We start from the raw sequence: 143,346 nt of genomic DNA on the forward strand, positions 1-143,346 counted from the left end.
ATTAGGGACTATGGTAAACATTTCGGCAATTTTTATTTCCTCGGCGAAAAAAAAGACAAAAATTTCAAAATTGAAGGCTAATATCCACGCTTTTTGAGAAAATTTGGAGGATTCGGGGCCCGGTGTCGAAAAGTCTTGAAATTCTAAGGGATATATCTAGGGGTCATTTAATTCCATTTGGAACCATATATGATCATTATTTGTTGTCATAAATGTTCGTGGTGGGCTTGAGTTAATGAAATCTGTACAAGTTATAAACCGGTAAATAGGCCGTTTAAAGGCAAATTGGATGGTTCCACCTACCCAATTGGACTCCCGAAGGGTATTAGGGACCATGTTAAACATTTCGGCAATTATAATTTCCGGGCGAAAAAAAGTCTAAAAATTCCAAAATTAAAGGCTAATATCCACGTTTTTTGAGAAATTTTGGAGGTTTCGGGCCCGGTGTCGAAAAGCTTTGATATTCGAGGGAATACATCTCTGGGTAATATAATGTCGTTTAGAACCATATATGATCACTATTTGTTGTCATAAATATTCGTGGTAGGCTTGAGTTAATGAAATCGGTGCAAGTTGTAAAACGGTAAATTGGGCGTTTAATGGGCCCGGTATCGAAAAACTTTGAGATTCAAGGGAATACATCTCTGGATAATATAATGTCGTTTAGAACCATTTATAATCACTATTTGTTGTCATAAATATTCATGGTAGGTTTGAGTTAATGAAATCGGTACAAGTTGTAAAGCGGTAAATTGGGCCTTTAAAAGCAAATTGGACGGTTCCACACACCCATCTAATTGAACTACCAGAGGGTATTTGGGACCATGGTAAACATTTCGGCAATTTTTATTTTCTGGCGAAAAAAAAGTCAAAAATTTCTAAAATTGAAGGCTAATGTCCACGTTTTTTGCAAAATTCTGGAGGTTTCGGGGCGTGATGTCGCAAAATCTTGAGAATTCAGGGAATACATCTGGGGGTCATATAATGCCGTTTGGAACCATATATGATCATTATATGTTGTCATAGATGTTAGTGGTAGGCTTGAGTTAATGAAATCGTTGCAAGTTCTAAATCGGTAAATTGACTATTTAAAGGCAAATTGGATGGTTCCACCCACCCAAATGGATTATCGGAGGGTATTAGGGACCATGGTTAATATTTCGGGAAATTTTTATTTCCGGGCGAAAATAAGTCAAAAAATTCCAAGATTAAAGGCTAAGATCCATGTTTTTTGAGAAATTTTGGAGGTTTCTAGGCCCGGTGTCGAAAAGCCTTGAAATTTTAGGGGATACATCTCTGGGTCATATAATTCCGTTTGGAACCATTTATGATCATTATATGTTGTCATAAATGTTTGTGGTAGACTTGATTTAGTGAAATTGGTGCAAGTTGTAAACCGGTAAAGTGGCCGTTTAAAGGCAAATTGGATGGATACACCCACCCAAATGGATTCCCAGAGGGTATTAGGGACCATGGTAAAAATTTCGGCAATTTTAATTTCCTGGCAAAAAATAGTCAAAAAATTACAAAATTGAAGGCTTATATCTACGCTTTTTGAGAAATTTTTGAGGTTGGGTGCGGTGTCGAAAAACCTTGAGATTTTAGGGAACACGTCTCGGGGTCATATAATGCCGTTTGGAACCATATATTATCATTATATGTTTTCATAAATGTTCGTGGTAGGCTGGAGTTAATGAAATCAGTGCAAGTTGCATTGTAAATCAGTAAATTGACTGTTTCAATTCGATGGTTCCACCCACCCAATTGGACTCCTGGAGCGTATTAGTGACCATGGTAAACATTTCGGCAATTTTTATTTCCGTGCAAAAAAAGTTAAATAATTCCAAAATTGAAGTCCAATATCCACGCTTTTTGAGAATTTTTTGAGATTTCGGGGCCCGGTGTCGAAAAGTCTTGAAATTTTAGGGAATACATTTCAGGGTCATATAATGTCGTTTGGAACCATATATGATCATTATTTGTTGTCTTAAATGTACGTGGTGGGCTTGAGTTAATGATATCGGTGCAAATTGTAAATCGATAAATTGGATGTTTAAAGGCAAATTGGATGGTTCCACCCAGCCAGGTGTATTCCCGAAGGGTATTAGGGAACATTGTAAACATTACGGCTATATTTTTATTTCCGGGCGAATAAAAGTCATAAAATTCCAAAAGTGAAATTTAATATCCACGCATTTTGCGAAATTTTGGAGGTTTAGAGCCCGGTGTCAAAAAGTATTGAAATTATAGGGAATACATCTCGCGGTCATATAATGACATTTGAAACCATAAATGACCATTTTATGTTGTCATAAATGTTCGTGGTAGGCTTGAGTTAATTAAATAAGTGCAAGTTCTAAACCGGTAAATTGGCCATTTAAATGCAAATTGGATGGTTCCACCCATCTAATTGGACTACCGGAGGGTATTAGGGATTATGGTAAACATTTTGGCAATTTTTATTTTCGGGCGAAAAAAAGTTAAAAAATTCCAAAATTGAAGGCTAATATCCACGCGTTTTGAGAAATTTTTTAGGTTTCAAGGCCAGGTGTCAAAAAGATTTGAGATTTTAGGGGATACATCTCTGGGTCATATAATACTGTTTTAAACCATAAATGATCATTATATGTTGTCAAAAATGTTCTTGGTAGGCTTGAGTTAATGAAATCGGTGCAAGTTGTAAACCGGTAAGTTCGCCATTTTAAGGTAAATTAGATGGTTCCACCCGTCTAATTGGACTCCCGGATTGTATTTGGGACCATGGTAAAAATTTCGGCAAATTTTAGTTATAGGCGAAAAAAAGTAAAAAAATTCCAAAATTTAAGGCTAATATCCACGTTTTTTGAGAAAATTTGGTGGTTTCGAGGCTCGGTATCGAAAATCCTTGAGATTTTAGGGGATGAATCTCGGGGTCATATAATGCCGTTTGGAACCATATATGATCATTATATGTTGTCATAAATGTTCGTGGGGGCTTGAGTTAATGAAATCGGTGCAAGTTGTAAACCGGTAAATTGGCCGTTTAAAGGTAAATTGAATGGTTCCACCCACCCAATGGAACTCCCAGAGGGTATTAGGGACCATGGTAAATATTTCGTCAATTTTTATTTCCAGGCGAAAAAAGTAAAAAATTTCCAAAATTGAAGGCTAATATCCACGCTTTTTGAGAAATTTGGAGGTTTCGTGACAGTTGTCAAAAAGCCTTAATATTTTAGGGGATACATCTCGGGGTCATATAATGTCATTTGGAACCATATATGATCATTATATGTTGTCATAAATGTTTGTGGTAAGCTTGAGTTAATGAAATCGGTGCAAGTTTTGTAAACCGATAAATTGGTCGTTTAAAGGCAAATTGGATGGTTCCACCCAGGCAATTGGACTCCCGGAGGGTATTAGGGACCATGGTTTGACAATTTTTAATTCTGGGTGAAAAAGTCAAAAAATTTCAAAATTGAAGGCTAATATCCACGCTTTTTGAGAAATTTTGGAGGTTTTGGCCTGTATGTGTATATTTAAACAGTCGTACGTAACTCAATTTTAACAAACATTTATTTCGTACTTTGTATTTATCTTTTTGTGGTTAGAAAGAATGGTCTTGCTTTCGCTGCTTCAAACTTTATAAATTAGGGTCGGGGGGGGGGGGGGGGGGGAGGCTGAGAGGGTAGAGAATTACCAGACTAGGGATCGGATCCTGCACCCTCAAAGTACTCCTAGTGGGAATGCATATAACAAATGCTCATGTAACATATTTGCTTATAAATTAAGCTAAGCTTGGCAAACTTTAATTGAAATTAGGAATATGCAATCAACCACTACTACCAATTGATCGAACTAAGCATGCATGCCATTAATATATATCAAGTGGGACAATTAGCGTCAAGTGGTTGAAAGATGGGATATATAGGCCAATAATTTGCTCTATATACATTCTAATTTCTATTCTATGTTTTATAAATTAAATGAAGTCCTTAAAATTGTATGGATATAAATTAAAAATCAAATGATGGTCTTTTATTTTCTTTATTTATTTTCATCACATACCTTTTAAAGGTCTAACTTAATGTCTACTCTAGTCTTAGGTACGAATTGAATTAATATTCGAAGGGGACAAAAACTCTAAAATTTCTTTGGTAAACTCATTCTGTTTTCCTCAAGTTGGTTACGCATCAAAATCAACTGGTAAATCATGGGAAGCATTAAACTTTTAATTATTTCATCGTCATTTACTTGTTATGGGAGGCTATACTTATACATAAGCATTTACAAATCATTTTTTTTTCTTTTATCAATGGTTGGTGATAGGCCGGCGACTGCCTAGAGAAATTACCATGAAAACCTACCGCGGATCTTTTTCTATCCACAAGAGTCGTGACCATACAAAGCTATTTGAAAATATTAAACTTGTGATATTATGAATAATATTGAATCACATATGTTGACTTTTACACTATTTACATGCTCAAATTTATTCGTTTAATGTAATTTACATTTCAAAATAATAAATTAAAATAAACTACCCATGAAAGTATTATAAAAAGAATTCCATTAGGAATAATAGCATATAAAATTTGCGAATCTTAGCTTAATAAAAGTTGTTTATCCAAATTAAAGCTAAATAGTATAATGTTTGAGATCTTTTGTTATAATAATTGTTGCTTTAAAAAGTAGTCAAGTAAAGTTTGCTCATTTGGACTAATGACAACAAGTAATGAAAGGAAGAGAGAATTGTGGTCATAATTTAAGACATTATGGACCTATTGGAATTCGATATCTATTTGACAAATGTTCTCTTTTTATCCAAATGAGTAAACGACGTGAGCCGCCGTCTTTTAAAAAAAAAAATTGTTTAAAAATTAAATTAAAATAACCTTGTTATCACTTTCATATTGAAAGTAAAAGTATAATTGAAAAAATTACTACATAGAGTGCTCATATATGCATTTCAATATTTGTGCTTCGAGAATTAATTAGGAGTGGAGGGACGGCTAATCCCTTCATATCCCCTTCCCCCGAGTAGGAGGGAGGGGGGAGGGGGAATTCAATCATCAATCTCCTTTTTGTGATGGGATCGGAAGAGCCATCATATCATACCGTTTAAAAATTAAATAAATAAAAAATTAACCTCAATTTAACTTTATTTTTTCGCTAACCTTTGTCTCAGCTATCTAGACATGCATAATATTTTGTATCATATATGCTCAATATTTTCCAATAAAGTAGAAAAAAAATGTTTAATACTTTTTTTTTTTTTTTTTTGGAGACTCCATATACTTTTAATGAATTAGTGTGTTCTACTATTCTATTTAACACTACTTGATCCATTTAATTTGATTCCCATAGTAATTTTGGTAGGGACTTACTAAAGTATTTCTTACACGTAAAGTTGCACGTCCTTTTAGCTAACAGACGGCTTTCCTATCCAAAATACATGCAATCATCTAATCATGTAGTTAATCTTTACATGAGCCATTACATAATTGTATATGTTTGATCTAATCTAGTTGGCCATGAAATTGATGGCTGGCTAGGGTTAAAAGTTTTTCATAGATTACTAGCTTTTTCTCCCGTATGATGCACAAATTATTATGTTGCAATATATTAATTTTAAAATTCATATGCGTGATTGCTTCACGTCTTTACTTATGAGAAAAATGGAGCGTTTATTTGGGAGATCGAGATGAAAAAAGTACGTAAACTATGATAGTCATAGAAATACTAAATTAGTGTGTAGCATGAAAGAAACAACATACTTCATGAAAAATAATATTATTTAAGTGTATGGAATAACGTGGCGTCTGGTGTATGTGTTTTAAGAATTACTTGTTAGTATAGATATATAAATTCTCTAATTTTACGACGTTATCATATAATACGAAGATGAAGGAGACAGGGGGTGAGCCTTCAACTACCAGACTAACAGCAACCTGGACCATGTTGTCTGTAATGGAAGCTGATCCAAAAACTAGGATTTTGTATCAATCCAACCATCATGGCATCATCCACATAAATGTTTATTTTTAACACGAAAGAAAGAATAAAAAATAATTAAAAAAAAATGAAAATGGACTTAACTACCAATTGTGGGCCTAACCTTAGCCCATAGTCCAAACACATAAGATTTTAAAGGGGGTTTGGGACCCTCCAAATACAAGATTATGAGAAATTTTTTGGGATTAGATAAGATTAAAAGAAAGAATTTAAAAAAAAAAAAAAAAAAAAAGGAATATAAATAAGGCCCATCTATTCATCTCCACAAAAGCCACATCCATGCATAACGGTCGATCTAAATTCAAGATGCTAATGAGTAATTTCAACCACCTTTGATAATTTTCTTGTCAATTTTATAAGTTGATGCTTCATAAGTTTTGGATGGTGAGTTGTTTGACAAAGCAAGGTTGTTGATCATTATTTGATACCCCATTGGCCCCTTACTAATGTTATGTGTCCTGTGTTACTTTAGGATGTACTTAAATTTAACTGTATGTAATCTTGTAAAACTTAACAAAAAGTTAATTGCATGTATTAGTGTTATTGATAATTGTCACACCTAAGTATAGATATGAATTTTATGATGTCTATTTCATAATTTACGCACCCTTGTTGAAAAAATTATAGATATAAGATGATTCTAGATTTTCCCTTCTCTTCCGTGTTCAGATTCAATTATATCATATGATTGTTTTGCTGTTTCTTTCCCTTTTCATATTGTTACTTTTATTCTTTACGTATACTCGATGTCTAAAATTATACAAGTACTTAAATTTAAAATAAAATCTACTATGTTTTTTTTCATTCGTTGTAATTTACAAGGCCTATTATTGACTATCACACAATATACAACCCGCAATAATCTTCCAGCACGCAATAGTTTTTATTTTATTTTTTATTTGTATATTTTTTGAGTCGACCTCAAATCATTTTGGTACTAAGACTTTGTTTTTGTTGTTGTTTTATGAGGCTAAAGTGTTATATCATATCAAATTGAAACTTCATACAGGTCACCCGACCAGGATTAATGATCAAACCCCTTAAAAACGAGGAGAACATGTAAGAGAATTTCCACCCCTAAAGTATCCTTAGTGTAATTTGATCGCATAACCTCAAGATGATGAGATATAGAGTACATATAACCCTTTCTGCCGGACCAAGTACGGCTATATTCGTGAGGTCTTTGAAGAGATTCGTTACTTTATTTGTGTACATAACTTATTTTTGTATATTCACATCAATGAATAGGATTGTGGATAGAGAAGATAGTTATGCCAACTAAGCTAAAGTATAATATAATAAACCCAAATTCTTATCATCAATTCCATTCCAATTTGCATGGGAACCTTAGACTTGGTATAGTGATGGATATATCGCTCAAACACCGCAACCTCACAATAATACATAGCTACATTTAATATAAGATCATATCCATCGCTTTTATACAGATTGAAGAGTAGTGTCGTCTACACATATATTATATGTTAAAAGATAAAATATAATAAGAGATATAGATAGCTTGAGATCTCATCTATCATTAACCTAACACATGCAATGCCGTCTTGCATCTTCAATTCTTGGGATTATTTTTACAATTTAATTTGTGTCTCGTATTTATAGGTTTAAGTCGAGATGTGGATAATGTCAATTGGTTAAGCTAGCATGTAGGACTGTAGGTATTAAGTCATTTTTCGAAGGTGATCCCTAATACAAGTATTGATCACCTGGTATTGAATTATAATGATCACTATCTATATGATTCCCTATATACACAATTTTATATTTGAAAAAATTTAGATTTGAATTGTTCAATATGTGATTATAGATACAAACACACATTTACTTTAATTTTCGAGGTTATATAAAAACAAATACGCAGTATATTAAATTGAGATATGTGATATAGATGTCAATTAGCTTAACTTTATATGTAGATGTTAAAGTTATCTTTGAAAGATAATATTTGATACGAGTCAATGTATTGTTGACCTTATATTGAGTTATATCCCTATCCTTATGGTTCCCCAAATATAGGATTATATATTAAAAAATATAAAGATTTGAATGAATCAAAACTAGGAAGAGTCTACAGTACATGACGTGCAATGCTATGTACTGTAACTGATATGTACCGCTATGTATTAGGATTTTTTTTTTAAAATTTTTTTTTATCCCTTTTAGATTCCTTTTAAATTTATATCCTTTAGTTGGATATTGTTTTTTTTTTTTTTTATTTTTTTTTTGTGAAGTTTTAAAAAAAAACACTTAACCCCTTCTATTTTTTTTTCTCAGTATTTTTCTTGTTTCTATCCTACCCTGATCTCTCATTCTGCCTATCTCCTTCACTTTTTTTTTTCGTTCATCACAATTAAAGATGGAAGCAAATTATAATTTGGGAATAACATTATTCAACAGATTTGAAGATTCTGATTTATTGGTTTTTTTAATATCAATCTCTCCGTTCATCAATCTAAAATGTTACCCTAATCAGTATTTCTAAGTATAAATTAATTGTTTTTGTTAATTTCAATCTCTCCTTCTCATTAATTTAAAATCCTGATTTATATTCAATGGCTACAATAATTTGGTAGCCATTGTAACAGATTTAATATAAACCCAAATAAAATTTCAATACTGAATAAATATCATTAAAAAAAAAAAAGATAATCAAATTGATTAGTGCTGCTTTTCATACCTTCGATTTATTATGATTATACATTTTTTTTTAGTTTTATTCTTCAATAGATTGCTTTGGCTGGTTAATCTGAGGAGCCAAAGTCTTTTAATTGAAACAACTACTCTCATCAAAAAAATAATTGAAACAACTACCTAATACGAATTATGGAGACCGAAAGGTTTACAAAGAAAAATATCTGCTTTTAATGAATTTCCTTACAATTATCACAATTATATTGGTGAAGTCCTCATCACCCCAAAAAAAGAAAAAAAAATCAAAATTGGTGAAGAATATATACGTGGGGAAGAAAATTGATATAGATTTGACATTTATAATGTCATTGATTTCCTTATACAATATAATTTTTATCTAATCTCTAGGTGTAAATTAAAAAGTAAAAAAAAAATTGTATGGTAAGTATATAGATTTGATCCTTAAACCACAAATCAAAACAATAATACAATTTACCATCTCAGCTAGAGTTGAATCATGTTTTTAAAATAAAATAAATATAAAATATATTTAATTAATAGTGGTACATTACGGTACGTTGCTTTAGTGGTACATAGCGATACACGTCGTTTACTGTAGAATTTTCGTTTGTAGAAAATTTTCACGCCATGTCATATTAAAAAAATTTATTTATTTGAGGGAGGGTTGGGGGGTTATACTTTAAAGCTTCTTTTACAGTATATAGATAATAGATCATTTAACCCCGTAACATGTTAAAAGAAATTAATCCTACTAAAGGACATTTTGGGGTGGGAATTTTGCCATCTATGAACCATATTAATACTTGGTATTAAAAATGAACATGTTTATCGTATAGAGCCTAGACCAGCCAATTCTATGTGGTCGAGTCAACTTCAAGCTAAGTGGAAAATTGGGCTTTGGTTCATCTTTGCAAAGCTTATCGGACCAGGCCTAAAGTGATAAGGTCTAATTAATAAGAGAACATGTTAATCTAGGACTCTTGGTGATCCAGTGATCCTTCTTTTAAGTTGCTTGTCACTTTGATTAGCACCTATTCTATGTTTTTTTTCCTTGATTAAATAATGACTACTTTGAACTTTATGACTCGAGTATACTAATTACTTGTGTTTTTGCATAGAATAGTCTAAATTTGACTTTGATGTCTATCTTCGACTTTCTTTATCTTGGTTTTCTAGTCTTGTGTGGAGCTTCTAAGTTATAATTTACTAATTGTGGAGAATTCTAGGTTACGACGTTGATGGTTCAAATCATCATTTGTAGATTAATAAATTCTATTACTCATAATTGTATGAGCTAATTTGGAGTAAAGGGTCCTTATTATATGAGGAAGGGGTGTCATTATAAACTAAATCTAAATACGTAGTATATGCAATTATTAATACTTTTGAGTAAGCAATCAAGTGCTATAATCCATATTATTCGTCTACGAAAAGAAAATATACTAAGGGTCTGTTCTCATTGACTGAAATGAACTGCACTGGACTTAACTTATTAGAGCTGAACTGAACTGAACTAAATTCTATTGAACTGAAATTATTAGAGCCGAACTGAGCTGAAATGAATATTTTATAGAGAAGGAAATTCTGAGCTGAACTGAACTGAATTTATTAGAGCTGAATTGTACTAAACTGAACTTATTCTAAAGGATCAAGGCAACAACACTAGGTTTTTTTTTTTTTTTTTTTTTTTTTTTTTTTTTTTTTTTTACAAAGGCAACAACACTAGTTGTAGCTCAGTAGTTTGTAGTTCCTTTCTATCATTGTTCATTTAAATCTTTATTTAGTCATGGATCTCCAAGTCTTAAATCCGTAACAAATTAACAGTAATGATAAGTTATTCAAGTCTAATCGTTTAGTCTCCCTGAACCAAGGAAGGAGTTCAGTCGTGATTCCGATCAGTACCTTCTGGGACTCGTGTGAGTCTGGCCAACTTATGTACTTGTAACTACATACAGCACGAGTAATAATACATTCCTCGCTAGAGGTGCCAAATTTTGCACATCCCAACCATCACAACTGTCTACAACACACCACCAATCATTTGACGAGGTAACACCAAAAACACCATACACCGCAAACTAGCCTAAGTACCACCAGATTCACCACAATCACCGCCACAACGATCATTTGACCTAGTGACTCATACACTACTACAGAAGCAACTTCTCAAAACCAATCATACGAAGTACAATGATTACCAATGCAGGTTACAAAACTATGAATGATAAAAGAAATTAAAGCCTATCTTAATTATTTTATTTGAATGGTGCTTCTCGATCAATGCTACTCGGTTCCTGGATTGCCCATCCAGTTACCAAATCCACACACTGAATTTCAATTCTCATATATCATTATCAAAATCACCATTACAAATATGTAGTAAAGATAGTTCAATCAATAACAACACAAAACATAAATTTTTACAATGTTGTACAAAGAACAGGCCTTCTTTTGTGCCTTTTTACCTGGGAAGGGGCGGGGTAGGATCGGACAATGTTGTAAAACACTAAGCACATTTTATTGCTACTTATTTCAATAATTAAATAAAATATAGAAAAGAGAATAAGAACAAACTCAACAAAGGTAAAACATCAGAGGGTACACTTACAGTCGACTCTTCTTCACAGGTCCCATCTCTTTAGCTTTTGTTCTCAATACATGCTTCTGTATCTTTCCCGTTGCAGTCTTTGGCAAAGGACCAAATACAACAGATTTTGGAACCCAGTAAGCGGGCATCTTGGCCCGACAAAACTTCATAATGTCCTCAGCCAGACGCTGCTGATTCGATTGATCAACTTCCGGCTTCAACGTGATAAATGCACAGGGGGACTCCCCCCACCTCTCATCAGGTCTTGCAACCACTGATACCTCCAATATAGCCGGGTGAAAGTACATAACATTTTCTACTTCCACACTACTAATATTTTCACCACCAGATATGATAATGTCCTTTGATCTGTCTTTAATTTCAATATAGTTATCGGGGTGTTTCACAGCTAGGTCCCCGGAATGGAACCACCCATTTGCAAAAGCCTCTGCATTAGCTTTGGGGTTCTTTAAATATCCCTTCATCACTGCGTTCCCTCGGAAAACAATTTCCCCAACAGTCTTCCCATCAGCGGGTACCGGTTTCATGTCTTGAGTGTTGACAACGTCAAGACCTTCTAAACCAACATACCTAACACCTTGCCTTGCATTAAGGCGAGCTTGTTCTTCTGGAGGAAGAGAGTCCCACTCAGGCTTCCATGCACATATAGTAGAGGGCCCATAAGTTTCAGAAAGCCCATACGTATGGGCAACACGGAAGCCAATACGGGACATTTCAAAGAGCACAGAGGGAGGCGGGGCAGCACCAGCCGTCATGACGTGCACAACATGTGGTAGAGGAAGGATTTTATCCTCTTTTTTGGCATTGACAATAGTGTTGAGCACCACAGGAGCCGCACAGAAATGAGTTACTTTGTGTTTGGCGATGGCTTGGTAAACTCCCTTAGCAGTCACCTAGAATAGAAAGGCCACAAAGAAGTGTACAAGTAAGGCACAAATATATATTACTATACAAGTATACAGGAAATGTCCAAATGAAAATAACATAAACATACTAGAATTTTGGAATGTAAAATCATGCTGAGTTACACTTGCAACTAATTTTTGTATTCTTTCTCAAAAAAGCATGCAATTCTAAGTCAATAAACTGTTATTTTAGAAAGGCAATATAAATTTTAAAGCAGCTATCACAGAAGCCCCTAGAACTGATGAGTTTACAAGCCAAACAATACAAACACAACCATCACATTGATGGTAAATTCAACACAGATTTACAGACATGCTGTTACAATGTACCCCAGTTAAATTGCCTTCCATTAGATTTGTCATTTGAAAGGTTACTCTTAATCCCAACAATGAATATTATCAATGAGAAAACATACAACATTATCCCAATACCTCTTAATTTAGTTTTTTGCAATACAAAAGTTTCAAAACCTTTCATTCTAATTATAAAATGAATGTCTCCAACTCTCCACTCTCCACCATGAGCATGAAGGACCTACTGAGTTATCAGTTATGGTATACTAATTGAATCATTAATCGTTATTATTAAAGAGATAATGGCATAATAAAACACAACATTATAACTCAAAAACATAATAAGTTATAACATTAGCTAGTTCTACAGAAAGCAGCAAAAAGTTTAAATGTATTTTCCAAATTCTTACTAGAGAAAGGCCATGCGGTTAGACAAAGCCTTTTTCTGCAGGGAAAATTACTAAATGCAATGTCGTCATACTGCACTATTTAGAATATCTAGGCTGCTAATATTAACTGACCGTCAAGCAAAGATAACCCCTCATTTAGAATCAATATAAAAGAACACAATGAGTATAGCAAAAGTTAAAACATAGCGGACTCCAATTTCAAGAGGGGACAGGTGAAGGCTGTGTATATAAAACTGTTCAGATGAAAGCAAATTGAATTACCTGCCTAAGACATATACTGGTCCCACACATAGCAGCTAGAGTCCAAGTGTAGCACCATCCATTACAATGGAACATTGGAAGAGTCCAAAGGTAAGTAGCTCCCTCAGTCATGTTCCAGACTAGAGCACAACTCAGGGCCATGACATAAGCTCCGCGGTGATGCAAGACCACACCCTTAGGGCTTGCGGTTGTACCAGAAGTATAACCTAGTGTAATACTCTGCCACTCATCTTTTGGTGGTTGCCAAGCATATTCTGGGTCACCTGTCTCCATGAACTTTTCATACTCAATGGCACCTCTGCTCAATGCGTATTGGAGTCCTTTAGGATCACAACTTTCATCAGCTATGACAATCAAAATTGGTAGCTTAAAGTTGCCTTTGCTTGTATCAGCCACTATTTTCAATGCTTCCTCAGCCAAAGTAAAGAATTCTTGGTCCACCATTACAACTTCTGAAGCAGAATGGCCAAGCAAGAAAGCAATAGTCTGTGCATTAAGCCGTATATTTACCGTGTTCAATACTGCTCCTGACATTGGAACTCCAAAATGAGCCTCATATATGGCTGGAACGTTAGGAGCAATAATTGATACCTGTTTGTAAAATCTAGACTTATTTAGCAACATTCCAGCTACAGAAGAATTTGATAGTGAAAAAACAAATGTGATTCAAGGATCACCACACAAAGACAAAATGCATTTTAGAGACCTATCAACCTCTGTTTTTCAAAGTTAAATGCAATGGATGTATTGCTTATGTAGCAACATGAACTTGATGATTTCACCTTCTTATTTTAGATGATTTTCCTTGGTGTAAACTACCTAAATATAACCCATACTCAAGTACTCCGAATATTATTATATACACCCAAGTGCATGATGCACCCAAGGGTATTTTTTGCTCATCTGATGATTGAATGAGCTTAGGAGCACTATGCACCCGAGTGTATATAAAAATCTCTCCAAGAACTCAGCCACAATACATAATTAACTCCGTTGCCTAAGTCTAAAATGCTACACATTGCCAAGAGCTCAAACACGATGAATGATTTCCAACCAATACAATCTAGACCAAAGGGCTGGCTATCACTAATCACAAAACCAATCCATCATCCAACTTTTCCAAGTACAATTTTCCTGAAGTAATGATTTTCGATATCAGTTAATTACAAGCTTTATTTCACCAGAATTATCAGTCAATCCAATTTATTATGCTTCAACCCATTTATTAGCAATAAATTTTTAAAAGTGACTACAGAATTATGTAGGATAAATTTAAATATGTATGTACTTCATAATTAATATAAATTTTAAGTATAAGTTCAGACCAACTAAAAAAAGGAGTAAATATTTTGATCCTTTCATACCATCCAATCCAACATTTTTTTTTTTTTGAGGGAACCCAACACTTCTTTACTACTCCTAATATGAACAATAATAACAAAACTTAATTAAATACGAGTAAGAAAATAATAATAAATGAATCAAACTTGGCTAAAAGCTCAGAATTAATTCGCATAACCACCATAAATAGTACTACAGTGTTCTGTCTTATACAAAGCTCATTTCATATTCTTTGTCATATGCAGACCGTTAATTAATTTTCGTATTTATTAAATGAAATGCAATAACTGTAACTAATAACTCTTTCTCAAAATCATTAATAATTAAATACTAGAATATACTCCCTCAATTTTAATTAAATAACTGTGACAAGAAGATTGTCAACTTAGTCACGAAATTTAGGAAGGAGCACAGTTCATAAAGGCGGCGAAAGTAAAGTTGATACATTGAGTTTTCCAGCAAAACAAAAGCTAACACCTATTTTCATACAACTATTCAATAGCATTTTTAGTCAAATATTAGCTACTTAATTCTATGGTTTATGATACTTATCAAGATCTCGTGACGCATCAATATCATATAAAAAATTTACAATGATCTCTTACTAACTAAGACCTTCGTACACCAATCATTCAATATGGCTCTATTCTTTACGTATTTTCCGTGGTATTAGTTCAAATACGCTCTAATAAGTTTTTACAAGTTTTACTAATGTCCCAATTTTAATTAATCACTACAATGTTTCTCACTTCTAGCTTTTATTGTTAATATTATTAATTATGAAACGTATATAATTTTGTTTTAATACACAATTATAGTAAATTTGTAAATAATTATCGTCTAAAATTAGTATATAAATCGCGTAAAAATCAAAATGTAGCAAAATTAGTATATAGTAATCCAATGATAATAGGGTCAGAGTCAAACTTAAAGGGCTTTTACTGGATAGGATCTTTAACGGGCAGGGCCAAAATATTATTCCAATTTAATTAATAAAGAAAATAGATAATGTGAGAATAACTACATGGATAAATTAGTATTCATATATATACATGAATAAAAAATGACTTTGTCTAATATTTATTTTAATTGATTTTTTGTAGGCCCGCCCATAATCGACCCGCTATTAATCTACGAACCACATTGGCCCGACCTAATATTAACCCTATAAAATGTAACCCTCTTCGACCCGACCCGCCCAATAACCAGGACTAATACAGACCATGGAGTATTTCGTATAAGGACTATAGCAAAGTCAACGATAGCCCAGCCCGGCCCGAAAATAGCTGGGTTTGAGTAGAATATTTGGCCCATAAATCTGGGTTCGACCGGCCCGACCCATTTAAGAATTTGGGCAAACTAAAGTTAAAATTTCGATTCCACCTGGAATTGGCAGAAATAGTGAGTTTAAACAAACCTTTTTCAGCCCTTTGGGCCCGAATCACCTCTTGACCCGGCCCGGTCCATTATGTAAACAAAACACTTGCACTACTGTATTTCTGTATATGGTAAAATGTTGATATTTATGTTAAATTTATGTTAAATTTAATTTCCTAAGGAATACACCATAACAGATTAGGCAATAAAACACGATTAAAAAATAAATTAAAAAAAAAAAAAAAACAAAAACTACTCGTACTTATCCTTTGACTTTTTTTTTTAATTTAAATAAATTCAATTCAATTCAATAATACAACATCTACCAGATAAATCAAAACTAATTACTGTAAATTAATTTTAATTAAACTAAAAAATAGTAAAAAAAAAAATGAAAAATGGAGAAGATGAGGATTACCGTAGAACCAGCAACGATGTTACGGCGAGAAAGGGCGGAGGCAAATTGACGGCAACGATGATAAGTTTGAAGCCACGTGTAACGAAGAGAGCCGTGGATTATGGAAGTTCTGGTGGGATGAACAGTAGCAGCTCTTTCCAAGAACCAAAGAGGAGTGAGGGGTGTGTAATTTGCTGGGTTTTTAGGAAGATCATCAATGTCCTCCATTTTTTCTCTCTCTTGTTGCCAGAAAAATGGGAGATTGTTGAATATTTTAGTGGAGAGGCCGAGAGGAGAGAGAAAGAAGGAATATGACTATATTGATGCCACTTTTGGTGTTGGTGAACAATTGAGCCGATGGACGAGTGTTTATATATTGGTATTACTAGCACTAGTGTGAGGTGTCAATTCGAATAATCAGATCAGGTCTGATGAGGTCGGGTCAGGTCGAGTAAATTTTTAAAGTTGAAAAATGTTTAATTACTATGTTCAAGTGAGTCTAAATCTGAATCAAATATTTTTCAAGTCGGGTCGTTGTGCTTTGATGCCTCGAAATAGTGTCATCTCGTTCTGCGTGGATCGGGTGCACAATAATTTTATTTGTTGATTTTTATTTATTTGAACTTATACTCCTCTCATATATTTTTTAAGTAGCTATACGTATTAGAGCTTGACATAAATATCAATGTAAAACTTTAATCAATTATACCTTTAATTATCAATAAGTATAATTGTATAAATTAAGGAATAATAATAATTTATTCATTGCTACGATTTGGTATCACGAGTAGATCGAGATGTCAAAACCTGTCTGATCCGATCCGAAACCAACTCGAAAAATATCCAATTTAGATTTCAACTCATAAGAACACAATAATTTAGCATGATTCCAAGTTTGAAATCCAATTTGACCCGCCTCACCGAATTCGACCCGAATGGCACCTCTACCCACAAGACTATATTTTTTTTCCCCTTATGTATAATTCACAAACATTGGTTAAAATGGATCGAATCAATAGTGCAAAAGTGTTAAAGGGAGTGTATTATAATTTTAATGTACAATTAATAATGAAAACTCTATTTATTTATTTTCCCAAACCGAATTTTATTTATAAAGTTAGTTTCAAATGTAGGATAAATAAATGGATATTTGGTAAATAAAAAAAATGATGCAAAATAGTCCATAATTGCATGTTCCCTTCACCTTACAATAATAATATTAAGTAACAATAAAAATTATTTCAAGTCAATAAATAAATGTTTGATTAAGTGAGAATAATTTCACTTTGGAAAAAAAAAAGTTTTAATCTATAAATATTAGTTGTTTCAAAGAACAACTAAAAAAAGAGAATCAATATAAATAAATTTTAATCAGTAAAATTAATTTAGGCTTAGTAAAAATAATTTCAATTCATTAAAAATAATCTCAATGTAGTAAAAATAAGGTGAAAAATAGGGCCTACGGGTCTGTACACTTTAGCGTAATTTCAGTTCAGTTCCAATCAATTCAGTTCAGGTCCTAATTTTCTTCTCTAATAAAATATTCATTTCAACTCAAATTCAGTTCAGTTTAGCTCTAATCAGTTCAGTTCAACTTTAATCAGTTCAGTTGAGTAAATGTGAGCAGGCCCTAAATGATGCTTATATAACAAGACTCAAAAGAATTTAAAATCAATAAAAATTGATTAAAAAAAAACAATTAACTGTACTATTTTTGAAAAGTATATGCTCCGTATTTTACAGTAGTCCATTTACTACGTATTAGAACTAGTATTACTGTATTAGGGTTGGACAATGTCTATGATTTGTATCTTACATTTGCAATTATGCTTTTAATTCACATGACTCAAGTTTCTTATAAAATTTGTCTCTTCTATTGATGATGCGTAGTAAATGACAGGATAGATAGAAAAATTAATTATAGATAGAACAATATTTTTTATTTAACTAATTCAAGTTGATAAGCTAGACAATTTGGATGAGTGGAAAAAGACAAGGATATTAAAACTTTAAGCTAATGGTTAAAAGATACTTTCCTTTCCTCTAAGTCAAGATTAACTTGGTACGTAAATACATACTCCGTAACAATTACTCCGTATTATACTAGTATTTATCAGATGCATATTAAATTTTGAGTAGAAATTGTTTTACACACCCGGGTGCACGGTGCACCAAAGAGTATTTTTTGCTCATTTTGATGATAGTATTTATTATTCATTTTATCATCAAATGAACAAACAAATACCATTGGGTATACCGTACGCTCGTATGTATATAATAATTTTTCACCGTAAAGTATTATACGGTTATACTAATACGAGACTAGGAGGGTACACCGTACACTACTATTGCTGCTGTGGATGGGAAATATTGTATGACGAGTGACTCACATGCGTTTTATTATTTTTGACACATAATTTTGAGCAGATATAGCACAAGTTTTTTAAGGACAATGATATGAGTGAATGTAAAGTGATGGAAATTCAAGTCTACAAAAAAATGATAATGAGATTTTAAAAACAAAAAAAAAATGTAGAACGATTCAAGCCCACAAAGTGCAAGTGGGCTATGTTGTTGGGACCTATCTCAGTATTCCAGGGTCTAAAAACAATATACTAGTATTTCATGTTATCAAAGGTCATTTTAAATTTCTATTGATCCATTGATTTATTATTATTCTATTGATACATATACTACTTAGCATTTATTATAATATCTTGCTAGGAAACCTAGGAATCTTGGAGTATTATGGATTATTTGTTTCACAGTGCAAGATCAACTCAATGATCTTAATTTTTATGAAAGAAATTTAAATTTGATTTAATATGTTATGTATTTGTTAAATTTGAATTTTTTTTGTAGATTTTGTATGATCCTTTATAAACCTATTAACTTTACTATTTATTAAAAAGAACGGATTATTTGTTCTAATAATAAAGATTGTACTTGTATTTCACAACCATGAGCATGTTGGCTTCAAGATTGATAAATAATGTCAATCATGTCCTCAAAATCATATATTTGAAAACTACTCACATGCAAATTAAATACGAGTAATATTCCATTTAATTTATTTTGTTTGCTATGAATTAATGTACATAAAAAAAAAAGAAAGTATTATAGGTCAAATTAACAAAAATAAGGTGAACTAAACACTAAACATAGCCTATAATTATAACTAAAGTCACTTAATCCAATTTAGATTAGGATATACTTAGTATGTATATTATATCCGACCTTTTAAAATCAAGTCAAATGGTTGTATTTAACTACTTAATCATGTTCTTGTTCAATAAACTATTCTACATTGCATCCATGTTATAAGATTCTTATGCTTCTTTTTATTTTATTTTTGAATTATACATCTACTACGTCTGATTCACTTTGTTTATCTAATCCTTAAGCCAATTATTTTCTTTGGTACATTAATTATCAACCTACCTAAGTTGGATTATGTTTGTTGATAATTTTTCCATATCATGTTTCATATATTAGTGTTATAATTACTTCTATACTAAACCTTCATTATACATTTTGTATTACTTAATTTAATTTATTATTTATTATATTTCACTAATTATCATTTTCATGAGAGATGATGATTAGCTCACATGATTGAATAGTTAAAAAGTTAAACTCACATCTCCAATTTTCAAATATAAAGTAAAATTATACTCTAGTTTTCAGTATATTTATATTATTATAATTTTTGCTAAATATATAATTCAAATAATATAAGAAAGCAGGCTATACACCATATAAAAAATGGGATAGATGCAGCATGATCTAGACCGTTTATAATCAATCAATTATCAGCCAATATCCAAAAGGCCCAAAAAATTAAAACAAATAAAGAAAAGAATATTATATGTTTGTAATTTTGGCTGTTTCTGTAAATGGGAGACAAATTGTGCAAATTGATTTTAAATAATCAATTCGATCAAGAACATAATTCCTTTTATTTATTAATGGACAGCCATATTTAATAAATTTTATAAAATGGACAACCCTTAAAAAAAATAGGAATATTCTTATGTAAAAATAATAACAATAAAAAAAAAATTGAGAATCTACGTCTAAAAAGACAATCACACATTAAAAATTCAATATATATATGATTCCATATTATTATATGTATGTAATTTTTTTTTCAATGAAACTCATAATATGTAAGTTGTATAGTGAAAGTGAATATTTTTTTTTTAAATGAAAATTGTACAATGTAAGTTGGATAGTGAAAGTTATAATAATGCGGAAAGGTATCATTAAAGTTTCAATAAGTGAATATGTTTTGGAGAATTAGCTTCTATTTGTAGTCATTTTGATCTTTTGTTAAGCTTGGATATCAAAAAAGTAAAAAATTTAGGGTCTGTTCTGATTTACAGAACTGATCGAGCTAAACTGAACTATACTGAACTAAACTAAATTATTTATAAGAGAAGGAAATTAGGAATTGAACTGAACTGAAATTAAGCTGAAGAGAACATAACCGTAATTGCCCATATAATTTTGTGTAGTGTACTCCATACTTTTATAGATCTTGCCCTAGCTATGTACTCATAAACAATATTTTTCTTAATACTTCGTATAAATCACTAGCCAAAGCTCAAATACTCTACCGAGTACAGTCTACATAGTACAACTAAACAAGTATTAAGATTAAGATAACTCATTTGTCTTTATTTAGTTTTGGATTTTGCTGAAATGTCAAAAAATTGAAAAGCCCATGAAAATCAAGTGACGATCTTGATGAATTGACAACAGATTAAAGAACAACCCCCCAAACTTCTTCCCACTTTTTATAAATTATTACATATTTGTAAAATATATACTCTGTATTTATTAATTCAAATCTAATAAGACCTCATTTAATGTAGTTTCTTCTTAAAAAAGTTAGCATACATATATAAGGTTACAGTTTAACCAAAGGAGTTAAACGACAGTTCGATATAATTATAATAGAGTGAACTAAACATAACCTAAATTCAGAAATTGGAATAAGAAACGTACAAGTATTAAAGAAGAACTACCGAGTTTTTTTTTTTCCTCACAATCTGCTCTCTTTAACCACCGATATTAACAAAACACTGGTACTCTGGTAGCATGACCTTTAAGCGACTAAAAGAGCCCCTTTTCTCGATATATTGCTTTATTTTGGTTGGAGAAGAAATATCTTTTTATTATTATTATTATTATTATTATTATTTGTGTGTGTGTGTGTGGGACATACGTTCATTAGTTTACTGAACTTACATGCAGCTAAACAGAATTAAAAAGTCAAATTGATGGCCTATTTGATTCGATGTTCAAAAATCATATGCTTCTTACTCACATGATCACATCATGTTGAAAATGGTTGAGAATCCACAATTTGTTGAGATTATATCTAAATTTCCCATTTGAATTCAATTGTAATGTATATTTATCAATTGAAATGCATCCAACACATATATATCACCTTATAAATAATGAAGACGTAAAACACTTTTGATTGTTTAAAGGTCACGTACATTCACCTTTTATTTAGAGGTAAGAAAAATAATCATTAAGAAGAAGCTAAGTCCAAGTGTCCAACCTCCTAACAAGGAAAATTCTTAATTTATCATAAGAAAAACATGTAAAAATGCTAGAGTTATTACATAAATCAATTTTCGTACTATCAAATGTACTAAATAGCTAGCCTCCATAGGCTCCATTAGTGATTCAGTTTGCAACATGATTTTCCTCTTGGTAGATGTGTTGGATACTTAAATTGTGAAACTGAGTGAGGAGATCGATCGAGAACGAGTGTTTTCGATAATATGCTTGATTGATCAGCCAAATTAAAGGATTGCCCGGTCCTAATGTCTTCTATTGATTTGATGACAGGTTATCACCTCCAATTTAATTTGAATGTTCTGAATGCCACATTTGAAGAGCTTTCTAGTTAAACTCCTCTATTATGAATAGTTTGGTGTTGTCGATGTTAATTATATATAGATGCTTTAATAAGGGCTCCACTACTACCTTTGATGATAACTTGTTGCGTATCAGTCTTCAAAGTTGTTTTAAAAACGTTGTTGGGGGAGTTAAGCCTTCTTCCATGGTATAAGAATAAATAATGTAGAATGATTATGAGTAGAAATGTAGAATGTTCAAGGGATCTTGGAATATGAAATACCTTCAAGGAAAAGATATTTGATAGGCGTCAAATTGCTCTTAGTGGTAAATTCTAAATATCTCAAAATAAGGTTAATTTCATTGCAAAAGGTAATTACTATACACTACGTCTTTTTCTAGATGTCAAAGTTATACCTTGTGTTCCTTTTCTATATATCCTCATATTTACCACCTCCTTTATTATTTTCTTCTACATTTTTATATGATTATAAGGTCATTTCAATTCAACTAAAAAAAAATAGACTTAAAAGACATGGAGGTAGGATATTAAAATATTGGCAAATGGATGACCAACTATATGGTGGTAAATAGAATATATTTTTTATTTTGTGTTGATGAGCAAAATGTTTAATGGTGTTGCACAACAAAGATAGAAGTGTATGAAATTGAATAGCAAATGTATTTAGCACATACTAAATCAAACTAATACCTAATAGAGTAATAGTAGCTAATTAATACAGTAATATACCTAAATGATGACATATTGTTCACACTTAATAATTTGGAAACCTTTAGGAAGGACATTTTGGCGGTGCTTATGGTCCTAATGGGTGACCCACACGGCCACAGTCACACACCTTCATTTATGGGGTTTGCCTTTGGAAAATGGCAATAGTTCAAATCCTACCTCAATTCTTTTTTCAACTCGGTTGCAATTTATGTGATTTTTGATGTATTTATTTGCCTTTTATAATCATTTGGATGTATTTAACTCTTTTGTTAAAAAAATTGATACCATGGAGAAATACACAACGAAATAAGGGTCTGTTCTCATACGTTTATTTTAATTCAGTTCAGCTCAGCTCAGTTCAGTTCAGTTCAGCTCCTAATTTCCTTCTCTTATAAAATATTCAGTTCAGTTCAGTTCAGTTCAGTTCATCCGAGTTCAGTATATGAGAATAGGCCCTAAATCCAGCTAATAAATTTTCGCATAACAATATACCTTTTTTTCCCTATATAACTAACACATTTTATGTAGCTAGCCATGTTTGTCAACAAATATTTCAAATATAAAGATCTTCAATGATCTTATAATAAAAAAGTTATAAACATTTTATATTTAAAAAATAGACGTGGAGACGTATTTAACAAGTTAATGCTAAATCACAAAACAAAGTCAACGTAATTTATATAATTAGGCTTTGTTCACTTCATGTTAAATAATAATATTCAGTAAATATAATTTAAGTTCAGTAGAAACAATTTCAGTTCAGTAAAAATAAGTTCAGTTCGATAAAATAATTTCAGTTCAGTAAAAATCAGTAAGTTGTCAAAGATAATTATCTTTCGCCAATTTTTATAAATTAGACAATTTTTTGTTATTCAAATTATAAATTAATACTCATACCAACTTTGAGATATTTATCTTACATAGGCTTTAACTGTAGGTAACCTATTTAACATGTTAAGTGTGACATATTTTGCTGTTTGATTGGTTGGCCCTTTACTTTATTTTATTTTTACAATTTAATTTATTTAAAAAATGATTTTAATTTTAAATAAATTATTAGCCCTTTTGAAGTGAATTTTAACCCATTCTATCCATGAGGTGCAATGATGAAAATTGTCTCGTTTGCATGCTGTAAAATTAGTCGATTAAGATTTTAGGGGTTGATAAAAAAAAAACTCATAATTAATGCTTCGGGTAGCATACCTAAAACTCGTCTCAATTTGCATACGGAGTACTAAGCTTGTATAGGCAAACACAAATAATCATTTGGGAGGCAAAACATGACTTTACAAAAAGAAAGATGCTTTTAGGGGTGGTGCTTTGGTGGAGAGTGGAGAGTGGAGACGAACAAATGTAGCAGCAACTTTAGTATATAATTGATCTTTGTCCCCCTATAATAATATAGGTTGATCATGGGCTTGGTTCAGCTTCAGCCATAAGGCATATAAATGACTGTTTCCGACCAAGAAAGGTACGTAGTTCGAACTAATTTCCATGCATAAGTTTAATTTCATGGGTTTAAAAATTATGCCCAAAGTTCTAGGCTTCAAAATTATGTTTAAAGAAGAATATAGGAGTATAGGACTAGAGGAGAGATCGATATACGGATAAAACAGTAAAATATATTCCATTATGACATTATCTTAAGAATTGCGATACTCCGGGTTACATAAATAAGATGTGGTACAAGAAGAAGGGATAAAGAAAAGGGTAAAAAGAGAATTAATAAGGGTATTTTAAAAAATTGTCAATTATTAAAATCTTATTTCAGTCCACAATGAATTTGAGCTTTTTTAAAAAAAGTTTTTTTTTATTATTATTTTTATATCCATTATATCATCTTTGTCTCATCCTTTTATTTCTCTTATCTCTATCTCTCATGCTAGAAATCCTACAAAGATCAGCGTCATGCCATCATAGGCTCATAGCTCATTTTAATTATACTTATCTTAACACACATGAATTTTATTACTTTGAACTATTTCTTGATGATTTGTGTTGTAATATTGAATAATTTTATTAACATTAATTCTGAATATTCTTTTATAGTATAATGTATTAACTATTAATCGATCATTCCTATTATCCTATATATATTTGAGTTGAATGTGACATTTATGTTTTTATTTAAAATTTTATGTCTGATTTGTTACATTGTGTATATAAAAGCTCTAGGCATCAATTACTCGAATAAGCCATGACAATGTACGCGTACATATTTATTATTTCCAAAACTCATAACATAAAAACGGAAAGAGGTAAGAAATGACTAAATGAGTCAATGACCCAGTTCATTTAAGAGCACAATCCCTATTTTTGGTCAGCATTGTTGAGACTTGGCGTTATAAACCCTTTAAAATCAACCTGTCTAAAAAAACCCCTGTAAAATCCTTATTATTTCTTATTGCTGTCTTGAATTTTCTAATTGCTGGTAACAAATCAAAATCAAGTACGAATTTCTTTGTCCTAATCTTTTTTAGTAGAGCAATTATATTTTTCATCTTTTTTTAATTGCGTTTGATTGGCCTTCTTATTTAATTCTTCAATTATATAATATATGCTTTTTTATTGTACAAATTATTTGATTATTTCTGCTGAAATTGGCAATTGTTTTCAGTTGGGTGTTAATGATTCTGCAAATTATCATCTGGGTATAAGCTGATAAGGCTCAATTATCATCATGGAGAGCGGTTTTAATGGCGGACTTGCGGGATTTGATATTCATGGGTTTCGCACCATGGAAGGTACTGTAATAGATTAATTTTTTGATCGATTTCTTTGCTGCTTTCAAGATGATGTCATTTTTTTTATTTAATTTTATAATTTTTTGTTTTATTATATTGCTATAAATTTTTGAAAGTTTTGATTTCTGTTATTTTCCCTCTTTCTTTCTTTCTGTTTGTTTTTTTCTTTATTTATTTATTTTAATTATAAGGTTAAATTGATTTGAATATATAATTAATTTTGGTGTGATCATTTACTGTATTTGCGTATATTGCTGAAGATTATATTGGGCTGGTTTCGGAATATTGTAGTTTTTTTTGCTACTGGTGTTTTGCAAGGAGACTGTAGTGTTATTTTTACCTTTGAATTTGCTGTACTTGATCACTTGATGTAGAATGTGAAACTCGGCCCAAGTTCGGATTGGTTTGAGTTATGTAGAGTTGGGAATTCGGCTTAAGTAGATGTGTAGATTGAGGCCAGTATCATAATTGTATAAATTTGAATCCCGGGGGTAGGGAGTGGGGGGGTGGGGTTGCCTGGATGTTGGTTGAATGGTCAATGCAATGATGCTTGTGTCTTTTAAGTGCTGAGTGTCGACTTATGGAAGAATAGTTACAAACAAGCATGGTAGTTATAGCTTTCTTCCTAGAGGTAGGGATGATTAGTAGGTGATCAACTTGCATTTGTAGTGTTAATCAGTTGTTACTACCAATAGAGCGTCTGCTTGTCTTTTCAGCCAGTGCCATTGATTACAACTGATTTAGGGCCTAATTTCAGGAATAGGTAAGATAAAGGTTACCCTGATAGGTTGAGATAAGTTCAAGTAAGAAAACTTAAGTTCTGATAAGTAAAAATCCAGTGAATCGAATGCTTCCTTAAGGATTCATTGGATATGGTTTTCACACTCTTTGTTTTGAAGGTCTGAACCAACTTATCTTTTACTTGGGCTTTTTGTTGGAATCTGGATGTCTGATGAAACGTTTTTACTCACAAATCATCTCCTTACCCAAAACCCATTGAGCTTGAAGGGTGTAGATGTATTCCTAACTTGTATCTAGACATTTTAAATTTAGTTATCTTTGTAAGAATACTGACTGCACTCCTGCTATTGAAATGTATTGAGTTTTATAGGTTACTATATGTGATACTACAATATTTGCAGGAACTTTATCAAAAATTAAACTTGTGGTTGGAGGTCCATGCCACCCACACAATAAACGGCTCTATAAATTTTTGCTATCTTATCTTTGGTCTACTGTGATGGTAGTCTATAGTCTATAGCTATTGTACCATGCATGTTTGAATGTCATGCACAAAGTTGACTCTTTGCACTTATGTCAAGTATGGAAGAACCCAGCAGAAAAGGTTTAATGTGATTGCATAGGTGAAGTAACAGAATTTTAGTCCTGAGGCTCGTTCAAAGGACAAAACATATGATTTACTGTTAGATATGCTTGATGTGATGGACCCATATTCTGATTCATGGGCATGAACAAATGCTTTTGGTTATTTAATTAGTTTGTATAGGTATCTGCTGCTGCTTTTTGATTAGTCGTTCTTCTCTTGTAATTTTTGTGATTTTGTTCAGGCAATGTTTTCTCAAAGCTTATCTCTCCCCTTCAATTGTAGATTTGTAGTGGGCCCATGGCAGTAATTAATAATTATGATCTTTGAAGTACTTTTTCTGGTATAAGGTTTTGAAGTTCGTCTCATCTTTTTTTTTGTTGACAGATTTGGACATCCCAAACATAATGAAGGAAGCCAAGAGCAGGTGGCTCCGTCCCAATGAGATCCATGCTATACTGTTTAACTATGCTTATTTTACCATCCATGTCAAACCAGTGAACTTACCAAGAGGTAACTATCTTCTCTAGTAAGTTTTTTATGTGAACGGAGTCTGATTCTGGACCTGCGAAAAGTGATTGAGATTCAATTAGCAACTATTAAACATTTGTGGCTTGAGCCAATTTTGGTACTTGTTTGGAAATTGGCTTATGTGCCACTTTACACCAGTTTACAGATGCCCGCCTATGATAGGCTGGTAAGCTGGTTACATTAGCTTGAATATATATTGTTAGCAGTTAATATAGTTGCTGTTAATGATATTAATAGCTGCCGCATGTCTGAGAAATTATAATGTTGTGTATTACAGTTTTGTTGACTTTATCGTGATTATATTGTAAATTTGTAATTATATGGTGTTGCAACTGTCTATGTAGATTGTATACAACCCTATGTTTATCTTATTTTTACGGTTTTACCTCATTGAATGTATTCTTAAATTTATCATTTTGAACAATTTTCACAGGGGGCACGATTGTGTTATTTGATCGTAAAAAGCTACGGAATTTCCGGAAAGATGGTCACAATTGGAAGAAGAAAAAAGATGGAAAAACTGTTAAAGAAGCTCATGAGCACCTCAAAGTGAGAAACTGAGAACTTTAACTATTGGAATTATAGTCTTGAATAAAGTCCTGAAATTATCTATTGATATTCCCCTTCCCTTTGTCATGGTTCAAGCTTCATTCTCCTGGAATTTTTTGAACTTCAGTACTCTTCTGTGCATGGATTTTATCTCAGCTTACTTTGATGATACTTTCTTAACAAATTAGTGTTCAAAGTTTGAAAATGTAGTAGTGGTTGTCAAAATCTTTTTGGTGTGTGTTAACATTCATTTGCATATCAGTTGACGGGTTTGCCCTTCTCTTAATGTGACTGTGCCCACTATTTATTATGTTTCCAGCTTCCTCTTGCTTCAGGAATCTGGAGCTTTTGCTCCCCCCCCCCCCCCCCCCAAATTTACAATCTAGCTATCTTCTGATGTTGGAGATAATTTTTTGTCTGATGTTCAACTATAAACGTAAAAAAGAGTTTTGTGGCTGTAATTTAATGCTTAATTGTAAGAAAATTACGTAGCCATGTCAATTTGTGGGTTAATTCTCAGTGCTTTGTTTTTCATTGTTCCATACAGATTTAAATCTGTTTTGTTTTGCTGAATTTTCCATTTGATGTCTTCTTTCCTCACATTTCCCTCCTTTTTCCAGGTCGGTACTGAAGAAAAAATACATGTGTACTATGCTCATGGTGAAGATAACCCAAACTTTGTCCGCAGGTGTTACTGGTTGCTTGATAAGTATGTATGTTTGAAACCATTCAGTTTATTGGTTCACAAATTGAAATTTTGTAGTAATCAAACTAGCATACACCTTTTGTTTTCTTGTGTCTAAATATCTTCAGATAGGATTGATTGCTATTTTCATTGTTGTTCCAGGTCTTTGGAACATATAGTGCTTGTTCATTACCGTGAAACTCAAGAGGTTAGCTTCTTGGCTTATTAATCAATGACTTGAGAATAGATCTGTACTTTTTCTGGAATTTAGCTTTCCGTAAAGGCTCAAGGGTATCCTGACTTGATTTCTAGAAGAGTTGGGAATAGAATTGAGGGTATAAGAGGCTAATCTAATGCTAGAGAGCTAGTTTTGAAAAAATGTGGATGGTGGTTGGAGAAGACGGGTTTCTATATTTAGGATGAATTGTTGGCAATTCCTCTTTCATATTCTAAGAAATGAGTTTAGTCAGTAATTTTTGCTGCCTTTTGTGATTCTTTATAATTGCAAACTGGGTTTTCATTGCAACAACCTCAATTGACCAGTACATTGTGCTATTTCTGTTTCGAAAACATTTTGACCTTTCCCCGTTTCTTTGCATGGAAAGAAACAAAATCCTGCATTTTAGCATCATATTGTAAATGCATACACAAATAGTGATTAACAATTGCATATATAACAGTGACAAACCCTAACATTGTTGTGAATGACACAGAGTAAGAAACTAGCCTAAGGGGAAGGGTAGTTTAGGCAATGCATAATTAATTGTTAGATAAGAGGTAGCTCAAGCTACATAAAGAGGGAGTTAAACTATATACAGAGGGGTTTAGGGAAAGAACGTATGATGAAAATAATGAGAGTGTTAATTTACTTGTTTAATTTTGATTAGTTTAAAATAGAGTAGCTACTCTAAAGCTGGAACTGTAAACACCGTTGTTGGTGTCTTAATTGCACCAACATTTTCATCATCCATCAAACTTACCCAAATTTAATTCTTCTGCCTCAATTCTATTAACACTCCTGGAAGACAAAACTATGAAACATATTGGCAGTTTACTCAATCTCGCCTGGCCAATGTGGCAACTTATACAGGGTGAGTTTATGATTTGAGTATACATTGTACTTTTTATATAGGGTGACATTCCTGTGAGCCTTCAATGTAAGTTTTTAAGATTGAAGTGTCAATTTTCAAGTATTCTATGTCTGTCTCACAAGTGTCATTTATTATTTTATTTTATTTTTTAATTTTTACATCAATTTTTCAAGTATCATTTCTCACAATGCCAGTTTTTGAGATTGAATGTCATTTTCAAGTAATTTCTCTGTTTATGAGTCCTGCTTTTCAAATTGCAAGTGTTCTATGTGAATTACTCCTTCCATTTTTTTCTAAAAAAAGCTAGAGTTGAGATTGCACGGAGTTTTTAGGGGTTTAATAAAATAAGATGTTAATGGGTAGATAAAATTATTATTTTATTGAAAAGTAAAGTGGTGTGAGAAGGAGTGGAGACCATTGGAGAAGTGAGAAATGATAAAGTAAGAAAGAGTGAGGACATTAGTGGGTAAAGATATATTATTAAGTTGTAAGAGATTTCCAAAAGAAGAAGTGCAGCTTTTTTTAAAAAAGGGACGAAAATAGCAAGTGTAGCTTAAAAAAAAAAACGGAGGGAGTATCAATTTTTCATTATCAAAACTCCAAAGCCAGCTTTTTAAATTTGAGTGTCAGCTTTTAAATATATTGTCAGTTTTACAAGGTTTTTGTCAGTTTTACGATTGTCCTCTTCTAAGTATTCTGTCTCAGTTTTATATGCAGTTTTTCATCTTTTTCTTTATTGCATGTTTTAGTGTTGGCTCTTAACCGATTAACACCACAATGATGGTGTATTTTGTGGTGCGGATTCAAGGAGAGGGTCACACAAGAACCTAAGTCTGAGTGGATATGTACATGTATGTCTTGCTAGTTGCTACTAGTTTGCGTAATCTTATAGATATGCCGTCTTTTGGTTTTGGGCATCCACTTGGGCACTACATTTTTTAAGATATTGATTTTTTTTTTCCTCTTGTAGATAATCAATCTTTTTTTAGGTAAGGTCAAATTTTGGGTTTCAATTAGACCACTGCTCAAGTGCCTGATGGGGGGTGTGGATATAAGGGTTCAGGCTTATTTGTATTTTTTTTACTACCTCTGATTTTTCTTAGTTGCAACTTTGGAATATTTTATTTCTCTCAAATAATACCCCAAAGTTGCAACAAAAAAAAATCAGAGGTAGTATTATAAACGGAAGTGCTTTCTGTGATCTCCACTGGGATTTTGTTGTTGTTCTGAATTCAAAAGCCTTACTTTGAAGCTGTGGTGTTTTATATTCTATATTTTATTTTATTTTATTTTTGTATAAATTTTGTAATTTTTTTTATAATCAGTTACAGGTTTCTCCAATCACACCTACAAATTCAAGTTTCCGTTCGGACTTATCTGACTATTCGGCTTCTCCACTTATGTCAAGGGGAAATGACTGCATGGTTGATCAAGTAAATTACCCAGCCATGAAAGCATGCACAGGTAGTTGTTTGAAAATGTAAAATTATATATCAGATGTTGCCTAACCCCCTGGCCCCTTCTTTCTCCTCTTGAAGTATTGTGGGCTTCTAACTTTCTCTGTGGAATGTCAATCAGATCTTGGTGATGGTATCAATGTGAACCATCATGAAATGAGACTGCATGAAATCAACACACTTGATTGGGATGAGCTTTTATTGCTGAGTGATCCCACCGAAGCAACTTTAACCACTAAAGGTAACTATGATGCTCTTCACATAACAGTGCCAATAGACTGCATCAAATTTCTTTCTCATTTCCTTTATTTTGCAACTTTTCAAGCAGAACAGACTCCATACCTTCATCAAGACAACCAACCTGCCGCATTTACATCAGAAAATAATGTAAGTAGGTGATCTGAGGCTAAGTTTATGAGAATAAAAAGTTCCTCTTTCCTGTATTATTTGTTATCTAACAGCTTCTATGCCTCTCAATTCTCAACCATAAAAGTAGTTCGTTCACAATAGATGCTACTAGTTTCATGTTCCATCACCTCATCTCAGTAAAGGCTGTCCTTACTCCTTTCCTTGATATCATACCTTTAAAATAAAAGTAGGAAGCCTGTAGGAGCTCTTAGTTAATACTGCTAGGATTAATACGATTACATTATTACATTAATCAATTAGATCTACTGACGGTAAGATGCAAGTGTGTTCTAATTGTTACTCTAAAGAAATTATAGGTATAAATATAAGATTTATTGAATGCAGTTGATTGTAGTTATTTGATTTAAGCTTTCAGGGATAACTTGATTTCTTTTGCATTTGCAGGGTAGCATTTTGTCCACTGGAAACCCTCATCTTGATATGCTGACTTCTGGAAATTCTATGAACCCTGTTGCAGGGACAAGTCCTGCACAATTCAGTAATGTGGGTGACATGTATCTTTCCTTGATGGGGGTCCAAAAAGATCCAAAGGTGGAAGGAAAAATCTATGATATGGGGACTGTAGGTGCAGGGAATTTATCAAACAAAATGGCAAAAGATGGTTTGCAAAGTCAAGACAGCTTTGGAAGGTGGATGAATGAAATTATAGTCGACTCGCCTGAGTCAGTGGATGATCCTTCATTTGAATCTTCTGGAGCAACTAGTCATGGATCTCTTGTGTCTTCAGGAGCAGTAAATCATGAAGGACCTGTCCCAGCACAGATCTTCTGTATAACTGATATCTCACCAACATGGACATTTTCAACTGAAGGAGCAAAGGTTAGTATTAACTTGCAAGTGTAACTATGTTACTCATGGCATAACGGCCATTTCATTTATCAGGTCATTTTGTGTTAAATGGGCAGTCACTAATTTGGATTTGTAGAAGTAAGAAGAAGAAAATTTGGGGAAAATTGATTGTAATTTGGTGAGATAAAATCATCAAATAGGGTTTACAGTCCCTGTCTTAGGACCAGTTAGACATTCCCAATTACAAACTAAAAAAAAATGTGAACTTCTCAATAATTTTCCGCTTTGTTTCCTCTCAACGATCTCCTCAATGTATAAGCATTTATTAATTTCCTTCCCATCCTCACCTCTAACAATTTCACCGCCTTGCTCCCCAAGCTATTCTTATCCAACAAATATTGTCATACTACATGTGGTTAAAGGCAGAGCTGTCTAGCGTTAATGTTTTAAAAAATTTAGCTGCCTAATTTTTAGTTAGATTCTTAAATTATAAGAGACTATCTTTTTTCCCATGCGTCTGTGTCTGTTTAGTCTAATTCTGAAATGAATATGCTCGGTGAAACTTATTTTTAGGACTTAAAATCTATAAGCTTGAGGATAAGAAATTTTTGACCTAATTTCACTTTTGAACTGCACTTGATCTGATCACTATATGGGGCCCGAATGTTAGATTTAGTTTCATGTGATAAATTACGAAGGAAGACTATGAACTCATAGCTGAGAGCTGTAACATTTAGTGTAGTGTGTTGATGCTGAATTGTTTGTCTTTGCAAACCAGTTATCTGGTTCAGAATAGTGTGAGAATTATGAAATGCTTGAGGTTTACATAGTCAAAATATGCATGCATGCATCCTAGTTCTACAGTTGACCATATAGTCCATATCACAATGCATACATTTATTCCATCTAAATAAAGCAACTCTAGACACAAAATACTGCATGTAAAGGAATTTGATTGTTTGGCTTGGCATGATTTTATATAACACGAACATAATATCTGTGAGCACAACATTACTTTTTTAAAGCTATCATATGGACTGTGGAGTGCATAGGCACCAAATTTGAGGTAAATGCAAACAAATTTCCCAATTAAAATGCGACTCTGGAGGTTTATATATCCTTTGATAAAGATCTAATGTTGATATTGTCTCTTTGCTATTTGTTTGGACGAAGATCTACTGTTGATACTGTCTTTGCTATTTGTTGGAGAACTCTCCATGGATGCACAGCACACACATCTAGCTGCTTTGGTGAATCAATATTGAACAGTGAACTATTACTGTCCTCACTGCTCTTTGTTAACCTTAAGATTTTTTTTCCATTTAGAACTTGTTTATTATTCTCTCAGTCCTTTTAATGATTAACCCATTGAGAGTTCTGTTTTTGCTAAGCATGTGGGTACCTTTTATCTTTTTATTTCTTTAATTAAGGGGTAAAGTTGTGAGAAAGTGTGATATCCCTTTTTCTAAGCATTACGTAGGCCGAAGAGAAAAGGTGAGAAAAATTGAAGTTTCCTACCATTTCAAAACTGAAGACTTCATTTTTTTTTTCACCCTTCTAAATTCCATCAACTAAATCTTGTTCATTGTAATTTGGAACGGTACTAGGATATGTGGCAATTGAAGCATAATTTCAAGAAGTTATTGCATAGAGAATAGAACTGCAAAGTACAAAATTGAGAAGCATATGCTTGAACGCAAGAGAAATTAGATAAAATTTGAATTTTGATTGAGAACCTGGGGCTGTAATATCTAGGTCTGAGTTTCTAAATCGCTGACAAAGAGCTAGGATTTCTGTTTAGATGCATTTTGTCCCATAATCTCAAAATAGAAGGTTCCAATTTTAGAGAAAGTTAAGAGTGATCTACCAAAAAAAAATACAGCACGTTTTTGGTCAAATGGGACTCATGGGAGTAGCGAAGGAAATGGCAATTATTAAGGGATGGGAGTAGTTGTTAGCAATTTAGATGGCCTCTCTTATAAAGGCTGTTATAAAGGTTACTTGGGTTCTGCTGATAAACAGATTGGGACTATCTAAGTGGCACGAGAAATAGGATGAATTATCAGGACTTGCAATTGTGTAGTTCAACATGAAATCATCAATTCTTTAATTTAACATGTTACTGTTTCCTAATTTGGTCATTTGTGAACCTTCATTTATTTATTCATCTATTTATTTATTGTTGCAGATATTAGTTGTTGGATTCTTTCACCAAGAATACCGACACTTAGCAAAGTCAATTGTATATTGTGTGTGTGGTGACACATGTGTTCCTGCTGAAATTATTCAAGTTGGAGTGTTTCGCTGTATGGTTTCGCCCCAGAGTCCTGGATCCGTGAACTTTTACTTGAGCATTGACTGTAGCACACCCATAAGTCAAGTGCTTACTTTTGAGTTCCGTCCTCCAGCAATTACTAATCAAGCTGTTAGAGAGGATAATTCTCAGTGGGATATGTTCCAGATACAGATGAGACTTGCATTTTTGCTTTTTACCACATCAAGGAGCCTTGACATTCTATCTAGCAAAGTGTCACAGAGTGCTTTAAAAGAAGGGAAAAATTTTGCTCTCAAATACTCAAATGTTGCTGATAGCTGGGCTTATTTTGCAAAACTAATACAAAGTGGTAAGATCACATTGGAACGAGCTAAAGACAATTTGTTTGAACTCTCTATTAAGAGCAGGCTTAAGGAGTGGTTGTTGGAAAGAGTAGTTGATGGCAGTAAAATCTCTGAACGTGATGATGAAGGTCAAGGAGTTCTGCATTTGTGTGCTATCCTTGGTTATACATGGGCAATTTATTTATTTTCCTACAGCGGCCTATCATTGGACTTCAGGGATAAGTTTGGATGGACTGCTCTTCATTGGGCTGCATATTACGGGAGGTATGTCAAAGTCAAACCATCTTTATTGCATTGCTGACTATGTATTGATTGTTCATCAGCTTATTGCATCCAATCATACATTATTATGGCTTGTTAGTACTAGGTAATAACTTAAGGTGAATATGAAGTTTGTTTGTATTTTTATCATTTATCTCTGGAGAGTGTCTAAGTATTGGCTCTCCATCAGCAAACATTTGGGCTTGTGGTAATGAAATTGAATGAAGCACAGAAAAGTCTCACAAATCAAGATTTACTACCCTTAAATTTCCTTGGACATTTCATTTAAGTTACTACCATGTGAATAGAACAGTTATTTAAATAAGAGTAACTGATTTTCCTGGTCTTTAGGATAGCACATTTTAAAATCTTTGTTCAGGCTTTTTTTTCTCTATTTTGCATAAATATTTGTTAACCTCAAGTTTATTATAGATCAAAGACTATGGATCCCTTCTGAAGGTTAATGTAAGTATGCAACCTAAATCAAACTGTAGTATGTATAAATAAATTTGCCTGGTCTTAGGATAACTATGCAGTGTTATGATGTACTTGCATTGTAGTATAATACTTATTGAGCAATATTTGTGAAATTTTCTGAAAAGGGAAGTGGTGCAATAATTAAAAAATGGAGGAAGTATAAATTAACAAGACAACTCATTCAATGATTTTGAAGTATGGCTGTTCATTTTTGATGATTGGCTCCAAGATTTGCTTTACAGGGAGAATATGGTTGCTGTCCTTCTCTCTGCTGGAGCAAAGCCAAACTTGGTTACTGATCCAACTTCTGATAACCCTGGTGGGTGCACAGCTGCTGATGTTGCATTTAAGCAGGGTTTTGAGGGCTTAGCTGCTTATCTTTCTGAAAAGGCTTTGATTCAGCAATTTGAAGATATGAAGGTTGCAGGAAATGTTGGTGGCTCTCTTGAAACCCACACTTATGAGACTGCGAATCCCAGCAACATAACTGAAGAGGATCTCTATCTGAAGGATACCTTGGCAGCTTATCGTACAGCAGCTGATGCTGCTGCACGCATACAAGTTGCTTTTAGGGAGAATGCACTCAAGCAAAAGACGAAAACTGTTGAATTCTTAAACCCAGAGACTGAAGCACAATATATTGTTGCAGCAATGAAGATACAGCATGCTTTCAGAAACTATGAGTTACGGAAGCAGATGGCTGCTGCTGCTCGCATACAACATAGATTCCGGACATGGAAATTTCGTAGAGAATTTCTCAATATGCGACGAAAAGCTATCAAAATTCAGGTAAATGCTAGATTTTGATGCTCATGCTGTCATACTGATTAAAGTATTAGCTGCTCCTCCGTGGTTGTGTCATCACTTGTATTTTTTTTGTACATAAAATTTAGGAATACCTTTGACCTTATATATGTTGAGTAGGATCCAAGACCATCCTTCTTGAAGGTTTTCATATGCTTCAATTATTTGATGTGATGCAGTACATGTGATAGTGAGATCCTTATATCTTGTTGATTTCCCTCAATATTCTGAGATACTTTATAGCAGGGAACTTTCTGATCATCAGTCAATGTGTCTGATCCTCACTGCCAGTGTCTGAGTCTGTAGCACACCTTATATGCATAATTGCTCTGATTTATTATCATATTATTGTTCAAATGAGATAGCTCTGATCTTGTCCTTAATTCAGGCTGCATATAGGGGCTTCCAAGTGCGCCGCCAATACCGAAAATTTATATGGTCTGTTGGGATTCTTGAGAAAGCAATACTGAGATGGCGACTGAGGAGGAAAGGTCTCCGTGGTGTTAAGGTTGAAATTGAGGAGCCTGTTGATGATCAGAGGCGAGATAGTGACACAGAGGAAGACTTCTATCGAGCTAGCAGGAAACAAGCTGAGGAGCGTGTTGAAAAAGCTGTAGTCCGTGTACAATCTATGTTCCGTTCAAAGCAGGCACAGCAAGAATATCGAAGGATGAAATTAGCTCATACACAAGCACAGGTGCATAGAATTTTAACATCCTTTCTAAATCCTAATGGTATTTACTAATAAAAGGCTAAGCAAATTTCATTCTCTGCAGCTTCACTTCGAAGATTCAGGCAATCCTAATGGCTATATGACCGATATATAGTCAGCTGCACGTTAGAATTTTTTCGTGGGAGCGTATTATGGTTATATGGGGAAAGTGATGCTGTTTCAGCTCTGTACATGTCTTGTAAAGGTGTAGATATGTAGAATTGGTCAGTTTGCCCCGCACATAGTACTACCCTTCGAGTCAGGGGTTCATGCAAGCCTCTGAGAATTGCCCTTTCTTTTCTTTTTTTGGAGGGAGGTGTACTTTTATCATATAAGATTACTGTTGGAGGACAAAATACTGATTCACCTTCAGCTGTAAAAACTTTAGGTTATCTGTGTTGCATAAATCTAATTAGGACATAATTTTGGTTCTCTATCAATATACTGCTCACTCATCCAATCTTTATACGTAGTACTTGTTTTCGCAGTCGTAATATATCACAAGAGTTAACCTAATGATAAGAAGTCCATGGGAAATTTTTCTCAAGAATTTATTTCAAGTAAAAAAGAAACAAAATTGAATCTTCTTCTAGTATTTAGGATTCGGACCCAATATGCTTCTAAACGTTGGGGCGTTATTGTTACTTGTACTAATTTTAGTAATTAGATTTTAAATAACAAAAATACGTTTAACACTTTAGGCACATATTATTTGTACTTTTAACGTTTTTAGCACCAATCTGTCAAATAATTTAACGGCAATTAATAAGACACGTTAGAGGATGCATAAAATAAATTAAGAGTAATGAGATTGTTATATTAGGTAGAGTTCAATATTGTACTTCCTCCGTTTATATAGATTAATATGTATGAAATAAAAAAAAAAGTATGAGTACTTTATAAGTACATGTTACAAATTAGAAAACCTTTCTCAACAAGAATCAACCTAACTAGTCTTTCTCGACGATAAAAAGAAAATGAATTAGAGGTATTGAGTGAGCCACTTAAAACCCTCTCCATACCCCATCTTACGAACAACACTACACATGAAAACCTCCAACGGACGTACATTGCTATCATCCTCAATGTAAACTCTACCCTTACCCGTCGTGCAGTTCATCAGATCCAACTCGTAAATCAAGTCACTCTCCGAGGCGGCCTTTAAGAGGTCGATCTTGTTGCCTAGGATGAGGAACGGGACCTTATATAGTGTTTCTTCGGTAAGAAGTGCATTGAGCTCCATCTTAGACTCCGTGAACCTCTCTCTGTCACTAGCATCAACTAGGTAGATAACAGCGTCCACCTACATTGCACACAACACATACTTAAATTCGAGGATTCGAGGTATATGTAACACATGTAGAATGCAACTTTAAGACTTATATAAGCAGGTACATTAACATTATATGTTGTAAATAATTGTGATAATATATCATAGAATCATTAGGAAACTAAGGCAAGACACCATAAAATTAGTAGGGCAACATCTTTATAGTGTTAGTTGCTTCTTTATATCTCACTCGACAAAATTACCATCAAGCTAGAACTACAAAGCGTGAGTGCTTTTACTACGTATTCTTGTAATGTTGTAACACACTTAAAAGTACAACCACAAGATTTACTCCCTCCATCCGAAAATAATATTTAACACAAAAACTTTTGGTTGTTAGTTTGTGATATCACAAGAATTTATAAGCCCTCCTAATGTATTATTATTGAACTTTCAAAGATGATCCTGTCAATAAAAAGTGTGAAAGAATAGTATTTATAAATCAAGATTGTTTTCTAGGAAAATCATGTCATATCCTTAATTATGCACAAAGTGTATATAATAAAGGGTTCAAACGTGAGTTAAACATAGATACGTAGTGATATCAATACCTGAGTATAATAATCCTTCCAAATTCGACGAGCAATTTTATGGCCACCTAAATCAAAAGCCTTAAAATTAACTCTTCCAATACTCAATTCTTCCGATGTAGGTTGTTGTGTTGGTTGATGTTGCACCAATCTCTGCACCCACAAACCAAATTAAGATTAATTATCACAAACCCATGTAAATTAATCAATTAATTATCACAAAAAACACAAGAATAATTAAATTTAAGAACCTCGTCTTTCAACATTTGAAGCAAAGTAGTCTTGCCAGCATTATCAAGGCCCAAAAACAAGATTTTAGCTTCTTTTTGCCATATTCCTAGTGTTGCTAATATATCATAGAACCAATCTACTAGAAACATTTTTCTTCAACTAATTCGATTGAAAAATCAATCAAAAACTAAGAAATTTAATATGATTAATAAAATTGTAGACGAAAATATAAGAGAAAGAGTTTATGTTTAATAGAAAAAAAAGGATTAACGGAGGAAAATATATAGAGGAGGACTAGAGTAGAATCCTAGTCCTAGTATAATTTGGAAAAGGAAACTTTTATTGTGCTTATGTGGCGTTTTTTCATTGGATTATATCCGTCAATTAGTTGTCAATGGGCCATTAATCAATTTAGAAAGACAAGAATATTTGAATTAGTCATGTAAATAAAGTTAAGTACTTTCCATAATAAATTAAGATAGGGTTAATGAATTCCTAAAAAAAAAATCAAATAAAGTTCATCTAATTTATAAATAAAATAAGTTTGACTTGGTAATAAAGTCAAATTATACTCCAATTAACCCTTTTTGTTTTTAAGAGTAGAGTTGTAGAATCATATTTTGAACTATAAATTACTCCATAAATTTTGCTTAGTTTTATGTTTGTTAATTATAATTAATATCGATAAATATTACTCTGTAATTACTAATATATAAAATGTTGAGATATTAAAAATATATGTTGAGATGAATTAAAAAGATTCTACATAATTATTTCTTAAATATATAAAACACTAAAATTAATCCAAATAAAGTGTGTGTTGAGTGCAAAAGTTACAATAAAATTTAATAGCCATAAAGAAATAAAGATGTACAACTTGTCTTATCTACTCCGTAATATCTTCAAAATAAATTATTAGGGGGTGAACCCTCATAACCTGTTAATTGCTCATACCACTCATTATATCACAATCTAGAATAGTGTTCTTGGATCCATGCCTTTTGCAAGCGTTGTACACCAAAGTTGGCAACTTGTCACAGCTGAGCTGCAGCTTCTCCCCACTTCACACACCTGACGCACTCCTGCAAGGCTGCAACACACAGCAGCCACTCCAGACTCTAATTACTGCTCCTCCAAACCAGCACCGTCCAGCGCATAAGCATCAGTATCACCCTTACCAACCCACAGTTAGTTCTGCTTATAAAACACAGGAAAAGTTCTCTTTGATCTTTTTTTTGCTTATATATTAAATGTGTGTGAAAAGGTTGCTCCTGCAATAAGACAGTGATCCTACAAATTACCAGTTTTTGTTGAAATAAATATGTTTCACTTCATGAGCTTCATTAGTGAGACTACTACAATTCCAATTACTCTTATTTAATACTGTAAGTTTCTTTAAAAGGAGAGGATGTGCACTAACACTAGTAATCCAAAATATTATGGCGCAACTTCAGAACAAAGAAACACAATAGATTATATCTTCCTTAGGGAGTTCCATATTAGCACAATCAGCATGACAAGATCTGACAGCTTCACGGTAAGAATTAAAGAATCAGTCTTACGAATTCTATCTGTAGTCACAAGAAACATTGAATAGGAGTAGCAACAGAAATCGAAAGTACAATTCTCTCAATTCTAGTCTCAGTTGATGTATTGGGAAACCCACTTAAATCCATCACCATATCCCATCTTGCGGACAATGCTGCACATGAATACTTCAAGGGGGCGGACATTGGAGCCCGAAAGATTCACTTTCCCCTTGCCTGTAGTGCAGTTGGAAAGACCCAGATGGAAGCGTAGCTCTTCTTCGGAAGCTGCATAAGGGATGTCAATCTTGTTCCCTAGGATAAGAAATGGAACATTGGCCAAGGCCTCATCTGAAAGTAAGGCATCGAGCTCCTTCTTTGATTCAGCAAATCTCTCCTTGTCAAAAGCATCCACAAGGTAAACAACAGCATCAACCTGAAACAGAAAAGAGCAAAATGATAAGTGTCGAGGCAAAATAGCAAGAAAATACTACACAACATGCCTGAGATAAGAAGCTATATGTAAAGCTCCAAGGTATATAAAAGCATCATTTGCAAAGTTTACATTAGAAGTGTGTATGAGAGAACAGTAGGTAAGCATGATACAAGGCCCTCCTCACTTTTTACACTTCCCAATTATATTTATACAAATACTTAAATAAAATAGCAAGGCAGATGGACAAAAGTGAACAAATTTCATATCTGCTAAGAAGCCTAAGATTTTGAAGAGTGATTCATTCTCTTATGTTGAGACAAGAGAGTAGTCCCTGAGAGATTTTGAAGAGTGAGTCAGCACGTGTCTCTGATTAATCGACAACAATGTCATAAACTACAAACCCTTTTCATGCAACAAAAAAGAATGGTAAAGAAACATTTTAACATCATTAATCAGCATTCCAGCACCCAATAAAGAACTCCTGCCTTTTGTCTGTAATTTAGTTCATCCTTGGAAAATGATGAGCCGGAGAAAGAATTCAAGACCAACTACTGTGACCCACAGCTCTACTTCGTAGGAGGCTGCACAACCAGCTACCTTCATACGGGAAAGGAACGAGCTTTGGAAAACAGACAAATTGCAGAGGTCTTTCCCGTCACAGAGACAGAACTGCTAGCTACAGCACGGGTGCTACTGGTGATTAGAAAATGCTTTACCACTCATCCTATAATTTAGCAATTACATTTTCATGGGACAATGTCAAACATTTAGGTAAAAAAACTCATGGAATCGTACAGGGCATTCCCTTTCTCTTTACAACACTGGACAGATAAAAGAGGGTACATTGACAAGAAAAATAAACATCAATCCCCAACCAAAAGGAACCAAGCCAGGGAACATACATGTAGGATGTTCAAATGCTATTCTCTATGTAGCACTACCTCCTCTGTCATGGTCCGATATCCCTACCCTAAGTTTCAGTTAGGCAGCCAACATCACACTGCTGTTCTAACTGCCAAGCAAGCGTATCAAAAAAAAAAAAAAAAAAAAAAAAAATCTTCAGAGGGAAGCGAAAAGCCTGCGGAAAATGGATGCTGCAGGTCCATCACAGATGTTTTGGAGAAGTTCATTCCATTTAATGAGTTGTAAAGAATGTAAAGTAGTAATTAGTAGCACAATAGGTTTTCATGATTAGACTTTTTGCAGATCACTTCAGCTGGACGGCCTCCGGACACTATTTCAGAAATATAATCATCAACATCTTGTTGAGCCTTTACATGTCACACATCCTAAGAGATTGAACATGCTGCTACAATAGAAATTTCCACAAGCATGAAATTAATTCACTTTTCCATAGAAAATCAAGATATTAATGGAAGGTCCTTTGTGAACATGCCCAAAAGATGGAATCCCTGCACATTTTAAATTAATGTAATCCCTCTGTTTTCTTTAGAAATACCCATTTTACTGTTGACTCTTGTTTCTAGAAGAGTTGATTGGGTGTGAGAAAAAAGGTGATTACTTTCTTACCCCCTGCCCTTTCTTCATATAATATTCCAGCACTAATTCTCTTCAAAGTGCTTGCTCAATAGCAGTTACATTTTCTTATACCCAATAATCAAATAAAACCAAAAATTGCAATATCACACTCAACAAGAAAGATCAATTTAAGAATTACACCTGGAAAACGAAGAGAATACAGGATTGTGTTCATGTAAATACATCCTTTTACGCCTTGTTCTCTTTACTTTAAAAAACAACTTTAGTCAAACAAAAGGGATCACAGTTGGTTTCACAGCTAAATTAATCTCAGACAAGCTTAAGTTTATTTAAATAAGTTCTGGGTTTCAGGTGGAAGAAGAAAGCCTTAAACAAACAACACAATTTTTCTAGCATCGCATTTTAAGATTTAATAGACTCTTTAGTTCTAATATATTGCATTTTTCTAGCAACCAGCGGTTTTGGGAATGGATCAAACATCAGATAACACATCAGCACATGAAAATTGTAGTAAAAGAATGGGTATACATTGTCTAAAAATAGTCTATAAAAACTGCATCTTCATACAAACCTTAAATTCTTCAATGTGCATTCAGCCATACACTATGACTCTCCATGTAGATAAAGTTCACCAAATTGTAAACAGAAAAATCCCTGCACACCTTTCTAATCTAAGCACAAAAGACTCATGATACTTTGCAAGTCAAGCCTCTAGAATATATAAAAAAAACACATGACAATCACAAATGTGCAAACACAACACCAAATCAGCCTCCCTCAAAAATAACAAACCATATTAGCCCCCAAACATCAAACCATATTTACAATCAATGATAAAATCCAGCACAAGCAGATTCCGGTAGTTCGAATTCTAGGGGGTTAGTAAATCACATATAGCACTTCAAGAACCCCAGTCATCATCATCGTCATGCACATCCTCCAGAGATAATTGTAAGCAATACATTATTAAAGTTTCACAAACGAGCACTTTTATCAAACCTAGACCTCCATCTTATACCCCAAAAAAGTTGGACTAGCTTCAAATTCAATTAAAATTCTCATGATCAAAAAAATGTTCATCAAATCTGCCACTCCAATCTTGAAACCCCACAAAAATTAGACTACTTTCAAATCCAATTGATCACCCAAAAAAGAGACTTTTCAGCTCAATTGACTTTTATAATTGCTAATAAAGCCCCAAACAAAAATTGGATCAAAACCAAAATTTGTCATAATTTTCGTAACTTAGCTATATGAACATAAAATACCAACATACATTCATCATAATTGATGATAAATAATAATATAAAGCAAATTTCAACAAAAAAAAAGGTCAAACCTTGGCATAATAATCCTTCCAAACTCTACGAGCAATCTGATGACCACCCAAATCAAAAGCCTTGAACTTGATTTTACCAATGCTCAGCTCCTCCGATGTAGGATGCTGAGTTGGCTGATGCTGAACTAATCGCTGAAAACCCAGAAAAAACCAAATCAATCAATCAAAAAAAGTCAAAATCCCCAAATCAAATAATCAAAAGCCCTTAAAAAAATTTACCTCATCTTTCAACATATGAAGGAGAGTAGTTTTTCCGGCATTATCAAGACCTAAGAAGAGAATTTTGGCTTCTTTCTGCCATAACCCCAATGATGCAAGAATTCCATAAAACCAATCAAAAAGAAACATTTTTTACAAAATTGGGGGTTTTGATTGGAATTTGAGGAACTGGGTTTTGTAGTGAGATTTGATTTGATTTGATTTTAAAGAAGAATAAGAAAATGTGAAATTATAGGTGGGGTATTATTGACGGAGATCTACAAGAAAGGAAATAAAAAAAAAAAAAAAAAAGTGAAAGTGGTTAGGTTTGAGATTTTATTTTTTATTTTTATTTTTATTTTTATTTTTCGAATTCCTTATTATTATGGTCTTTATTTTTTTTATTTGGTGCTGTGATTTTTGTATGTACTACATACGTAGTAATACATATGACATTATGACCTCGTTGTTCACGTTCTCTAGCTACCTAGTAGTGTTAATTGTTAGCTCACATAGTCACATTTCCTCAACTAGCTTGGGAAATTTGGAGCTTAGATATAGATAGGATCCAACCACTATGCCACAAATTTCTTTCTATGGTTATTAACTACTTGTATTAATGCCAACAAATCTATTTTATGAAATGACTTATGAGGGGTCGACTGATGTTAGTCCTAACTAAGGTTAGTCATGTGTATGGTAATAATTTAATGACAACGGATAAGTGATAACTGGTAACTAAAGAGAAGATAGATATGATAGGAAAATGTACACTATTTTTACTGTATGGAGTGTATAATATTGCAAGTTAAAAAAAATGGTCTATTATAGAAAGTGTTGCATTTAAGAAATGGAGATGGAAAAAAATTATGGTTGTTTATAAGATTGTGGGTGTGTCGATTTCATAGCCTTAAACTTTGCATCAACCTATGTATTAAACGGTGTTGCCCCATGTGGCATCAAGTAGCTTAATTAGGTAGCAATTTGGTTTTGTTTGTTAGCTTTCATCCAAGGCTGCAATAATGAGAAAATCCATTCTTCTAATTTAGATCTTTTGGAATGAACACAATGATGTTAGCTATCTTATAATGAAACCAATTAAACATTTACAAAAACAAACACAAGGTGCAACTTGCGTTTAATATACAACAAATACAAAACTCACGTTGATTCCTTTTAACAAGTCCCCATCTACAAGATCCAACCACTTATCTCATCCTCAATTCAATTTCACCACTCTTTGCATGAGAGGCCCCCTTATCACCATCTTCAAACTCTACTCCAAGGTTCTGTTCGTGGCAACTTGGCAATAGGATGTGTCATCCTCTAAGACAACAACAACATTATGTACATACTTTTTTTTTTAAAAAAATATATGCAACGCAATATCATTTATTGTTGAAGTAGTACCTTTTCACAATGCAAAATTCATAGGCAGCTTGTGGTAAAATGATCGCATAATCTCACATATTTTCTTCCTTATTCAACACTTCGATAGTTGTGATGTTCAACACATTACATCTATATCTTATCGACTAGCTCGAGACAATTAACATCAATCACTTAACTTATTATTATCATGTAAAATAACTCTATTTTACCTCAAAAGTTGTTTCTTGATTCATTATGTATTTCTCTCGTGATGAGTGTATCTGATGTTTATTTCTTTTTTAGTTTTCCTAATCTTTAAAAACAAAAAACACAATTTTAGTCAAATTAGATTAAATCTAAGCTGTTCAAGTTCAATTCAAATAAAGTTCAGATCTCTCTCAGTAACTTTAGGTTGGTTTCAAGTCAAGTTGTTGATTATCAGCTCTCAAAAATGTAACGTAACATTGTAACATACTAACATGAAACCATGTTCGATATCTCATTGTAGAAAGGGGGTTAGGATTTAGGAACTTTGGATTATGTATAGGCCTTACAATGTGATTAGACGGCCCAAGAGAAAGGAAAAAAATGAAAAGAGCCCAAAATCAAAATAATCCATTCTCAATTAGAAAAAGCAGCCATCAAAATTAGGGTTTCAAATAAAAAGAACCCTTTCACTTCCACATTTCCAATCTCTCCGCAAACCCTAGCTGCTGCGACACAAACCTCTCTGTTTGCAGGTTTCTCTCTCCTCTTTCTTCCCTCTTTCATCTTCTTCTTCCTCGATTTTCCATCAATTTCCTGCTTGTAATTCGATTTTAATGGCGTAATTTTGCTTTGTGAATCAGGTGTTCGCAGAACTCAAAAATGGCCAAGTCGAAGAATCACACTGCTCACAACCAGTCTTACAAGGCTCACAAGAATGGAATCAAGAAGCCTCGCCGTCATCGTCACCAATCCACCAAAGGGGTACGCTATTTCTCTGTTAATTCATCCTAATTATTCAATTATTTGAATTTTATGCAATTTTTTCGATTAATTTTGCTGATTTTTTTCAATTTTATTTTCTGGGTAATGTTGAAGATGGACCCAAAGTTCTTGAGGAACCAGAGGTACGCAAGGAAGCACAACAAGAAGAGCGATGAGGTTGCTACTGAGGAAGAATAGATGTTTCGTTCATTATATTAGGGAAGTTCTTTTTTTTTTGCTGTTAATGGATATTGCTTAGGGTTTTTTGTACCCAGATTTAAATCTATCTAAAGTTTTGTTCTTGCGATGAAAGAAGAATTGCCTACTTTGGTTTTGTTAATTTTAATGGAGGATTCAGACTATAATGTATTTGCAATTTAGTACGATTAGTTATTATGAATTACTCTTATTGAGTATTTTTCCACTCTATTTTATAATTGTTGATTTTGTTGAATATAGCATGATGGTACTGTTATATCGTAGTTGATTAATTTGTTTGTAGATTATAATGTAAGGCAGTTGGGGAGTAATGTATGTATATCGGGTTTGATCGAGTTTGTATTAGTCGTAGGAATTTGGTAATGTGGGGGCGGAGTGCCAGAGTAGCATTATATCGTAGTTGATTAATTTGTTTGTAGATTATAATGTAAGGCAGTTGGGGAGTAATGTATGTATATCGGGTTTGATCGAGTTTGGATCAGTCGTAGGAATTTGGTAATGTGGGGGTAGAGTGCCAGAGTAGCATCAGCTGAAGTATTGGTTGATTATAGGAAATTTGGTTGTGTTCAGTCTAGTTTGATTAGTCATGTGAAGTATTGTTGATTATAGGAAATTTGTGGTTTTGGGGCATTTGGGGAAAATGTATGTATTGTGGTTGAGTCTGAATTAGTGATAGGGAACTATGTATTGCTGTTGAGTCTGAATCAGTGATGAAACATAGAGCTTTGTGTTGGCATAAATGTGTTCTCTTCGGGAATGTGAATTTTAGAATGCGCCATTCCGGTGATTTGGGATGCCTAGTCCTTGTTGATTGCTAGTTCTGTTCCAAGACTAGGGGCGAATAGAGAAGTGGTGACTTTAAGTGATTCCCGGAGTATTCTAGTATGTTTTTTCTAACTTTAATGCTGTTGCCAAGCATTGTGGCAGTAGAACTTGATTGAGATTTTAGAGCTATTTTAGAATAGAGATTAACAGTCGTAATCACTGGAATTGCTGTGCAAAATTTCGGATTGAGGGGGTCTGCAATGGAACAAATTTTGCCCTGAATAACCTAGTTTTCGATGTGGTGACTGTATCAGTGTTTACGTCACACTTGTTAGTGACTTGATTACTGTGCAAGTTATGCATGCGGGTGATTGTAAACAGTGACTTGAATGTTCTTAAGTTCTGCAGTGACTGTTAGCTGTAATGGTAGCATTAGTCATATAAGTTATAATTTGAGCAAGTAAATCCTATTCAAGGTTGGCTCACCTAAAGTTTCGCAAGCTGTTAAGCTCCTTGTGTAGTACGTTAGATGCTTCTGATCCTGCTCATTTGAATACAGTTTTATAAGTATTTTCCTGCTCGATTTGCTCTAAATGTTGTCCATCTCTGAGCAATTATCAGCAAAGAAAAATTCAATGGTTAATGAGAATGTGGATGCCTTAACAAAGTTCATTTATTTTCGCATTTTTACGTTTTGGGGATGGGGAGTTAGATGTGAGCAAGATGATTTGTGAGGGTCTGAGGTCGAGTGAATCCTATGTTGTTGGTAGTCTAACATACCCTTTCATGCCAATTTTTATTTTTAAGTCGGTATTATAGATATCATCACCCTCGCAAGATATACTTGGTTGGGTTTGTGAGGGCAATATACAAGTATGAAGGATTCAAGAGGGAAATGAGGATGATATCAATTATCAGTTTGAAGGCGATTAAGAAAAAAAAGCCAATCTATTTTCTAAATAAATACTCGTAGTTCAATTTAGAAAATCTTTAATATATATCCAATTTTCCACGAGGGAGTTTTATTCACAGCATTTATCTTAAAGAGAAACTTGAATTTACCCATTTTCCACTACCATTTCAAACAAGGGACAGAAAAAGAAAAAACAAAAAAAAGAAAGAATCATCCACTTTCGTATCCTTGTCTCATGTTTTACCTCTATCCTCTTTTCATTCTAACAAATAATCAAATAACAATATGTTTGTGTTAAGGTTGAGATGAAATAGTGGTCGAATTAAATGGGTTGACGAAGTAGATCAGATTTAGGGCAGTTGAATTTTGATTGGTTATTTGCCTATCATTATGATGTGATTCACAAATACCCTTCTTTAGCCTTGAAAATCTGTCAACTTGAACTCATTTCCTCATCTTTAACTTATTACTGAACAAAAACTTTTGCATGCCTCCGTTTTACAATAATTTTATTGTACAACGAACAATTTGCGGAAAGTGACCCTTTTTTCTTATAAAAGTGACCCTTTTTTCTCACAAAAGTGACCCTTTTTTTTTCACAAAAGTGATTTTTTTTTTTCACAAAAATGACCCTTTTTCGCAAGAGTGGTCCTTTTTTATCACAAAAGTGACCCCCTTTTTTAACAAAAGTGACCCATATTTTACAAAAACGCACTACTGTCCGCCGACCTTCAAAAAAAATTAGGTCACAAAATTCAGAAGTAATACCTTCAATTTTTTCATTTGAACTAGTAGTAGGAAGAGCAATGGTCTCCTTCTTTGAAAGCTTAACATTCGACATTATATTCAAAAACTAAAATCAAAATAGAATTAACATGAACAGACCTTAAAATAACCAAAAAATACAAAAAATATGAACATACATACCTCAAAATTGGATGTAAAAGAAGAATTAACAAAAGAAACTACAAAATTAAGTTGAAAACCAAGATTGGATAGAAAAACGAGAATGAAATTGAAGAACAAAGGAGATAGAAACTAGAAACAGGGGTAAAGAAGATGAGAGAGAAAAAGAAGAGCAGAGGAAAGAGAAGAAACAGAAACAAAATAAAAAAAAGGAGAGAGAAAACATGATAATGGTAACAAATTTTAAATTTCACAAGTGTAGATTGGGCCATAACCACCACCATTCAATAACTTATTGTAAACCTGTTTTTTTTAAACTTTTGTGATTACTGAATTAATCGTCAAAATCAAAACAAAATATGTTTACTTATTAATGAATTTCTTTTTAGTAATGAAAATAGAGATGTATATTTTTGTTATTTTTTCCAAATAGAAAGTGTGTTCAAGCACACTGTACACATTGATACAAAATTCAAGTTACAACGTATATTGTTTAATAATGGTTATTTTATATGCAGCGCAAAATATGATCAAAATTTTGTTAAACCAGTTTACATCTAACCTTATATAATTTTAATAAAACAACTGGTAAAAAAAAAAGGGATTGGGGTTGGAGTCCTTTGGACGTGATCTATGGACAGGACAGCCATCAAGTCAACAGAAGATAAAGGGTACGGAGAAGAGAATGCATATGAAATAAATCTAAGGATGTATGGAAAGCTCAACTTATGAAAGCTTTTGCTATAAATATGAATTAAGAAAGAAACTTGGTTTTTAGTGATAATCAATTAATCACGTAATCACCCCTTATACAACTACAATGCTATACCTAATCGCGTGGGTAATCCGAAATTTTAACAAACTAAAAAAACCATTCCAATTACGCAGCTATATTTCCAGTGTTCTTGCAAGAAATTGAGCAGCAAATTAAAACACCCAATACAGCCAAACGCTGAAACTTGTAATCGTAGCAGATGCAAAATCATGCAATAGTACGTTGAAGGGCTGATTTCACTGCCAGACTACTGGGGCGAAAAGCATTGTCACTCTTCGTTGGGTGTCTTTTGCTTTCTCTGAACAATCCTCATACAAGCTATAGCCTTTAAAACTTTCTGTAGCATAATGCTTAGCCAGGTTCAGACTGCAATGGGCACTTTAGCTGGACTAGAAACTTGAGCATTAACCTGTTCCATAGAATAGATGAAAATCTAATTAACTACGGATGTCCTGTCAAAAAATTTAAAAAAAAAATTACCTACAGCTGGTATGGTAATTAACTGCAGATAAAATACTCACATTTTTTACCAGTAATTTACTATGTTTAAAATAAAATTCCATAAAGATATACTCTTTGTATGAAGCAAACAAGTCCTACATAGTTCTGATTTCAAAACGCATTTCAGAGAGAGTGCATTGGTTGGCAATCACTAAACATAGAGACTAGAGCTTACCTTAGCTGCTTTATATAGCTCATCTAATACTTCAGATAGTGTTGGGTGTGCATGAACAGCAAGCTTTAAGTCCTGCATAAAAAAAGAAATTCAATTGATGTCACAACTATTTTAAAAGACCGGAACATGCAATATCAAATGTGCTTAACCAAACGAATCATGCAACCAAATTGCACAAGAATGGCCCACCCAGATTTGCTGAGAACAGAAAGTTACCTGAATAGAGGTGCCCATTGCAATTGCATTTGATGCTTCATGGATGAGGTCTGCTGCATGCAGTCCAAATATATGAACTCCAAGGATCTCCCCATTGTCAGGTCTGTATATCAACTGCAACATGTCACAAAAGTACAAGAGAATTGTTAGATTTAATATCAGCTCTGCATTGATAGAGAGTTGTTTCAAGTACGACTTTATACCAATAAAAAAAGAGTAAAAAAAAAATTTCATTTCTTCTTTGGGAAATTAATAAAAATATTGTTAGATTTAATATCAGTGCTGCTGCAAACTGACTCATCAAGGCTACAAATAATTTGATTTTTGTTGATATTGTTTTTTTTTAATTAAAATGGATTTTTATCCACTTAAGTAGTTCTTTAGGCAAGTTCAGTACCTACCAAATAGCTTCCTCCCAAAGCGGACACTGGACAGGACTATGTGAGAGTAATTAATTAGGCAATTTCTGAGACCAAAATAATCAAACTGTATATGCAGGACATGTTCAACGAATGACAAAATAGGTCCACAGAAAAGTTCTTAAGTATACAAAGATTAAGGATTGAAACCTTAGCAAGTCCTTCTGCTTCATTTTCTGCCAGTGCCTTTGAATTGGCCTTGAAACTTGTCTTTGCCACACTCACTTCAAATCCCTCCTTTTCAGCTTTCTCCCTGGCTTGGGGCTGCAGAATCATACATAATTTTTTAAAAATCAATGGAGAACTTAAAACAGTCAGCTTATGTAAACCCAAATCTACAAGGAGTGGCGTTTCAATGAATATTTTATTAAAACAGTCAGCTTATGTAAACCCAAATCTACAGGAAATGCCTCCGCCTCCACCAAATACAATCACAAAACAATAACCTGCAGTTCAAATCATGCAATTTTGGTTCCAAAACCATATCATAGCTTCAGGCTGCCACTAGAAAGCAGATAGAATTTAGCTTAGACTAATATGGCCTGACTTGGATATTGGTTGACAAAACCAATTCAACCTTCAATCTATGATATAAAGTTATATACTCCCTTAGTTCCAGAATAGTCAAAACACGTGTCGATGTGCATAGTTTCAAGAGAGTTGTTGTGAATTTTGTGATTACTTTTCTATACCGATTTTCATGGAAAAGTGGATGTGATTGGAGACAAAGGGGTAGGCATTTTGTTATTATAATGGAAAAGAAGATGTAAAGGGAGACAATGGGTCCAAAAAAAGGTAAGAAATACGAGATAATAGGAAAGGCCAAACCAAAAATACAAGTGTAGTGGGAACAGATAGAAATGGAAAGTGTTCAAACTATCTGGGACAAAGGGAACAATTACAAAAAAAAAGCTGCAGCCTGGAAATCAATTAAGCCATCTGAAGCTTGGAACTAATTTCCTCAATTAACTCATACAGCAATTGACAACTTTATCTCTCCTTTCACAGCTCCTTTCACAGGTTTATTTAAAACGTAGAAGTGTCATACTATCATCTCTGATAGCACCACTTTAACTATGGTACAAGCTACATTCTAGCTTCTCACGAATTATAATTTATGGAATAATTGACCATCATTGTAAAAGCATTCAAGTACAATGAAACTACATGTTATAGCCTAAACACATTTCACGAACAATAAAAATTTACCTCAGTTAATCCAACCATGCTAATCTCTGGATGAGTAAAGCATGCAGCCGGAATACTTAAATGATTGAGAATATGATCTCTTCCAGTGACTTGTTCAACAACTGTAATGAAAAAGCACAGAGTTAATCCAAGTGCGGAAAATGGAATTGAATTTTGAGTGGCAGAAATAAGAATGTAATAGAATATCAATGTATGCATAGTATAATGGTCGGTGTACAATAACTCTACCTGAGATTCCTTGAGCACTAGCTGCATGAGCCAACATCATTTTTCCATTTGCATCACCAATGCAGTACAAGTTAGGCACCTGAAACCAAAACACATGTTTGGATATTTAGCTCTTGCAAGTTGCAACCAGAGAAAGACCACAAGGAAAGCACTGTCAGACATACTAGCTTGCCATTTGCATCTATAACTTGCATGCGCTCATCAACAGGAACATAACCACGCTGAGTTGTTGCTACATTGATCTGCAAGAACATTCAATTCAGTAACCAAACGCAGCAGGAGATGTTCATACTGTTAATAATGAAAGAATGGCTTGGATAACATACACTTTCTAAACCAAGATTCTGGGTGTAAGGTGCTCTTCCGGTTGCAATCAGTGCTGCATCAACCTATCAGAGAACATAATTTGCCAGATCTCAACAACCTAGGGTCAAGTAACTAGAATACTGAGCTTGTGTAGACTTTGCTACCCCATTTAAGTAGACAGCGAATTAGAATAATACCAAAACATTTATAATTGTAGGAGCTATTCAATTCAGCCTACAAGACCAAACAGAAATGGCATTCACTTAAGACAATAGAAATGCCATAAACTTATATAACCTTATACTTTGGCTGTACTTTCCCCTCCCTCCTCCCCCTTTTGTTCAACTTTAACAATCTTTACCTCCAAAGTTTCCTTGGGTTCCTTGGTCTTGGCATCAGTAAGCTCTATGGTGACTGGTTTGCCATCCTTTGCTGGAGTGATCTGTATAATATCATATTTCATAAATTGTTTTCTTATTGTTCCAGACTAACCACAAATGCTGCCAAAATTAACATGTAAATTACCTTTGTTGCAAAAACACCGGTGTGATAATCAATTTTTCTGGGATTTATCAATATTCTTTGAGCTAATTTTGAAACCTCTGGGTCAAATCCAGGCATTAACTGATCTAGAGCTTCGATGAATGTGACCTGTGTAACACATAGGTTGAGATAACTTAATACCAAGAACAGACATATCCTACCAAAAATCAGGTGCAAATGACCAGATATATCAACAGATTCAACACAAGTGGAAGAATCCCCAAAAAAATCATGAGGGAAAGTTGGGATGAGAAAAGCTAATAAGCATCAAAAACTATAAAGATGATGATTAGTAGTAATTGCTACCTCACTTCCAAGGGCTGTATAGACATCACTGAATTCAAGACCAATGTAGCCACTCCCCACAATTGCTATCCAGTCAGGCACAGACTCCAACTTTAGTGCATGATCACTGGTAATAACAGTCTTTCCTACAATGCCAGCACACAAATCAATTAGAATTTTGGAGTGAAGAATTATTGTTCCAAGCAGAAAGAAAAATGCACCAATCACAAGTATTATTACATCAAGTAAAACATACTTCCTCGATTCTTTTTAGTTGACATGTTTTTTACTTATGACACTACTCACAAACTCTAGTTTGACTAGCTTTAGTGATTTATAATTTTCATAAAATACAGTCATGTAGGACCTTGTTAGATTCATCTCAATGAATCTATTCAAAATACCAACTTTTTACTATAATATTTATTAATTGATATTAGATATATTGAATGTCATGGTTATGCAATAACGTGATAAAATAAGCGTGTCAATTAAATTACAAACAGAGGAAGTACAAATTTTTACATTCATCACTTGATTAGACATCATAAATAATCAGAACTTGCTATTTGCTAGGCTCTTCAAAGGTTCAAACTGAATACTGCCTTACTAATACCTTAACATCAATACAATTTAATCACCAGTAGAAGGTCCAAAACTTAGCCTGAAATCCAAACCAGATATCTCAAAAGAAATAAAGGGGTTGTAAGTACATATGGTGTAACCTTACCCTTGCAATGAACATGAGCTATTTCAGTCCGAACCTTTCTACAATGGGGAACTGCTTGAACCACTACTTCAAAGTAACTACATAAATTACATTTTTGGTATGATGTGTAATTTAGACGCTGTAATCTGACATCAAATGATTGCCCGATAATGAAACTCACAAATCACTTGTAAATAAAAATCTAAATGTCGGGGATTCTAAGAGGGGGGTGGGGGACAATTAAGCTAAAAGGATATAGTATAATAGCATTTACCATCAACTTCAATGCCTTTGGGAACAAGAGGAACTGAACCAGTGGCAATAATTATATCCTTTGCAGTTACAATGTTATCTTTACCGAATTTCACCTTTTGCGGACCCTGAAAAACACATAAAAATAATTAGCACCCATACGCAATCTAAATATGAGCAATCATATACAGCAAGTAAAGGCAAGCTAATTTCTAAATAATGTCAAGCTCATCTTTTCCTTTTCAATTCTCAAAGAACTTGCAATACTCAGAAGTAGAGGGCAAACAAATAAAGCAAATCAAAATGATATGGCAGGGTCATGACTCACCAGAATTGTACCAAAGCCTGTCAGTATATCCACACCAAGCGCCTTAAGTGAATTAGTCAGATTACCACGAATTTTAGAAGCGAGATTGCTAGCATGATCAGCCACTCCCTGTCTATCATAACTAGCAGCTCCAACCTGTTGCATGTCCCAATTAAAGAAAGAAGTAACTCAAAAAGGCTCTAGCATAGACTTCTTATCCGCGATTTCAACAAGATCTTTAGGCAAAAAATATGTCCAGCAGTAGGCAGGATAGCTACACAGCTACACCCAAATCAATTAATGGCTTTTGTATTAACAGACACAGATAAAATAGTTCTTTCTATAAAATAACTTTAAAACTAAATTCTAGGACTAAGAGACAGCAATCAACAAGACAAAGCTATCATCAGAGAGAAGTTATGGCTAGAGAAGCAAGAAGGTTTTATTTTTTTCTCCTTAAACCAAGCAGTTTCAACAAAGTATCCAGTTGTGAGAAACAAGTACCAGTTACATTTGAGCAATTGTATTCTGACAAGACAGAGTAGGCCAGGAGCACAGGAGCATATTATCAAATCTTACCAAACACCTAGCCCACAAGCTTAGAAATAATTTTAATCGGGAAAGATATAACAATTGGATAGGTTGGTATTAAGATAAGTTATAATCAGAATCCTTAACTTAAGAAAATGATAGTAAAGTAGTCATCTCTCAGTGCCAGCAAACCACTTAGACAGCAAAAAATTATTTAAGAATTAAATGTGCACTCTCCCATTCATCCAACCAAGAAGTTGGGAGTTCAAGTCCTGTATGTACATTCTATGGTTGGAAGAGGTATATAAGTATGGTTATTTTGACCCATATTTTCCTTTGCCTTGCAAGTTGTCACTATCCATACCATTCCATACACTGTTGCCCAATTGGATTGACTTGCCACAATGCAGGAGAGGGGGGGGGGGGGGGGGGGGCATATTGCTTAGCCTACACAATGCCTTTTTCAAGGAATAGGAGAAGCAAAATATCCTAATGGTACCTGTATTCCAAAAGATTTCAAGTGTTGTTCATTTCGAAGCTCACGCATCCTCCCACTCACAGCCAGCAGTGCTTTAGAAGGGACACAACCTCTGTTCACACAAGTTCCTCCCATCACATCGCCTTCAATGATTGCTGTTTTAAGACCCTGCAAATTAGCACTTCCATTATTCAACAATCTCTTCCAATAAAGTGAGACCAAGATTTATACAAAGGTCATGTGCCATATACTAATTTGAGTTACAAACAGCTAGATGAGCCATATTTCATTTTTCAGTAAGATTCAAATTTCTACAACCACATAAGTAAGAGCATCAGTACTTTGCTGCATCAATAAGAACCATATCAAAAGATCGATGTCTTCATAGAACAGACAAAATTCTGAAAACAACGCTCTTTCATTCCATGAATTTTGAAACTTCATCTATATCAATATCAATATGAGTATTAGAATTTGAAATATAGTTTAACACCGTCATCTTCCATCAATTACACTAGCAAAAACCACAAGGTGACATATCCAAGCTTTTGGTAGATAGTTCCTAGCAAACTGAAACAACCTGGTTCATTTGATTTAAAAGGGAAAAAGAAGCTCCCTTTATAACTTGAAGCCAATAATTAAGATAAGCTTAAAAAGCAAACGTTTGGATTGTTGTCATATTAGTGAAGGTTTTGAATATTTTCCGCATTATATTAGATAACGTGCGATGCAAATGAAACATAGTACTGATTCTGGCCAAAAGATTAAGTTGTAATATCTGCCAAAAGGCCAAGAATTCATGCTTTACAGGAAACCTCAATGTCTCTAACAAGGGTCCAATGGTATGAGGGTAGAATAGCTACCAAATTCTTTTTCACCTCCAATATACCTAATCACCAAGACATATTTGCCAATTAGTCCACCCAAAGTATAAATCTTTAATGCTTTAACCCCACCTTCACACTCCTTCCAACCAAAAGTATAAATCTTTACCACCGATTTCTCTCGATTCGACTACATTTCTACCATATCAATGCAACAGTAAGTCACTTGATAATATCATTATGAAGTTAACTCAAACACCAATGAATTTCAACAAATTAAACAAATATAGTATGCGTTAAAATGTCTATCGCAAAATAAATTTATTTATTTAGGATCAAAACGAGCATTATTATTCTTCTTTACAACACAACAAAAATGACCAATTATGCTCTGTTCAACAAAATCTCAATTCCACTTTCATGATCTACCAACTCAAAAACCTTACATTTTACAAACAACTCATTCAAAACACGACGAAATAATCAGCACATTCGCTACCAAATTCCGATGCAAATCACAACCACTATCAACTAAAATCAATCCCAAATCATTCAAATTCCAACAAAATTCAAATTCGAGACAAACATTTGCACAATATATCATCAAATTCCAAAAACAACACAAAAATCAAATCAATTCTACCTTCTCAACGGCATGAAGCGCTGCACCATGTCCACCAACACCAGCACCAATAATCACGAGATCATAATCGAAACTCTTAGGAGAGCTACCGTTGGTAGATAAAGCAGCAGAGATAGAATTCGGAACTCGGCGACTCGGAAGCGCAACTCGGCGAGATTTGACGGAGAAACTCAACGCTTCTCGACGAAGTCCGCAAAATCGGAGATTAACGTTAAGAGATTTAGCTGAAAATGAAGGAAAATCGAAGGTGTGATTTGATCTGGTAGTGATTGGGGAAGATGATGGAAGAGAGAGAGAAGACTGCATTGTGAAGGTTGAAGAAGAGATCGAAAATGGCGTTTTTTTTCTGGAAAATTTGAGTTTGAGTTTGAGTTTGAGAGTGAGAGAGATGAAAAAGGGGGTTTTGGAGAAGGTTTTAAGAAGGGCGGAGTTATCAAAGAGTGGCAGATAAACTACTCCTAATTTGTCTCTCTTGTTTTTTTTTTGGCTTTTTTTTTTTTTTTGGTCAAGGGAAGAGGAGGATATTGACAATTTGACAAAGTCTTTATCTCGAGTAGTTAGTATCGCGGTGGTGCGCAAGAGTTGTGAATTTGTGATTGAGGCCCTGTTGCCGTGCTCTGTCATGCTCCGCGGTGTGTGGAAGTCCAGTTTTGCTGTTTATTGTGATCTTTAATGTGGGAAATGACTCTTTTATTAAGTTTTTATTATAATTTTGTTTTTATTAAATGGTCATTCATGAGTGGTGTCTTCTAGTGCTATTGGTTTTCATATGATTATAAATTGAGTTAGATCTAATGACTAGTAAGCATGATTTTGATGGAGGTTATTTGTTAAGTTTTATTTATGTGAAAGGACATAAGTGGTTAGTATTAAACGCGAGTCTGGGCCGCACCCGCAAACCAAGAGAGAGAGAGTCCACTTCACAAGTCCAAGGAGTTTCCATCCCAAAACCAAATGGCAATAGGAGGAGTAGCCCCTTAGTATTATAAAGTGTTTAATTCTCTCTTCTCCAACCAATGTGGGTCACTTACATGTGGTGACACTTGAGAGGTTTATTCTTCAACAGTTTGCGCTTTAGAGCAGTTACAATTTTATGAGATTGGTATGAAATTGTGAAATTTTAAACTTTCAAATGGTATGCAGATTCGTTTTTTTTTTGTTTGTTAATATGATCATAATTTTTTCTACTCGTAGTTGATAATGAATATGCAAGGGTTATGGCTATAATGAAGAGTGCACTTAAATTATTTGCAATTTTTTATTGACATTATTTAGATTAAATTAAATAAATAATTTCATAACTATAATTAATTTAAGAAAATTATTTGCCTCCCTCTACTCTCTTCTCTCTTCTCTGTCCTCTCTCCTCTCTTTAGGGTTTTAATTTTCTTGGCCGTTTAGGCCGGAAATAGTCTAATTTCTTCGGAAATTAGACTATTTTCGACCCTTTTCTTCAATTTAATTTGCTTTTTTGTTATTTGATTTGTTTTGCTTTGTTTTGTTCTCTCTGTTTGTGAGAGTCTGTCCCATTTTTTTTTGGGTTTTTCCCAATTTTTTGGGATTTTGATTCTCATCTGTGGATGAGAATTTTATTTTTAGGGTCTTAATAATTATTGAGAAGGTGATTTGGATTCTTATGGGTTTAGGGTTCGTCATCAACTTTACGATCAAAACATCAGCGCAGATTGCGAAGGTCTCTATTTGGAAAGATGCAAAGATATCGAAAATCACTACTCGCGGCAAGTTTGAAGCGGTGGAGTGTGAGCTATGCCCGATATGCAAATTAGTTATGATTTTGATTGTAAAAGTAATGTTATTTTCTCTAGATCTGTGGTTTACAAATCTTTATTATTGTTGTAGATGCCGTATGGCTATTTATTAATGATAATATTCTTCTTCTTGTCAAAAAAAAAAAGAAAATTGGGAGTTGGGAGTAGGCTACTTGAGTGTTATTTAATTGGCTAAGCTTCGATAAATTACATACATTTAAGAATAATGTGACATTGAATTGTAAGAATATTTGGGGTGGAAGTTTGTTGTGATATTCGTATTCATTTGTGATAAAACTTTATGTTTAGATTTACAACTTTTCTATTCATGATTCACCTTAGTTTTCTTTGCTACTTAAAACCTTTTTACTAAAAATCGCATCCTTATTTTGCGCAATTGAAAACAAATAAAATGTCCCTTGTTGTTTTTCAAGATCTTAAGTAAATAAGACACCTTTTATATGAATAAATAGACACACAAATATATAGATCATATCATTAAGATAACCCTTGTTTCACGAGGATTTTTGCCATTTATAGCATAAGTACTTACATATATCCCTCTCACCATTTCCTTTTATTTACTTTGTTTTATCTTTTTATTATCAATTTCTACGAAAACAAAATCACATTACCTTTTTTCCCTTGGGAACTCATGGACCTATATAACTTAAATAGGTAATTATATTCCCCTCACAAGCTGATTTAGAATGCTTGTGAGGGGTTTTATTGAATTATTGTCTTTCATGATTTTATCATCTCACGAGCAAACAAAACTTTATTCTCGTGTTATGAAGGGAGTTTTGGTTTCAGGAACATAAAAAATGGTCTCATATTCCCTATAACCCATTATTCTAATGATTAAATATATTATTATATAATAGTAGGGTTAGTAAAGAAAAATAATAAAGTGAGTTATATCTTTCAAAAAAATAAAGTGAGTTATAAATCGATGGCAGAGGAACATGATATCATCGAGCCAATGGCATATAGAAGGCAAATTATCATGCGCCCAAGATCTTTGATGGGATCACCAACTACGAAGAGGGTAGCAGAGGTGGCGGGTGGAGTAACGGCAGATTGTGCAACAGTATGGTGTTGTTTCCCATACGCAGCCGCCAACTTGTTAACTCTTGTCATATACAAGGTACCAAGTAGGCTTTGTCGAAAGGCATTCAAGCGATTTCGAAGAAGAGCGTTGACTAAAAAAGGATTATTGCCCCTTTATCCAGACCCATCACTTATTACCACCTTAAGCCACCATTGTGAAATAGATTCAAATGCGTTAGATTTCCAAAGAACCATCGAGCTTGTCCATGAAGGGGAGAAGGTAACATTTGTGATTGGTGGGAGTAATACGATTGATGACGATTTGATGGAACTAGAAAAGGAGATGATTACGAAGTTCAATGGCTTTTGGAGAAGCCAATCACAACAAGAAAAATGAATTGAAATGTAATTTTCTTATATTTATTCTCATATAATTGTCAATATGAATTGATATATTATGTTGTTTTGTGAGGTAATCTTGATACTTTTTAACATATTTTGGATACTTTTTTCTAATATTATTGTCTAGATAGAAAATGGTGTTTGCGTCATGTAAATAAAAAAAATGTGAATTATATTGTAATACTAGGTATGAAAAAATGATTTTTCGCATCTTCTGTTTCTCGCTCTTAAGAATGATTGCCTCAATGAATTCTACTACTTTTTTTTTGGTATACTACCTACATCTAATTCCTTTACTATCATAGTTTTTCCTCTGTTGTAATTATTATAAATATATACAATCCTTTAATTAATTATCAAAATCAATTTTAGGGAATTTGCAATATGCATACCTTTGTTTTTAAAAAAATAAATATAATAATAGCATATATATAGCTTGTCCATGGTCCAACTCCCTTTTTTAAATTACTTAAATTTTAAAGATTATTTCATTTAGACAAATATAGTTATTAGTAGATAGAGTAGTTTTTAAAACACATATTACAAAAATCATTGATTATGTCATGTATATGTATAAGAATTGGTGGAATCTCTTAGTTAATTACCTACATTTTTTTCATATATTACTAGCACTTTTTAAAACAATATGGTTTAATTTGGTAACAATTATCAAGTGGTGAATATATATAAAAAAAAAAAAGGGCTACAAGAACCAAACTTATAAGTGGTATTATTGGTCGCTACTATAGATGTACATTACCAAAGCTTTTGCCACAAAAGGGCAGTTATAATAGTCTAAGTTGTAAGTATTAGTGGCATATTGTCCCTAAATTAACAAGTGACAAATATTTACAAAATTATAAAAGATAAGTAAACGCAATTAGGGATGTTCATAAATCGGTCTGAACCGAAAAAATGGACCGACCGAATTAATCGGTCCGGTGGTCTTTGGTCCGGTCCGAAACCCTATAAAAACCGGTCTTGGACCGGACCTTTTTTTTAATTAAAAATATGCATGAAACCTTAAATAATGGTTAAAATTATCCTTAATAAACTTAGAAAACTTTAACTTTATAAGTTTTTTGTACTAAACCTAAAAAAAGACGTATAAATAACGTTAAAATATAGTTTTTCCTTTACTTTTTTCGTGTTTTCCATTACTTTATTAAAAATATAGTAATCTTTTTTTAAAAAAATCTTAAATCGGTCTAAAGTGGTCTGGTCCGGGTTTCGGACCGATTCTTTCGGTCCGGTTCGGGTTCGGTCCTAGCTAAATCGGTCCGGTATTCGATTCTTAAAATTCTAATATTTCGGTCTTCGGTCCAATCCGGGTCGGTCTGTTCCGATGAACAACCCTAAACGCAATTGCTTTTCATAATAATTTATGTGTATTTCGCATTGACTAATGTTCCAGTTAAATTGGGGCGCTTTTATTATACATATATATATATATATATATATATATATATATATATATATATATATATATATATATATATATATATATATATATATATATATATATATATATATATATGTATAAAGAGGTATATTATTCCAATGACATTTTACCAAATGGTAATTGGTCTAGTAATAATTAAGGGTTTGTATACTTGTATATCTATGAACTCGAGGATTCAAATCTTATTAGTATTTGTCGTTAGAATTGCTATTTGGATCATAACAATTTTGATTAAACGATCCACGGTAGGGTTGTACATGATTGATTAGGAAAGGATGACCTTGTTTTTACACTTGGGTCATACAAGATAGGATCAAATAGAATCATAAAGTATCAATCAAGGCCAGACGATCCTAATTTTTACTTATTAAAAGGAGCCCATATCAATAAGCCTTTTCTTGAGCATAGTAAAAAAACTACCCAACTACATAAACTTTGAACTTGATATGGCTCTATATTTTTAATTTTGGTAATTCAATCCTACTCACCATTCAAAGTGGGACAACTTTGCCTTAATGGGACATTTTCAGCGTACGAATTCCTTACCATCCATCCTAGTATCTCACTCCCAAAGAAACGATTATACTCAGCGAGCATCCCTACTATATGCATGAACATTATAAAATACATCTTTAGAGTACTAATTCCCTTACCATCCATCCCACTCCCAAATAAACGATTAAAACCCAACATCCCTATTATATGCATGTATATTATAAAATAGCCCGAAGTTAGGTCGCTGCGGTTTAGTCCTCGTTAGAGTTACTTTGTGGGTGGAGATTCATTTATCATTTTCCTTTTAAAGCATTTAACCTACTAACCCAAACAAGAAAAAGAAGATTAACCTCAAATTAAAAGATCAAGATCAAATTTAAAGATTAAGATCCAATTTAAGATTAAATTTAAGATTAAGATTTTAAAGAGTAAGCAAAATTACTTGGTTACCAATATTAAAATAAACTGCCACGTGCTACTAATAGATGTGTCTCAACAAGTTTTCCCTCTCTTCACTTTCTCTCTCCTCTTTATTTTTTTTCTTTTATTTTTTTTCAGAGTCAAAAACACTTCGACGCAAGCGCAACCTCCCCTTCATCGCCATTGCCGGCCACTCGATGAAGCTCAACTTTCATGGTAGTCGTCTCTCCAATTCCAATTAAACCCTAATTTAGCTCGCTTTTCCCCCAATTTCCCTTTCTTTTCAATCGGTGCTTCGAATTTACAGATCTAGGGCTCAATGGACGCAACCCTAGATCTCAAGAATTGTATTGAACGGCGGCGCGTGAGAGATAGAGAAAGAGAGAGGGAGCGTGAGTTGGGATTAGTAGCTGTTGGATGTTCTCGGGAGCATCAGGTATGGTTTTTATGCTTTTTCTCTGGGTTTTTGGTTTTCGAAACGTTTCGATTATCTGTTGTGTTTGGCGTTTCTACTTGATGAAACAGTTTCTTTACGTTTTTTTAATTAGGGTTTGTTTGGTTGGGCGAAACCCTAGTTGCTGCAAATTTGTGTGCTTGATAGGTAGATGGTGACTGCGATTTCGGGCGTTTTCGATAGTAGCTTTTAGTGTTTAGAGTAAGTTAAATCACTACTAATGCTAAATATGATGTTTTGAGCTTTAGTTTATAGAGTTTAGGGTTGCAATAGTTGTTTGCTTTACTACTGGTATAGCTGATTGTAGAGAAAACTTGATTAAGTAGTTGTTTCTTTGATAGATAACTGAAACAGCTGCAATTGAACTGATACGCTTAGATAGCACTTAGTAGAACAGCTGAAAAAAGTACTTCGCATTACAATGAGTGATAGCTACTACAAAAGATAGTTTGTGGAATGAGTTTTGAAGTTGGTGCTGGTGTTGCACGCCGTTTCCAATTATGGAAGTGATTCAGGTCGTTTATGTTTCTATTTAATGAGGTTGAAAATGGGTTTATTTGTTTGAGAAGTTTGGTGGAAACTCTTGATGCTCCTAATTTCATGAACCCCCACTTGATGATGCGCTTGACAATATTCGGGGTAGAGGGGGGTTTCTTGGGTAAGGAGAAGTGCACATTTAGTAGCGTATAATAATTCCCCTGTCCTCCTCTTTTGCACACAATCACTACCTCATCTTAATTCCCAGATAAGGTATCACCCATATCCCAATTTGCAAGCCCTTAGGGCTGGTGGGTGAGCTCAGGAATATGGATGGAGTGAGATCAGTAACTTTCATTTTTTTTGGGGAGTCAAGTGCTGAACTTGCATATGTTTTTTTTGATTGTTGAAATGTGTGTTCTCGGTGTTTATGTGCCGTGTAGGTAACTTCACATTTATCACTGTATTTATGGTGTAGTATACTAGTACTGAGTTTTTCTTTTTTTTTTTTAGTCAGATGAAAGAATTTATGACTTTCATTGTTTGGGTTATCAATAGAATCTGAAGCTTATAATTAAAATGTAATAGACTATGTGTTCTTAAAATGTTATTTAAAATCCTGATAGGAAAAGGAGAATGGAATTTTCTCAGGGAATGAAATCATATGTCAAAGTTTTGATGGATATTGACATCTTCTAGTTAGCACTATTTATTTGTGAAATGAGTTCTATAGTAGATATGTAGCTGAAAATTTGATGCTGGTCTTGCAATGGTGCTACACTATTTGACATCCTGCCACAACTGATTCTGCTCTATTTTTGATTGGTGTAGCCATTTATGTTGTTTTTCATATGCTTGGCAGAGTTGTTGTTTAACTTGTGATGTTGTCAAGTTAGTTCTTAATTACTAACAGGGAATGTGTTAACACGCTTGACCAAATCACTAGTGATCGTGGCTTTGGCCAAATCACCAGGATCCTTTTTGAAAAATTGCTCTTTAATTCACTGTGCAACTTTCTAATTTGCATTTTTTTTACCGAGCTGTCACGGATCTGGATTTGATATATTTTGTTTCAAAATCTGATTTTATTGCTGCAATATTTATATTATGTTCCTTTCAGCGGGTCAAAGTCTATCGTCTAAATGAGGATGGCAAGTGGGAGGATCAGGGAACTGGTCATGTCACTGTGGATTATGTAGAGGTTGGTTTTATTCCTGTTCTTAATATAATGCATTAGTTACACTGCTATACCACTATACCAGTAACAAGATAATGCTTAATGCAGCGGTCAGAAGATCTAGGTCTGTTCGTCATTGATGAAGAGGATAATGAAACCTTGCTCTTGCACCGGATCACCCCAGATGACATTTATAGAAAACAAGAAGGTACTAGTTTGTTACACCAGCATTGTGTTCTGAGTTTTATATTCTGCTTTTACTTGATATATTTCTCTTTTCTAGATACAATTATTTCCTGGAGAGATCCAGAATATTCTACTGAATTAGCCCTTAGCTTCCAGGAAACTGCTGGATGTTCTTATATATGGTAATGCAAACTTCTTTTATATTTGGCGGTTTTGTTTGGAACTTTTTTGTTGGCTTTAGCCCTTATATGCTGATTTATGCAGGGATCACATATGCAACGTGCAACGAAATATGCATTTTACTACTCTTAATCGTAAGTTTATCCTATTGTTACTTTCAGTTTCTATTCTCATTATATTACTTCATTACTGTTTTTAATTTCATTTCCGTGTGATGATTGCTGTTGTGAACTATCCCTGTACTAAATTTTTGAAAAAGGCATCAAATAGTATCAAGAAATTGATGATTAGTGTATGTTCGTTTCTTTTGATGTGACAGTTTTTGATAGTTTGCAAAAATTGAAATATGTCTGTGATATTAGATAGTTTTGAAGTAAATCATTATCAGTCTTTTGTTGCCATGCTTTATACTGAGAACTGGTATGATGTGATATATGCAAGGGCAGCTGGAATCTTCATTAAAATATTAGTTGCATTTATCATCCTAGTAGGATTTTTATTACGAGTAGAAGTTAATTTATAATCATTAAGATTTATACCACTATGTATACTGCAAGTACTGTTGCATGTGCCAGACATTAGCTATGATGAATTGCTGATGGAAAATTTTTGAATAGAAAAGTTCAAGGTTTTAAGAGATTACTATTTCTTCTAAGGGGGCGTTTGGTTCGCAGAGTGGTATAGGTTTGGAATCAGGAATAGGGTTAAGGTGGTATCGGGTTGGAACTTGATACTTTATACCATGTGTTTCGTTCAATTCTGGAATGAAATATCATCCCCTTAATTTCATATATTTGATACCTAAGGGAATGGAATGAGCCAAACCCACCTCCCCCCCAAGGTTTCTAAACCCCATACCTCGTTTGAGGTGTGGGTTTAAAAATCATATTTTTGACAACCAAACATATGGTATGGGTTTTGGTCATTCTAAACCCATACCTAATACCTATAATCCGCGAACCAAACGCCCCCTAAGAGTTTTGGACAAAAGTCTGCTGCTCTCTTTTTCCGTCGATGAGGAAGATTATTGGAACTATATAATATTCTGGTTTTTACTCTTTCACCTATAAAAATACACAATCCTCAGGTTTTATTTTTTTATTTTATTTATTTTTTATTTTTTATTTTTTAATTTTTTAATTTTTTTTTTTTATTTAAAATTTTGTTTTAAAAAAAATAAAATTATGATGATTAAATCATCCTTGGCCCTGATATTCGTTTCCCTGATAATTCTTTTAGAGTTTTGGACTAATATTAATGAGTTGTTATAGAGATTGACGAAAGGTATTATAGCTGTTATAAATATTGAAGTGAATCTATCAGGGGGAAGGATCTTGAAATTTAATACTCCCTCCGTCCATAATATAAATCCCAATTGTAATATTTCATGGGAATTAAGAAATAGGTGGAGAGAGTACATGAAAAAGTTTTACAGGAAATAAGAAGTACATGATGATGAGTGGGGCACAAATAACAAGAAGAAATGTGAGGGTATATTGGGTAGTGCAGTGAGTATAGACTAAAATAACGAGGGTATTTTAGACATTTTGAGTGTCTAAAAATGAAAAAAATGAAATAGGAATAAGATTTTGGGACACCTATAAAGAAAAACTTAGTTTTAAAAGGCGCAAGGCACACCAAGGCGCAAGTGGTCCTTGTAGCCTAGGCGCGAGGCACAAGGCGAAGGCGCACACCTTTTGTATGCAAGGCGCATGTATTTATATATTTATTTCAAATTATTTTTTACTTTGATTGTACTTAATTCCATTTAAAAAGTTTCATGATAAATTAAATAATGATATATGTAAAGCTAAGGCCTAAGGTAGTCTGAATTTGAAAAAATGTCCATCATTCTTCAATTTATAACTTAAATCTTAGTTATTTTCCTTGGGGCGCAAAGGCGCGCCTTAACAAAGGCGCTTTGAGGTGCGCACCTTCCACAAGTGAATGAGCCTCGCCTAGCTGAAGCCCATTTCCACGAGGCGCGCTTTTTAAAACCAAGAAGAAAAACATGATATATATCATGGGATACTGGGATAGAGGGAGTAATAGAAGGGTTGTGATGGACGAAAGAAAGACAGAAGGAAGATGGATAAGATTGAGAAAGAAATCAGTAAATTAAAAGGGGCAATTATTTGGATGGAGTCTAAGTTAGGGAGGATAATGACACTGATAAGGGAAATTTTTATTTAAAAAGTCGGCAAATGTTTACTTTTAAGTAGTGGGGTTTTTAGTTTATAGAAATGGAATGTTCTTTGGTAGATGGTCCATTAAGGAAAATAGAGCAATCTTTAAGGAGCAGGAAGTACACATTTGCCTATTTGCTCGTCTTGGTTATGGCTAGGGAATGTGGTAATTCTGGATTTTACCCACTATGGTTATGAATGATCCTAGGCGAGGCTGCCGTTCGGTATCATCGTTCTTAATGTTTATGTTTGTTACATATGCTAGCAAGGGTGTATTCTGTTTTGTGCATTAGGCTTTAGTAGATTTTTTCGTGGCCGAGATATCATTGATTGGGTCTTGGGTGTGGGTTAAGGGATAATATGGTTGCAACATAGGGTTTGTATAAGTTGAGAGGAGTTTGGGGTGAAAGTATCGTTTTCAATTCAAGATCTAGTATTTCATCTGTTCCTTGTTGTTACGGTGCATAATCTGTGTTTCATATGTTGGCTTATTAACATTGAACCTTTGTAATGTAGCCATCTGTTTGTGCTAGATGGGTTTATTGGCGTGTGAGAAAATACTGATAAAGGCTCTAGGTTTAGGATTTGAATGGCAAATCCAGTGTTGTCAATTGAAGATGAAACTAGTAAATCAGGACGTAGATATTACAGTCAACAGCTGGGAGATGTGCTGAAAACACAATTGTGCTCTTTTTAGGGCGTTATTTGTTAGTCATTGCTTTGGTTAAGTTCTCTGTGATCAGCCTTTGCTTTGCTGGTCTCTTCATTAATAAAGCTGTAACGTACTTTAAACAATGGTTCTTTTCATCTGTCATTATCTGTTGGAGGGGTATGAGCCCATTAAATCTGTTAGTCTGTGACTTGTATGTGGACTTTTTATGGGTTCTGAGCTTTGTAATTATAAGTTTGAGAGCGACAACATGAATTACTATTAAACTATGAAAACAGTCTTTTAACTTCAATATGCCACTTAGTTGTAAAATTGTGATAATGTTTCCAAGATGACGCTTTAGCTACCTTGATCATTCATAACCATAGTGGGTTTTCTTTTATGGGGCCATATCATCAAGAATTGCATGTCATTTTGAGGACCTCAATTATTGAGGTATAGACTAATCTGCAACCTTCCTTGCTAGCTATACACCATGTTCTCACATTTTTTTGATGGCAGGTAACTTTGATTTGCTATACAACATCTTCACTCTTTTGAGTTTTAACTTAATTTTGTAGCTTAATTAACTGATGCTGTGATAAGTTGGACAAAATCTGTTGCCTACAAAAGCTCTGTCTATCTACTTTACAGACACCAATAGATTTTGAGTCATCATCTACATTGAAAAATTATATTAACATTCATTCATCTTAGAGCACTTGGCTAATTTGCTTCAACCAGTTTTCCTTCAGTGCTGGGATCTAATTTCAATATTAACTGACTTTGTTGGCTTCATTTTGCATCTGAGTATCTGTTTGTAAATTGTAGATGCTTTCAAGTGTTCAATTGATTGGTATTTCATCCTTTTTAGTATTTATATTTTCTTAATAGTTTACTTTTATTGTGATTTTCAGATGATACCTTCCACAGTGTGAACAGTGAGTTGCGGGAGCTTCCTGCTGTGGAGCTGTCAACACTTCCTTTAATATTGAAGGTCTTTTTTTTTTTTTAAAAAGCAATATTTTGCTTATTTGCTAACTGCTAGTATTGCTTGTGTTGATGAGACTTAAGCATTATATACTCTTAAATTCAAAATCTCTACATGTTACTGGATCTTGTCAAGATATCAATTTTATTAGTGGCAACTGCTTTCTTGACTTGCACAGTTGCACAGGACACTAGTGTTGAAAAATTATAAAAGTCGATGCAACAGTAGTATTAATGAAAGTATAAGGCCATCTTCTTTTTGTGGAGAAATGAAGTATTCCTTTCATTCCAAACTGTTTTTACCCAATGTAATAATGAGAGTAGCCCTTTTTGTTTAAGTCAAGAAAGCAGTCGTGTAGCTTGCATGTCCCCATGAAGCAGTTGCCCTTGGGCAGATTCGGCTGTAATGACTCAATCCTTTAATGAGGCATTTGCTAATAGCTATCGATTCTCTGGGCCTCTTATGAAATTGTTTCCTATCATGATATGGAGTAGTGTTTGTTATATCTTTACTGAATTTTACTGTAGGTGTAATAGGGGGGTATGGGCGAGAGAGGGCTCCCCAGTCCCCATCATGTTATTTTAAAAGTTACTTTAAAAATTGTTGAAATTTAGTCATCAAAAAGGTTATTTGCTCCCTGACCTTTATCTTTTATGTGTGCTTTTGATCAATTAATTCTTAACTGGTTTGGTTTCCATTGCTCCAGCAGATTGTGGTAGAGAGTGGCATTACAGATCAAATGCGATTGACGGAACTTGTATTGCATGATGTAAGTATGGCTTTTTCTTCCAGTCAACTTTGCTGCTCTGTTTCTCTATATATGATTGCTTTTACACCCAATAGATATAGTCTCGTTTTAATAGTGTCAGAGTCACTTCTTGTGGGTGGGTGGGTGTTTGTGTCTAGGAAGTGAGTTTGCTGCTTGTAAATCTTGCTTAATTGACATTTAACTCTCTATTGATAATTAACTAGTATATATAGAAAGTATTATTTGCTAGTAGTTCTCTTGACACCTTTTCGCTTGTAAGCTGCTCTTTTTTTTTTTTGTTTTTTTGTTCAGCTACACTCTTTCAGTTTCTAATCCTCCATTCAAGTTTAAATCGTCGATGGGAAATGATATTGGTCAATAGGTCATGCTTTCATTTTTTTTTATTTTTTATTTTGTTTATTTTTATATATTTATATTATAAAGATAGTTGTACTACATAAGATTTTGAAATTACCTTTATTGAAAACATTTTCTTTTAAAATCTAACACTGTCAATGTATTTATCTTCCTCTGTTTTTACATTGATGTTCTTATTTAATGCCGCAACAAAACCAAGGAAAGGAGTGTATAGTGGAAAGTGGGTTCCTTTTTTTTTTTTTTTTTTTTTTTACTTTTCTTCTGGTGGGGGTCCCATTGTTTGACTTTTTTGGTATGAAATAGTATTTTTTTTTAGAGAAATGGTATTATTATATTGAGTAAACAGGCCCGCGAAGTAGGATAGGCGACGGAAAAGTTTTGCCTAAAATCGTAAGATAGAAAAAGTAGGAAGACTTTTGAGAACGGATTTGATTAAAAAGTAGGAAGACCGTTAAAACAATCGGAGGGAATCATTCTTCAACTCTAATAAAATTGGTTTAAAATTACAATATTGATCTCTAAAGTGTACAAACCTATTTTATTAAGGATTATTGCTATGGAGGGAGTATTGAGAGTTTGTTCTTTTATCTGCTTATTATCTTATCTACCTGATTGATTGGGCATTTTTGAACAGAGATCTGTGGTTTTCCTGTGATTCACTGTTTTGTCCTCAATTATGAGTGGAACCTGTGTTACTAGGACATCATACACACGCATACCTGTGTCCTGTAACGTATAGTAGATTCACCCTTGTGGTTTACCTAGATTCTTATAATGTTATTACATGGTTGATTTCAAGTTGAGCTCTGTTGTCTATTATTCTCTTATTGTTCTTTGTTCTTCTAGCTGGTTTCCTAAGCTTCACCCTTGGTTTATTACAGCAAGAGTTTTTCAGGAAGCTGATGAACCTGTTTAGGATTTCTGAGGACCTTGAGAATCTTGACAGTCTTCATATTATTTATAAAATTGTCAAAGGCATTCGTAAGTATTCTCTGCCTACGTGAAAAGTAGTTTAGGTCTTTCATCCTCCGTTCTTTCTTGTTTTATTTCTAACTTTGTGACATGATGTGTTGCCATTTGTATTTTGTGTTTCCGTTTGCAGTAATGCTCAATAGTCCGCAGATCTTTGAGAAGGTTTTTGGAGATGAATTCATCATGGATATCATTGGGTGTCTTGAATGTAAGTTTTGCTTTTCTTTTCTTTTTCTTTTTTCCTGTCAATTTTAGTTTATTATGTAGTGGTGTCATCCCGAATGAGTGTCTTAAATGATTCAAGAGTAGGTTGTCACTATTGTTAATGAGTGTTTTAAAAAATGCAATCCTCAATATAACGAGTCTTGTTCACATGTATATTTTTCACTTTTAGGGTTATCATTGGCATATCATCTATGGAGAAACTGAGAAAGTTGTTGCCTTGCATGAAGAGTCTTGGGTATGATCTTTCAATGTTTCAGGTTTCCCACACATTCACTGTGGGGGTAGGGGGTTTTGTAAGGATTAAGAAATAGAAATTGCTTTTGTGCACTGCTGTATTGGCAAACTTTTGGAGTGCGTGGTTGTAGCACAATGCCTCTATTTTTTCAAGAGGCCTTCTTGCTTGATTTGTTGTGGGAAAAAGTAGCATCTTTTGGCTCAAAAAAAAGTTAGAATTTTTAGTGACGTTATTGGTTAAGGCACAAGCATAATTCCATTGAAGAAACACAAAGGAATAGAGTTAATCTCTTATTCTGATATCTGGTTGTGGGCATCTATCAGTTTACAGAAGTCTGATAGTCATGAACAGCTGAACATATTACACATATCTCTATGTTTTTCTTGGCTGGTCTTTGTCTGGGCTTTTCTTACATGTGGCATTTTGTGAACTTATTGCTAAAATTATGCTGATTGGAGTTTTGGGTGAAACTCGTATCATCGTATGTCTTTGATTCTAGCTTTTAATTATTGTTATTGGTCAATGAGAAAATGCTTTTTACATGGAGCAATCTATGCTGCATTTGAATTTCTTATTTGATCCTACTAAAGAGATTTTCTTTTAAAATTTTTATCTAAAGTAGAAGATGTGAGCCCAACGTGTTGTATCAGTTAATGACTGATCCTTTTTTTTTTTTTTTTTTTTTTTTTATTATTTTTTTTATAATTTTCTATAGATGATCCGGATGTTCCCCATGTTCGACATCGGGATTTTTTGATGGAGCATGTGGTTTTTAAGGAGGTGAGTTGAACTGTCATTTATTTCTGTTTTGAATTTGAAGTAGGCAAATTATGTGAGAATGTGAGATTGTAACATATGGAATCAGCTTTGCAACACATTTACACCCCCTTAATTTTTGCATTGCGATGATTTCTTCTTATTTTTTTCAGGCCATACCGATTAAAGATCCCACAGTCTTGTCAAAGATACATCAAACATACAGAATTGGTTACTTGAAGGTTTTTATTTGAATTTCTTTCAGTTGCTTTTTTGTTTTCAATTTATACCCAGAGGGTTCTTACTAGAGCTTTTTAATATCTGTTAGGATGTGGCTTTGACTAGAGTATTGGATGATGCAACTATTGCCAGTCTGAATTCCATAGTACATGCAAATAATGGTGTTGTAAGTCAATACTTTCAAATCTTGTACAGTGTTGTTAATTTTTACTGTTGCCTCAGGTTGAATTTCTATTTGCAGGTAGTTTCGTTATTGAAGGAAGACAATACTTTCATTCAGGAACTGTTCTCACGGTTGAAATCACCCAGCACATCGGTGGATTCCAAGAAGAATCTGGTATTCTGATGACTCTTGATAATAAAACAAGTTACCTATGTGGTTTGACTGATGTCACATACTTCCTCCGTTCCACAAATTTTGCAACAATTACCATTTTAGGAATTTTCACAAATATTGCAACATATCCCTATTTGCACATGTTTAGGATTTACAAACATCAGCAACCCTCGAGAGTTTAGCCAGGGAAACCCCCTCCAATGCCTGAGTTATTCACCAAGTCTCAAGAGAACATATTTTAGAGAGAAATAGCTTTAAGAGGTTAGTGAGTAAGTGCAGTCTGCCAATGAGGTAGGGTGGGGGGTATTTATAGAAGTACTATACTGCGAATGAAAGGTTACCAGATGCTTTGCAGTTTGCATGTGTACGGTTGAGATGGATTCATCTAGCTGAACTTACGGGAAGTAATTATTGGTTAGGTCGCTGTTAGATCGGGAAGTAATGGATTCATCATGAAACGACTGCACCTGTCTTAGACTTATCATTTATGTAACTCAGACATGAGTACAAGTGTTCATAGGTTTAGGCATGTAATGGCTACAATTTCAGACTCAAGACTCCTAAATGTGGACTTGAGTGCGGGGACTCGCCGCCGTTAACGGAACATATTCTTTATTTTATAGGAATTTTTTTACCAACACTTAGTGTACAAGTACTCGTTTCGGGCTGATTTGATTTTTAATTCTTGTTGCAATTCTTATCTCATTCCATCAGTGTGTATGTACTCCCTCCGTTTTTAAATACTTGCTCCATTTCTCTTTGCGCGGAGTTTTAGGAGAATTTAGAGAAAGTAATAAAATATGGAGGTAGTGGGTTAAGGGGAAGAATAAAAAATTGTATAAAACAAAAGTAGTTGAGAGAATTGGAGGAGAGAGAATATGAAATTAATAAAATATGATTTATGTTGGGTCCACTAGGTGAGAGAAATTAATTAAATATTGTAAAAGTTTTCCAAATAAGGAAATGGAGCAAGTATTTTAAAACGGCCGAAAAAGGAAAGTGGAGCAAATATTTAGAAACGGAGGGAGCATATCATTTCTCTTTTCCTTCCTGTTTAATACTTCTCTTCTCCATCATTTTGTAGTTTAATATAAATTAAGTTTACGATTAAACATTGTAGTGTCATGTAAGGATCTGCACCCTTGTTAGAGTATGAAGTGTCTATATCTAGTCATGGATATGGAAGCCAAATTGAGAAGTTGAAGTAAAATATGTTGAGAATCAGTGACAGTGAAAACTTTCAGCCTTAATTCCGTTGGTTGAAACATAACTGAGCTGTCGGCTATAGTATGTTGCCAACAATGTTATGCCAATAAATTTCAAGCTGATTAACTGGAAAATTTAGGCTAATGTTATGTCTCATCCTCTTTATATTGAGGTTGTTTCAAGAAAGAAAGAAAAAACATCATTTTTAGTCTCTTCTGAAAGCTGCCACTGTTTCAGCTATTCTGCTTTGTTTCTGACATTTTTTGATGGTTTTTCTGCAAATTGCCCTGGGACAGGATGGATGTCCTTGATAGCACTGACTCTTTTATTGCAATGGGTGCAGGTTTATTTTTTGCACGAGTTTTGCACTTTAAGCAAGAGTCTACAAATGGTTCAGCAGCTTCGACTTTTTAGGTATTCAACCACTATGGTTTCAAGTTTGTCCTGTTCAAGCATTTTTCTTGGTTGTTTCATGCACTAAAAAAGTTCCTCGAATTTAGTAATGGTTCATTCTGAAGATTGACAACTATTGTTCTTGTCTAGTTGGATTAATTGATCTTTATTATTATTTCAATCCGATTCTTGTGACTGTAAAGAGTTTGGGGGTGCATATATCCTCAGCCACCTCTGTATTCATACAGGATTGAGTACTTGACACCTCTTAGTGTACATTTCATAGAGGTTCTGTACTATTTACCACTGTATCTTTTGGGTTTTTATACATAGTGAAACTTTGCAAAACACATTTCATGTTATCTCTGTATTATATATATATGAACTCTATTTGCTCTTGTTAAGAACTACAAATAGACCTTTATATTAAGTTACTCTTGCTTATGCCCCTACGAACCTTTAGACTGTTTTGATCCTTAAAGGCTGCTTTTCACATTGATCATAATCTGAAGGAAAAATGTGTATGCAAGAAGATCCTTATAGAGTTATAGATTAAACAATTCAATCCCTAGCCTTTTTGAAATAAATATAAAAGACCCATTTAACTGACATTAAATCTGAAAAGTGCACACCCACTAAATAACTGCCTGCTTATTATTGATTACGGAGTATATGTTTTAAAATATAAAATTAATCAGCAACTTGATAGTTAAAGAATTTTCTTATTTTTGAGCTACTTAAAATCAGCAACTTAATTAAACCAATGAAGAAATTTTTTTACACACACACGCACAATGAATTTTCTTATTTTTGAGCACTTTAGCTAGTACTTTTTTACTTGATTTATCTTTTCTAACCTTGAAATTCTTGTAGGGATCTCGTAAATGAAGGCCTTTTTGACATCATCAGTGACATTTTGCAGAGTGAAGACAAACGACTTGTCTTGACCGGGTAAGGAGATTTTGCTTCCTTTTCTAGGGTTTTTTTTTTTCCCTGGATCATGTATCTGGTTCCTTGCCAAGTTGCCATTTGGTCTTGACAATTTTGTGCATGTTTGATCTCTTTGGTCTTTCTTGACCAAAATTCCTCTTTAATTTGTGACGAAAAAAGTTTTATTAAGGCTGTTCTTTTAAACATGTTGATAAACCCTAATGACATGTCTTCTAATGCATGCAGGACAGATATCCTTATACTTTTCTTGAATCAGGATCCAAACCTTTTGCGTAGTTATGTTGTCCGACCTGAAGGCACTCCTCTTCTTGGTCTTTTGGTACGCATATTAATGGCTTTGATACATTATATATTATTTGGATTTATTTTGGCAATTCACACTTTATCTGAACAAAAAGTTACTTTCCATTCGTAAAATATTGTGGAAGTCTTATACTCTAGTGAGTAATATTGAAACTGCGATTTATATGACTTCTTATTCACTGTATATGAAATAACACTGCGTGTTTTTGGCAATTGTGTTGATATGCGTTCCCTTGGTCATCAAGATTTACACCTTGAGTAGGAGAAGCTAAAGTAGCCTCCTGACCTCCCAACTGCTCAATAAGAAATTATCTCCTCCCATGCTGTTGAATTAGAATTTGTCCAGCTGCATGATTTATAAACAATTCTAAATTGATGTATACATTGGTTTCCATGTGTCCATTCGGATGCTTAGTGGGGTATTAGAAATATAGGCACAAGATCTTTATGATATTTATATTTACTTGGAAATTGCTTATGAGAGATAATACTACTTAAAAAAGTTTTCAAGCTGCTTGTCTTAGAAAAGCCTACTTGCAGAGTTGCAGGTTCCAAACTATTAATGACATTTGAGTGTTAAGACTAATGTATAATTAAGGTAGACACTGAGAAGTAATACTGATATATTGCTGTATCAGCATCCTTGTTTGCAATAATGAATTTTGGACTCACAACGACAGTCTAAGGAGACAATCTATGATATATGCTAAGACAAGTGACATTATTTTTGGTGAATATGACAAGACATTTTTGGCAGTTAGAATTTTGGAGAGATATCCTTGAGCTAAAGTTTTCAAGTTATGTAAAACCAAAGGAGACTGTTTGGATGTAAATTAAGGTAAGGCAGTGGATTCTTTGACTGTGGAGAAGAGATTAAGATTGGGATTGATGCTACACTAAAGTAAGTGTTTCAATCATGCAAGGAGATGATGATATTTAATGCTGGTTATGTTTAATGGGAGGAGTGTGGCAAGAGTACTACGTAAGAGGAAAACAATAATTTGTAATTTCAATGGAAAATTCAGTTGAGTAGCATTTCAGCTATGTAAGAAAAATTGAAGTTCAGCTGCTAATGGTGGCAGTGATGAGGATGGTTTATTAGATGTGATACCATATTTGAAGTGAACTTTGGGAAGAAGTGATGAGAGTTAAGGTTGGGGAAGCCCCTGTTGATGATGAGATGTGAAAGACTAGACATGAATGGTTTGGTTATCTTAGGAGGATATGGACATGGATATATATTATGGAAATGCAAGAAGACTCTTGTAAGGGATTACCAAAAAAAAAAAAAAAGATAGACATAAGAACTGAATTGAGGCTGTAAGGCAGGATTTATCCTCCTTGAAGCAGAACATTGCCTGTAATAGATATTAGTGGTGTGTTGGGAGGAAAGCTGAATAAATATGGACATCTCTAGACCTTGCTTCTGCTGTTACATGTTAGTGCTGTTCTTACCTTGAATATCTTAATTATAATTGCTAGTTAATTTTTGGGCATAGATGGCTTTAGGACTTCTTGATGTTGCATTATGTTGCTAGCAACACTTCCAAGTGGTAGTTTTTCTTTGGTCTAGCCTTTTTGGTTGACATGGTATAGTATATTAGTAATTGTATGATAATATGAAGCTTCACATATGCCAAGGACTACAGTGGGTATATGTCAGCTTTTGCAGCCAGGCATAGATTTAAAAATAAAATAAAAATATGTTACCTAAATAAACCTAGCCATGTAGCCACCCCCCACCCTTTTAAACAAAGTATTGGACTGTAAACTGATATTTGCAGAATTTCAAAAACGTACATGGGCAATGTTCAGGTTAGCGTAACTTGAGCTAAATAACTTGGAATTTTAATCTAAGTTTGTATTATCATAGATGAGATGAAATTCAATGTATAAAGTAATGGTGGTTTATAGTTATCAACTATATGACTTTTTATATGCGAATGCATTTTGTATTTTTAGCCACTATATCTCTTTGATTTGTTGTGTGAACTTGTCAATTTTTTTTTGTTACTGTTGCGAATTTTATAAACTATTCTCGGTTTCATTTGTTTCGGTAAGTATATTTATGGAAAAGAATATAATGGGATTATTATTGGACCAAACCTCGTAACAGCTGCAAGAGTGCAAGATTTTATTATGGCGTCAGTTCTTTAGGTTGAATTTTTGTCAACCCAAAACCATAACTAGATTGTCTCACTGAGATAACTAGATTGACTCATTTTGCAACATATAGACAATTATTGTGATTCAACGCTTTTGTTTATGTTGCCAAAATTGTTGAAGCATGCAGTAAATTGGAATCATTATTAATACTCTATCACATTTGAGAAAACTGGCTGTGATTATATGACTATTTATTCTATTCAGGTCCAAGGTCTGCTTACCGATTTTGGGGATAATATGCACTGCCAGTTTCTTGAAATCCTTCGTACTTTGTTAGATTCGTACACATTGTCAGGAGCGCAGGTATGTATGTCTCTTATGCCTTGCTATCTACCATGTTAGTAATTAACTATCTATTTCATTTCAACGTCCACTGAACTAAATGATTTTCTTTTAACTATACATTTATCAGTGATATTCTTTCCTTTTATTTTATAAGACAATAACCTTCCTGATGAACTTGCTAACCTACTCTACACCATAACATTGCGATCGCTCCCCAATCACGGCTGGAACCATATTTTTTTATTCAATGGTTGGTAGGGCATGAGTTTGTCTGCATTATATATGTTTAGTTGTTTACTCTTCAATTTTTTTTTATTTTTTATTTTTTTTTATGTGCATCCTGGGTTCTAGGGTGGCGGGTATAGTTTAAGCTTGTTCCTGATGTAACTATGACATTCCGATTGGGTTTTTCATGTTACCTTATTAATTGGACTTTTAAATCACATATTAATCTACGGAGGAAATACAAAGGAATTTGGCTAATCGTAGTTCTGTATCTTTGGGAAAACACCCTGTCCTCTTTGTACTTGTACAATGCTTGTGTAGTTTTAATAAAATATACTTCCTCCGTTTTTTTATTATTGCACCATAAGGGTTTGATACAAATATTTTGGTAGTGGAAAAAAGGATGAGAAAGAAAAGTAGAAATACCAAGTTGCCCATGTGATTGTATACACAAAATAAAAAGTAAGGGTTGATAAGTAAGGGTATATTAGGTATTTATAGTGTGAACACAAAAATTTCTTTTCCTAAAATGGATATGGTGCAATAAATGTGAAACTTCCTCAAAAGGCAAGTGGTGCAATATTAAAAAAACAGAGGAAGTATATTCTTATATAAAATACAGATAACCGACTCTTAAAATGGATTGTGTAAACTATTAGTACAATTGTCGAGCAACAATTAATTACCCTTTTTATCCCTTGCGCAAATGGAGTATGCGACCTCGACCTGGTTGAATTTTTGTGTGCAAGTGTGAAATAGTGGTTGTTGACTTTTATTTTGATTATTATTTGACGAGTTTTACAAAAATACTGTCCCTGAATTTTGCTTGTAAGTTTTTTTTTTTTTTTTTTTTTGGTCATGCTTCTTGCTTCCTTTTTATCATTATATGTTTGCATGTGTGATGATACTTTACATGTCCTATTATGTATTGCATTGCAGAGAGATACTATAATTGAGATTTTCTACGAGAGGCATTTGGGGCAGTTAATTGATGCCATAACTTATTCTTGCCCTGGTGGAGGCAAGACTTTAGCTAACTCTGATGTCGAAAATTTAGATAAACACAGCTACACAAAGCCAGAGATTCTATTGAGCGTGTGCGAGCTGTTGTGCTTTTGCGTTGTGCACCATCTATACAAGATAAAGTAAATATTCATTTCCCTGTTTTTGCAGTGATATAGCTTGGTATTTTTGTTGCTTCTGATTTGGCATAATATCTTTTAATTTTCTTTTATGGTGCAGGTGCAACTTCCTGCTGAACAATTCCATGGACAAAGTTTTATATCTGACGAGGAGAAGAGAGAAGTATCTAGTAGTTGCTGCTGTTAGATTTGTCCGCACTGTGATTTCTCGTAATGTAAGTCATTTTATCTTTCACATTAATTAGTTAAACTTTGAGGGTTAGTTTAAAGATTAGGGCAAATTTTGCTAATTATATAAAAAATTCAGTCAATTTGTTTTTTTGCTTTGCTTATTTAAGGATAGCTGAAAATCAATCAGCCCAGTCTGACCCAGTCCAGAAATTGTGCGGGATCCAGACTTTTGGGATAGAAAAGCTTGGTTTTGGACTGTGAAAATGCACTTTTAGGTCTAACCCTGGTCTGCAAGTCAACCCAATATCAGTGGTCCTGGACATTAATTATTTTGCCCAATATAGGACACTTTTTTGCTAAAGCCTGACCTGGCCATGACCTTCTCGTTGATTACCTTTTATTCGGAACCACTATCTTGTATAGTAGCATATATATGTGATGTGGCATTCGAGCCTTTGGATTTACAATAGACCAAGCAGTGATCACATACGAGTAATAATTGAATTACAGTCTTCGTGAAAGATAGGGCCATACATTGTCATGTATATGGATATGGGTTTTTGGTAAAATGAAAATTCAATTGTGTTATGGCCTTATAGGTATGTTGTGCCTACGCATGGTAGTCATGGAAGCACCTTCCTGACATGTGGTGCTTATTACTAAATTTAAGATTATATTTTACTAGTATGTGCCCGTGCAATGCCAGTGTTGTTTATTTAATTTTAATTTTTTTTTTTTATTGATGTATCAAGGTTTTAAAATGTATCATTGATACAAAATTAGTAAGGAATTGATGTGGTTTTATAACAATTCTTGACTCGTACCCTCAAGTGACTCGACCGAAATAACCCATAACTTGACCTGATTGACAGGTTTACATACAATAATAAAATCATATTAGATTGTTAAGTATTTTATTTCATTCAATTAGAGTATACTATAAACGAATATTCCACGTTTTGAATTATTTCCTTCCCTACAAAAAATAAAATAAAATTATGATATAAAAATAAATTTATATGATAAAGTATTTAATTATTGTCTACGTGGTGCAACTTTAGTGAAAAGTTAAAATGTTAAATGTCATTGTCTCGTGGTTTGACTAAACTTACTATTTATTTTGTACTTGTGATATATTGTTATTTTATAGGAAATAAAACTCTTATCCTATAAATCTATCCAAATTTTATTGAAAATAAAACTCTAAACTATTTTTTTTTTATCTAACAAAATTTCTCTCAGTTTTTATCCTTATAAAAGAAATAACTTTTTTATTCATGAAAAATATATACAAATAAATTTTACGTGTCATACTTCTATTTAAGTGTTGCCTACATGGCGCGACACTTGGCGAAAAGTTGAAACGCCAAGTATCGTTGTCTCTTGACCTGGCTAAAAGTTTAGCTTTATATATTAGTTATATGATTAGATCATATAGTAATGATATGTTTATTGGATCACGAGTTCATGAATAAATGTATTTCCAAGTAGGTGTGGGATAGATGACTTGCTAAGTGAGATTCATGGATCTCTATGAGGCATTGAAGCTATCACATCATTCAGGTAACTAGGCCATTGTGCTTTTGGTCGTCAAAAATCAGAAAATTGGTACTAGACCGGAAATATTGATATCAATGACCAAAATATTCTCCATCAAACTATCTCGTAACAAAGTCACCTACAATTGATTTGTGGAAGTGGTTGCACCGTTATTAGCCTTGTAGATGTTGGCTAATTGATCAATAATAATTTGATGATGTGCCTCTGGCTTATTGACCCTCTGATGTGACCTACAATGGGATTCTTTATAAATGTTCAGCCTTCCCTTTCAAAATCAATTATTATATATATATATAGGCAGTGCCTTCAAAGTGTGAAACTTTCTGGTATTGTTGCTTTGTATCTTTATGACTTTATTAGATGCAGTTCTACTCTCTGTTTGTGTTTTTGGCTGCTAATGCTAAAAAAAAGTTCCATCCTTACCGGGTGTAGTTACATTTAGACAAATAGCTATATAAATGTCAAACTCACTGACATTATCTCAGTGGCCATTGCATCTAAAGAGCCTCCTTGGTGGCTTACCCTTTGGCCATCACCACTGCAATAAGGCAATAACTAAATCCTTTACCTTATATGCTACCCCCATTTGCTACAGTATTATCAATAGGAACTGAGGCAGTATCATGAGCCATTCAAATTACTTCATGTTAAGCCTTAAGCTGTGATTTGTTAAGCTTTGAATCTTTTGGAAATTAATCGAACAGTTATGCTATTTTGCAGGATGAAAATCTCAATAATTATATTATGAGACGCAACCTTCTCAAACCCATAGTGGATGCATTTGTTGCTAATGGTGATCGATATAATTTGCTCAATTCTGCAGCTTTGGAGCTCTTTGAGTACATACGCAAGGTGCTTGCTGCACTTTTATATATTTACTTTGTTGCTGATGAATGATTCCGTATGAGCTCTAGTCCTGATGGGGTGAAGTTTCTTGCAGGAAAGTGTGAAGCCATTGCTCAAGTATTTGGTGGAATCTTTCTGGAGTCAGCTAAGCAAGTTTGATAAGTTGGCTTCAATTCAATCTTTGAGAGTCAAATATGAGCAGGTATCTTGTTAGATAATTGCTGTCTTATACTACTATCTTCTGGAATGCACTTATCTGATCTGAGACTTTGCAGTCCCTTGAGAGCATTGGAACGAAATCTGCAGTAAATGTCGATTCAAGAAAACGGGTTGAAGATCGTGCTTTGGAGAAAGAAGAGGAAGACTACTTCAATGAGGATAGGTATCTGCTGTAATCCTATCCTATATAATAGAATTGATGCATGGCTTCCGCCTCTACTTTATTTATTTTTTCTTAAAAAAAATTTATTGTCATTTTACAGTGATGAGGAAGACACTGCATCAGCTACAGTGTCCAACAATCGAAGGGTACAAGAGCATCCTGTTTCATCCAACGGTTCTGCTCCTAGCTGCGCAACATTAAGGTAAATTGAATCTGCAGACAGTATTCTGTTACTAACGCCACATTGCCACTGGTATATAATAGCTATACGTTAATATTTGCAGCCCTAAACCTGGTGGACTAGTGGATTATGATGATGATGAGGATGATGAAGATTACAAACCTCCACCTAAAAGACAGACAGAAGCTTCTGATGGGGATGAAGGTATTCTAGAGTCATTAAGTATGAAGAGGAAGGTATCTTCTAAGGAGGAGCCTGGATTAGTCAAGAAGCAGCGGCTTGATCAAAAGAAAGTGTCAAGAGAGAGTATCCTTGCTTCCTTGTGCACTACTCTCAGCCAGGCAGTTTTGCCCAACAAAAAAGCAGCAAGTATTGCACATAATGCTTCCCAAAGCTCAAATACACAGAGTACTGTTGACATGGACAATGGTCAAAAGAGAGAAGCTGAAGTAGTTGGAAATCACAATGATGAAAACAGTTTGGCTGATAAAAATGGAAACGAAGAGATCATTACTTCTCAAAATAATGTGGCTGATGAAATTGGAAGCAAAGAGATCATTACTTGCCAAAATAGTTCGGCTGATAAAAATGGAAGTGAAGAGATCATTACTTCTCCAAATAATTCTGGTGCTTCATCTAAAAGTCGAGAAAATGGACAAATGGAAGGGGAGGAACATCCTCATTTACCCACAAATTCCTCATCGGAGATGGTGGTAAATGGATCTTGATTTCATCATAGGGTGTTCAATTTCAAGCGGATATACTACCAGATATAACAGTTGCTTTATGTATCCTGAGCTGAAAGGCCATCTGTTCCTTGATTTTAGAGGAGAATCGCACCCCTATCAGTAGAGCAGATTATCAGGTGAGATAGGCGAGTGATGTGCTGTTGGGTTCATATATGATTATATATAGAGGGGTGATTTTGTACAGAGCTATAACGAAGACCGTCAGATGACAAGAATGTATTATTTCTCTCAAGCGTTGGCCTCCTGGTATGTGTTTTAAGCATATACAAGTTGCCTCTGTAAAAACTTGCTTTAGCATTGATATTCCCCGAGTAAAAAAGGTGGGTTCTGTAAAACTCATTTTAGTCCTAATTTTTTTTTGTTATTGGCAATCTCTCCTACATTCCCTTCGTCCTGGCAATCACAATCGTCTGATAGAGTGGCAATCAATAATTTGCCATTGCATCGAATATTTTCGTTGTTAGTGTTGCAATTTTGTGATCACTGTAATATAAAGTTATTAGTGAGTAGTGACCTTGATTCGGAACATTAGTTCATCTGCTTAATAGATGCCTCTTGTACATTATTTTTATAGCACTTTACTACTATTATTTGAAGGCCATCCTCATTGGAAGTGTTCATAATTTTTGTCTTTAGTTATCTTACAGATAATTTTCTCTAAACTTGATAAAGAAGGCATAATTTAGTTAAAATAGATTGTATAGCTAAAATAGCTTGCCAAATGAGGCGTGTAACTGTGACAGTTTATGTATAATTTAGCAAAAATGTATTGTATAGTTTAAAAATTATGGCTTTTTAATATTTTAACTACACAGCTTAAAAGTTTTATATGTAGCGTTCTATTCTCTTAGTATGTCTACAGTACGCGTTCCTCCAGTTTTTATATTTTGGCAATGTTTCAAGTTTTGCGTTCGTCAATATATAGAATTCACAGTGTTGGATTGTTCACCCACCAATAGGGAATGTGAGGTTGTGTGAGAGGTAAATTTTACCCTACCGATGACAATGGTGCAAGGGGATGTGTGGCATGTGCACCCAAAGACAAGGCATGCGAACATATAGTTTTGTCATTTGAGGGTATGCTGTATTTGCCTTAGAATATGATGTTAAGGATGAATGAGATTGTTTCGGGCACTATTATTCACAACTCCCAAAGTCCCTATGGGGACCATGGAAGTACCTAGATGTTTAATCTCGCCGGGTGAAAAAAAAAATGTGCGAAAGCCAAATTTAAAGATTATAATACACAAAATCAAAGCAATTTAGGAGGTGTTTGGACCCGGTGTTAAAATTTCATGGAAATCTATGGGATGCATCCCGGGGGTAATATATTGTTGTTTCGACCCGTGAACACTTATGGCCAATACCAGTAGCATTTACGAAAGCGGGTAAATTGGATGCTTAAAGGCAAATTGGATGGTTCCACCTAGAGCTTTCAATTCGGGTAAACGGGTCAGATTTTGGTCGGGTAAGAGTGGGTCAAGTCAACTCTGGTCGGGTTAATTCGGATTAATTCCATAACTTATGCGGGTCGGGTTTGGGTTGGGTCATGTTTAAGTCGGGTCACGTCGGGTCATACTTCTTATCGGGTTTGGGTCGGGTTAATAACATGTCAGGTTACATTCGGGTCGGGTGAACAATAGGTCTGATTTAATTCGGGTTTTCACAGGTTAAAACAGGTACAGGTTAGGGTAATTCTCGGGTTCGGTTCAAGTCAATAATTTGCGGGTTAGAATCAGGTCGGGTCATTCTTGGGCATGAGTCAGGTTCGGTTTAAGTCAATAATTTGCGGGTTATAATCAGGTCGGGTCATTTTCAAGTCGGTCATTCTCGGGTTCAAGTCAAGTTCGGTTCAAGTCAATAATTTGCGGGTTATAATCAGGTTAGGTTATTTCCAGGTCAGGTCATTCTCGGATTCAAGTCGGGTTATGTTTAACTTAATAATTTGAAGGTTACAATCAGGTCAGGTCATTTCCAAGTCAGATCATATTCGGTTTCAACTAACTATAAATAGATAATTATCATTTTTATCAAGCTAATTATTTCCTTTGACTATAATATATATGGCAATATACTAGGGAACTATAGTCTATAATTTAGGAAGATAATTATCTCCTTTGACCATACAACAAATATATACTATATTTATCTCTAAAATTTGAGGATGATACTCCTTTATTTTGCTGGCCTAGACCGACTTGGTCTCCCTAGACAAAATTTTTTGATCAACAATAATAAGGTGGTCTAAATTGCATTTAAGGTGATTTGAAATCGGGTCAGGAATAATTTGGGTTGAATTTAGGTCGAGTCAATAACAAGTCGTGTTAATTTCGAGTCGAGTTAGTAATAGATCGGGTTGAATTTTTCGTTGGGTAAATAATAGGCCTGGTAAAATTCGGGTCGGATCAATAACAAGTCGGGTTTAATTTAGGTCAGGTCAATAACAAGCTAAGTCGGTTTGATTTCGGGCCGAGTTTGTAATAAGTTGGGTTAAATTCGGGTTGGGTTAGGAACAAGTCGGGTTGAATTCAGGTCAGATTAGAAACAATTCAGGTTATATTCCGGTTTTGACGGGTTAAAACGGGTTTGGTTCAATTTCGGTTCAAGTCAGGTTCGGTGCAAGTTAATAAAATTGGCCGTTATAAACAGGTAAATCGGTGGAACTTGTAAACCGGTAAATTGGCCGTTTAAAGGCAAGTTGGGTGGTTCCATCCACCTAATTGGACTCCCGGAGGGTATTAGGGACCATGATAAAAATTTCTGCAATTTATATTCCGGGCGAAAAAAGTTAAAAATTTCCAAAATTAAAGGCTAATATCCACACTTTTTGAGAAATTTTGGAGGTTTCAGGGCCCGATATCTAAAAGTCTTGAGATTTTAGGGGATATATCTCGGGGTCATATAATTAAGTTTAGAACCGTATATGATCATTATATGGTGTCATAAATGTTCGTGGTATGCTTGATTTAATGAAATCGGTGCAAGTATTAACCGGTATATTGGCTGTTTAAAGGCAAATTGGATGGTTACACCCACCCAATTGGACTCCCAGAGGGTATTAGTGACCTTGGTAAACATTTTGGGAGTTTTTATTTTCGGGCAAAAAAAAGTCAAAAAAATTCCAAAATTCAAGTCTAATATCCACTCTTTTTCAGAAAATTTTGGAGGTTTCGAGGCCCAATTTCCAAAAGCTTTGGAATTTTAGGGGATACATATCGAGGTCATATAATGTCGTTTGGAACCATATATGATCATTATATGTTGTCATAAATGTTCATGGTAGGCTTGATTTAATGAAATCGGTGAAAGTTGTAAACCGGTAAATTGGTCGTTTAAAGGCAAATTGGATGGTTACAGTCCATTACACCCACCCAATTGGACTCCCGGAGGGTATTAGGGACCATGGTAAATATTTAGGCAATTTTTTATTTCCGGGTGAAAAAAAGTCAAAATATTCCAAAATTAAAGGCTATGTCCACGCTTTTTGAGAAAAATTAGAGGTTTAAGGGCCCGGTGTCTAAAAGCCTTGAAATTCAAGGGAATACATCTCGCAGTCATATAATTTCCTTTGGAACCATATGTAATCATTATTTTTTGTCATAAATGTTCGTGGCAGGCTTGAGTTAATTAAATCGAAGCAAATTGTAAACCGGTAAATTGGCTGTTTAAAGGCAAATTGGATGGTTCCACCCACTCAATTGGACTCCCATAGGGTATTAAAGACCATGGTGAACATTTCGGAATTTTTTTTACGGGCGATAAAAAAGTCAAAAAATTCAAATATTGAAGGCTATTATCCACGTTTTTTGAGAATTTTTGGAGTTTTCGGGCCTGGTTTCGAAAAGTCTTGAAATTTTAATGAATACATTTCGGGGCCATAAAATGTCGTTTGGAACCTAATATGATTTCATTATTTGTTGTCATTAATGTTCGTGGTAGGGTTGAATTAATGAAATCGGTGCAAGTTATAAACCGGTAAATTGGTCGTTTAAAGGCAAATTGGATGGTTACACCCACCCAAATGGACTTCCGAAAGGTTTTAGAGACCATGGTGAACATTTCCGCAATTTTTATTTCCGGGCAAAAAAAAGTCAAAAAATTCCAAAATTAAAGTCTAATATCCACGCTTTTTAGAAATTTTGGAGGTTTCGAGGCCCGGTGTCGAAAAGCCTTGAAATTTTAAGGGATACATCCCGAGGTCATATAATTCCGTTTGGAACCATATATGATCATTATGTGTTAGCATATATGTTCATGGTAGGCTTGATTTAATGAAATCGGTGCAAGTTCTAAACCGGTAAATTGGCCGTTTAAAGGCAAATTGAATGGTTACACCCACCCAATTGCACTCTTGGAGGGTATTAGAGACCATGGTAAACATTTCAGCAATTTTTATTTACGGGCGAAAAAAAGTCAAAAAATTCAAAAATTGAAGGCTATTATCCACGCTTTTTGAGAATTTTTTGAGGTTTTGGGCCCGATTTCGAAAAGTCTTGAAATTCTAGGGAATACATTTCGAGGCCATATAATGTCGTTTGGAACAAAATATGATCATTATTTGTTGTCATAAATGTTCGTGGTAGGGTTGAATTAATGAAATCGGTGCAAGTTATAAACTGGTAAATTGGTCGTTTAACTCCAAATTTTATGGTTCCACCCACCCAATTGGACTCCCGCAGGGTATTAGAGACCATGGTAAACATTTCAGCAATTTTTATTTTCGGGCGAAAAAAAGTCAAAAAATTCCAAAATTAAAGTCTAATATCCACGCTTTTTCAGAAGTTTTGGAGGTTTCGAGGCCCGGTGTCGAAAAGCCTTGAAATTTTAAGGGATTCATCCCGAGGTCATATAATGCCGTTTGGAACCATATATGATCATTATATGTTGGCATAAATGTTTATGGTAGGCTTGATTTAATGAAATCGGTGCAAGTTGTAAACCAATAAATTGGCCGTTTAAAGGCAAATTGGATAGTTACACCCACCCAAATGCACTCCCGCAGGGTATTAGAGACCATGGTAAACATTTCGGCAATTTTTATTTATGGGCGAAAAAAAGTAAAAAAATTCAAAAATTGAAGGCTTATTATCTACGCTTTTTGAGAAATTTTGGAGGTTTAAGGGCCCTGTGTCTAAAAGCCTTGAAATTCAAGGGAATACATCTCGGAGTCATATAATGTCCTTTGGAACCATATGTAATCATTATTATTTGTTTTCATAAATGTTCGTGGTAGGTTTGAGTTATGAAATCGGTGCAAGTTGTAAACCGGTAAATTGGTCATTTAAAGACGAATTGGATGGTTCCACCCACCTAATTGTACTTCCGGAGGGTATTAGGGACCATCATAAAAATTTCGGAAATTTTTATTTGCGGCCGAAAAAAAGTCAAAAAATTCAAAAATTGAAGGCTATTATCCACGCTTTTTGAGAAATTTTGGAGTATTCGAGGCCCGGTCTCGAAAAGTCTTGAAATTCTAGGGAATACATCTTTGGGCCATATAATGTCGTTTGGAACCATATATGATGATTATTTGTTGTCATAAATGTTCGTGGTAGGTTTGAATTAATGAAATCGGTGCAAATTGTATTTACCGGTAAATGGTCGTTTTACCCAAATTGGATTGTTCCACCCACCCAATTGGACTCCAAGAGGGTATTAGGGACCATGGTAAACATTTCTGCAATTTTTATATCCAGGCCAAAAAAAGACAAAAAATTCCAAAATTAAAGGCAAATATCCACGTTTTTGAGAAATTTTGATTGTTTCGAGGCCTGGTGTTGAACATCATTGAGAATTTAGGGGATACCTCTCGGGGTCATATAATGCTGTTTGGAACCATATATGATCATTATATGTTGTCATAAATGTTCGTATTAGTCTTGAGTTAATGAAATCGGTGCAAGTTATAAAATGGTAAATTGGTCGTTTAAAGGCGAATTGGATGGTTCCACCCAATCGATTGGACTCCTGAAGGGTATTAGGGGCCACGGTAAACATTTCGGAAATTGTTATTCCCGGGTTAAAAAGTAAAAAAAATTCCAAAATTGAAGTTTAATATCCACGTTTTTGAGAAATTTTGTAGTTTTCGGGTGGAGCTGTCAATTCGGGTAAACGGGTTGGGTTTAGGTTGGTAAGAGTGGGTCGGGTCAACTTGGGTCAGGTCACTTTGCATTAATCCCATAACCTATGCGGGTCTTGTTTGGGTTGGGTCATGCTTGAGTGGGGTCATACTTCTTATCGGGTTTGGGTCGGGTTAATAATTGGTCGGGTTACATTCGGGTCGGGTGAACAATAGGTCGGGTTTAATTCGGGTTTTCACGGGTTAAAATGGTTTAGGGTAATTTTCGGGTTCGAGACGGGTTCGGTTCAAGTCAGTAATTTGCGGTTTAGAATCAGGTCGGGTCATTCTCGGGTTTGAGTCGGGTTCGGTTCAAGTCAATAATTTGCTGGTTCTAATCAGTTCGGGTCTTTTTCAAGTCGGGTCATTCTCAGGTTCAAGTCGGGTTCATTTCAAGTCAATAATTTGCGGGTTATAATCAGGTTGGGTCATTTCCTAGTTGGGTCATTCTCGGATCCTAGTTGGGTTATGTTTAAGTCAATAATTTGCAGGTTACAATTAGGATGGGTCATTTCCAAGTCAGGTCATATTCGGGTTCAACTAACTATAAATAGATAATTATCAATTTTATCAAGCTAATTATTTCCTTTGACTATAATGTATATGGCAATATACTAGGGAACTATAGTCTATAATTTAGGAAGATAATTATCTCCTTTGACCATACAACAAATATATACTATATTTAATTCTTAAATTTAAGGATGATGCTCCTTTCTTTTCCTGGCCTGGACCGACTTGGTCTCCCTAGACAAAATGCTTTGATCAACAATAATAAGGTTGTCTAAATTGCATTTGAGGTGATTTGAAATCGGATCAGGAACAATTTGGGTTGAATTTAGGTCGGGTCAATAACAAGTCGTGTTGATTTCGAGTCAGGTTAGTAACAGATCGGATTAAATTTTTTGGTAGGGTTAGTAATAGGTCTGGTAAAATTTGGGTCGGGTCAATAACAATTCGGGTTGAATTTGGGTTAGTTTAATTTCAAGTCCGGTTGATTTCGGGTCGGGTTTGTAGTGGGTTGGGATAAATTCGGGTTGGGTTGAATTAAGGTCAGGTTAGTAACAAGTCGGGTAAAATTTGGATTTTGACGGGTTAAAACGGGTTTGGGTCAATTTCGGTTTAAGTCGGGTTCGATTCAGGTCAATAATTTACGGGTTACATTGGGGTTGGGTCATCTCTAGGTCAGTTCATGTTCAGGTTCGAGTCTCACATACTCGGGTCAACTCGGGTCTAGGTTTGGTTTCAGGTCGGGTCAGGTCGGGTTTGGGTCACCATTTTTTTGGGTTTAGATGGTTCCGTTAATAATCAGGGTTGAGTCGGTATTTCGGGTCGGGTCAACTTTTGACAGCTCTAGTTCCACCCACCGAATTGGACTCTCAGAGGGTATTAGGGTCTATAGGAAGCTTTTCGGTAATATTCACGTTTTTTGAGTAATTTCAGAGGCTTCGAGACCCGGTATCGAAAAGTCTCAAGATGCTGGGGGATACATCCCGGGGTCATATAATGCCGTTTAGAATCATATAGTTTGATTATTAAATGTTGTCATAAATGTTTGTGGTAGTATTGTGTTAATGCAGTTGGCGCAAGTTGTAAACGTGTAAATTGACAGTTTAAAGGCATATCGGACGGTTTTATCCATCCAAATGGAATTCCGAGGTGAATTAGAATTCATAGGAAGCATCTTGACATTCTTTTTTCCGAGTCCAAAAAGCGAAAAATTGTCCTAAATTAAAGGCTATAATATATCGGGTCAATTTTTGACATTTTTTCAAAAAAAAAAATACTAAATGTATGGGGTGATTTGTGGGGTCATATAAAATAATTTGAAACCATAAGACACCTATAAAGATGTCTATAAAATATAAAAAGTGAGTTTTACTATGTTGAAATGTATGAAATTTTTAAATATAATGATGTGATGTGGCTTGATTACAATAATGTCATAAAAGTATAATATGTATAAGTATAAGATAAACGATAACAATAGTAATTAATTTCAGATCATATTCATATGCAAGGACTTGTCAGTTCATAATTTTATAGCTACAAAATATTCAATTACAATAAGAACGGTTTATTTAAGGCTAATCAAGTAACAGATTCCATAGTCATATTCAACCATATCAACCCTACTCTTTAATCTCCAAGAACGTTATACTACCTAGGTTACACATTATTTGCAACGATTTAACATACAGTATATAGAGAAAAAATGTCTAATCGTTACAAATAATATGTAACGGAGGTAGTATATTGTATGAAAGAAAAATACAAAATTAGTATATTGTATGAAAGAAAAATACAAAATTTGACGGGGTAATTGGAAAGGTGGCACGAAATTGTCTAAGTTTTGACACGTATTATAACAATCTAGTAAACTACAGAATCTACAATTTCTCATCAACCTACACGTGTCCACGTAACATGCAGACCATGACACGACACACAAGTTTTGTGAATTTGTCATCAACCAATTCCTTCAAAATTCGGTGTAACAAATAATTTTAAGAAAGAAAAATTACATTTAAGAAAATAACAAGTAGAAAATGAGTAGTGTAACAGTAACAGCAACTACTAGACCAGCTAATAGTAGTATTGATAATTTGGGGAAAAGGTCTGTTATGGATGAGTTGAGAAGCTTTGAGAAAGAAGGTTACTTTGATTTGGGACATCCTCTTCTTAATCGCATTGCTCATAGCTTTATTAAAGCTGCTGGGGTACGTACGTATGTTTTATTTGATTGTTATATTGATTGTATATTCCGAGAGCATGATGTGTATTATGCTGTCGAACGATGTTGTTATTCTGTTTGCTTATTGAAAGTTCTTTTGTTAGTAGTAGATTTCTATGTTAATTTTATTGTATCTTCTTTCAGGTGTACATTATGATTTTGACCTTTTGGGTGTTGCCCATTACCCGTGCTTGTATGTTGTTGAGCTATGTAGGCCTTAGATGACCTTTTATTGGCTTTTGGCTTTTTCATACGGTCAAACATTTAAAAATATTGTTCAGTAAATGACCTTTGCTATGTGATGATGAAAAAGTTGCTTGGGGTCGTTTTTGCTTTTTTACTTTTAAGAGCGAACATTGAAACGTCAATTTTACAATAAAATGTCAAACAACAAATTACTGTTAATATTATGATAAGTTGACATTACGTGACAACTAATTTTAGACATATTGGTATTGGTAACGTACAAATGGTTGAATTGTTAATGTTACTTATTGTTGCTAAGAGCATGTACATCTTTTTTCTAAGAGCTTATGAATTAGTATGAACTTGGTTTCTTTGTTTTTGATGAAACTGCTAATCATAAATTTATATGTAATAGATTGGAGCTCTTCAGGCTGTATCTCGTGAAGCTTATTTTACTGTGGTTGAGGGTAATATTTCTATGCACATACTTTTTCTTGTTGAAAGCTTTAAGTGCTTAGCTGAATTGAATTGGCCTAGTAATGATACTGAACTTCTTGAATTGCCACCATATAACATATGAATTGGACTATATTCGGTACTTGTTCAACTCGAACTTAACGAAATACTTGTGAACCAGGTGTTGGAATTGATTCAACAGATGGTAACGGTGCCAAGAAAAAATTTCCGGATCTTAGAGGTAATCATATTCTGTATCGTAAGTAGTTGTGGACAGTGGCGGATGCAATGCAGCTTTCTATAGCTAGTAATAAGCAAACTCATTGTTGTTAATCGTCTTGTGCAGGGGAGACCAACAGAAAGTCAATTGAGGCTTTGGTAATTGCTCTCGAATCTTCTGTTTAATATTGTTTCAATGCTTCTTTAATCTTGTGGTGTTATTATTTCGTTAACAAAGCACACTGTTTGTTCATGATCTTTTTCTTGCTAATAACCTTATCATCAATGGACAATTCTTGCTGATATATCGACTTAAAGAAATGTGTGTGCTAGGTGTAAACATATCCGTTACTGGTTACCTTATTACAGCAAGTGATTGATTAAATCATTATTGTTATAATGTTTTTCAGGTAAAAAGTACAGGCAAAGAGTCTTTTCAGTGGGGTAAGTTTATTTAGTTCCAATTTGTTTGTGCAGTACTGCAGTAGTGTGAATGTACTAGGGTCTAGGAGTATATCGTATTCTATAATGGGTTCTGTTCTATAGACTCGAGGTTTTATGTAAATGAGGTCTAGAGCCATTTTATTGTAACAACATTGGTGGCTCACAAACACGCTTCATCGGTGCAGGGTTGGCTGCAGGGGTGTTTTCTGGTCTGACTTATGGGCTGAATGAGGCTTGTGGTTATCACGATTGGGTAATCATGACTCTTATTTGCTCTTCCTATCAGAAATATAATTGTAGTACCAAGTATTTCATTTGCAGCTCTTCTTAATGCACAATATAATTATATACTAGTACTTGTAAATTTGTAATACAAGTAGCTCTTCTGCACATATGTGCAACTCAGCTTATCTAGGAGTTGGGCGAGGGATGTTATCATGTTATGTTATTACTCCGTAGATAATGTAATACGTATCTTAACTGTTTCGCTTTCATGGACACACAGAAAAACAGTGCTGTAGCTGGAGCAATAACAGGCATGACTCTTGCACTTACGACTGATGATACAACGCATGAGCAAGTTGTGCAGTCTGCAATCACAGGAGCAGCTATTGCTACTGCTGCTAATATGCTTACTGGGATTTTCTAGATGTAGCAGCATTGGCTTCTGCTATTGTTTTGCACCCTAAGTTTGCTGTTGTTTATGTTCAACGCTAGAGTACGTAGAACATTTTGTGGATACTCATATATATGAACATAGATGATGGCCATGTAGTGATAGTTTCGCGCCTTGGTTTTGCCTAGATGTTTAATATGTTTTGTTAATATACTTGTTGTGAATCATTGTATTACAGCCGGAGAAGTACTCACCACCAAACAATTAAGTGTCCTAATTGACATGCATTTGGATTACAGCCGGAGAAGTACTCAGAACCAAAACATTTAAGTGTCCTAATTGACATGCATTCTGGTGCTCTCCTATGTTGGATGTCCTTTGTTTCTTGCAAAACTCGACTTTAGAGGATGATAGTGTTTGCAAAATATTAGGTTCGATTGATGTGCTCATTTTTAGAATTTTTTTGGCGGGATCATTACATTATTATTGAATAGTTAAATTATATTTCAGTATATTGTAGATTTAAAATTCAAATTAAATCTAACCTTTCAACCACACAATTAATGATTATAATTCTAATAGAGTATCATTTTTTATCTTAGTGTTTTACATCTAAAACCAAAATGGCTTTTAATCTTCTATAATTTCACCGGGAATTGTTGTCATCCTCACTCTTTCTTCTCTTCTCCCAAGTCCCAACATTGCCATTGTCCGCCCGCTAGTCCACTATTGAGGAAATTCATCATTGATGGTTTGGCGCTCAAGGGAAACTATCACGCTCAAGTACTCAACCCTATTGGCCTACTAGCTAAAAGATCAAAATTTTTGCCGCCCAGCTTTCCCTCCCAATATTTTGATTAAGTTACAACATTACATAAAAGACGCTCCCAATACTTTGATTAAGTTACAACATTACATAAAAGACGCCTCAAGCTACTCTAATATTTTAGCTTCCCATCTCTATTTAGTAGGACTTGCTTCACATTATTACATATTTTTATTTATTTTGACACAAGACACAATATTAATTTGAGTTCTAAATTCCGAATAGAAATTAAAAACCCCACTTTTGCCACACTTGTCTCACTTCAGGCTGCTAGTGACTTGGTGAGTGTAGTGAAGAGAGACTGAGAAAACACAAAATTAGGGCTACAAAATTTTCCAATCAACCACAATTTTCAAGATGAGTACCATGAAATTTTGCAGCAAATGGTCAGTATTTTTCTCATTTTCTTCCGTCAAAATCCCATCTTTATCTACCAAAATTCATCATTTTTCTACCCCCATTGTTTATATTTGCTAATAATACAACAATTTTACCTCAATTTGTACAAATTTCTTGCAAACTTTTGCTTGAATTCTAGTGGAAATTTGTGGGTTATTGTTTAATTTTTGAATTGTGTTTGTTATGTAACAGCAACAATATTTTGTACATAAAAGAAGACAAGGATCACAAGATTCTGCTAGACGCTTGCCGCTACTGCCACCATGAGGTTGCGCCCAACTTTCTCTCTCCTCTTTTTGAACTGATTGTTAGCTTTCTTGGTTAGGTATCAGGTTTTCTTATTTGGGTTTTGTTGTTTTAATTTTCTTGTACATCTGAATGTAAAAAATGGCAATGCAATTGGGTACTAGTGTTACCTTAACTTGATAAAAAGCTCAATTTTGCATGCAAGAGGATTTTGGAATTTTGATGTATTAGTAATATTGATTAGCTTTATGAATTGGAAGTTCATACCATTATTTTCGCCTTCGAAAGAATAATCAAGTTAGATGTAGGATTTGGAAATCTGTACTTCTCTTGCTTGAAATGGCATCGATGAGCCATGGCATTCTTACTACTTCAATAAGGATATGGAGAAGAGGATAGTTTCTAGTTTATCATAGAAAGTATGTAATTTAGAAATATATCAGATTCTTTATGCTTCCTAGTATGATCCTGTTTATCTTTGTACAAATTTATGTTAATTGACAACAAATGACATGATCCTACAACCCGGCATGAAATTAGCGCGTTTGGAACAAGGTTTTCACCTGTTTGGATATAGCAGATTAGCAGGTTGGTTTGTTTTAAACCTGCTTGGATTCAGTAAGTGAGGTGACTTCACAAAATCCACTTATTAATGCTAGGCTATTACCACTATTATTAGTGTGGCTTGCAATAGTGTTCTTTTTCTTAATTAAATGGTTTGTTCTTTGCTTGTTGAACCTGATTTTCAGCACTGTTAGAGGACATGAAAAAGGCTTTTGAAGGGAATACCTTCACTATAGATTTCTTGCTGTAAATTCTCTTGTTAATGAAATGTTGCGTGGTAGTATGTTATTGCCATCTCATGGGTGATGGATATAAATGGAATTGATTTTTTCTGATGTGACCACAATGTTGAACTTGTGCAAATTTGGTGCTTCATATACTGTATGTGCTCATAATGCTTCAAGTGAGCCATCTCAACCAATTCAAGGTTAATTTTAGTGTGCAAGATTTTTCTTTTGATTTTATAAATGAAATAGATTTTTCTTCTGTGTCTATGATCTTATACTTGTGTAATTTTGCTGTTTCATTATTATATACTGTATGTTCTTTAATTGCTTTAAGATGGAAGGTTAAAAATGTGTTATAATGTTAACCCAGAAAGACGGTCTTTAAATTCACTACAAACCTAAAAGATTTCATAATGAATTGATACAAGAGTTTCTATTCTTGCATAATCATTCATTGCATTTGGCTTAGTTTTATAAAATGCTTTATTGGTGTTGTATATCCACACTTTATTTAGAAGCTGGCATGCCTTCTCTATTATTCTTGATTGTCAACCTTTTTCCTATGGAGGAGGATGCTCTTATGTTGATTTGTTTGTTTATTTATTGCTTGATGATAGGAGGATGAGATGCCATAAGCATGGCTAATGCTTTCTTATTTGTAACCAACTCCTTTCTTTGGAATTAGCTTACTTACTTATGAGTTATGACCCTTGTTTTCCATGTAGGGTGTTGCTGATAACATTTGTGTATACAGAAAGGAGATACACCAATCTGCTGGAGAGAGTACTCAGGCCCTACAAGATGTAGCTAAAGATCCAACTCTTCCCCGGACCAAGTCTGTCCGTTGTACTCAATGCAATCATGGAGAGGCTGTCTTTTACCAGGTGAACCTCAAATTTTGTTTATTCTCTTTGCAAGGGTTTCATGTGATTTGTTAGCTGTTATAACCAAGCACCATTGTTGTTTGCTACTTTGGCCATCCTTACCATGGAACTTATGATGCACTGAACAATCTATTGCTTAGTTATCATTACAATTCTAGGATCTTATGATATGGTGATCATTTTATTATTTTGACCTCTTATTGTGGTTTGGTTCCTACCTAAAATGCAAAGTTCTACTGCTGTGCTAAGTTGGGGGGAATTTATAGAAGGGGAAAAATGTTTTAAAAAAAAAGAGCATGGGCTAGCCAAATTTGAAGGCTATAATACACGAAATTGAAGCAATTTAGGAGGTGTCGGGACCCAGTGTCAGAAATTAACGGAATTGTACGGGATGCATCCCGGGGTCATATAACGTTGTTTGGACCCATATATGACCATAAGTCGGCTACATAAAGTCCCCGTGAAAGCCTATAGCCAATACAAGAGGCGTGTACGAAAACGAGTAAATTGGATGCTTAAAGGCAAATTGGATAATTTCACCCACCCAATTGGACTCCTGGAGGGTATTAGGGACTATAGGTAGCTTCTCGGCAATTTTTATTTCCGGGTCAAAAAAAGTCGAAAATTGGCAAAATTAAAGGCTACAATACACGGTTTTTGGCCAATTTCGGAGGTTTCGGGACCCGGTGTCGAAAAGTCTCAAGATATTAGGGGATACATCCCGAGGTCATATAATGTCGTTTGGAACCATATATGATCATTATATGTTGTCATAAATGTCCATGGTAGCCTCGAGTTTATGAAATCTGTGCAAGTTGTAAACGGGTAAATTGACAGTTTAAAGGCATATTGGATGGTTTTAACCACCCAAATGGACCCCCGGGGTATATTAGGATTTATGGAAAGTATCTCGACAATTTTTGTTTTCGGGTCAAAAAAAGTCAAAAATTGGCAAAATTAAAGGCTATAATACACGTTTTTTGGCCAATTTTTTACACTTTTTCAAAAAATGAACTGAATGTGCGGGGTGAGTCATAGGCTCATATAAGATGGTTTGAAACCATAACACACCTGTAAAGATGTTTATAAAGTACCAAGAATGAGTTTTATTTCTATTTTGAAGTATAATGATGTGATGTGGCTTGATTATAATGATACATATTGCATCTTACTGAATCAAGATGCCAATTTTCTTTCTAGTCTTTCTGTAAGACACTATAAGAATCATGTCAGTTCTTTTAGCTCTTTTCTTTCTATTTCTTTTTGGATATAGGAGGGAGGAGGGGGGGATTGGCAGATTGTAGTGTGGAAGGAGTCCTATCACTTATCCATGATAATATCTCAAATTCTTTCATGCTTATGGACATTTAGGTTTGACTTAGGACACGAGATTCTTATGTGTCATACTTCGTAACCCACCAGGACTGGCTTTTCTCTATACCATGATGAATTTCACTATATGTTTCTAATCCATTTCATTTCGGGTAATTATCCAGGAAACACTGAGAGGAGAGGAAGGTATGACATTGTTCTTTGTCTGCTGCAATCCGACCTGTAATCATAAATGGAGAGATTGATTTCCCCCTCTTTATGCTGATGTATCTGCTGACCAGTTCATGATTCTAATCATCCTAATTTGTATTTTTGGAAACCTACAGCAGATTTAATTTTGGTGTTTTCACAATTTAGCAATGTTAAGTTGTAATTTCAACCATTGGTAATACATGATCCTGCTGATTAAATCTCTTGTGCATGAGGGTTTCACACTTTCACTTGCGTCCCAACGCTTTTGAATACATTGATTCTACAGATTGAAAGGATTCCTTTATGGATTCCTTTTTTTTTTTTTTTTTTTTTTTGGGGGGGGGGGGGGGGGGAGGTAGGGGAAAGCAGGTCGGGTTTGGTTAAGTCGGTTGGGTCTATTTTCGAATTTTTCTTTTGTGAGGGGTCTAATTCCAAACTTGAGTCATGCTAAATTATTGTGTTCATATGAGTCGAAATCTGAATTGAATATTTTTTTTTAGATCCGGTCAAATTTTGCTCTATTCATTCATTAGTGCATCAAATTGATTAAATTGTGACAATGAGTCTATAATCTCCATAATTATAATTTTTCAGGCCAACAACAGGAGCTTCATTATCCATTTGATTAAGATCGATTTATAAATTTAACAAAAATTTTTGTATACATTCGGTTTACACTAATATTAGTGTACATCAAGCAGTATAAGGGTAACTTTTAGCTAATTTATCAACAACAAGAAAAGTTTTATAAAGGTAATTTAATAACATTCAATCACTAATAATTGATTTTCAGTCATTTAAAATGTGATTCTTTACTAATAAAGTGTAAATAATTTTTATTTGAATTTGGTTACTTTAACGCATATTGGGGTAACTTTTATTCATTTCATGGGTAAGTTTTAATCATTTTAGGTTATCTTTATAATGGATGTACAATAATTATTGTACACCTGATTTTTTTAAAAGTTTGTGTAAATTTAATTATTCATTAAAAAAAATTGTTATCACACGGGTAGAAAACAAGCATGCCAAAATAGAAGTACTTCGTCCATTTCTTAGTAGATTAGTCACGTTTGCCAATTCACAAATTCAATCATTATTCCATTAATATCTTTAATTATCGATAAATAAAATTCTAAAACGTTGATGTTTTGAAAATATATATCATGACAAAGTAAACAAGGTTCACATGACTATATATTTCATTGTTTGTAAATCACAAAACACGAATTTTTTTTTTTAAAAAAAAAATGCTTGAAAAGGGTTTAAAATCAAAACATGGCAACTAAAAAACCAGAGGTGATATATAAACGGAATTACGGAGTAATTATTTAAGGGCCTTAAGTTTTAATAAGTGTTAAACCCCAACAAAACACGTAACTAATTTCCAGGCTGCTGAAATCTAAAACCCCAGCTCCTATACTCAAGACTGAAGAACAAGAGTAAGAAGCACACAAAATTAGGGCATCCAATTTTTTTTTCTCCGATAATCTGATTTTCCGAAAACTATTTCTCCAAAATTTCCCCAATTAACTCAATTCGAGCTTAATACATTATCCAAGATGAGTACCATGAAGTTTTGCCGTGAATGGTCAGTGACTTTCTCATCTTCTTCTGCAAAAAAAATTTAATCAATTAATTCAACAATTTTCTTGCTTTAATAGTGATAAATTTCTATTTTTTCTGATTTTTTATTGTTAATTTTTGTGCGTGAATGAACAGCAACAATATTCTGTACCCAAAGGAGGACAAAGATCATAAGATTCTCCTTTACGCTTGCCGAAATTGCGATCACCAGGTTTTCAATTCTCTCGCCTTTTTGTGTTTGCTAGCTTTCTTAATTGCAGTTATAAGTTTAATTAGGGTTTTATGGTCAGGAATTTTTTGATTCTTAATTGGTCTTACATTAATTAGTAATATGGAGTAATTGAGTTTTGAATCATTGTTGGGTTTTACATTAATTGATAAAAGCTGAAATTTTTATGCAATAAGATTATTGATCTTATAGTCTTATTAACTGGGTTTATAGTTTGGCATTATGAAATTGGTTTCGATTATGAAACGAGTAAGGGGTTTGGATGTGGGAAGCTGCTCTGCTGTACTATAACTTTAAATTTGCATCGATGGCGGCAATACTTAGCCAGAATTTGAGATGAGGATTGTATTTTATATTATCTAGAAAATATATGGAGTAGTGCTTCATAGTATGAATAAAGATGGCCAATTTGCATATTATAGGAGTTGAAAGGCGGTTGAAAAGGGAACACCTTTCATTTGAGTAATGTGGTAGTGTTGAAGGAATGTTGCATAGCAGTGGTATTGGTGATCCAATATCTCGTGGATATAAATGGAACATTAGTAAAGTCTCGTAATGTTGTTAATAGAAGCCAAGTCTGTGTTACTACGATGAAACATTAGTAAAGTGTCAAGAACCGGTTTTCTCACACAATGTAATTAAGATTAATTAACACTAAAGGAAGGTAAGCTTGAGTAATTTGATTAATAGTGGAAACTGAAAGGTTACAGGATAACAATAGCTTTAGGCTATTAATCTTTAAGTAGCTTTAGGCTACAACTCTCAAAGGAATTCTCTCAACAATTTTCTGGATAATCGGCTACTACTATCTATCATACAATTTATACTCAAGCTCTAACATAACCTAAAACTAATACTAGTTGACTTCCAAGGCTTAGGGAACAACAACCTTTTGCCATGGTTACAAAATGGTTTCTCATCCTTTTCAAGCTTGTCTCTTTCCCAATTTGGCTTCCTTGACAATTGCTACTGCCCTCCCTGTTCCTCCACTTCTGCTGCTTGCTCCTCATGGTTACCGTTGTATTTGATTTGCTTGTGCCCTTGACCCCACTTGTGAACTTGACCCATCTTGGACCTACGGTGGTAATCCTTAATGGGCTGGCCCAATTTCGGGTCTATCACATAAAGACTCTTAATGTTGTTAATAGAAGCCAAGTCTCTGAATTCATTATGAACCTAGCAGCCTTGCCTCTGCTTGCTAACTTACCTATGATCTTTATCTTTCATGTAGGAGGTTGCTGATAACAACTGCGTATACAGAAATGAGATACATCATGCTGTTGGTGAACGTACTCAGGTCTTACAAGATGTAGCTGCAGATCCAACTCTTCCCCGTACAAAGTCAGTCCGTTGTACTCAATGCAACCATGGAGAGGCTGTATTTTTCCAGGTGAACTTTAACTTTTGGTTATAATCCTTGCAAGCACATGAGTTTGTGGGTGTACTCCTTTCACCTACAAAATATTTGGCTGCTGTCTTGAGCACCTTACTATGGAACTCACAACGCAGTGATTTATTTATATAATCACTCTAAAATCTAAATTCAGCACTAGATGGGGAGTAGGAAAAGGGGAGCTAAACAATTTAATAAAAAAATTTGCTATGACTAAGCCTTTTGTGATTGCCATTTTGCAAAAGTTGCTACGACATTATGTTTCTAGGTTGTTGCTACCAACTAAACTCTCTTTGCCACTACGATCTTGTGATACATATTGCATCTTTACTGATTAAGACAACAATATTCAGAATCATGCAAAAATTCTCTGAGATATTGTTAAAATCATGTAAGCGCTTACTGATCAGGTCATTCTGCCTCTGCATAGTTTAGATATCCATGTCAGGTAGGGCAGGGTAGAGCAGTGGCACCATGGAAAAGGGAGGGGGGTATATTTTTGCTTGGTTCACCACTTCTACAAATAGTATATCAGATTATTTCTTGCTTTTGCAGAATTAGATTTTTTTTTTTTTTTTTTTTTTTTTTTTTGAGGAAAACATTTGGTAAGCATAAAAAAACAAGACTTTTTTTTTTTGAACATGAGATCTTTAGTTGAAAAAAAAAATGTAAGACAATGAACAGGTTCAGTTTTATATTGTTATACTTCTAAAGTTATTTATTACAGCTTGCTGTTCTAAGATTAGCAATATTTACTATGAATAACCTTTCAGTGGTTGATTGAAGTTAATTTTCTTCTCTTCTTTTCTTGACAACCGAGTTAATTTTCTAATTCAATTCAAATGGAACTTACTGTTCAGGCAACATCTAGAGGAGAGGAAGGTATGACATTGTTCTTTGTCTGCTGCAATCCAAGCTGTGGTCATCGCTGGAGAGATTGATCGTCCCAACTTTATGCTAATGAATCTGCTCTGACCAGCTGTTTCTGATATCATGTATATTATAAAACCAACAGCAAGACTAATATTGGTGGATTAGTTATTAAGCTCTGTGAACTAGAGTTACCCCTTTGCTTTAAGATGTATACAATATCAAATTACTCTGCATAAATTACCAGTCTTTTTACTATTGTATTGGCAATTTACCAGTTTGGCATCTGTTTTTTGTTCCACTTGTTCTTACTTAGGCTCTTAGTTAACAGTAATGCCCTGCTAATGTCTTCTTTCTTTTCCATTATTGATTCAAACATTTTTCTACATGTGATTTCCCCCTTAAATTATACAATTTGGTTCGTCTAAACATTTCGGCAATTTTTATTTCCGAGCGAAAAAAAGTCAAATAATTCCAAAATTAAAGGCTTAATATCCACACTTTTTGAGAAATTTTGGAGTTTTCGGAGGCCGGTGTAAAAAAAAAAAAGAGATTTTAGAGGATACTTCTCGGGGTCATATAATGTCGTTTGGAACCATAAATAATCATTATATGTTGTCATAAATGTTCGTGGTCGGCTTGAGTTAATGAAATCGATGCAAGTTGTAAACCGGTAAATTGGTCGTTTAAAGACAAATTGGATGGTTACACCCACCCAATTGGACTCCCAGAGGGTATTAGGGACCATGGTAAACATTTCGGCAATTTTTATTTATGGGAGAAAAAAAGTCAAAAAACTCCAAAATTAAAGGCTAATATCCACACTTTTTGAGAAATTTTGGAGGTTTCAGGCCCGGTGTCGAAAAGTTTTGAAATTCTGGGAGATATATCTCGGGGTCATATAATGCCGTTTGGAACCATATATGATCATTATTTGTTGTTATAAATGTTCGTGGTAGGCTAGAGTTAATGAAATTGGTGCAAGTTGTAAACCAGTAAATTGGTCGCATAAAGGCAAATTAGATGGTTCCACCCACTCAATTGGACTTCCAGAGGGTATTAGAGACCATGGTAAACATATCGGGAATTTTTATTTCCGGTCGACAAAAAGTCAAAAAATTCCAAAATTAAAGGCTAATATCCACACTTTTTGAGAAATTTTGGAGGTTTCGGGACCGGTGTCGAAAAGTTTTTAAATTCTAGGGGATATATCTCGGGGTCATATAATACCGTTTGGAACCATATATGATCATTATTTGTTGTTATAAATGTTCGTGGTAGGCTTGACTTAATGAAATCGGTGCAAGTTGTAAACCAATAAATTGTTCGCTTAAAGGCAAATTAGATGGTTCCACCCACTCAATTGGACTCCCGAAGGGTATTAGTGATCATGGTAAACATTTTGGCAATTTTTATTTCCGGTCGAAAAAAAGTCAAAAAATTCCAAAATTAAAGGCTAATGTCCACACTTTTTGAGAAATTTTAGAGGTTTCGGGACCGATATCGAAAAGTTTTGAAATTCTAGGGGATATATCTCGGGGTCATATAATGCTGTTTGGAACCTTATATCATCATTATTTGTTGTTATAAATGATAGTTATAGGCTTGAGTTAATGAAATCGGTGCAAATTGTAAACCGGTAAATTGGTCATTTAAAGGCAAATTAGATGCTTCCACCCACCAAATTGGAACCCCGGGGGTATTAGGGATCATGGTAAACATTTCGACAATTTTTATTTTCGAGCGAAAAAAAGCCAAAAAATTCTAAAATTAAAGGCTAATATCCACACTTTTTGAGAAATTTTGGAGGTTCCGGGCCCGGTGTCGAAAAGTTTTTAATTCTAGGGGATATATCTCTGGGTCATATAATGCTGTTTGGAACCTTATATGATCATTATTTGTTGTTATAAATGATCGTTGTAGGCCTTAGATAATGAAATCGGTGCAAATTGTAAACCGGTAAATTGGTCGTTTAAAGGCAAATTAGATGGTTCCACCCACCCAATTGGACCCCCGGGGGGTATTAGGGATCATGATAAACATTTCGGCAATTTTTATTTCCGGTCGAAAAAAAGTCAAAAAATTCCAAAATTAATGGCTAATATCCACACTTTTTGAGAAATTTTAGGGGATATATATCGGGGTCATATAATGCCGTTTGAAACCACATATGATCATTAATTGTTGTTATAAATATTCGTGGTAGGCTTGAGTTAATGAAATCGGTGCAAGTTGTAAACCAGTAAATTGGTCGCTTAAAGGCAAATTAGATGGTTCCACCCACTCAATTGGACACCCGGAGGGTATTAGAGGTCATGGTAAACCTTTCGGCAATTTTTATTTTCGGTCGAAAAAAAGTCAAAAAATTCCAAAATTAAAGGCTAATGTCCACACTTTTTGAGAAATTTTGGTGGTTTCGGAACCGGTGTCGAAAAGTTTTAAAATTCTAGGCGATATATCTCGGGGGTCATATAATGCTGTTTGGAACCTTATATGAACATTATTTGTTTTATAAATGATCGTTGTAGGTTTGAGTTAATGAAATCGGTGCAAATTGTAAATCGGTAAATTGGTCGTTTGAAGGCAAAATAGATGGTTCCACCCACCCAATTGGTCTACCGAGGGGGTATTAGGGATCATGATAAACATTTCGGCAATTTTTATTTCCAGGCGAAAAAAAGTCAAAAAATTCCAAAATTGAAGGTTAATATCCACAATTTTTGAGAAATTTTGAAGGTTTCGGCTCCCGGTGTCGAAAATAAATGAGATTGTAGGGGATACATCTCGGGGTCATATAATACCGTTTGAAACCATAAATAATCATTATATGTTGTCATAAATGCTCGTGGTAGGCTTGAGTTAATAAAATCTATGCAAGTTGTAAACCGATAAATTGGTTGTTTAAGGCAAGTTGGACGGTTCCACCCACCCAATTGGACTTCTGGAGGGTACTAAAGACCATGATAAACATTTGGGCAATTTTTATATCCGGGCAAAATAAAGAAAAAAAAAATTATAAAATTGAAGGTTAATATCCATGCTTTTTAAGAAATTTCAAATGTTTCGGGGCCCGGTGTCGAAAAGGCTTGACATTTTAGGGGATACATCTCGGGGTCATATAATGCCGTTTGGAACCGTATATGATCATTATATGTTGTCATAAATGTTCGCGGCTGGCTTGAGTTAATGAAATCGGTGCAAGTTATAAACGGGTAAATTGGTCGTTTAAAGGCAAGTTGGATGGTTCCACCCACCCAATTTAACTCCCAGAGGGTATTAGGGACCATGGTAAACATTTCGGCAATTTTTATTTCCGGTCGAAAAAAAGTCAATAAATTCCAAAATTAAAGACTGATATCCACACTTTTTGAGAAATTTTGGAGGTTTCGGGCCCGGTGTCGAAAAGTTTTGAAATTCTAAGGGATATATCTCGGGGTCATATAATGTCGTTTGGAACCATATATGATCATTATTTGTTGTTATAAATGTTCGTTTCAGGCTTGAGTTAATGAAATCGGTGCAAGTTGTAAAACGGTAAATTGGCCATTTAAAGGCATGTTGGATGGTTCCACCCACCCAATTGGACTACCGGAGGGTATTAGGGATCGTGGTAAATTTTTCGTCAAATTTTATTTCCGAGCGAAAGTAAAAAATTCCAAAATTGAAGGCTAATATCCACACTTTTGAGAAATTTGTGAGGTTTCGGGTCCCGGTGTCGAAAAGAAATGAGATTTTAGGGGATACATCTTGAGGTTATATAATGTCGTTTGGAACCATATATGATCATTATTTGTTGTTATAAATGTTCGTGGTAAGCTTGAGTTAATAAAATCGGTGCATGTTGTAAACCGGTAAATTGGCCGTTCAAAGGCAAGTTGGATGGTTCCTCCCACCCAATTGAACTCCCGGAGAGTATTAAAGACCATGACAAACATTTGGGCAATTTTTATATCTGGGCGAAATAAAGAAAAATATATATAAAATTTTAGGTTAATATCCATGCTTTTTAAGAAATTTTGAAGGTTTCGGGGCCCGGTGTCGAAAAGGCTTGAGATTTTAGTGGATACATCTCGGGGTCATATAATGCCATTTGGAACCATATATGATCATTATATGTTGTCATAAATGTTCGTGGCCGGCTTGAGTTAATAATCGATGTATGTTGTAAACCGGTAAATTGGTCGTTTAAAGGCAAGTTGGATGGTTCCACCCACTCAATTTGACTCCAAGAGGGTATTAGGGACCATGGTAAACATTTCAGCAATTTTTATTTCCGGTCGAAAAAAAGTAAAAAAATTCCAAAATTAAAGGCTAATATCCACACTTTTTGAGAAATTTTGGAGGTTTCAGGCCCGGTGTCGAAAATTTTTGAAATTATAGGGGATATATCTCGGGGTCATATAATGTCGTTTGGAACCATATATGATTATTATTTATTGTTATAAATGTTCGTTGTAGGTTTGAGTTAATGAAATCAGTGCTAGTTGTAAACCTGTAAATATTAGATGGTTCCACCTACACAATTGGACTCCCGGAGGATGTTAGGGATCATGGTAAATATTTCTGCAATTTTTATTTCCGAGCAAAAAAAAGTCAAAAAATTCCAAAATTGAAGGCTAATATCCACACTTTTTGAGAAATTTTGGAGGTTTCGGGTCCCGCTGTCGAAAAGAAATGAGATTTTAGGGGATACATCTCGGGGTTTTATAATGTCGTTTGAAATCATAAATAATCATTATATATTGTGATAAATGTTCGTTGTAGGCTTGAGCTAATAAAATCGATGCAAGTTGTAAACCGGTAAATTGGTCGTTTAAAGGTAAGTTGGATGGTTCCACCCACCCAATTGGACTCCCTGAGGGTATTAGGGACCATGGTAAATTTTTCGGCAATATTTATATTCAGGTGAAAAAAATTCCAAAATTGAAGGCTTAATATCAATTTTTTTGAGAAATTTCGAAGGTTTCGAGGCCGGTGGCAAAAAGAATCGAGATTTTAGGAGATACGTCTTGGGGTCATATAATACCGTTTGGAACTATAAATAATCATTATATGGTGTCATAAATGTTCGTGATTCGTCTAAACATAGAATTATCTCATCTCTTTAAAATGCAGGGATTTATAATTTTTTTTTTTTTTATAATATAATAGCAATAACTAATAAATATATAGAAAAATTTTGAAAACCAAAAAAAATATATATAGAAAAAATCAAAAACCATTCCAAACCGGTCCAATCTCCTATTCTTCAATTTTAAAAACGGTCATCAGCCCTTACATACCATTTTAGAGCTCAAAATCATGAGTTGCATTCCAGCTTTTTTCAAAGAACATAACATTTCGCCAGAAAATCTGAAATTAATTTTCTTTTTCTAAGCTGTTGTATGTATATACAGATTTAGCAGTAATTGCAACCTACCTGTTTCCCTAATTCCTAAGCTAAAAAGAATGTCCCACTGAGAAACTAACTCTTTGGTGGGGCGCCTAATTGAGGACTATGAATTGCTACATATCTACAAGGAAAAACATAATGTTACCCTCAAAAAAAAAAAACAGAATGTTTAATAATTGTAAATTGGTAATTAATTGAAAATTTCTCTACAAAATTGTATTAGGAGAGATCCCTAATGCTACAATGATGATAACTTCTTTGCAAACCATTCTGATAACCGTTCAATCTTCTTCGAAAGCTCTGCATTTTTCCCAAAATAACTCTCGGCATTTGACAGCATAACATTTGTGTCGTGATTCACTGCCTCCAAGCTTCGGTAATAGTTATTTTCTAGCCTCGACTGGATCACTTCCAGAGATAATGGCACTGGAAACCTGCATATTTACAAAAACACGATTGTGTCAAATTTAGCAGAACTCAAGAGTCAGAATCTCACTGGTCAGTAGACACAAGGAAAGAGCTTGTAGAAATCGGTGTTTGGGCTTATTAGAGCAATGACTCATCACATGTATGATGTATCTAGCTTCAACTACTTTCCGATCTCTCTAATAGACCACTCCATTGGTTGAGTGAAACTACTATTTACTACTTTCGTGGTACATAAAAATAGTTAGGGAAAACAATCTCACAATTTTTGCTCAATTCAGGTCATTCCAGTTAAATTAAAAGGGAATCTTTTCCCAAGAAAAAAGATGGATGATGACATATCATTCTATTGATATTCACATACTTTTTGAGGGAAAAATCAGGGTTTCCTAAAAAAAAAACAATGTTACAATAAGAAATGAAGACATCATGCAGAAAAACAAATTAGCGTTCATGTGTACTTCACCTATTCAAGAAATTTGACTTCCCAGAAACCTGCTGCAATTTCTGAACCCCGTAAATATCCTGAAAAATTTTATGAAAAAAAATAGGTCAATTTCCAAGAAGTAGAAATCCACGAAAACTGAAATCATCAAATCAACCCCAAAATTATCTACTGTCACTACCTGAGCTTTATTTCCTGACTGCACTAATTTATCAATTAATGACAACAGTATTTTTGTGGTGTGGTCATCAAGATGAGGCTGCTCCCAGTGTGTGTCGCCAGCATCATAAAGTTCCCAAGGACTATGTTCATGTATTTCAGTTGGATCACTTTTGTATCGAATGATATATCTTTCCCACGGACTATCAGGAAACTCAAGGGATTTGGCCTTCACATCATGAACTCGACCTTCCCACCAACTACCATCCCCATCACCTTCATTTTTCCACCAAACCTGACATTTGTCTCTTTTAGTCCAGTTTCTCTCGATAGCAGTCTCATACCTTGTTCTCTCAACAAGAAAATCCGGAAAATCTGAAACTTCTGGCAATGTCAGCTTAAATTTCTTGCCAAAGACACTAGAATTTGGGTCTATAAATTCAAGTGTCATTTTACAGCAGCTATCACCCGAGCCTGGAACAACAGAATACTCTAGCTCAATAACTTTGCAGAGCTCCACAGCTCTGATCTCACCTTTCAAATATTCCCAAGGTCCCCTCACAGAAGAGCTATTGCAAGATATGTATTCCTTATGCCCCTACAAGAACATCAACAAAAGATGGAGAGTAATCAGAAAGAATATCTGGTGTTAATCAATTCTCTATACATAACAACTACCAATGTACCCTCCTACAAACATCTATAGTAAGAATAGTCATAGTATCTCTTATTTAAACAGTCGAATTTGACAATCTAGAAGAACATTTTCATCTTAACAAGAAATTTTTAACATTTAAAAAAAATAAATAAAATAAATAAAAGAGGGGGGAGGGAGAAGGTACAGTAACCTTTAGAAAATCCAGATACCAAGTCATTACCTGCCTCATATATGCAACTTCATCTCCCTGCTGAGGAATATATCGAGAACAGTCAGGAACAGAAAGCATCAACCAGGATAATTTTCTTTGTGACTGACTTGACTTCCTCCTATCCATTAGACTAGCATCACGAATAAAATTTATTCTCCTATTTCTTGTGGACCTCAGTCCCACAGTCGTACTAGATCCCCACTCTTCTCGAGGACGCCGATCAACCTTGTTCGATACTGAATCCTCAATTCTTCTTGACCTCTCTACCGATCTCTTCAAATGCTCTTCAACTGTGTCCCTAACCTCCACAGATTGGGCCTGGTTGATGCCCTTAACCATAATACCATTTGTATCAGCATTTCCATCCAGACTTTGACAGCTTGCATTTGAGGTATTTTCACTAACATGAACAACATTGCTATCTGAAGATGTCCTCGCTGCCTTAGAGGACCTTGACCTTCTGTAAACAGCACTGTACATCTTATCAGTCTTCTGTGAAGGTGAAGCCTGTGATTTTAGCAATGCAGAGCTAGCATTTGCTTTAACTCCATCCAAAATTTGTTCTCCATTAGATTCTCCACCATCCAAACCATCTTTAAGGTGGGGTTTTTTCTCTTCAAGCTCTTCAGCACCAGATCTTTGCTCCACAAGAATCGTACCATTCTTTTCATTCCCTTCACTGGGTATAGCTTTCATCTCATAAGTATCATTAGAATCTGATGCAGCCTTCTTTTCTGCAATACTCAACAATGTAGACACATTGTTTGCATCACTGCTATTTGAGCACGGAGCTCCATTCCCAGTAGCTACATGAACTTCATCCTGCACTCCATTAGAAGACAGGGATCTATTAAAATCAGACAGCTCTATAATATTTCCATCAGTTAACCCATTAGGATTCCCTGAATGCTCATGATTATGCTGTGCAATTTCCTGCAACTTGCCATTATCATCACTTCGCTCAACTTCAGATTTTAGATCTGCCCCAAGCTCCTTATCAGTTTCATTTTGGTTGTCATTGAAAGAACTAGACCCAGAAGCAACCAATACAGGGGCTCCTTTCAATTTAACTCTGTTAGAAGTACGAGCTCTAACCACACCCCATTTTATGGCATCATTGCCTAATCCACCAAGCCAACCCAGTCTATCATATCCACAGAGGTTTGCATTGCCATGTAAGTAATTCATGTCCTGTTGGGTTGAATCTTTTCCAACTTCTAAAGGACCACCTGATGCTGAAGATGAAAAGCCTGCCAAATCTATCTGATTTCCAGAGGTCGGGATAGAATTACTTGAAAATAGAACTCGATTTGGATCACGGACTGGAAGTTTTAGAACTAATTTATTCCTGTTCCCAGCATTCTCATGAGTTCCAGGGAACACTTTAGATCTAGATATACCCTCAGAATCATCAACCATTACTTCTTTCCCCTTCAGATTCTTTGCTCTCTCATCTGGAACAAACTTATCAGATTCCTCATCCTCGAAGTCAGAATATTCAAGTACAGATTCACTGTCTGATGTATCATCTTCAGAGCCATATACAACTTCATCAAGATCTGGGGTAGTACCTTTGATTTTGGAAAACAAGGTAAGAGCATTACGAGCAGCAGCTCTTTGGGGTCTTGAAGCCTTTAATGACTTCTTGGACCGTTTTCGCCCATTTCTTGATTTCCTGCTTGGGTCAGTTTTGTGGGTACTACCATCACACTTATCCAGATTTCTTCTTTTAACACGCCTCCCTGAAGAAGTAGTTATCTCTGTCTGAAAAACAAAAAAAATGTACGCACATGAATGCACATGAATAGACATAATATATTGTGTAGGTAAAAAGATAAGAGTATCATTGAGATTTAAGATTATTTTTGTAGAAAAACTAAAAAAGAAACATATAAGAAAATGTACTTCTCTCTTTTTCTTTCTCCTCCTTGATCTACGAACACTATCTCTGTGACTGCAATCCGCATCAGTGTCTTCTTCACTGCATTTCAAATCACCGGATGATGTTGAGCTAATATGTCCTCCATTGCCGCCAAAGGAATCCGTAACATTGAATTCAGAGTCAGTATCATCACTAACTATTACTTCTTCTGGCTCCCAATCCATGACATCCACAAAAACTGGCAGTGGATCAATTAATACATCAAAATCTGGCAGGGGTATCATATGGTCTTGGCCTGAACTGAAGTCTGGACCCACAGAAAACTGTACAGAAGACGGGCGCCACTCAATGCCCAGAGTTCCAAGCCGTCTTCGCTGATACATGCTTTGATAGGGTTCTGGGTATGGTATCATGCCTAGAAAATAAATCTCAAAAATCAATAATGTTGAATGAAAAGTAATATTTATATTAAACCACTTGAAATAAAGTGATGGGAACAAAGACAAACTTGAATCACAAAGAAGGTCTTGCATGTTCCTTCGATAAGGAGGAAGTTGTGTTTCCTGCACCAAGAGAGATCAATAATTCAAAATCACATATCCACAGAGGCATATGAACATGAATACTCCGAAACATAACGCCAGTACAGCCACAGCTCACAACAGAAAAATCTTATTTTAAGAAACTACATTTTTATAAAATGAGAACAATAATCATTCATAAAGAATTGTGGAAGCCTTAAAGATAGTACAAACATACCTGATCAATAACATTTCCATTAGTATCTCGGATAAGTGGACGATAATCCCCGAGAAAGAACTGCAAATTTTGCAATTATAAGATATTAAAAAAAAACAGGTACCATGAGCATCTTATACAGCATAAAAATACATGGAAAGAGTAATTTCTCTTAGTACCTGATCATATTTCGCATCCATTTGGGACTCGCCTTGACCAGTGCTCAAAAAATAAAGTTGACCAACGTCATCTGAAAGTACAATTGAGGTCCCATCCCTATTTAAAGAAATAAAAGAGAGAGAGAGAGAGAGATAAATATATATATAAGAAAACACAAACTAACAAAGGACATTCAGATGAGCTGACACATGTATCTCCACAGTAGCAAACAAAAGAGCTGCAAATCAAGTTTAGCTTTTCAATCCAGACAAAGATAAAGGAATATGACAATAAATTCAGTAACAAGCAGACAAGCACAGTGGCACAAGCAAAAGAACAGACGAAAGCCAACATGACCACTTACATTGAGAACTTTCCGTCAACCAATTTAAACCGTCCAGTGTCATAAATTCGAATGGGCTTTCCTTCCCATATCTGCAACAAAACGGTACTAGTAAGACTAAGCACACAAGTCTGGTGGAATGTATATAAGGAAAGTTCACTGAAACTTACATCCCAAATAATGGTTTTCCCGTCATATCCAGCACTCATAGCTATGCGAGGGTTGAAAGGGTGAACATCCAGGACATATGTCTATTCGAACAAAAAGGACAAACAATTTTCCATGTCACACAATCATAAATCTTAGACAAGTGAAAAAAACAAAGTATTGGTAAAACTACATGATAGACAATTTAACATGCATGGGAAAATTGAATATAGATTCACCAATGCATAATGTTCTCAATGTTTACTATTAGCGCGCGCGCGCGCACACACACACACACACAAAGGTGGTGAAATGAGTTTGCCAAAAGTAGAATAAAGTGCAAGTACTAAGATCATTATGAAACAAACTAAAATGGAAAGTTTTAAGAACATTATGGAAAAATTAAAATGGGAAGTGTTAAGAACATTATGAAATAGAGGTAGCACCTTTTTATTAGACAAACTGTATATTTTCAATGAATCAACTTTATATAATTTTGAACTATCAAAAAATTAAAGATATTAATGGCCAAAGTTGCGTGCCAACAAATGTGATTCAAGTTGTTGCAATTTATAGGAAACAAGATGAAATATATCAGAATTTAAAAATTTAAAAAAAAAAAAAAAAAGAAGAAGAAAGAAACACTAAAACTCATGAATTATCCCCTCTTCTGTCTCAAGGGCCTCAAAGTTCGAAGAGGCAATCACTCTGTGAGCCTTGCAATACCTTAAGCAAGTATTAGCACTTAGGCACCCTTTTCGATACAATAATTAGAAATTGAAAGTTGTCATAGTCAATGTTATAGCACATGAATTGAAAGGCTGGAATGTGATCTCATATTTAACTAAACTCCAAAATCCCAAATTCTTGTTCAGCTAACCTTTCCTACTGCTATTCAGGTATGAAACATCAGGATGAGAATGCATATTAAAGAGCAGGAGTGTAAAACATGCAATGTTTGCAAGAAGGGCAACATGGCAGCCACTAGGACAGCATAGAGGAGTATAACATGCAATGGTACCACTGATTATCTCAGTCTGATGCACATTACCCCTTCCAGAACCATTGATCAGCGCAGGGGGAGGGGAGGAAGAAGAGATAAATTAACAGATAACAAAACTGCTCCATCCAAATCTGATAATTAGTGCAATGCAATCTGGAATTCTGGAAGGAAAACCACAACTTACCGACTCGGTATGACCCGTCAATGAATGAACCAAGCTACCATCAGAAGCATTCCAAACACATATTCTGCAATCTGTCATGAGAAAAAGGCAGACATAGTAATATGGATAAGGTCAAGAGACAAAACCAGTCTCACTAACATATTAGCACCATAGAAATTTTTTATCTACAATGTAGAACAAGCAAATTCAATGAGAAAATCAAATAAAAGATGCTTTAAATTTTCTAAGTAGCACTATCACCCATAGATTCAACCAACAGAGACATCACTCAACAAAACAAGCCCAAGCCCTAGAAAAACACGTATTAGCCACGTGCCTTGCTTACATTCAAAATTGATGTATAACACACTACAAACAAGACATTCCTATTTCAATAGAAGTGTAAAACTCTCAATACAATTCCCTTAATGAATGGCCAACATTGAATAGCCCGTGAAAATAAGAGTACCACGTAAATTTAGACCCCTAATCATTGTATACACAATTCCAAAACATAAGTGCTTTATGAAGATATGACCAAAAATACTGTTGGAAGTTGATAGGACAGGAATTTTCTTAAAATTGACTAAAGTTATACATCTACACTGGTAAATTCTACGAATTTAATCTAGCAATGTAATCCATAAAAAGGCATGTCCAACTTAGCCTCCTCCCCTTTTTCTCCTGAATATCAAAGGTAATCTTATCATTATTACAATACAAAAATTTAGATTAGAAAAATACATCAATAGCTTAATCAAATACTAAGTATATATACTCTCACTTTGCTTTCCTAAGTGTATGTGCAAAGCTTTAAAATGACAAATACTGTGAGCTAGAGAAAGTATTTGAGAAACAAAATAGATAAAAGCATTGAACCGGGAGCCACATTTATTTATTATTTTATATTACATCTTTAAATTGGTTTTCCTAGAAAAATGGGCAACACAATCCCTCTAGTACCCCATTCGACATGACGGCTAAACCAAAGCAAATACCAACATGCACAGTGAATTAAAAAGGCAGTTTAATGAAAACTATCTACATACCACTTTATGGTAAATCAAACACAAGATCACCTGAAGCAGTCTGAAGCAGTTCAAAATATTTATGCTCATAAAGCACCTTTCTAAGAAATTAAACTGAACAAAAAATTTCATCAACTTACCCATGATAGCAGCAAGGACAAATCGATTATCTAGACTCCACACAATCATATTAACACCACGAGGCGTAGGCAGAACTCTCTGTCTTGGGCCCCCTCGCGGAGGCTGTGGAAGCATGGGTGGAGGAGGAACCTTGAGATGATAAGCCCGAGTCCAACATCCAGCTCTTGCCTGACAGGAAAACATGTTTCAGTGAGGAACTAATCCAAAAACATAATAAAAAAGAATAATTTCCAACCATAGCTCACATGTGATTTGCGTGACCTTGGAATCCAGATAATTGCACTACCATCACGAGAACAGGTAACTATATTATCATGAGAAAACCTGCCAAAATTTGGGAGATGAATTTGTCACAAAATAAACACTTTTACTGAAATCAACCACACTGACATGCAAAAACCGGGAAACGAATAGATGTTTAACAGTTTAAGTACCATGTATTTTTGAATTTGGGAAAATTATCTTCCTTGGTTGCATCTGTAGTAGAGAATCGAGGAGTCACAGCACAACCACTGTAGAAAAGCACAACTTATCAGCATCCAATTATGTCAAGGAACAATCTGAATTAAAAATGCAAACCTCTGTTTCGCAAAAACATAACAAGTTTAGTCAATCTCAACTAGAAAATAGAACTATGAACACTACCCAATAAAGTGCATGCAAGACATAATTAGCAAATCAACATTCATTTATATAATTCTGGTTTCGTTCAGGCTAAAGCCAAAGTAGCCTCCCCAAACATGAGCTTAAAAATTGGTTGGACTCCCCCCCCCCCCCCCCCCCCAATCCTGGTTGTAAGAATTGTTGAAGCTTCCATCTCTTATCAGCACCCAGCCGCTACAGGGACAAACCACCCTTTAGCTACAGTAATTTGAAGTGAACTGACCTAAATTGCACATAATTAACATCATTTTCATGGCCAGAGAGAACATCCATCTCACTGATAGGTTGTTCTGAATCGTCAGTAGCGGATTTACAAGCATTCCAGACCTGCAGGAAAACAAAATTGATTTACTAGAATTTATTCAAGTGTAGTACATAACTCAATATCACGCACTTTAAAAAGCAAAGTGTTAAAAATAAGGTGAGGGTGACCTCTATTGAAGACAAATGGGAGAAGAAACGGTACAATGGTTTAAATACACTATGCAAGGTACTTGTGCTAAGGTGCAGGAAACCTCCAAAAATGTATGCCCTGTTTGGTTTTGGCACTAGTATCAGGTATCGGGCTGGCTATCAAACCTCAAACTGATTCCAGTTGTTTGGTCGGAAGAATATAATCTGTAACTCTTGATTGCAATGTTGGGAGGTTGGGGTAAGAGAGAGAGACTGAGAGAGTCAGAAATGATTATAGTTAATCGGGATGGTACTGGCACTGGTAAGTACAGTTGTGGTGTTTGGTATTGGTGGTGGTTGTGGGCATCCCTATGCTATTCCTTGGGATTAAGGTATAAGTTTTAAAAGGGTTGGAAGATATGGATTTGAGGTGCAATATTTTGTACCAAACAGTAGGATCAACTTTTTTTTATTCCATTCCCAGTTTCCCACATTTAATTTCTGATTTGGTTGAAGAAAACACCTCCTCAAGAAAGTAAAAATAAATAAAATAAAATAAAAAAAAAACAAATCCAAGAAAGAAGAAAAGGGGAAAAGATACCAGGCAAGACTTAACCCATCAATAAGAGTTGGCCCTTCCACCCTTTATAGACCCACGTAATCAACGATAATCAAGGAAGCTATCATTCTTCTGAAGTAAATCCCCTGCCCCCTTTCCTTTTCCCTTCTTCCACCACCTTCTTAGTCATCCATTCATATTTTAATATACGGTTAAACTACAGAAAAAGAGGGGGGGGGGGGGGGGGGGGGGGGGGAGGGTGGCATCTCATAAAAGCCTTCTGCTAGTCACAGCTAACTAAGGTAAAATAGAGATTAACTACAATACATATCCTTCATAAAATCAACTAAAACAGTTTCAATTTGGATAAACTAAACCTCCGGCATAATAGAACATACCCTTGCAAGATTATCTGAGCTACCAGTCACAAAGACAGTCCCGTTAGCATTGAATGCACAACAAAAGATCTGATGATTCTGCTCACCAGCGATGGATGAAGAAGCAGTGCTTTTTCCTACAACATTTTCCAGCTTCAGTAAATCACTCTACTAATTTGTTAAAAAATTATTAATTAAATAAATAATAACAAATAACAGGTTGAAAATGAAGCAAAAGTCAACCTGCATCAGGAGGTTTGGGAAGATAAATACGTGGCTTGAACTGCGAGTACCTTGCATCCCATAGTCTACATGTTCCATCATCAGCTGATCTACAGACCAGAAAATACAGTGTATGAGTCATAACACATGAGAAAATCAAGCAAATAGCTAGCTGAGAAAGTTGTGGAGAAAGCAACTCTCTCTGTGTGAATTGGTTGTCACATTGATAGTGCAATTTAAAAAGTGATACGACAACTAAAATTGAACATAACTACATTAGTCTAGTACATTAGATATATCCTAACATCACCATGAGACAGGACAGAACAAGTTGCAATATAACATTAATAAGGACAAGGGAAGACCAATATATTGCTAGCTTGCTACATAGGTAACAAGCTTAAGTCATACAGTAACTTGCAAAATAATTAATGCACTAATATTTACCCCTTAATGTACAAAGCATATGAAGCTTTTATTCACCAGAAACTTTATGTGTACAGCACATTAGGCAGAATAGGCACTTTCCATTCACCAAAAAAAAAGCGGGTAAAGAAAACACAATTGACAGATAACGTTGAAAAAAAAAAAGAGATACATCTACAAGAAGTAAATGATTCAATGAACAAAAAAGTAAATAATGTAATACCAACATCTCCTAGCTCACACAGCACAGGGTTTTAAAGAACTAGCCTTTAAAGTTAAGAAAATCTAGCAATATATGATGTAAGAACGAGACAAGAAAATTTGAAGCAGGACAATTCTTACGATAGAAGCTGATATATAGCACTGGGCCTTGGGCTAAAGGCAATGGCAGTTACTGCTCCTGTATGCCCTCGCAGAACTGAAATTGGCTGCCCATCTGGCAAACGCCACTGTCATGTAAACCACAATGAACAGATTAAGGTATTCTATAAGAGGAGACAAGAGACAATGGTAGTAATATCAGAGTTGCATGAAAACCAGACACTCACAGTTCTAATAATACAATCATTTGAAGCAGATGCCACCAAAGCATTGTTGGAACTCACAGCCAAGTCAGTGATGTCACCCTTAGATAATAACAAGTGTAAATAAGTAACAAAATAAGAATATAAATTCAACTGTCTGAAAATCATTAAAATAATTGAAAGCATCAAAGCGCACTTCATGCCCACGGCAGCTAGCCAAGATATAAGCAGTTTCCATGGACCAAATCTTCACAAGGCGGTCATCTGAACCAGTTATGACAAACCTTCCGGAGCGGTCACATACAGCTGCCAAAATAATAAATAAATAAATAAAAAGAGATATTACTGCTTGTCAACTAAAAATAAAAGCTCTATAATTTTTTTGTTTATTCTACTCAATACATAATCGCAAACAAACAAACAAAAAAAATAATAATAAAAAAGTGAGTGGATATGAGGAAAAAAAAAAGGATGGATAAATTAAGAGAGAAAAGAAATAAGGTGGGTGGGTGTCTGAAGCTAATAAAGTAAGAGAGATGGAAAAGGTAGATACAGTGTGGGGTAATGAGAGGTAAGATGGTAAAAGGTGTTCATGAAAATTGAAATAGAGTAAATATGGTCAAAACCTTAATTGGAATTGGGTAGTACAAAATATCAGATATAACTTTACAGCTTTTTTGTAAAGACTAAATACACAATATAAGAAGATTTGAAAGCCAAATAAATCCATCCGAATTGATGTCATTAGCATTACACTAATTGTGGTGGAGGAGCCTGGAAACCATGTTTGTTTCTTTACATTAAAATTATATGGTTGGTGTGGATTTGTACAGTTTCTATTATGGAACAGTTGCATGTTATAATGGAATGGTGGCCACACGGGAAGGAAAAGAAAAACTACGACAATCTGCTTGTATGGCAATATTGTGGATGTTGTGGTTGGAAACAAATACATAAAAGTATAAGTTTTCTCAAAATAGGCTTTCTTATAGAATTTAATTCCAGAAAAAGTTGACTTTCTGAGTCAGTGAGTCTTATGCTATGGGTACCATTGGGGTACCCCCTCTGTTGCATAAATTGCAAAAGGCAATGCTTTATATAAAAATCCTTGTGCATTTATAACAAAAAAAAAAAAAAAAAAAAAAAAAAAAAAAAAAGAAAACACAAAGTACCAGCAGCACAGTATCAAAGCAATAATATCTAATGCTTTATTAGCAATTACTCCTTTGACTAAAATGGAAGTTTCATAACCCTTATCTCAAACCCTACAAAAATCTTTATAGGAAAAAAAATGGAGGAAAAAAATTTAGTGACTGGGGTAACAAAAACTTGAGAATCCACACGTTTAAGTGGTATGTAAAGCCACAATAAAAAAAAAGTTTGGTATCTCACAAGTTGAGCAAGATATGTGAGCCTGGTACATCAGAGATTCTCTTTACTTCCTTGTTTAATATTTCAAAGACAATTCCTTATGACAATTGATCTCAAATCATGTTGGGACTCTGACTTTGTTGGTGGTGGTGGTGGTGGTGGTGGTGGTGGTAATTCAGAGATTCTTTATATGAAAAATTAAAGCAAGATACGTGAACTTCAATGTTAGCCAAAATTTCAAAAAATTCTGATTTATATATGAAGCTATATCACAAGCCTAACTAGCATCAAGCATATTGGACAATCAATGGGTGAAGTAAAGTAAACCACTAAGAGACTAAAAGAATCTGAAAGATCAGATCTTCAAAGTGGATAGCAGTCATAGCACAATAAATAGCATGACAAGCAAAGAAAATGTGGTATGAAGGATACATCAACTATATGTCAGATAGTAATGTAATATTGGTTTCTCTTGATTTCACACGACATTACAAACTTCTCATCATAATAGCAGCCAAATTGAAAATTACTTTACCAGCATTTAACTAATATTAATCATGAAATGAGATGATTACAAAGAGAAAAACCAATACATATTAAACCAAGAAAAGGGCCAGGCTTTCCCCTATATTCTTTGATGTATTCATGCTTATAACTACCACAAATTTAGACATCAGATAGATTATAAATAAAAACTATAATAAAATAAAATGTACTTCCTCCGTTCCCCACTTCCCCTAATACTGCAACATAGGGGAAGGACACGAATTTAAAGAAGAGGAGAGAGATAGAAAGGAATAAAGATAGGGACCCTGTGGGGAGGAGAGAAAAAGAGAGAAAATATGTGTAAATAGGGAAATGTTGCAATATTTGTAGAACTTCCTAAAATGATAACTATAGCAATATTTGTGGAACGAAGGAAGTATTTTCTACCCTGCCAAAAACATTAAAAATTCAAATAAAAGGGATAAACCTGTTTTCAGTAAAAGCTAGAATCAGGACAAGGATTACATGGAGAAACAGCTTACCACAATAAACAGCATCACGGTGTCCCCTTACTTTCTTTACATTTTGCATCTTTTGCACCAAAGTGGATGGTTTAACAATAGTATAACAGGCTGCACGTGTAGATGGTGCTCTATGGTGTCTCGCAAATCCACCACCAATTTCTCTCAATCTCAGCCCACGCACCTGATCAGCTTGCATATGAGGCCAACGCATGAAAACAGGCGGTGGTTTAATCTCTTTGTCTCCTTTGATCCCATCATCTGCAAGGAAATATGGGGGGGAATAAAGTTATCGCTCTTAATCGTAAGTTTGCTGTATTTTTCAGATATATATAAGAGGTTCATTAGTGCATCTACGCTTGTAAAAATGGAATTGCATCTCCTAAACAAACAATAAATCATTCAAAGGAATACTAACAAAAATATAGATGCACAGATAAATGAACATACCGGCCAAGAGTGAAAATGATCCATCCCCCAAAAGTGTAGGAACATCAGCTGCATTTGGTATATTCCTTGCAACAATACCATGTGGATTGGCTTTATTAAGTAATAGCTGCCTCAGAAGCTTAATTAAGTGATTCTTTCCGATATGAGCATACCTACAGGAAGAAAAACAGCCCAGTGAGAGAAATCTCATAATCGAATGCTACACTGATATAGTTTCAGCATATCTTCGCTGAGAGATCATCTGTATTGAAACTTTTGATCAAGAAAATAGGCATAAAACATACCGCTCCTTTAGTTTGTTGTAACTCAATGGAAAGGACAAGCCATCATCATTTTCATCACCACTAGGAATCCCACTCCTAGAATACCAAGCATGGTATCTTCTAGGTAGTAGGTCATTTTCAAGAAGCTCATTCCAAAATTGTCCACAAGTTCTTTGACATGGCCCATCAGACAAAAAATGCATGATAAGGAAATAAATTTCTCTGAGATCAACATCAACATCAGCCTCCAAATCAGTGTTCATCTCTGGATCTGCAAGAGCTGCTTTTTTCTGGACTTTAAGAGGGAAACTCAAAGGTTTCACATTAGCAGTCAGATTTCTAGCAGGGATGTGTTTCTCAAGAGCCATTTTTCCTGAACAGAAGCAGACAAGCACATGTAACCACTTCAAAACCCAACTTTTAAAAATAACTAAAGAAATAATGTCGTTAACATATAAATTTTATGCACGAGCTGATCCAGATAAAACTAACTGAAGAATAGAAATGTAAGATATGAACAGACCAAAACTCTGATGTCTTAGGCTATAATTATAAGCATCTTCTAGAAAAAACCCCTTCTCAAACCCAAGTCCCAACCAAAGAATAGAGAAGTGCATAAAGGATTAATAATCTTCGATTTCATACCAGGATAAATGAGACATAATATAACCAGCTTCAATTATCTCCCTCAACTACAATACATATACTAAATTGTTCATGCTTATTAAATTTATTAATTTATGGCCTGCATGTCCTCTAATCATAAGTATTATAATAGCATGTATGCAGAGACAAAAGGTCTACTTGAGTCTTGACATTAATGTGACATTCTCAACCATACACATATTGAAAATTGCAAGTTCTTGACAAATCACATGAACACTATGATATCCTCAAAGAATTAAAAAAAGTATCCCAAAATTTAGTAGACATTTTAAATATCCTCAATTATTATCCTACTAAACTTTACCACTGTTATCTGAATAAATAACAATAAAGCCCTTTCATTCCAAAAGAATGTTAAGTTATTGAGAAGATCATTAACCTTCATACCTTCATGGTAGAAAGATCCAATGCATTGTAGTGCAAGGATGCAGCATATTAACAGGGATTTGCAAGCTCTCAAAAGCGAAGTAAAGATCAATAAAACAAATGATCCCAAAGAGAATTGTCAAATTGAACACTTCCAGAAAAGTTTACCTGAACAAGACCAAAAGGCAAAGAGCCCAACAGTCCTGCTTTATTTTGCTTGAATTACTAAAAAGTAAGAAGCATGCCTTTCACTAACAGCTAAACCTTGGCTTTTACAAAATTTCAAGAGCTCATTATACTTATCTTACATGGGTTCATGCACATGGGCACGTATGGTGCAATCTAAATGAGGTTCTGCAAAAGGGGTGGACCTTGATGATTTAAAGTGAAGTGTAAAGTTGGAAGCTAACACCCCCACCCCCTCTCCCAGATAGTCACACACACACAAATGCAGAGTGAACAATCTAAATCTCAGGAGACCCTAAAGCATACCAAGAACAGATATTACAACCAGAAATCAACCCATGGCACACAGTTGTGAGTGTTTGCCAATTAAAGACTTGCTAAGCTTTAAGCTTATTGGCATATGAGCTACCAACCAACAGTGATACAAAAGTAAATATCACAAAAGTATCGGGAGGGGGGATGACATCCAAAACAGTACAACGAAATGGTAAAAGAGACCACTGCTGTAAGAGAGCACAATATCGGGGTATGATTATGGACTTCACCAGGATGGTTGATAGCTCTACATTAAGAATATTTTCATCATGATAATTTTAGCGATAAAAGTACAAGTGGAACGAAGAGCAAGGTCGGCAAGAATTTGAGAACATTGATATTTATAAGTACCACAAAGAGGTGGAGGAACAATATTAAAGCGCTCAACCTGAACTCCCATTTGACCTAATATGGAAGTACACTAATTTTTGGACCGACTTAGAGATTACACTTGTTCTACTCAACTATCTTAAATGCTCAATAGCACATTTATCAAATATTCTCAATGTAATATACAACGGCACAGCTCTATCCGTAGTGACCTCAAGAAGCATATTCTAAATATCTAAAGCCCATACAAACTTGTTTAAACAAATTGTTTCCCCAAAACTTTGAATCAGTGAACTAGTATGCATAATTGGTAAAAAATACAAAACTAGTAACAGTATCAAAGACTACAAGCTTTCAAATAGGCCATGATTGTAAACCTAAAGGTGGTATACCAAATAAAAAATTTTGCTTCTCCACTCAACCATTAACTAGGTTTTACAAAACAATGTATGTTACAAAAACTTAACAAGATAACATGGAAACATGATCATGAAATTAGTCTCAATCAATAAAACCGACTCACCGTCTCCAACACACAAATCTAAATGTAAATGCAGCTACAAACATTAATCCTTTGATACACGAATATGGAACTTTTTGGACCGAGTAAAAGATTACAGTGAATCTACTCGCTCAATAGCAAATCCATCTAAAAATCTCAATGTAATATACAATGGCACAGCTCTATCCACAATTACCACAAGGAGTGTATTCCAAAAATCTAAAGCCCATACAAGACTTGATTAAACAAATTAAGGTAACCGAAATCAGTGGACCAACATATATCACAGCAATCGAGCATCCACAATCCGTACCAAAAACGAAACTATTACTGACAGTATCAAAGACTACAGGATTTCAAATAGGCCATGATTGTGACTCAAAAGGCGTTGTAATATATTGAAAATTTTAGTTTCTCCACTCAACCATTAATTAAGTTAAACAAGACGATGTACATTACAAAAACAAAGAACGACGTAACAAGGAAACAAAATCACAAAATTAAGTCTCAATCAATAAAGGCGACTCACCATCTCCAACACAAATCTAAATGTAAATGCAGAAACAAAAACAAACATCAAACTTTTGGTACACAAATATGGAAGTAAACTATTTTTTGAACCGACTAAGAGATTATACTAGTCTACTCACCTTCCTTAAGGCTCAATAGCAAATCCATCTAGCAATCTCAATGTAATAAACAATAGCACAGCTCTATCCTTAGTAACCTCAAGGGGCTTATTTCAAAAATCTAAAGCCCGTACGAGACTTGATAAAACAAATTGATTCAAAGGTAACCCAAATCAGTGGACCAGTATAGTTTATCACAGCAATCGAGCATGCACAATCCATACCAAAAACGAAACCAGTAGACAGTATAAAGGACTACAGGATTTCCAAAAGGCCATGATTGTGAACCTAAAGGCGCTATAATAAATTTAAAATTTCAGTTTCTCCACTAGCTAAGTTGAACAAGACAATGTATATTACAAAATCAAGTAACAAGATAACATCTTGGAAACAAAATCATGAAATTAAGTCTCAATCAATAAAACCGACTCGCCGTCTCCAACACACAAATCTAAATTTAAATGCCAATAAAAATACAAAAATCAAACCTTTGATTCCTGGATTTTCCATTAAGGTCAACAAGAAGCACAATACTCAGAAACTAAAAACTCTCTTCTGCGGCTCCAAAACCTTGAATTACCATATACCATAATTGCATTCTCCTGAAAAATCAAACAATTACCCTTTTCAATTCCCAAAAAACCCCACAATTTCATCAACCCAAAAAACAAAATTCACCCAAAAAAAAAAAAAAAAAAAAAAAAAAAAAAAAGCTATTCAAAAGAACTACAAGATCCCATTATCAAAATCCATGCAAAAAAATAAATACAAACAACATAAAACAAAAATTAGAATAAAACCCAGAAAATTAAATTACCTCCAATGGTCTAAAATTCTGTAGAAATGATTGATTATCTGAAAATTAATCACCAATGGAATAGAATAGTAAAATGGGGGTGAATTTTTAAGGGTTTTTAAGCAGAAAAAGAACAAATTCTTGAATAAAATTTAAAAAATAAAAGGAGTGATTTATTTAGGGGTTAAACAACAGAGCTCAGTTTTGTTGTTGAGTCTGTATGTATATAGTTATGGTGTTTATAGGAGAGAGAAAGAGAGGTTGCGGAGATTAGAACATCGAAGGAGGCTATTTTTTTAGTTTTTTTTTTTTTACTATTTTTTTTTTTTAATGTTAATAAATTTAGAAATTGTATAAAATATAACTTTACGCTCACTCGTCCTTGTTACATAATTTTTGTTTCTTCTTCAGAATAAGAAGGATAGATATAAATCATGAAATATATGGAAATAAATCACAAAATATCATAGATTTCTGTAAATATTGATTTGGTGGATGATGATAGCTAAAATCCAGTTGTGTAAAGTGGTTTGTTGAAGGCCTTAAAGGTGTTAAAGCCCAGTCCTTGGTTGTATGGGTCAGTCATGGATTCATGGCCGATTCGGATCGGGCCGAACCAAATAGATTAAGATTTTTGTCTTGTATAGAGAGAGTCTTAAGGAGTAGGTGATGTAAACGAGGTTTGATCGGTTGTTGAGTTTCGTGTTTTTAAGCTTTCATCGGTTGACCTAGTGGAGCAGTCACTCCAGTTGATTTTATGACTTGATGGTTATGCTTAAACGAGAATGGTTTACTTAGAAAAAGTCTGTCGGCTATTTCTCATCTACTTTTCTTTATTCGTTGTAATATACTGTTTATCTCCTGTGAATGATATGGCGCTAGAATTTGACTTTATATCGTCACCTCACTTACAGTCATGCATTGAAGACGACAAGTGTGTGAAAAATGTCTTATAGACTGCGTATGTATTTACAAATGTCAAACACATAAATAATATTGTATTTTTAAGCTTTTTTTTTAGATTTTGGAAATATTATAAGTATGAGCTAAAAGCCATATTCCCTCCGGTGAGATTCCTTTAGTCGGTTATATACTCAACTAATTAAAACCACATTCAATTAAATTAATTCGCAAATGGAAATTCTATAAGTGATGTGCATTGCAAAAAAAAATGATAAATTCCAAAAAAAATTACATGTTAATTAATGGTAAACTCGTGTGTTATTGGGTATGTTCGGCAAGTTAATTAATATGTTGTATTCATTAATTGACTGAAACTAGTAATTGAAATCTGATAATGGTACATTAGATTCGTTTATTTTCAATTTCCTTTCTCTATCCCTCCCTCAAAAATCAAAACCTAGATTTTGTATAGATATATCATATATGCGCTATCGCGGACCTTTTGGTTAATGCCTAAATGGTAAGCCTTTTTTTTTCTTTCTTTAGTTTGTACTTCTTATTTACAACAAAACTCCATTCTCTCTCCATTAGAAAGGCTACCTTTTGTTAAGTTATATCAATGATTACTCCTCCATGTTGTGTTTTGTGCTTTCTTTGATAAATGATAAAATTAGTAGAAATCTAAGAGCTTGTTTGGCATTGTTTGGTTTTCATTTTTCTGATTTTTTGTTTTTTTTTTTTGTTTTTTAACAAAAAACCAAAATTAGGAAATAAGAAAAAGATATTTTCACTTTTTAGTTTCAGTTTTCTAATTTATCATTATTTTAATAAGTTTGATAAATTTTTGATTCATTATATGACATATATCATATGATTTTCAAAACCACAAAAATAGAATACTACAGTGATGTCAAACGAACCTTAAGATATTACTTCTGTGGATTATGGTAGTAAACCCAATTGCGTTAAGTAGTTTTTTTTAAGGCTAATCCTCATCAGTTTTAAAGGTCAATTATAACACAATTCATACCATGCACTTCATATAATTCATACAGGTAACAAATAATGTAAACAAAATTTGATTAATTTTTAAATATTGTCTATTAAGAGTAAAATCAATCAAGACAATTGGAATCCACACCAATTGGTTTTTTTGATATTTGAAAGGTAAACAATAAACGATAGATATTTGGAAAATGATATAGTATTATAAGAGCTAAAATCTAATTTGATGGTCAATGAACAGCTTTGCTCACCAGTGGATGCCCATGATCAATTTTTAGTTTGACTAAAACCAGTCTACTACGATAATTCATAAGTAGCAGTGTTCTATGTTATGGTAACATCATCCTAATGCATTGCTCAAAGATGATAAAATCCAAAAATGTTCCATATTCATATATACTAGCAGTTGAAATTTAATAGACAATCAATCAATTAAAAGCTAACGAGTGCCCCCAAGGTATAAGGATTTTAGAGGTGAAAATAATTAATTAGAAATTGACGCATACTAATTATATTGCACCGATCGACTCATGAATATGTCATGCATTTGTTTATATCATTTTGATTGGGGTAAATATGATGGTGGATGCGTATACTCCAATGAACATGTACGTACTCCAATGAAGATAAAGCTATAAGTAAGATCGATGATATTATTTTTATTAGAGCTTATGTTCATTGACATTCATGTTCTTTGAAGTTAGGCTAGATATACAACGTATGCGCAATGAGTATAATGTATACCCCTAAACCATTCAATATTCCAATTATTAATTATTGCATGCTAAACTAACATTCTTGGACATTTTAGCAAGATCCAATTTAATATTGATACATTAGATTAAGAGGTTAGCGCCAACCTTTAATGGTACATAAGCCCAATTATTTTGTTCTTTGATACAATTTGTGTGTGTGTGTTTTTCAATCTCTCTCTATGAAAGAGCCTTTCTACTCATGAGTGCGGTCATAAAAATAGCAAAATGTTGTTATTAAATTATACACAAATACTAGCTAGCAATGGCTTTTATTTCAATCTATTACTTTGACAAACCTTTATCTTAACCCTGCTCTCCAATATGGGGTTCCCATAATTTTCAAACCGGCTACTTATTGTAAAGAGGTTGTACTAGTGTTTCTTTTGTAGTGTTTGTAACGTTAAAGCTACTCTTCGTATATTTCACCAAATCCTCCATAGTTTGTGGTAGACTCGTTTTCATCTACTCCCTCCGTTACGAGTTACTCGCAACAAAGAGGGAGTTTGCGGACTCCTAGGCAAAATTTCTTAAGTGTGATTATTAGAAAATAAGGGATGTGCTTAGTATTAATCCAATAATTAAAAAAAAAAAACAAAACAAAAACTAAACACCAAGCACCACAACCACGAAACCACCACCACCTAGCAAAACCACAACCACGAAAACACCACCACCCAGCGCACCACCAACGAACCCAGCACCACCACCACCACCTGCGAACCCTTTGCGAATTGAAGCCGCCGAACCCACTACAACCCACCACCACCCACCCCGAAACCCACAACCCACGAATCCAGGCCCACAACCCCGAAACCCACCACCACGAACCCAGACCCACAACCGCCGAACCCACTACAACCAACCACCACCCACCCCGAAACCCATAACCCACGAACCCAGACCCACAACCCCGAAACCCACCACCACGAGACCACCCATGAATTCAAACCCAGAAATTCAAACCCATGAAACCACCCACGAAATTCAAACCCAAAACCACCAAATTAAACCATGAAATTCGAACCCAGAAATTCGACCCACTAAGCACCAAACCTTGAAATTCGACCCACCAAGCACTAAACCCAGAAATTCGAGCCACCAAACGCACAACGAACCCAAAAAAAGTCAGATCTAGAAAAGGAAGAGAGAGAAAACGAAGGTGCCGACAAGGAAGAAGACGACGGCGGTGATTTTCGGCGTTAGTAGCGATCGGAGGTGGTGGTGGTTGTTGCCAATGAAGGTGTTGGTGGTGGTGGTGGTGGTGGTGGTGTTGATGACGAATTTAGATGGGAGGTGATTAAATCAATGTTAGGGTTTAACTTAATAAGATAAAATCCCTACTTTAATTAGGGTGATTAGGAAAAAAAGTAAGGGTAATGTTGTAATATCACACAAAAAAACTTACCATAAAAGGAAATAAATAAGTTTGTTGCAAGTAATGTGTACCAGCCATTTTTAGTAATTGTTGCGAGTAATTCGTAACGGAGGGAGTATAAACATATGTTAAAAATTAATTGAACTACTTTTTCTTCTACTGACAAGCAAATACATAAGGTTTTTTTTTTTTACATCATAATCCAAGCTTACTTGCCATAAAAAAAATACAAAGTAAGTGAGTGTAAAATAGACAACATGAGTCTTTTAAAATGAGTTGACCTACTTTTAATAATATGTGAATAGATAGACATGCGACTTTTCAAAACAAGTTCACCCAAGTTTTAAAATAATACACGGGTGTATATGATTTACATGACATAACGTATAATATACTAATAATAATACATGTATTAAGCAAAGTCTTGACAAAAGTATGTGAGTAGTCTATATTATATGCCAAAAGGCGGCGTTAAGTAGGAACAAGAAAGCAAAATTCCACGTTTATTACTGCTTGGGTCATATTATCATGCATGATTATATTATATGCAACATGTGTGTTGTGGGTCATTTTCTTAAGACATTGTAGAGTAGTAGGAGTACATTATTTTTTACTCCACTATTTTTGACTTACTGTTTGATGTCATGGGATGTATTTATGTATCCACTGTTCAGGGGAATCCGTGGTCCAACAAACCGTGTAAAGCCTTTAGTGCACCATATTTTAAACTTTCACTTCACTCGATCTTCTTCATGCTCTTTATACTTTACCTCTTTAATGTTTTTGTCATAGTAAATCGAGTTGTTAGGATTGAAAATAAGAATTAATTATATATATACTTCTCTGTATTTTTGTAAAGTGAAATGTTATGACTTTTTGCACTATTATTATCACAAATGGATACTTTTTATCGCCTTATCGGGGTTATTTGCAGGCTTGTAGCCCGGTCCCTGGTTCAATTATTATGTTGATGATTAATTGAATAATCTTATTTTACTTATAAAATATCTGGACATAGTGATTACTTTTGAGCGAGAGGTAAATATTCAAATCTCAGCCCCTTTTATACTTTCGGCCAAGATCAGCCATTGATTACCTAATTGATCACTTGACTAATTGATACTCTATTGGTGATCTATATATAAGATAAAATATAATCTTATGGGTACTTATTAGACTCGTGTCAATGAGGAATTTTATTGAAATTCAATTATTATGTTGATGATTAAAGGTATTAAATTTTGTATCGACATAATAAGTGCCTATGAAAAATGTTTCACTTATTAAAAAAAGGTATTTTCTAAAATTGTAAAATAAAAATAAAAATTGAGAGTACGTTTATGATGTATAATAATCGTTATTATTTTGTTTTTTAGCTTCTTATATACATAGCTATATGTATCATTTTTTTTCACAATACATACAATAATAAAAGAAAAAATCTCTTAGAGCAAGTTTAAGTCACTCATAATAAGATTGGATAATCTTATACAAAAAAAACATAGGGATGACATAGAAGTATGGTTTATTACTCAACAATGATATAAGGACGTTGACACATGACACATACGAAGTATCTATGATGCGATCATTTGCAATGACGTAAGGGGGTTTTGCATGGCTATATACTCATGTTTCATGTACATGTACCGGTTGAATTTGAACCAACCACGCGTTAACGATAAACGACTTCACCCTTTGACTTAAACTCTTTCTCGATATTTAATTTGTCTTATAAAATTAACTCTTTATTTTACTCAACATTTGAAATATAAATAAAAAACCTAAAGTTTAATTTGAGGGTAGAAAATATACGAGTAGTATGTATTTTTTTTCCTTCAAAAAAATAATGTAGTAGTTGATGAAAAAATGGCAGAATTAATTTGACAATAATGCAACTATGTTTTGGCGGCGTTCCTTAGTTTACACCAATGAGTGCGCGGTATTAGTCAAGGAGGTAATTATTATAAGGAACATTCTCTTAGTATTAATTGTGTGTCGAGTTACATGAGTTTATTTGATGTTATGTTGAATAATATTTGACTCTCTTTATTCTTCATGGTCTATGGTCTTTGCTACTAACCGTGTAAGAAAAGGGTACATTTGGGTTACCATACCATCTCACTAGTTCATAAATTAAAAAAGACACTATGCTATATTAAAGTAAAAGTCTATATTTTTATAAATTAGGATAGTAATATGAGGATCAATCCATGCCAAACCTCAATATGTCAATGTATAAGTCACTATGCTAAAGTATATATGTGAAATTTACAATACATATTGTAAAGTTTATCATGTATGTGTACAGTGTACAACTTACGCAAGATAGATTTTATGTTTTAATTTATGAGTTCGAAATAGAATTTACTGAATTGAGTTGAAATGAATTGCTTATGAGAAAATAAAATTAGAATTGAACTGAACTGAACTGAACTAAAATTGAGCTGAAGAGAACATAACCTTATTTGGATTATAATATTATTTAAATTTTTAAAAATTATTTAAATAAAACCTTATCAGTACAATTTAAAAATAATTACTTTTTACTAAACAATAAATTAAACAAAGTTAAGTAGAATAAGCATAATCTTAATCACCTTCTAGGAAGAGGGGAAACTTGACCACTTGTTATGTTCTCAACAAATTTTCTATGGCAATACCGTACCGTACCATGAATGTAACAAGATTACAAGAGTCGTTATAAAAAACAATAAAAAAAAAGTATGGTGGATGTCATAAAGTTAAAGGGAACCAAATGAACTGACTTGAAAAAGGATTTGATATGAATCACATGAATAGAATAATATTGAAGCTACTTACGAAGCAGAGATCATCTTTATCTACTAATAAGGACAAATAATAAGGTACATAAATTTTGACGTAAAGCCCATTATGTCATTAAACTAAGCATCTAATTAGTCGTTAAAACGTGCTTGAATATATTCTTCATTCGTACAATGCCAATACTAAATTACTAATCTAATACGAAGTAGTGGTATAATAAGTATTAGAAAGTGGGAACATGTTGCTGACATACAGAGTTTTATAATACTGTAATATGTTACAAGTATATAATTGTGATTACTTTTATTATGAAGTGGGAACATTTAGCCTTAGGTATACTTTTAAGAAAAAAAAATTGTGAAATAGAGTCATGACAAATATAAATTAATGATATCTATTTGGCACTGTGTAATATACTTTGTACGTATGGACTATGAAGTATATAGTCCTCATATTTAGTATGATTTTCTATTTTTCTATGGTTATGACTTATACAGAGTATATATAAGAGTATCTAAGACAAGTCGACAACATGATATATAATTAAATACCAAATACATCAAAGAGTATTAAAAAAATATTGTGGAAATTCTTAAATTTATTTGATGATTATTTTTTTTATGAACTATTTTATTGGATCGGAACTCCTGAATAAAAAGAAAGGTAATTGAAATTACTATTGTAATTCTCAAAGCGTTCAAATTATATGCATATGATTCTTTGTAAAATGTACTCATAATATACATGTTACCACTTATCTGATTTTATTTAGGAGGCCGAGGCCCGAGGGCCAATTTAAATTATACTACGTATATGTTCATTTCTAATTTTCTATGGGGTAATAAAATCAATTTGGTTTTGAGAAAAAAAAAAAAAAACAAATACTTGTATATTGGACAGTTATGATTTGTCCAAATCACCTGGTCCATTAAGGTCCTTAGTAAAAGAGAGCAATATATACTTTCACAAACATTGTGGGGCAAAAATAACAAAGATAACACGTACTCCTTGCCAAAACGGGTTTTAATTTGCTAGCTAGCAAAATAGTAAGGTTATATAAAACTATGCTTTGGAGAATAGGATAAGAAAAAAAACAAGTACATTCATTTCTTGTTAGTTGCAACAAAGGAATATTTTATGTCTCAGTGTCTCACGGCTAATACCTCTTTTGTATAACTAATTAAAAACAGAGGTAATATATTACATATATACGCTTATAAACAATGAGTAAAAACATGATAAAGTTCTTCATCCATGTTTTTTAATCTAATACAGTATGACTTTGAAACTCGAGCACTCAACTTAGTATTAGAACTCTAATATAATCTACGCTCTTCTTCAACAATCGTTTCTCATTTTTTTCACTATTTGAAAAAGATGAAAGTTTGCCACGAAGAAATTACACTTGTAGGTTGTTAGCTGTAACCAAAGACACGAATCATGCTATATTGACCCCATGTATCGTGCTAGCTCATGCTCAACTCATACTCAAAACAGTTATGTCTAAGAATGAAATACTCTGTAGTCTGTATCGATGGACCACCTAATTAATAATTCAAAGTTTATCTCTTGATAAATTGGTAAGATAGATTAGAAATCTAAAACAATAGTCATTTCATCGTACTCGTGCCAAATTTTCCTAAAAATGAAGCTCATAAACGACTCAAACCTACTTACGTGGCATCTCATAGACTCATACCGTATCAGGTCGGACCATTTTTCGTTCCGACCTGGCTCATTTCCTTATTGTTGTATATCGATATGGTCATTAGTAAAAAAAAAAAAAAAAAAAAAAAAAAATGTACAAGTAGTTTTCTATGATGTTACTCTTACTGTATTCGAGAATTTGCTGCGTGCAGTCCCTCAGTCCTTGAAGTGGGGTCCACTTTACGGCTTTACGGCCCTTTCCAAGATAGTGCTACTTGATTATTCTATACACGTGGCAAATGTATAATATATTAGTCATTATTTTAACAAAAAAATCACTATCACGTGGTTCTTATTTATTTAGCACAATCACAAATTCAAATCAACCGCGTAATATTTCCCTTATTCACTAATCCCTTGTCCACGTGCGACTCTTCTCCCCCCTTTGACCAACACACGCTTCTTTTTTATGTGTTGACTTATCTCACCTCAAAACACACACATATATATAACCACCTCATTTGCATCACTCTCTTCATCCAACTTAAAATCCGTTACACTCTCAATTCTCAACTCGATCATTTCTACCAAATCGATCATTTCAAAATGGTCAAGAAATCGCCGGAGTACCAGCCAAACGACAACAGTAGCAACGTTAACTCGATTAAATATAAGGGTGTACGCAAGAGGAAGTGGGGTAAATGGGTGTCCGAAATCCGTCTCCCTAACAGTAGGGAGAGGATTTGGCTAGGCTCGTATGATACGGCTGAGAAGGCAGCACGTGCATTTGACGCGGCACAATTTTGTTTACGTGGCAAATCCGCTAACTTTAATTTTCCCGATAATCCACCTGAAATTGTTGGAGGACGATCAATGACTCCTTCTGAGATCCAAGTTGCGGCCTCTAGGTTCGCTAATAACTCGACAAATGAGGATGATCGAGGCCGATTAGAGGAGAATCCTATGGTGGAGGAGTCGGGTGAGGCGTTGTCATACTCACCATCTATGTCGGATGGAACAACTACAACAACAGCAACAACTCAATTAGATGGTTATACATATAGTAGTTTTGAGGTTGCAGGGGTAGAAGCGTCATTTCAAGATCAGTTAAGTTTGAGTAATGCACTCGGGTCGGGTAATTACGTGTCGGATTTCGGGTATTTAACCGGGTTTGATGATTTTACCGGGGGTGATTATTTTGCAACACAACATGAGTCCAATAATGATTTTGATTACGCTGGTCAAGTGGCCGAGGACACTTATGATGCTTCACTTTACCAAGACTCTTACCTTTGGAACTTCTAGTTGATTGAACATACGACTAGTAAATTACGGAGTATCGAGTAGTAAAATACGGAGGGAGTAGTAAATTACGGAGTAGTAAACAGAGTAAAGATGGGGGAATTTGGAATCATTTTTTTTCAAGTTTCAAATTCTGATAATCAGTCCATATTTATTAGATTAATTACTTGGACAAATAAGTAACTTTTTAGGACACAAATTGTAATACAAGTATGAGATTTTTTAGCATTTTTGTTGACCTTTCTCAGTATTTTTTTTCTTTTTAGAGTTTTTATATTGGAATTTTTTGTGAGGCAATGGCTTCATTAACATACCAATTACAAACATCCATATTCTATTTCCCAATTTATAATTGATTATGTAATTATTTATTTCTGCATTAATATTATTGTTTAATACTGTATTAATTATTTACCACAATAGTTTTTTTTTTTTTTCATATATATCATCTTCAATTCAAGCTCAGTCTCTATTTCAATGGTGATCAAGTGAAAGTAAATAGTTATTTGGGAAGAATCTTCTTAATTAGTAAAATGAGTAGTTGAGTACAGTACCTTAGAATTTTAATGATAATAATTTGTTACTTGAAACTTTGTTTTTATTTGGCTTATCTTAAATTTTTTTGGTTGAATTATGTTGTTGGTGGCGCCACCTTATAGTGGTTGTGCAATCGTTTTCGACACCAATGGCCCCACCTTCTATTATCGCTTTCCGTTGATAAATTAATATCTTAGATAACGATAAAAATATTTTTCAAAAGTAAAAAAAGTCCATAGTATTTGAAATAAATCCGATTTAGAATTAGATAAATATATATTACGGAGTATTAAATTGAAAGATTAAGATGATGGAGTAAAGTAACCCTCTACTCTTCCCATTTGCTTTTGCTTTTGGTGTTATCTCAAAATAGAAAACTTTTTATAAATTGTTAATCTCTCAACTAAAGAAACGAAAAAAGAAAAAAAGGTGTGGAGAAGAAGGGATTGGCATTAACTCGTTATAAATAAAACAAGTATATGAGAATATAGACATGTGATGAAATAGGGAGAATGGAGACCCACCAAACATAGCGACAAAAGAGCAATAAAGCCAATAATGATATGTTAAGGACAAACATAAACAAAAAATAATACGAGTAGATAATTAGGATAATGGTGGCTAAATGGCTACTTGGAGACAATTTGGACTACCGTGATGTGATGCACCACAAGAAAGCGACTTTTACAGACGCTTTATTATTGACCACCGGTAAAACTCTCGGTAATTTTAGAATGGAATTATCGACCATTTAAAGTTTTAAACATTTGCCGCTTTATCAATGACAATAATTTATATGGCCTTTATATCAACAATTTATCTTAATCGGAATAATTCTACCTTTGTACTGTATATATTTTTAGAACCCAATTTTATCTTGGATTTAAACAGTGAGAGACGAAAGAAAATTCAGTTTTCTTAAGACATTTTTAGATGAAAGATATAATAAAAGGTGGACAAAATTGGTTTCAAATTTTCAACACCGTGAAGGTGTGAACTATAGGATGGATGCACCCAACCCTCTGAATTATGACTAGTCGCTACACACCACCAACTATTCATTTAGGTGTAACACACGCCATTAGCGAGTATTTTTTTGCCCTTAAACTGAAACGACATTTTCGGTAATTAAGGAGTAACTAATGGCACATATTGCACCCCACTTAATAATTTTTACTACTCCAACAACTAGTCAAATTCAAAGTGTTTGAGGCTATTTTTGCCCAAAAATATAATCATTTATGGCAATTTGTCTAGCGGAAACAAGTCAGCTAGAAACAAATTTGTTCCAATTATAAAGATAATAATACATTGGTTCTGAAAGATGAGAACACATTTCAGCTCATACTTCTCCAATTTCTGATGGAAAGAAGATAGATTTCAGCCAGAAATCAAACTAAGAAACGGATAAAAGGGGATGTGTTGCGATTAATTACACAACGGAGGAGTAATATTATCCTGGAATCACACAAATGTATATTCTGACATTGATTACTCCACCTCATATCTCTAACATTGTGAATTTGAAGTCTACAAAAACCAAAATATAAAAATAACTCTCAATATCTTCCAAAAGACAAGTAAGAGGCTGGAAGCTCTAGTGTTAGCATTAATAAATTTGCACAAAATATACTCTCCAAAAGAGAGCATTGACAGCAGGATACGGATGATGAAGGCAAAACACTGATGGCATTAGACCACAACATTGAAGTTCCAGTGCCTTGACATAAAAATAGATGAATGATAGTTGATTATTGCCTAAAGTTAACACAGGACAGATTCGTCAAGTTTTGTACCTACAATGCTCTCCGAAAAAAGAACCCATAAAGAGTAGAGATAGCCTGATCAGTACAAGCACATGAGCTCTGTTTCTGCATTAATGCATCAAGCATGGCAGTCATACAATTATGCTCTCCTTATCATAGCCATTGAACTAAAATGTCTACAAAACTTTATATCGACCAAACCTTCATCAACTAGGCAGTGTGAGTCAGACAAGAAATCAATCAGCAAATAGAATGAAAGAAAACAAAAAAAAAAAGCCTTTTCAAAGCAAAATCTTACAAAATTTATGCACAACCCGTTCAGAGTTAGGAACCATTCAGCTAGATAAAGAAAAGGCCTACATAAATGTGATGGAAACAATCGATTCTGTTGTGCTTCATTTGTTGAACTCCCAGATAATACCTCCATCCTCTGCAATCATTTCAAAGAGCCAACTTCAGATGGAAAAAAATTCGTTTTATAGAGATAATAAGGGGCACCACGAAAGATAAAAGTGAATTTCTAGCAGCAATTTACGAGCTCCAGTAACATCAGTTTCACATTTTTATGCCAAACAAATTTTCATAATTTGTCTATAAGAGTGCAGCTATATACAAGGAGTATCTGCAGAGGTGAACAAACTAAATAATCCAAGGCTTCTAGGATCTAGGATAAAATTCACAACTCACAAGGAAGCAAACTCGTAGAATTTATAATCGTATTCATCTCATTGCAGGTTCAACATCTTCAACATTACTCCAATGCCACAAAGAGCCACCCGAGATAAGATAAAGGGAGTCGTCGGTTAAAATTACATAACCTTACCAATCAGCAATGAAGAAGCATTACCCTTGATACCAAAAGCAACAAGCCAACAACAAAGTGCTTCTTCATAAGGAGTAAATAAGAATCTTAACTACCATTTTGATTTAACCCATTATTCTTAATACCCAAACAAACCATTCAGCTCCATTGGAATTGACAACAATTTCTTGTCATTTACCAAACTTAAAAAGAGCAAAAGAGAACAATCCCTCATACAATATCGATAGATAGAACAATACCATGATATCAACCGTGCATTCATTAGACGACCCTCAACCATGATCACAATCAAATGCACTTTTATTAAGCAACTAATTATTGCAATGTAATCAACTACACAGAAAAACATGAAGATATGCAATCATACATTGCAAGCTAATCTTAACAAATCCCATACCTTTAACTTTCTTGTTGATCCAAACTTCCCAAAGCATGCCAGCACCAACTCCAGCTACAATAAAGGATCCATAAAATGCAATTGCAGAGGGTATAGATTTCCTGGGAAGGAAATAACATTCTGGGATCTGCCTAATTTTCTTCGGAAGCCGTTTTTTCGTAATTGGTTGGCCATTTTCCACTTTATCATTTGTAGTACTCATGTTTTTCCACTCCACATCTCTCAATGGATCCTTCGCCTCTTCGGCGAAGGCCCGTCCCTGAGCCGGGGCAGGAGTGGCGCCTGCCCTGGGCTCAGGTACATTTTCAGAGTTCCGTTCTAACATTAAAGGGTTATAATCAAAGACCTGCAACATATTCGCAACCAATTTGATTCAATCATCAAAGTAGGCTCACAAAAAAAATCTGCTTGCATTAAGAATACCAATGTTGAGTGTACATATCAAAATTCTAGCAACAAAATTGTTCATTCTAATCTAACCTAACTTTAGTGATTGTAATTGTTAGTTCAATAATCCATCTTAGAAGAACCCTAATTTGACGATAAACCCTAGATTGTGAAATTGATTTCAATGATCTAAAAAAGAAAGAAAAAACATCTTACCTCAAAAGTTGCTTCAATGGAGAAAAGAAAGCGGAGAGGCCAGTTCAATCGAGGAGAGAAAGCTCAGAAGCCGCTTCAATGGAGGATTCCGAGTACGGTTCAATGGAGGTGGAGCCGTGGAGGAGAGAAGTTTGCAAGCGTAAAAGAAATGAGCTCCAAAAGAAAAGCACAAATAAGACTTTTTTTTTTTTTTTTTCAAAACTAGAATTTTTTTCCCATGATTCTTAAAATAATACTTTGTACAAAGTACCAAATACATGACAAAATTACTATTAGTATGTTAATTTTAATTTAACTAGAATGTACTCGTGATAATACACGAGATATGTCATTTGCGAAAGAAAACAACACATTGTTTTGGAGGATTGTGGTGAAGTGTTGTAAATTAACTCTTAAATTATCCGAATTACTTCGTATGAAGTATAATACAAGTACAATACGAAGTAGTATCTCAGCTATCTCCACGCTTCTTCAAGCTCAACTTCGACGAATCAATTCGTAACAACTCAGCAGCAGAAGGTGCTATCATTAGAGATAGCAGCGGAGCACTCATCAAGACATCTACGTCCAACCTTGACAATGGCAAAATATTTATAGCGGAAGCTACAACTCTATATAAAGTAGTCCAACTAGCTCTTTAATGTGGCATTCGGGACGTTGAAATTGAAGATGATAACTTACTAGTCATCAACTCAATAAAAGACATTTGGGCCAGCACCTTGTCAGATTGAACATATTATCGAAGACACTCGTTCTTTCCTTTCTCGATTTGGCAATTGGAGTATCCAACACATCTATTGAGAGGCAAATTGTGCAGCGGATTGGATAGCTGATGTAGGTCATTTAGTGTGTAGTAGTATGGATGTTGATGGTTGTAATAACTGTAGTTTGTTTTCTTAAAAAAAGTAGTTCTCTTATTTACCTTGTGGCTTAAGATGGCACTGGGCCGGGATGGCCCGGCCCAAAGCCCAGCACGAAAAAAGCACAGCACAACATAGTACTGTGTGTGGCCCATGGGTAGCCTTTATTGGGAGAAGCAGGATAAGGCACGACAGAATTGGATCCGACAGGACAAAACATGTTAAAATCAATGCAATTTTGCTTAGGCATGCAAGCCAACACGGCCCAGCACGATGGCATGTGGGCCTAGACCATGCACGGGCCAATTTTTTAAAAACTTTAGGCCGGCATAGCAATTGGTATTCTATGCACCATGGTGCACAGTAAACTACATGCTCCAGCCCACACGCGGCCCAATAAACACAGCCCAAACAAAAAACACGCCCAACCCACTTTATTTTTCAGTTTTTTCAGCTGATTGAATGGAGTTCCGTTTTTCAGTTTTTTTTTTTTAAAATAACCGCCACTTAATTTTTTTAATCATTTTAAATCATTCTCTCTCTTCTCATAAATTATAAAGCTTCATCTAATAAATTCATTTGCAATTCTCTCTCCTCATTTCATTTTTCTCACTCAACTCTAAATTTCTCTCTCTAAAAACTACTGCAATTCCATGGCGAACGAAGAAGATTCACCGAAAACACCTTCAAAAAGGTGAACATCTCTCCAATAACTTTGATTTTTACTCGATTTTGATCAATTTGTTAAGTTTTTATTGTTTAATTTTTTGAAATGTTAAATAATAGATATAATTTTGTTTTTTTTTTGTAGAAAATCGCAACAAAGTTCGTCTGATGATGAAGACGATAATATGTAAGTAATATTTTGTTCTAATTACTAACAAAACGAGCAATTTAAACCCTAATTTTTGAAATTGAAAAATAATTTGGTACAAAATTTTGTTGAACAGGACATTAATTAAGATGTTCAAAACGAAAACACCAAAAACGAAGAAATTGGAAGATATAAAAGCAAGTCCAATTGTTGATCACAAAATTTTGCAAGAATTAAACAAAGTAATTTCAGAAAGTCCATCAAACAGGTATATTTTGAACTTTTAATTCATATGATTCCTGTTCAATGTGAATATATGTTATTTTTTTGAAGAAGAATTATAAATACTCAACTGAAAAACCCAGAATTTTGCATTTATGTTTGTATATATGCATGCATGTTTATCAATTTTAATTATGTATTGATATATTTTTGAACAACCCAGAAAAATCTTTTGAACAACAATGAATAGCCACTGAACATATTTCATTTAACTTTGTAATGGAATTATAGATAATAATTAATTTTACTTTATTAACAGTCCAAATGCTGGAGAACCCACTGAACAGCATCCTGAAGCATCTGAACAACATCCTAAAGCATCTGAACTACCATACCAACCCACTGAACACCAAGAACCAAAAAAATCTTCTGATTTACCTCCACAAATGACTGAAATCCCATCAGAAAATCAACTAGAAACTTCTGTACCCTCATCAACAATTTCTGAACTACAAAAAGGAACTTCTGAACTCCAACCTGAAATTTCTGAAAAACCTCAACCAAATTCTGAAAATCCTGTTCAACCTCAAACAGGTGTTGTGGTCCCAAATGAAGAACAAGGAAATCCTGTTCAACCTCAAACAAGTGCTGTGGTCCCAAATGAAGAACAAGGAAATCCTGTTCAACCTCAAACAAGTTCTATGGTCCCAACTGAAGAACCAGGAATTCCTGAAGAACCTACAGGACATATTGAACAACCTATAGGAAA

The 143,346-nt window shown here is 34.2% G+C and overlaps 12 protein-coding genes and 1 long non-coding RNA gene across 18 annotated transcripts; 7 read left to right on the forward strand and 6 right to left on the reverse strand.

Annotated features, from left to right (window-relative positions):
• Window positions 1–10,989: 10,989 nt before the first annotated feature.
• Window positions 10,990–16,601, reverse strand: LOC145631433 (acetate--CoA ligase CCL3-like). The gene is made up of 3 exons (XM_081683502.1): window positions 16,276–16,601; window positions 13,140–13,730; window positions 10,990–12,162 (listed from the first exon to the last, which is right to left on the reverse strand). Exons 1-3 carry the CDS (start codon window positions 16,480–16,482, stop codon window positions 11,266–11,268), a joined length of 1,695 nt encoding a protein of 564 aa, XP_081539628.1. The 5' UTR covers window positions 16,483–16,601; the 3' UTR covers window positions 10,990–11,265.
• Window positions 16,602–25,159: 8,558 nt separating this feature from the next.
• On the forward strand, window positions 25,160–37,776 carry LOC145631434 (calmodulin-binding transcription activator 5-like). 2 transcript variants are annotated; one of them, XM_081683503.1, is made up of 14 exons: window positions 25,160–25,313; window positions 25,482–25,608; window positions 27,320–27,445; window positions 27,897–28,012; window positions 28,633–28,721; window positions 28,860–28,905; window positions 31,114–31,252; window positions 31,367–31,486; window positions 31,574–31,632; window positions 32,059–32,493; window positions 34,652–35,346; window positions 36,063–36,609; window positions 37,013–37,321; window positions 37,401–37,776. In XM_081683503.1, exons 2-14 carry the CDS (start codon window positions 25,545–25,547, stop codon window positions 37,449–37,451), a joined length of 2,796 nt encoding a protein of 931 aa, XP_081539629.1. In that variant the 5' UTR covers window positions 25,160–25,313; window positions 25,482–25,544; the 3' UTR covers window positions 37,452–37,776. The 2 variants fall into 2 exon arrangements, with proteins under 2 accessions (XP_081539629.1, XP_081539630.1); XM_081683504.1 differs by having other exon boundaries at window positions 31,120–31,252.
• A 542-nt stretch (window positions 37,777–38,318) lies between these two features.
• Window positions 38,319–39,648, reverse strand: LOC145629981 (small COPII coat GTPase SAR1A-like). The gene is made up of 3 exons (XM_081682222.1): window positions 39,448–39,648; window positions 39,218–39,349; window positions 38,319–38,639 (listed from the first exon to the last, which is right to left on the reverse strand). The coding sequence occupies exons 1-3, from the start codon at window positions 39,574–39,576 to the stop codon at window positions 38,319–38,321; spliced, it is 582 nt and encodes a 193-aa protein (XP_081538348.1). The 5' UTR covers window positions 39,577–39,648.
• Window positions 39,649–40,876: 1,228 nt separating this feature from the next.
• On the reverse strand, window positions 40,877–44,723 carry LOC145631435 (small COPII coat GTPase SAR1A-like). Its single transcript, XM_081683505.1, has 3 exons — window positions 44,448–44,723; window positions 44,229–44,360; window positions 40,877–41,389 (listed from the first exon to the last, which is right to left on the reverse strand). Exons 1-3 carry the CDS (start codon window positions 44,574–44,576, stop codon window positions 41,069–41,071), a joined length of 582 nt encoding a protein of 193 aa, XP_081539631.1. The 5' UTR covers window positions 44,577–44,723; the 3' UTR covers window positions 40,877–41,068.
• Window positions 44,724–50,280: 5,557 nt separating this feature from the next.
• LOC145629983 (dihydrolipoyl dehydrogenase 2, chloroplastic-like) lies at window positions 50,281–58,437 on the reverse strand. Of its 2 annotated transcripts, none has more exons than XM_081682224.1 (15): window positions 57,971–58,437; window positions 56,525–56,671; window positions 55,516–55,650; window positions 55,210–55,315; window positions 54,248–54,372; window positions 53,924–54,049; window positions 53,760–53,840; window positions 53,419–53,481; window positions 53,257–53,334; window positions 53,093–53,171; window positions 52,865–52,965; window positions 51,806–51,919; window positions 51,237–51,350; window positions 51,021–51,092; window positions 50,281–50,796 (listed from the first exon to the last, which is right to left on the reverse strand). In XM_081682224.1, exons 1-15 carry the CDS (start codon window positions 58,274–58,276, stop codon window positions 50,782–50,784), a joined length of 1,662 nt encoding a protein of 553 aa, XP_081538350.1. In that variant the 5' UTR covers window positions 58,277–58,437; the 3' UTR covers window positions 50,281–50,781. The 2 variants fall into 2 exon arrangements, with proteins under 2 accessions (XP_081538350.1, XP_081538349.1); XM_081682223.1 differs by having other exon boundaries at window positions 50,281–50,753; window positions 57,971–58,433.
• A 2,254-nt stretch (window positions 58,438–60,691) lies between these two features.
• Window positions 60,692–61,186, forward strand: LOC145631278 (uncharacterized). The gene has a single exon (XM_081683363.1). The coding sequence runs from the start codon at window positions 60,692–60,694 to the stop codon at window positions 61,184–61,186; it is 495 nt and encodes a 164-aa protein (XP_081539489.1).
• Window positions 61,187–63,647: 2,461 nt separating this feature from the next.
• On the forward strand, window positions 63,648–84,915 carry LOC145631436 (uncharacterized). 3 transcript variants are annotated; one of them, XM_081683508.1, is made up of 25 exons: window positions 63,648–63,784; window positions 63,876–64,004; window positions 65,620–65,700; window positions 65,785–65,884; window positions 65,960–66,044; window positions 66,127–66,176; window positions 69,795–69,874; window positions 70,575–70,637; window positions 71,876–71,975; window positions 72,097–72,174; window positions 73,142–73,206; window positions 73,356–73,424; window positions 73,511–73,588; window positions 73,664–73,759; window positions 75,309–75,379; window positions 76,232–76,309; window positions 76,535–76,628; window positions 78,983–79,081; window positions 80,228–80,433; window positions 80,531–80,645; window positions 82,882–83,013; window positions 83,102–83,209; window positions 83,283–83,389; window positions 83,490–83,591; window positions 83,674–84,915. In XM_081683508.1, the coding sequence occupies exons 2-25, from the start codon at window positions 63,888–63,890 to the stop codon at window positions 84,296–84,298; spliced, it is 2,799 nt and encodes a 932-aa protein (XP_081539634.1). In that variant the 5' UTR covers window positions 63,648–63,784; window positions 63,876–63,887; the 3' UTR covers window positions 84,299–84,915. The 3 variants fall into 3 exon arrangements, with proteins under 3 accessions (XP_081539634.1, XP_081539632.1, XP_081539633.1); XM_081683506.1 differs by having other exon boundaries at window positions 63,649–63,784; window positions 63,882–64,004; XM_081683507.1 differs by having other exon boundaries at window positions 63,649–63,784; window positions 63,882–64,004; window positions 70,578–70,637.
• An 8,018-nt stretch (window positions 84,916–92,933) lies between these two features.
• LOC145629984 (outer envelope pore protein 16-2, chloroplastic-like) lies at window positions 92,934–95,256 on the forward strand. Its single transcript, XM_081682225.1, has 7 exons — window positions 92,934–93,157; window positions 93,773–93,824; window positions 93,995–94,054; window positions 94,160–94,191; window positions 94,443–94,476; window positions 94,662–94,729; window positions 94,982–95,256. Exons 1-7 carry the CDS (start codon window positions 92,987–92,989, stop codon window positions 95,123–95,125), a joined length of 561 nt encoding a protein of 186 aa, XP_081538351.1. The 5' UTR covers window positions 92,934–92,986; the 3' UTR covers window positions 95,126–95,256.
• Window positions 95,257–96,109: 853 nt separating this feature from the next.
• On the forward strand, window positions 96,110–99,984 carry LOC145631441 (DNA-directed RNA polymerases II, IV and V subunit 9B-like). Its single transcript, XM_081683513.1, has 4 exons — window positions 96,110–96,304; window positions 96,510–96,585; window positions 98,080–98,238; window positions 99,735–99,984. Exons 1-4 carry the CDS (start codon window positions 96,276–96,278, stop codon window positions 99,813–99,815), a joined length of 345 nt encoding a protein of 114 aa, XP_081539639.1. The 5' UTR covers window positions 96,110–96,275; the 3' UTR covers window positions 99,816–99,984.
• Window positions 99,985–101,113: 1,129 nt separating this feature from the next.
• LOC145631440 (DNA-directed RNA polymerases II, IV and V subunit 9A) lies at window positions 101,114–104,128 on the forward strand. Its single transcript, XM_081683512.1, has 4 exons — window positions 101,114–101,353; window positions 101,485–101,560; window positions 102,810–102,968; window positions 103,832–104,128. The coding sequence occupies exons 1-4, from the start codon at window positions 101,325–101,327 to the stop codon at window positions 103,910–103,912; spliced, it is 345 nt and encodes a 114-aa protein (XP_081539638.1). The 5' UTR covers window positions 101,114–101,324; the 3' UTR covers window positions 103,913–104,128.
• A 5,061-nt stretch (window positions 104,129–109,189) lies between these two features.
• LOC145631438 (uncharacterized) lies at window positions 109,190–127,174 on the reverse strand. The gene is made up of 25 exons (XM_081683509.1): window positions 126,803–127,174; window positions 126,474–126,587; window positions 123,013–123,364; window positions 122,729–122,880; window positions 122,300–122,539; window positions 120,097–120,206; window positions 119,925–120,002; window positions 119,719–119,825; window positions 118,972–119,060; window positions 118,750–118,865; window positions 117,623–117,726; window positions 117,171–117,248; window positions 116,982–117,060; window positions 116,736–116,904; window positions 115,589–115,659; window positions 114,425–114,505; window positions 114,276–114,346; window positions 113,932–114,028; window positions 113,774–113,833; window positions 113,523–113,577; window positions 113,038–113,429; window positions 111,142–112,896; window positions 110,286–110,861; window positions 110,126–110,184; window positions 109,190–109,667 (listed from the first exon to the last, which is right to left on the reverse strand). The coding sequence occupies exons 2-25, from the start codon at window positions 126,493–126,495 to the stop codon at window positions 109,472–109,474; spliced, it is 5,109 nt and encodes a 1,702-aa protein (XP_081539635.1). The 5' UTR covers window positions 126,496–126,587; window positions 126,803–127,174; the 3' UTR covers window positions 109,190–109,471.
• Window positions 127,175–135,814: 8,640 nt separating this feature from the next.
• Window positions 135,815–136,988, forward strand: LOC145629985 (ethylene-responsive transcription factor ERF017-like). Its single transcript, XM_081682227.1, has one exon. It carries the CDS (start codon window positions 135,860–135,862, stop codon window positions 136,556–136,558), a length of 699 nt encoding a protein of 232 aa, XP_081538353.1. The 5' UTR covers window positions 135,815–135,859; the 3' UTR covers window positions 136,559–136,988.
• A 1,837-nt stretch (window positions 136,989–138,825) lies between these two features.
• LOC145629986 (uncharacterized) lies at window positions 138,826–140,862 on the reverse strand. Of its 2 annotated transcripts, XR_014111995.1 has the most exons (4): window positions 140,682–140,862; window positions 140,079–140,424; window positions 139,157–139,288; window positions 138,826–139,068 (listed from the first exon to the last, which is right to left on the reverse strand). It is a non-coding gene; the product is annotated as an uncharacterized LOC145629986 (long non-coding RNA). The 2 variants fall into 2 exon arrangements; XR_014111994.1 differs by having other exon boundaries at window positions 138,870–139,288.
• Window positions 140,863–143,346: the final 2,484 nt, after the last annotated feature.

This window comes from Chenopodium album, chromosome 5 (assembly GCF_948465745.1).
Source record: "Chenopodium album chromosome 5, dcCheAlbu1.1, whole genome shotgun sequence".
Lineage (NCBI taxonomy): Eukaryota > Viridiplantae > Streptophyta > Magnoliopsida > Caryophyllales > Amaranthaceae > Chenopodium > Chenopodium album.

Excerpts from the sequence above, each read along its gene's own strand:
- LOC145631433 (XM_081683502.1), bottom strand. The coding sequence starts at position 16,482 with ATGGAGGACATTGATGATCTTCCTAAAAACCCAGCAAATTACACACCC. Across the intron at positions 13,731-16,275 it reads ACATCGTTGCTGGTTCTACG|GTATCAATTATTGCTCCTAA; the intron begins GTAATCCTCATC and ends TTTTACAAACAG. Across the intron at positions 12,163-13,139 it reads CCAGTATATGTCTTAGGCAG|GTGACTGCTAAGGGAGTTTA; the intron begins GTAATTCAATTT and ends TTTCTATTCTAG.
- LOC145631434 (XM_081683503.1), top strand. The coding sequence starts at position 25,545 with ATGGAGAGCGGTTTTAATGGCGGACTTGCGGGATTTGATATTCATGGG. Across the intron at positions 31,487-31,573 it reads AGCAACTTTAACCACTAAAG|AACAGACTCCATACCTTCAT; the intron begins GTAACTATGATG and ends CTTTTCAAGCAG. Across the intron at positions 36,610-37,012 it reads GAAAAGCTATCAAAATTCAG|GCTGCATATAGGGGCTTCCA; the intron begins GTAAATGCTAGA and ends TCCTTAATTCAG.
- LOC145629981 (XM_081682222.1), bottom strand. The coding sequence starts at position 39,576 with ATGTTTCTAGTAGATTGGTTCTATGATATATTAGCAACACTAGGAATA. Across the intron at positions 39,350-39,447 it reads TTCAAATGTTGAAAGACGAG|AGATTGGTGCAACATCAACC; the intron begins GTTCTTAAATTT and ends TTGTGGGTGCAG. Across the intron at positions 38,640-39,217 it reads GGAAGGATTATTATACTCAG|GTGGACGCTGTTATCTACCT; the intron begins GTATTGATATCA and ends TGTGCAATGTAG.
- LOC145631435 (XM_081683505.1), bottom strand. The coding sequence starts at position 44,576 with ATGTTTCTTTTTGATTGGTTTTATGGAATTCTTGCATCATTGGGGTTA. Across the intron at positions 44,361-44,447 it reads TTCATATGTTGAAAGATGAG|CGATTAGTTCAGCATCAGCC; the intron begins GTAAATTTTTTT and ends CTGGGTTTTCAG. Across the intron at positions 41,390-44,228 it reads GGAAGGATTATTATGCCAAG|GTTGATGCTGTTGTTTACCT; the intron begins GTTTGACCTTTT and ends TTTCTGTTTCAG.
- LOC145629983 (XM_081682223.1), bottom strand. The coding sequence starts at position 58,276 with ATGCAGTCTTCTCTCTCTCTTCCATCATCTTCCCCAATCACTACCAGA. Across the intron at positions 56,672-57,970 it reads CGCTTCATGCCGTTGAGAAG|GGTCTTAAAACAGCAATCAT; the intron begins GTAGAATTGATT and ends GCTAATTTGCAG. Across the intron at positions 55,316-55,515 it reads CAGGCTTTGGTACAATTCTG|GGTCCGCAAAAGGTGAAATT; the intron begins GTGAGTCATGAC and ends TGTGTTTTTCAG.
- LOC145631278 (XM_081683363.1), top strand. The coding sequence starts at position 60,692 with ATGGCAGAGGAACATGATATCATCGAGCCAATGGCATATAGAAGGCAA.
- LOC145631436 (XM_081683506.1), top strand. Across the intron at positions 80,434-80,530 it reads CACCATCTATACAAGATAAA|GTGCAACTTCCTGCTGAACA; the intron begins GTAAATATTCAT and ends TTTATGGTGCAG. Across the intron at positions 80,646-82,881 it reads GCACTGTGATTTCTCGTAAT|GATGAAAATCTCAATAATTA; the intron begins GTAAGTCATTTT and ends GCTATTTTGCAG.
- LOC145629984 (XM_081682225.1), top strand. The coding sequence starts at position 92,987 with ATGAGTAGTGTAACAGTAACAGCAACTACTAGACCAGCTAATAGTAGT. Across the intron at positions 93,825-93,994 it reads TTATTTTACTGTGGTTGAGG|GTGTTGGAATTGATTCAACA; the intron begins GTAATATTTCTA and ends CTTGTGAACCAG. Across the intron at positions 94,192-94,442 it reads GAAAGTCAATTGAGGCTTTG|GTAAAAAGTACAGGCAAAGA; the intron begins GTAATTGCTCTC and ends AATGTTTTTCAG.
- LOC145631441 (XM_081683513.1), top strand. The coding sequence starts at position 96,276 with ATGAGTACCATGAAATTTTGCAGCAAATG. Across the intron at positions 96,305-96,509 it reads ATGAAATTTTGCAGCAAATG|CAACAATATTTTGTACATAA; the intron begins GTCAGTATTTTT and ends GTTATGTAACAG. Across the intron at positions 96,586-98,079 it reads GCCGCTACTGCCACCATGAG|GGTGTTGCTGATAACATTTG; the intron begins GTTGCGCCCAAC and ends TTTTCCATGTAG.
- LOC145631440 (XM_081683512.1), top strand. The coding sequence starts at position 101,325 with ATGAGTACCATGAAGTTTTGCCGTGAATG. Across the intron at positions 101,561-102,809 it reads GCCGAAATTGCGATCACCAG|GAGGTTGCTGATAACAACTG; the intron begins GTTTTCAATTCT and ends TCTTTCATGTAG. Across the intron at positions 102,969-103,831 it reads GAGAGGCTGTATTTTTCCAG|GCAACATCTAGAGGAGAGGA; the intron begins GTGAACTTTAAC and ends CTTACTGTTCAG.
- LOC145631438 (XM_081683509.1), bottom strand. The coding sequence starts at position 126,495 with ATGGAAAATCCAGGAATCAAAG. Across the intron at positions 119,826-119,924 it reads ATGATTGTATTATTAGAACT|TGGCGTTTGCCAGATGGGCA; the intron begins GTGAGTGTCTGG and ends TTTACATGACAG. Across the intron at positions 110,185-110,285 it reads AGTCAGGAAATAAAGCTCAG|GATATTTACGGGGTTCAGAA; the intron begins GTAGTGACAGTA and ends AAAATTTTTCAG.
- LOC145629985 (XM_081682227.1), top strand. The coding sequence starts at position 135,860 with ATGGTCAAGAAATCGCCGGAGTACCAGCCAAACGACAACAGTAGCAAC.